General features: G+C 38.4%; 6 protein-coding genes and 1 non-coding gene across 8 annotated transcripts; 5 read left to right on the plus strand and 2 right to left on the minus strand.

Moving 5' to 3' along the window:
* The first annotated feature begins 10406 nt into the window (after window positions 1-10406).
* On the plus strand, window positions 10407-21433 carry snw1 (SNW domain containing 1). Its single transcript, XM_042503339.1, has 14 exons — window positions 10407-10447; window positions 10934-11087; window positions 11293-11454; window positions 11976-12071; window positions 12590-12696; window positions 12955-13059; window positions 13501-13570; window positions 13697-13762; window positions 14390-14506; window positions 15149-15290; window positions 16664-16766; window positions 18350-18467; window positions 19203-19366; window positions 21154-21433. Exons 1-14 carry the CDS (start codon window positions 10434-10436, stop codon window positions 21344-21346), a joined length of 1611 nt encoding a protein of 536 aa, XP_042359273.1. The 5' UTR covers window positions 10407-10433; the 3' UTR covers window positions 21347-21433.
* A 13033-nt stretch (window positions 21434-34466) lies between these two features.
* sptlc2b (serine palmitoyltransferase, long chain base subunit 2b) lies at window positions 34467-67876 on the plus strand. Its single transcript, XM_042503018.1, has 12 exons — window positions 34467-34716; window positions 42599-42793; window positions 43051-43205; window positions 45966-46114; window positions 47371-47495; window positions 49566-49659; window positions 50597-50702; window positions 53651-53870; window positions 54821-54947; window positions 60328-60463; window positions 60740-60869; window positions 64323-67876. Exons 1-12 carry the CDS (start codon window positions 34573-34575, stop codon window positions 64434-64436), a joined length of 1695 nt encoding a protein of 564 aa, XP_042358952.1. The 5' UTR covers window positions 34467-34572; the 3' UTR covers window positions 64437-67876.
* Window positions 67877-70329: 2453 nt separating this feature from the next.
* On the plus strand, window positions 70330-92062 carry ism2b (isthmin 2b). The gene is made up of 6 exons (XM_042503713.1): window positions 70330-70983; window positions 82281-82532; window positions 85828-86161; window positions 89745-89882; window positions 90006-90074; window positions 90888-92062. Exons 1-6 carry the CDS (start codon window positions 70873-70875, stop codon window positions 91403-91405), a joined length of 1422 nt encoding a protein of 473 aa, XP_042359647.1. The 5' UTR covers window positions 70330-70872; the 3' UTR covers window positions 91406-92062.
* A 13785-nt stretch (window positions 92063-105847) lies between these two features.
* Window positions 105848-105920, minus strand: trnat-ugu. Its single transcript has one exon. It is a non-coding gene; the product is annotated as a tRNA-Thr (tRNA).
* A 112-nt stretch (window positions 105921-106032) lies between these two features.
* Window positions 106033-112708, plus strand: LOC121955336 (cholesterol 24-hydroxylase-like). The gene is made up of 15 exons (XM_042503241.1): window positions 106033-106232; window positions 106358-106435; window positions 107400-107481; window positions 107730-107800; window positions 108060-108146; window positions 108357-108495; window positions 108596-108706; window positions 108779-108941; window positions 109341-109406; window positions 109683-109755; window positions 109837-109921; window positions 110788-110898; window positions 111976-112064; window positions 112156-112222; window positions 112306-112708. The coding sequence occupies exons 1-15, from the start codon at window positions 106093-106095 to the stop codon at window positions 112453-112455; spliced, it is 1512 nt and encodes a 503-aa protein (XP_042359175.1). The 5' UTR covers window positions 106033-106092; the 3' UTR covers window positions 112456-112708.
* Window positions 112709-114949: 2241 nt separating this feature from the next.
* Window positions 114950-123300, plus strand: napbb (N-ethylmaleimide-sensitive factor attachment protein, beta b). Its single transcript, XM_042503242.1, has 11 exons — window positions 114950-115122; window positions 117435-117514; window positions 117792-117908; window positions 119305-119351; window positions 119737-119814; window positions 119934-119989; window positions 120490-120574; window positions 120666-120770; window positions 120853-120921; window positions 121019-121069; window positions 122646-123300. Exons 1-11 carry the CDS (start codon window positions 115022-115024, stop codon window positions 122745-122747), a joined length of 891 nt encoding a protein of 296 aa, XP_042359176.1. The 5' UTR covers window positions 114950-115021; the 3' UTR covers window positions 122748-123300.
* A 5784-nt stretch (window positions 123301-129084) lies between these two features.
* gzf1 (GDNF-inducible zinc finger protein 1) lies at window positions 129085-137732 on the minus strand. 2 transcript variants are annotated; one of them, XM_042503892.1, is made up of 8 exons: window positions 137701-137732; window positions 135229-136259; window positions 133994-134177; window positions 133085-133254; window positions 132867-132961; window positions 131837-132004; window positions 131252-131409; window positions 129085-130027 (listed from the first exon to the last, which is right to left on the minus strand). In XM_042503892.1, the coding sequence occupies exons 2-8, from the start codon at window positions 136242-136244 to the stop codon at window positions 129266-129268; spliced, it is 2553 nt and encodes an 850-aa protein (XP_042359826.1). In that variant the 5' UTR covers window positions 136245-136259; window positions 137701-137732; the 3' UTR covers window positions 129085-129265. The 2 variants fall into 2 exon arrangements, with proteins under 2 accessions (XP_042359826.1, XP_042359825.1); XM_042503891.1 differs by lacking the exon at window positions 137701-137732 and adding an exon at window positions 137515-137533.
* Window positions 137733-144179: the final 6447 nt, after the last annotated feature.

A 144179-nucleotide genomic window follows, 5' to 3' on the forward strand; every position in this document is an offset into this window, starting at 1 on the left:
TCCTCCCCCTATTCCTCGGGGCTCTCATAGCTGCTCCTCTTCCTTTAGATTAAAAGCTCCACTGGCGGCGCCTGCAGTTTATTTAGCCCTCATAAGCTGTGCAAGCCCTCCGCTGACCTTGTTTGGCTCTGTCTTTCTCTGAACTCCATCCCGGTGCTGGCAGAGAGGAGCACTGAGCAGGAGGGACTCCACTCTGGGAGGGCCAGATAGCATGCCCTCCGGCTTCAACAACACTGGGTTAAGGTCAGTGTGAAAGGTTAAGGAGAATTTAGCAACCATTATAACAACTTACAGTCTCTCTCGGTGTGCTTCTGCTTCCTTCCTCTTTCTTTTTTTTGTCCATCTTTTCTGCTTTTTTTTCAGAGTAAGAGGATTTTTACCAGAGACAGACCTGGCACAGTAGGTGCTTCATATCCCTAAAATCTTTACAACCTAAGCTTAAAGGCTATGAAAATTAATAATGTAAAAAAAAAAAAAAAAAACCTTTTGACTGAACATATGTTTATTACCTAAAATTTGCAATTTAGAATATTGTATAAAGCCTCAATTAACCTCATCATCATCGAATGCTCACAGTGGAGCCAGGGCCGGCTCTTGGCATAGGCGATATAGGCGGTCGCCTAGGGCGCCATCTGCTGGAGGGGCGCCACCACGCCACCAGTCCCCCTTAGCCTCGAGGGAAAATAATAATAAAATGATAATTTTTTTATGCCCACTGGCACCCTCACTTAGTTTTCTGTCTAGAAAAAAAATAATATATATACATTACAAATAAATAAACAGTGACATGTTCCTAAATTATGTGTGAGCATGTGATGTGTCGTTATTGGGTGCGGAGGTGCGAGTTAGGGTTAGGGCGCCTAGGGCACCAAATTGGGTATAGCCGGCCCTGAGTGGAGCCAACCAATCACAGCAGCATGTAGTTTCTGGCAGATTTTTTAACATGGAGAACTTAAAGCTTTCTGTAACTGCGAGATTCATATAGTAACTAGCTACATACAGACTGAACTCGTGCTGATCAAATGTTTAAAGTTTCAGCCTGAATGTCCGGACCTCTTTTTAAATCAGCTCAAATGCAGATACAAAATCAATATGTCACAAAACATACATCTGATTAATTTGTTCAGTTGAAGCTGGAAGAGAAATGACATTAAGAGTTGAATGTGCTGCATGTACGAGGAGTTACTTAGACACTAATAATCTAACTCTATGGAGTCACACTACTGAACAGGAATGATGCAGACACAGATATTATATACAGACACTAGCTGTGTCCCAATTCAGGGTCTGCATCCTTCGGAGGACGCAGCCTACGCGGTCTATGGAGGCGACTTCTTCGGAGGCATCTCCAAAGGCCGCATCATGAGTTGTTAAACGGGACGGTCTAGCCTTCAGAGAATTTCCTGGTTGTGTCACCAGGTGTTATACAACTTCAGATACACTCGGAAGTTGTATCTTTCCGAGTTGAAAACTCTGACCTCCGACTTCAGAGCGTTTCAGACATACCATGTCGGAAGTATCATAAAAATGGCAAGAAAATTAAACAGTAATAACGTCAGCCTTCTGACATATTTAAATGTAGAAGATGAGAGGAAATGACGTGTAAGGCAAAAAAAACGTTATATATGTAATTTTACGTTGTATTTGTATTCTCAAACAAACTGCCTTCTACTAATACTATATATAGCTATATACTGCTATATATATAGCTTATAACTTACAGCTTAATTAATTGTGTTATTGCAATGGAAGACTGGAAAATGTCAATGAAAATAATTTTTGGCAATGTCTTACCGTTCATGTGGCTTTTCAGTGGATGCTGCCATTGTTGTGCGACGTCGGATGAGCGGATCTCGGTGAAGTCGGGCTAGATGTTTTTCTCCGACTAACTTCAGTGGCTGTCCCAGCGCACTTTTTCAAGTCGGAAGTCGGAAAGATTGATAAGAGTTGATTGGAGCGCAGCATTACTCCCATATCACAATTGATTTCTGCTGTCAAGGCTCCTCAGAGAGAGAGAGAGGGGAAAAAAGTACTAAAACAAACATAAGAAAGCGGCTCTGTCGGCGTCAGCAGGTGATTTATCTCCGGTCAGCGGGCCTCGGTCAGCGGGCCTCGGGCTACAGCGCCTAGCTGGCTCTACATTTCCATAGCTAGTATGCTAGGTGGCTACATGTTAGCATTACTAAAGTCACATATTAGAAAACAAATGATGATGTTTTAATGTCCCTTTAAGTTTAACATATCTGGGGTTAGATTTTCAAATGAGTAAAAACCCACATTAAAAGTGAAATTAATGCTGCACTCACTAATGATATTCATGTCCACATTCCACCATCTTTTGCCTCATTTGTATTAATAAATATTGGTTGTTTGCTTTACACCTGCGCGCATCCTTGTTATTTGTTGCAGTGTGCGAGCCGGCCATAACAATGTTGCAGAACAAAACGTCTAAATATGTGTTAACCACAGACTTTATTTAGGGCATTTTACTGAAAACCCATTCAAAAAACCCATAGACTTTAAGATGGGGGAACTGGAAGTGCTAAAAGACTAACGGACTTCCCTGTTTTAGGACTCATTAATTCACCACTCTATTGCGCACGCACTAACGGAGGTCCGTGTGTCTGCAGCTAGGCAGTCTCGTTCTTAGGAAGACCTGCCACTGATTTTTACACCCAACAGCAGTGTAACCAATACATTTATACATAATGAAAAACCTGTGAACGCAGCTCTGGCCAGTAGCCAGCACATACAGTAGCTCTCTCATACCTGTCTCCTGGATTTACCAATGATGTTTTGCCCAATAAACAGGAACACACATCCATGTAATTCAAACTGATCCCCGTCACCCGAACAGCTGCAGAGGGGAACAGTAACGACATTCACTGTGTAACCACATCTGACAAGTAAGGAGTGAATGAAAATAGACTTAAACTAATCTAAGACCGTCTCCCTGCCATCTATAATCTGAGAGAGAGCCACAGTATGGAGGCAGTGTGGGATATCAGGTGGAGCGCTGCAGTGCAACAGTGAATAAGCAAAGTGCCACTGTGCTTCACTTTGTCAAATGTTGCTGTGCCTCATGAAGTAAACGTCCTCTCGAGTATCTCAATTTGTGTGTGTGCACACATATTATGCATGCATGTTTGTGTGTTTGTGCGTGTGCATTCACCAGAACGGGAGCTGGCAGGCTGCTGACCCACTTTGAGCTGTTTTCATTTTTCATTCACTCCCCATGAGCAGCCACAAGGCTCTTGCTTTCTCTCTCTCCACTTCTCTCTGTTTCTGCTGCTTCTTCTTCGTCTTCTTCCCGTTCTCCTCCCAGTATTTACCTGCTAATAATTGTGACATGAATCATTTCCGACAGGGAGGAGTTCAGCTTTGAGAACAAACTCCCGCTACAACAGCCAGAGAGAGGAAAAGAAACTTTATTTTGATTGCCACAGCTCGAACAACTGATGGGTTTACAAGCACTCCCCGTGTCTACGCGTTTGAGTGATTTTAGTGGAAAGCATTAGAGTCTGAAGTGGGGAGCATGAGATGCTGAGAAAACACTTTCTATTATGTTTTTTTTTTTCTTCAAATGAAGATTGTGCTCCAAATATAGAGGCAAAAGAACAGTTAGACTATTAAATTAGATATCTGATTCATGCAGGCTTAGCATTTTAACCCCAGGAAAACTGGGTTATGAGCCACTTAAGAAGGAATGACATAAAAAATGGCTTCAAAATTTACTAAAGAAATTAGCAAAAAGTACAAGAAAATTAGAAAAACAAAACAAACAAAATTCTAAAAATAACAGAAAGTTTAAAAAAAAAGGCAAACAATACAGTTTTGTGACATAATTTTAAATATGGAATTATGATGATTATAATGATTGTTGATGATTATTATTTTCTTTTATCCTTGACAATTTTCTCTAACTTTAAAAATAAAAAAAACCATCTAAATCTACTAATTTCTTCCATTTTATGGAATATTTGCTAACAAGTTGCTCATTGCCTTTTTCCCATGTTTTTGAAAGTAAGTGGAAGGTGTTTGAAAGCAGCACAAGAAAGCGATGTTGCTCCAGGTTTCTTAAAGATGAAAAGAAAATATCAATTTCTTGCCCATAACTGCATGTCTTTCCTATTTTCTTTTGAATGAAACTGAGCACATTTGCGATGGTGAACATCCACATGTATGTATGCGCAACACCAGAGCCCTGCATCGATGTGATAGGGAGATCCTCTCGGATTTGCTCTCTCCGGACGTGTTCTCCGGCTCCTCTATCTCTGATGCCACGCTGCGATTTCATTGGTTGAAGGAAGTGTTTTGATGCTATCATCCTGCTCTGGTGGGAAGGGGTACCCATCATGTTACATCGGCCACAGTGAAGGCACATGTTCAGTTTTATCACACCTGAAGACCCGCGCTCACAGGTCGAGATGGATTTCAACACTTATCTCTCTCAGAGAGGTCCGAGGGGATGTTTGAGAGGCTGCAGGTTGAGATGTTTCTGCTCTGTAGAATAAAGTGATTACACACTGAATGTTTGGCTCAGTTCATTCTGTACAATTTAAATTTATAAGCGTAATCACATGCAATCTCTCTCAAGGAAAGAACAGTAAACGTCATCTCCAGCTATTTTCAGGATTTACTGTAGAGGCCTTTAGATTAGTTCAGGTTTAATTCAGTTTGCTAAAATTACTTTTATTTCTCTGTTGCACTGAAACCCTCGAGGTTCCATCTTTTTGCATTTCAGTAAATTCCCTACAAGTGCAGCTTCTCCCTGTTCTCCTTACCCCTTTGAAAAGTTTGAATGCTTACAAAGGCTCTGCCTGATACCACCTAGGAGTCATTTCTAAAGTATTGTATTGGGTCCATGCAAACCACAGTATATTGTCTAAATAATATATTGTTTATATATGTTTTTCTGTATTTTTATCTCATCTCTGTGTTTGTATTTATGTCTGAATGCTCTGTTTCACTCCCGACCACCTCTCTTCGTCTCAGCCCCGGAAAACCTAACAGCCTTCTGTCACGGACCACAAGTTTTTCCTGTGCACTTCCTGGTTCTCGTCTGACTGTGGCTGTGCGGTGTTCTACTGCTTCAGCTCCATCGAGAGAGATCACCATTCTTCAGAGCGTCCCGCTGAGCAAAAAATCTCCTCCATGTGAGTACCTCTGGTGTTTATTGTTCTGATGGTACGTATACTGATTCCACGCCTGTCCTCGTTGATCCTGCTGCCTGCTCCTACTGGATCGTCTACTCCGCTGCCTGCCTGCCTGACGCCAACTCTGCTTCTTCCTTGACCGCAAGCCCTGCCTGCCCCTTTTCGGTGTCCCTGCTTTTCCCACCAGCTCCCTGCTGTTAGTGTTTCTGCAGCTTACCTGATACATTCACCTGCCAGTCTGCTCCACGTTCACAATTTCCCCACTCGAACTCTGAACTATCACCTGTGAACGTGACCTCACCCCAGTCCCTCTATGAACTCTGCTCGAACATTGAACTCTGCTCCACCCCAGAACTGATAACTGTCCCTACTTACCTGCAACCTGATTATACTCACCTTTGCTCCAGTCAACCTGCCAAAACATTAAATAAAGGTAATTACCAGCTACTCTGCTGTTCTGTTGTGCTGCACTTGGGTCCTACCACACGGCATTACAATAACATTGTGAAAAAGATCCCCGTGTAGACAGATCTGCAAAAACAATCAAACGTTGCAGTATGCATGCCAGGCCAGAAGTTGGCGGTGTAACTTTGTAACGACACATTGTAGAGCACCATGTGAAGGGCAAAACGGCAATCTTCTACAGAGTGGTGAGAACGAACGAGAAGACGATGGTAAAAAAATGCTTGAGAATTGACAGACAGCAGCACAAACACAGCTTGGTAGTCCGCCGTTGTTGTCTTCCTACTTCCTACCTACACGGCTATTTTGTTTGAAACGTAATGTGCAAAGTGTGGCTGTGATGTCACCGTTCTCACAGGATTTAGGCATTGCCAGTTTACTCGGTGACAGAAGGGGTTGTGTTTTTCAAAAAATTACACTCTGGACACAAAAGTTTGCATTTTCAGGCCCCCAAAATGCCATCGTTAATGGAAAAAAAAAAGGCCAAACATTTTATTGCAAGAACCGTTGCCATGTAAACAGCCCCCAAATCTGTAGCGGTGTACTGCTCAATTAATGCTCTGAATGTTGCACACAGAACCATCCGTCTGCATAAAGTAGGCTGATGCAGACATTTCTAACAACCAGTTTGAAGGGTGAACTCTTGTGTCTGTTCCTCGTGCTCTCCTCCAGTTTGATCTGTCTTTGCCCTGGTCGCTCTGTGCACCGCAGTGACACTGAAGACGGGGCATGCCATGACAGAGAGGTACCGCAGAGCATGTGTTGCCTTCTTCGGCCCCACACTCTTCCACTGCTGGGAGCTTTAACATAGCCAGTGGCCCTGCCACCTCCGTGTCGGCTCGCATCAAAGCCCTCTGACACGAGCACGTGGAGGCCCCCTCCCATTGTTAGCCCGGCCTCATGATGATGACAATAGCCGCTTTTCCTCGTCGTCATTATCTGACCTTAACCCTGTGAAACTTCAGCATTTTTATGGTTTACTTAGCGTATATTAACATTATTTTTAGTCCTTTCTTTTGGTAACTTGAGTACTCTTTTTGTGTTTCATATAATTGTTTTGGAGTTGTATATTTTGGTTTTGTATTTTTGTTCCATGTTATCTATTTAACTTTTGTCACTGCCTGCCTTGGCCAGGAAAAATATATTGTTTAATCTCTAGGTTTTTCATGTTAAAGAGGTTAAATGTATAAATTGGCTTGATTTCATTAAAAGAAATATGGAAAGAAGGGAATAAGCAACAATGAAGAGGCAAAAAAATGCATGTAAAAAGTAACAAAATAACCTTAAAAAAAAGTGCAACAAAAGAAAAGTAAAAAACAAGAAATTATCTTAAAGAGCTTACCATTTTTTTTCTTAAACTACATTATTTTAATTTTTTCGGTATGTTTTCTGTAAAAATTTTTTTATCCAAATAAGAAATGAGCAACTAAAAAGAGATGGCCAAAAAAATGCAATAATTAGTAAAAAGTTACAAAAAAAAAAACACCCGAAAACAAACAAGATAATTACCTCAAAGAACAAAAAAAAAATATATATTGTAAGATATAGTTTTCTGTACATGTGTACCCCCCCAGTATGTTTTGTGTTTTAGGGCATTTTCGTCACCTTTTAAATTGCAATTTTCTTGCCAAGTTGCATTTTTCCTCCATTTATTTATTATTAATGCTTGTGAAAGGCATCTGAACGCAGCACCAGAAAACTGATGTCAATCCAGGAGTTAAAGGGTTAAGCTGATAGGCATTCTTGTCTTTCATTTGTGAATCTCATTCAAGAGACTTTTTTTCACAAGTTCTATATTTCATTCAGAGGATCCCAGGGGGGAAATGTAATCAATTAATCAACCAAGCCGCTGTTTGAGGAGTGTGAGCATTGTTCATATTCCAAAAAAATTGAATTCACACATCTCCCTCGACTCTCAAGAAAACACTCAGAAAATCTAGTGCTTCTTACAAGCCCCCCGGAGGGTGATTTCAGCTGAATGGTGAGACGATGCTCCCTCCATCAGTCATCCCGCAGCGAGTCCAGGGAGGGGCAGACAGAACGCTCCTCAATGCCAAACGCCGGGCACGGTGGAAAAGAGAAGCACCCAGATGATTGGGTTTATTAAAAGCTCTCTTGTCCCGTGCCACAGTGCGGTGATTGATCTCCTTTGACGTGTCCTTTTACCCTGTGTCACATTAATAAAGTACGTCTCTGCTGAGAGACTGACAGACTGCCTCCTCCTCCTCTGAGAAAGAGGGAGAGGAAAGGAGAAAGATGGGGAGAGAGCAGAGACGGGGCAGATAGGGAGATGGAAAAGATGCAGACACTCGGATTAAAAGCATCAGCAGTGAGAGAAAGAAAGTGAGTGAGTCAGACGCAGCAAAAGTAGGAAGACCAACAAGTCATCCGCAGCAGGGACGTCACTTTTATTGCTGACCATTATGCCACGAGAGCCTGAGTCGAGCTATTCATCATAACAGCAGGGACTAATATGGCAACATTACATAATTATCCGATTCCAAAGCTCATTTTGCAAGCTTTTATGGTCTCCCTCTGTTTAGTAGTCTCGAGCGAGACATCATATTCCTTATTGGCAGCTGAGACGGGAACAGCTTGAGGGTTTCCTTTTGGCCGCTTTACACAGGATGATGTTGGCATGTCCTTCCTGCTCATGCTGCTTTGTCACTCTGCACACAGAAGCAGGTAAAATCAGTTAAACACCCAGAAAAATCAAAGCAATGTTTGCACTGCATGAGCAACCCTGGTGTGGAGGACTGGAGTCGAACAAGTGCTTATCAGGGACCCTGAGACGAGGCTGTGGTCCATTCATTGACGTCCTTTTAAAATCCACAGACAGACGAGACTTGGAGAGATTTTATCATAAACCGTGGACGGTTTTGGAGGATGTGTGCAGCAGCAGAGAGGAAAGAACTTATTGCTGCAGTATCATGATAGAAGCCAGAGTCAAAGAGTGGCATTGTACATTTTTTTTGTATCGCAACATAAAAATTTTAACAGAGACAACTGACAAATGATGGCATTTGACAATTTAACTCAGCTTGCCCTCTAACTCCATCCCATGACCCCCTTTCCTTTACAGCAACCAACAGAAGAGTAATATATGTTTGCTGTACAACCAGACTGCTCAGATACTCAGTTAACAGACTCTTTATCACTTTGGAGAGAAACTAAATCCAAACTCATTTGTTAAATTACTTTGAAGGTTTAAAGGAGAAGCTAAAACTTCTCCCAACAATAATCGCTGCATTTTCCTCTTTCTTGAGGAGATACGCAAGTACTTTATGTAATACTATACAGCACACGTCATCTGTTGAATCACCTGTCTACGTGCTCTCTTACAGGCAGGTGCTCGTTAAGGCGACGGGGAACACCTGAGAGTGATCAGATTACGAAAGCCTTTCTGCTGAACCTCCACTCTGCAGCTGCGTCTTCTCGTCTTTAGTTTATGTTTCCTGAGCTCTTTGTTTTGCTTTTACATTTTGTCCACTCATGCATCACACACACACACTTCACACTCCACACTGTAAATGTTTGGTTAACCTTCAGTTTGGTTTAATTTGACTAATAACTTTTTTTTTTTCAAATTTGCCATGGTGTGTGTCTCCATTTCTGTTGTGTCCATCTGAGCCGGCTCATAACAACTCACAATGAACACATTTTTGATTTTGACCTGTATTGGAAAAACAACATTTTGGGGTTATAATCAAGTTGATATGGTTATTTATATTAGTGTTTGGGTGAGGAAATTACATTATTACCTGTGTGAGGTGATTATAACACCATGCTGATATTAGAATCAATTCCACTCTGTTTTTAACTGTATTCTCTTAATTCTCTGTTTAAATAAAGGTTAATAAATAAGTCAAATAAGCTTTAATGGCATCATTTTCATGTTAACATCCCCAAAGCTAAATTTCATATTGTTGTCATAACTTTGAAAATATACATTTTTAAAAACTGAAGAAATAATCCCAAAATTACATTTGTTTTTAACAATAATACAGTTTCAAAAATATTTAATTAATGGAAAGGGGCAAAGCAATATCTATTCTATTGTATTCTATTCTATTCTTTTTCTTAAACTCAAGTAACCTTTAGTGGCATACGATTTGATGTTTTTTTGAGTTCATATTGTTAAAATCATACTCTATAAATAACTTGAAACATTAAATTCAGTTAAATTTTATTTATAAAGCCCATTATCACAAATCACAATTTGCCTCAGAGGGCCTTACAGCATAAAGCATCCCTCTGTTCTTGGACCCTCACAGCCACTAAGGAAAAACTCCCCAAATATAAAAAGACTCCCACAACAACAAAACATCTATGACAGTAAAATCCTCAGAATACATTCAGTATAAAATATTTTGTGCCAAAACTAAAGTTCATATATATATATATATATATATATATATATATATATATATATATATATATATATATATATATGAAATCATATTTAAAATACAAAATAGAAAAAGAAATCCCTAAATGACAGTAAAAAAAACAGTAAAATAACAGAAACTGGTGAAAAAGGTTAAAGCAATATATCTATTCTATTCTTTTCTATTTCTCACTCAAATAAACTTTTTTGATGCCAGAATTGAAGTTTATGTTGTTTAAATCATATTTAAAAAGACAATATGGGAAAAAATATTCGATAACAACAAAATGTCTGACAGTTAAATCCCTCTAATACATAAAGCATACGTCTATTGTATTCTATTCTATTTTATACTATTCTATTCTAGTCTATAATAATAGCACCATCGCCGCACATGCGCAGTTTGCTGCTAAGGAAGAAAGGGGAAAATGTCTTTGACGAGGTGAGCGCCGTAACCAGGCCTTTTGTCTCTTTAATTCACTAAATAATATCATATGCTGTTTTCACTTAATGTTACACGGTGTGTATATTACCTTTAATATTTCTCGTTGGTATTTTTGGGTCTGTCTGCCAACATATCCTTGTTTTTATCGAAACCTGATGACATCAGCTAATGCTAACTAGCTCTCGCTCTGTCGCAAGCTAAACGTTAGCATTAGCTAATTAGCCTAGCAGCACGCAGCTGTTTGTCAACAACACGAGTTTGTCAACTGTTTACTATTTTTTAAACCTTTACATGCTTAAGTTGAGTTCGTGTGTAATGTTAGTTTGACTTTTAGCGACCTGGCTATCAGTTTTAACTCTTAAAAATGCAGGTGCGTAAATGTAACGCTACTCGGTGCTAATGTCGGCTAACGCTAGCTAGGGCTTACATCAATGAGCTACTGTACAAACAACGAGACTTACACGTGTTTTATTTTGTGTGTAGCTTTTTACCGGCGCCGACCCAGCTGTCTCAGGACCAGCTGGAGGCAGAGGAGAGGCTCCGGGCTCAGAAGTCCTACTCCACCGCCCTGGTTGCATCCCGCAGAGAGCCTCCTCCGTATGGACACAGAAAGGGCTGGGTGCCTCGATCACTGGAGGTATTCAGCTTATTTACTCATAAGACACATAGGTATCTCAAACATTTTTATTTGTTTGGTTTTGCTTGAGGGTGTCTCTTGACTAATGTCCCATTTCTCGGTTTCAAACTAAATGAAAATTCTTCCATTGTTGACATTACATATGAATAAATTAAACTCCATGTTCATCTTTTCATTTTTTGCTGTTTATGTTTTGTCCCTCTAGGACTTTGGAGATGGAGGAGCTTTCCCAGAGATCCACGTGGCCCAGTTTCCTCTGGAGATGGGTAGGAAGAAGAGGACATCCAACGCCCTGGCGGTGCAGGTGGACGCCGAAGGAAAGATCAAATATGACGCCATCGCCAGACAAGGACAGAGTAAAGATAAGGTATACAGGCAAAAGAGGAATGTATTCATGCATACATGTCAAACATAGATTAAACTACAAGTCTCCAATTTTGTCGGAAGATGGTAGTTTAAGTCTTTGTGACAAGACATGGACACACATTATAGTTAGAGTTTGAAAACAATCACTTTAAGAGAGAGGACAATTGCACTCATCTTGTTATTGTAAGTAATATGGAAGTCGGTCACAGGTCACACTGTCACACAGTCAGCGTCATACAACACTTGCCAGTGAGTCAACGCCACAAAGTCCAGCTTGGTTTAAATGCCAGAGCTGCATTTTAATTGTTAATATTTCCCAAACTGACAATATCTTCAGTCAAAATCAAAGATGATGCAAGTATTTTATATGTTGCCTTATATTGACAGAATACACTCTGTACTATGATACACAGTCATAACAATTCATTGCCATGGTCATTTTCTGGTGTGATTACGAAAATAATCTGCGTTTGCTTCATTCATTTGTTATTTTTAGGTATTTATCATCTTTTGTTGTTGCAGGTGATCTTCAGTAAATACACAGACCTTCTTCCAAAAGAAGTCCTGAATGAAGACACTCCAGAACTACAGAGGCCAGATGAGGAGGCTATCAAAGAGGTAAGACACACTGCAAAGTTTACATATGGAAACACTGAGTCACAGGCAGGCTGCAATCAGATGAAGAAATCCCTGGGACTGTAGATTATTCTGTGCATCATTTTTCAAAGGAGAGCATTCAGTGGTCATTAAAAAAACAGTAAATCTCTTGTTACTAGGGCTGTTGTGAATAGTTGGAAGCGTCATTTATCGTGTTGGCATTGAAATTCCAACGCAGAAAAAACACCAAGCAGCCAAAAAGTGGGACCCACTGCAAGCAGCCGTGGCTCTTTGATTCTGTGGTGAAGTGCCACCAAACCAAAGTTTGGGATAGTTTAACTTTTAGCGATGAATTGCAACAACAGATGACATGAGAATATTCTTGTGACACGTTGACCTAGCACTAACAGGGAAAATCTCAAAATAGCCTGATTTTCTTAACCTTTCATTCAGTTTTGCTGTAACTGTGAATTTGATGGAATTTGGTAAATCTGATAATCAGGCTACATCATAACATCGTTGTTGTGTGTCCTTTGTAGCTGACGGAGAAGACCCGCATGGCTCTGGACAAGCAGGTGTCTCAAAAAATTGCCGCTGCCATGCCTGTAAGAGCTGCAGACAAACAAGCTCCTGCACAGTACATCAGGTGTGTATCAGAATTTAACGGTTTCAACACTTATTCACAGCTGTGAGTTTATATAATGCTACACTGACAAAATGTGTGATTGATGGCAGTGATGAGACTGATTCTAAGTCATGACAATTCAGTCTTATGAAACACTTAAGTACTTTCTGTTGATTAATTAGAGTTATCATCTCCATCGCCTGTATTTGTGCATGTGGTTGAAGGTAGAAGTTGGATGCATGGTGACACATTTGTTGCTCTTTGTTTCTGCTCCTTAAGATACACCCCGTCCCAGCAAGGAGTGGCTTTCAACTCGGGGGCCAAACAGAGGGTGATCCGCATGGTGGAAATGCAGAAAGATCCGATGGAACCGCCACGTTTCAAGTAAGTAAAATATGTGTCTAACACAGTAACCGGAAGCCATGTTTAAAAACATTTTTGATAGATTTATATTGTACAGGATATTAATACATTCAACGTAATTAGTAGAAACATTCTAATTCACTGTTTCGGGCTGTTTTTGGACATAATCGTCAGTATAATATTTATCCATTATATCTTGATGTTCAGTGTGAAGAGGGCCCATTTGTAGTCATTCACTATTGAGCATTGAGTAAAAGCCAAAGGAACTCTAAGTGAGAATTAAACACTAAGACGCCTGATTGGATTTAAAATTTATATTTAGATCGTTGGCGCCTTTATACAAGGATGTTGCTCTTATATGATTTGAAACTTGACATTTGTATAGTCATCATTTGTCGTAACTATCCTGTTGGTCTGACAGAAATGATGAAGAAATTTAATGGATATAATCGTGTGTTGCAGGATCAACAAAAAGATTCCTCGAGGACCTCCTTCTCCTCCTGCTCCCGTCATGCATTCCCCGAGCAGAAAGGTACAGTGAGCTGAGATGTTAGACTCATGAAGCTTTCCAGTATTTTCATGCTATATTTGAAAATCAAAATGAATTTGCTTGTGTTTTCCTAAATATACATGTGACAGTCTCTTGCTTTTGTTGTAGATGACAGTGAAGGAGCAGCAGGAGTGGAAGATTCCTCCGTGTATCTCCAACTGGAAGAACGCCAAGGTAATGTGATGCTCAAACTAACAGGAATACTTTGGATTATTTGTATCTTTAAATGCCAAACACACACTTGGTTTGTTTTTCAGGCTTCTTGTTTGTAGGGATGCCACAGTGAGAACATTTTTCTCACCAGTAAATAAACTTGTGACAATACCAGTGTTACCAATTTATACTGGACATGTTACCAAGAAAAGACATTTGTTAATTTGTAGAGCGCTTACTTTGATCTTTAAAGTCAAATCTTACTTTAAATGATACGAAACAGGAACCGTTCATGTCGCAGCTCCTGATTTTCTTTTTAATAAACATGCTTCAGGTTTGAGACTGACCTGCTGCCCTTTGCTACTCGTCATCCCCTCTCTCCCCCCTTTTATGTCTATCTCTGCACTATCTAATAAAGACAAAAAGCCTAAAAACAATCTTAAAACAAGGCAAAATAGAAAGGGAAAAAAACAAGCTACCAAAGACTACTGCTGCAAGCCTAATTGTTTAATTTTTGATACATTGCATGAATATTATATTTTTAGGACTCCAGATCCTGTCATGTTCATTATAGTTTCATTGCCCCGCTGCTGTTTTTTTCTGTCCCTGCTGATTTCTCTCTCTCTTTGTGTGCTTATTGTTTTTCAGGGTTACACCATTCCTCTTGACAAACGTCTGGCTGCTGATGGTCGGGGGCTGCAAACAGTTCACATCAATGAGAACTTCGCCAAGCTAGCCGAGGCGCTTTACATCGCTGATAGAAAGGTACTCTATCACTACTTAGCATGTAGTATATTGAAAACAATTCATTTTTTCCATCTAAAAACAAAGCGGCATCATGTCGCTTAACAGGTTAAAATTCTGAAAATTAATGAATATTTGATATTTATGATTAGGACTGATGTGGGTTAAAAAATGAAAGTAGAAAATCATATGAATGTTTAATATTTTTAAAGCTTGTCAATGAAAAGTGCATTTTTGGTATGGGCGTGAGTATTCAACACTGCCCAAAAAATAATAATGTATAAATATTAGTGTTGCTGCTTATCATTGACAAATCCCAGGCTGTGATTATAAAAACAATAATCTACTTAGCATGTAGTACATTAAAAAAATCTATGTTTTTTTTTATCTAAAATATAGTGGCATCATGACAAAGACCTCAAATTCAGAAAGTATTTTTTATATTTTATATTAATGATTAAGGCTGATGAAAAAATTAGCTCAATGAAAGTAGAAAAAATTATTAATGTATAATATTTTTTAAAACTTATTTTGAAGAGCGCAATATGTGTGCAGAGCGATGTGAGTGTATCGTCAGAATGAGTCAAGATTGTTGCAGTTCCCAAAATATATACCTTTTACCCTTTTAAAAATTAACTTCCGAAATGCTGATTTTGTCCGTAGGCCAGAGAGGCGGTGGAGATGAGAGCCCAGGTGGAGAAGAAGATGGCCCAGAAGGAGAAGGAAAAGAAGGAGGAGAAACTGAGGGAACTGGCCCAAATGGCAAGAGACCGCAGGGCAGGGATCAAAAGTCACGGAGACAAGGGTGAGTCCGAAGATAAGGGTTAAAAAAGCTTGTTTCTTATTTTCTTTTAAGCCTGTGTGTGTGTGCGTGCACGGTTGGCAGTTTCAAATCTGGAACACGGGTGGCATAAGTGATGACAACATTTTTCACCCTGCCAGTGTTGTTGACAGGACCAGTAAGCTGTGAAATGATGTTTCTGCTTCTCCGCTGATAATTCACGTATATTTTGAGAAGAAAAATCAGTGTTGCATGCCCCACTTTTGTGCATGCTCTTTGAATGACCATTTGTTTACGTCATATTGAATCAGAATCCAAAATCTGTCTTAACTTATTTTTGTGTACAGTCAAATTTTTATTTAGTTTTGCGCAGAGTATAATCATAAATCATATATACATAGCCACATCTCATCCATTTATGCCCATTTTTATTTTCAAAGTTTGCCAGTATTGATACTCCAAAAGGAAAGTTAACCTTTTAACCCTCCCCTCCCCAACCCAGCAGGCTTAGAATGACCCGTAAAGTTGTATAATTAAAAATGAATGAATGAATAAATAGACAAATTAATTAATTATTAACTGACTTCTCAATACCCATTTTTATAGAATTTATTTTTTGTGGTGGCATCTTTTAATTTCTTTTTTTTGTTGTTGTTTCTCTTTTTACCTATCTTGTCTTTTTAAGTTATGTTTTATCTATTTTATTTGTGGTTTGATTGCTTTTATTGTTTAGTCCATGTCTTTCTATTATTTTATTTTGAAATTATGTGTTCTGCATCTTGCATTATTTTTCCTCTGGTTTTAATTTAATTTAATTTAACTTTGCCATAGTTTCTTCTGGCTTGTGTTCAATAGAGTTTTTGTCTGTTGTCGGTCTTGTATCACCGTCTATGTATCCCATTTCTGCTTTGCTTTGATTGTCAAAGCACTGTAAACTTTTTTTTAAAGGTGCTATAAAAAGTTACTATTATTATTGTTGTTGTTATTATTATTATTATTATTATTATTTATTATTATTATTATTATTATTATTTTTAATTATTGTAAAAACAACAACACAGAAATAAGTACGAGGAAAAGATGAAATAATCTTACTAATCTTACCGAGGTAATAAAAGTATTAGGACTGTCACTAATAAATGTGATGCATGTACACATATACGGTTTCTAGAGTTAATATTTTTTGTCATAAAATTCCAAAAGCTGTTTTTCTGCACGTTTGCTGAACACTGACAAGTTTCTTTTTACTCCATCTTCCCTCTCCTGCTGCTTTTCTGCCGCACAATTACACATCATCTGTCTCCAACTCCTCCTGGTTTTATGTATTTTTAAACATTATTTTCCTTTTTGTTTCTCCCACTTTCCCTGCGTCCATCTCCCCCCATCTCACCCGGCAGGTGGCGAGGACAGCGAGGTCAGGGAGCGTGACGAGATCCGCCATGACAGAAGGAAAGAGAGACAGCACGACAGGAACATTTCCAGAGCTGCTCCTGATAAGAGGTGCTGGACACGCACTTTAAACACACCGCATGTGAACTCACACACCCCTCCTCCCCGTATATATACACACACACACACACACACACACACAGAGCCACACAGATGCACTGCTCGCTGCTGAATCATTCATGGGGCCAGCAGTAATACAGAACAAACACAGCAGGATCCAACAGAGTACTCAGGCAGTAGTCCTCGTCTGCAATGACCCACAGACTGTTTGTGTATGTGAGACTCGTGGCCGGTGTGTTTTTGTGTGTCGTGTGTGTGTGTGCGCACTGTCAGGTTGTCAATTGATGGAATTGTGGCTCCCCGGAGGAGCGGAGGAAGTGGAATTCAGAGGAGAGCTCATTACAATCACAATTCCAGCTGTCAGAAAGCAGAAAACCTTGTTACGTTAAAATTACCTTTGACTTAACTTTGAGATGGCTGTTTGCTGAAGGACAGTCGAGATGTTAAAGTCACTGAGAACTTTTTTATGATGTACATTTTATCATATATTACAACTGTAAAAGTTAACTTTGATTTGTTTTAAATCTGGACCCTGTTTTCTCATGTTTTGTTCCTAAATAATGAGAGCAACAATTTAAAAAATTGGTCCAGTCTTGAGCGAGCTGCAATCTAACAACTCTGAGTGTTCCCACAGTCAATTTAGGTCCACTAGAAGTGCTTATTTTTGTCACTAATAGGCCCAGATTGTTATTCTAAGTGTCTGACAACATTATGCAAAAGATTGCAACAGAAATAGACCTTTTTTAAAAGAGTAAGATCCTTTTCGTTTAACAAAAAACAGACTTGAAATCACCATTTACATCTTCACCAGACTTCATTTAAATAAAGCACCATTTTAGCGTTTAAAGAGGTAGCATATTCTCACGCCTAACTGAATAAATTAAGGGTTTGTTTCAACAAAACCAGAGATGTTGATTGTTGGAGCAGTTAAAAGACATACCAAGATGTGTTTGGGAGTTTTATTTAGTCACTGTGAACTTTGAATGTGAGTGTGTTTTATGATTATAAAATTATTGATTTTTTAAGTGGAGTCTGGGGGGGTTGGTCAAAGCAATTTGGGGCTGGTTCTGGTGAAACAAAAATGACGTTACTGTTTAATAAATAGGTCTATCTTCGTAGGAATTTTACATAATGTCTTCACACACTTTATATAATAATCTGATCCTGTCAGTGACAAAAACAAGAACTTTTAGTGGACATAAATTGATGGTGTGAGTCGTTATATCGCAGACTGCTTTGCAGTTACAGCAGTCTTGCTTTATATTGGACTGAGCTTAAAATTTGACTAAGACACAAAAACATGGGACAATAGATACCAGGTTAAAAAAATACCTAAAAGCATACATACAAATTTCAGGCAAACTTACGTTGTGTAACACAACGTTGGGAAATTATGGTTCACTTATGACTTCAAAGGTGTGAGACTACAGCACTGAACACATTTTTTGTAGAGACGTTACATTCATTGAACTACACTGTAGCAACAGTTCTTATTCACGTTTTAACGCTGTTGTGTGTCAGCAGTTTTTGCCACAAGTGTTTGCTAATTGTCCGACATTGTCCTCTGTCTTCAGGTCGAAGCTGCAGAGGGACCAGGACAGAGACATTAGCGAGCTCATCGCTCTCGGTGTTCCCAACCCTCGTTCCAGCAGTGAAGCTCAGTACGACCAGCGACTCTTCAACCAGAGCAAGGTTTGAATATATCATACCCGCTTTAACACATCAATATACGCTGAGATTATTTGGGTTGACTGGGAAAAAATATCAGAATGTACAAGACTGAAAACACATTTCTGCAACTTAAGGAAACATTTCTGAAATGGAGATTAGAGGCTGAGGTACGTTGTGAGTTAAGGTCCCTCAAATCTTTGCTTTGCATTGAAAAATAAAAGGTTTAACTGTCTGTTTCAGTGTTGGGCTGAAGAAGCACAGACTCCGCTGGTTTGTCTTTTGCCGGATATTGAAAGCTTCAGTTACAGAACAAACTTAGTAGATAATAGTTTTTTCTTTTTTTTTGTGGAGCATTAACGCTCTTTTCATTCTTAATTTTTTGATAATTTTGGCTGTGTTGTGCTACAATAAGTCTAAAATACACCGTGTAAACAAATTGTTACATTCATACAGTTAAGTGCAAAAATTCATTTTTTTTTGTTTTTTGAAAATTCTGAAAATTAATGAATATTTGATATTTATGATTAGGACTGATGTTGGTTAAATTCATACAAAATTAACTAAATGTGCTAAAATGCGCAAAATTAAGTTCGACCTTGAAAAGCGCATTTTTGTGTACAGAGTGGTATGAATGTGTGTAATATTAAATCTGGCCCTAAAGGTTAATATTAAACTGAGTAATTTCATACCCAAGTACAAGAAATAAACACATTATAGTCAGCTAAGTCCTTCTTCCTTTCTCTGTGTCTCTTCCAGGGTATGGACAGCGGTTTCGCCGGTGGTGAGGATGACACGTACAACGTGTACGACCAGCCGTTCCGCAGCGGCAGAGACATGGCCTCAAACATCTACCGGCCCAGCAAGAATATCGAGAAGGACGCCTACTCAGACGACTTTGACTCACTCATGCACAACAACAGGTACTGTACATAAATCTTCAGTAACACATCATCACATTTCTTCAAACTAATTGGCTTCTCAAATGTTTGGAGAATCAGTAGTTATTGTTTTTTAGGGAACCATGAAAACAATTTAATACATGACCAACTCTAACGAATGAAACACCACTGTTCAGATAATAAAAACAGCTTGAATCACTGGTTTTTGAAAAAATGGTTCACATATATAAGACATGAATAAGTGCAGAATTCAGTTGTTTTTTTGTATTAAGATGTTGTCATCTCGGTGACGTCTGAAGTTTTAACTCAAACACAGCAACTCAGGAATATGCAATAAAAAGTTTATTTCATTTTTGAGAAATATTGTGCATTATTGCATAACAGTGTTATAGATGTCATGTAAACATTTATAACTTTACTTTCAGATGGGTTTTTTCCACCCTTAAAATTATTTTAGATTTTTTTTTATTACAACTTTTAAGGTATTTCTTAATGTACTTTTTAGTAATTTCTTGCTCATTTTTTGGGTCATTTCTTCTTGCTTTACTTATTACATTTTTACCATGTTTTTTTTAAAGAATCAAAACATTTTTCTCTGGTTTTAAAGGGTTAACTGGCTATTTTTTATGTTGATTATCATAGTAGAAAGTCAAATTAAGGGTCTCTTATCATAAATTTCAAAAACTAAAAAGGATTCATTTGTTATTTATTTATTTATTTTTACCTGGAATATCGCTTAATATTCTCTAAAATTATTTCACATCACGTGGTGGATCCAAAAGTTCTTGTTACCATTGGTAGTTTGAAAATAGCGCCTATTTTTGTTCTTTTTTAAATAGGATTTATCAGGCTACTGAACGGATTGCTAAAATAGTAACACTTCTCATTTATGATTGTAAAAAAACACAATAAAAGCCTTTTGAGGTCACTCTGGCTGTATACAGCAGCACGAGGCACACAGGCACATGATGTCCCAGCAGGAGTCCTCGCCCCCGGGGCAGCAGCGCCACACTCTACTAGCCGAGCATAGCCTGTCCCATATGTTTAGTCACCAGCTTGTCATTGTCCTCTAGGAATGTTTGGCTGGCTGCAGGGAGGTACACAACTGTGCACAACCGAAAATCTTTGATTTAAGCAAATTCCCTCAGACATACAAACATATGTTGCATGGAATAATCTGATATTTTGGTTCCAGTCGTGTGTTTCTTATCATCGAAAATTAGTTGGAACAAGAAGCAACCTGCTCGCAGTGAGCTCGTAGTGTCAACAGTTTGTCCTTTCTGCTCTGAGGACAAAAAACTAACAAAAAAAAAACAAAGATTATCAAGATTATTTTTCTTATGCTGCTTTCAGAAACCATTCACAAGAATTTAAACTTTTGGTGTGATTTTTTTAAAGAGCACGCAAAAAAGGCACTGAGCAACTTGATGAGAAATATATCACAAATTGCAAGAAATTAGTAGATTTAGAAAACAATTTTTTTTAAGCTAGGGGAATTAAAATTATAATTATCATATTTACACATTTAAAGTTGTATTACAGAATTATCAATTTTAAGCATTTTTCCAAATCTTGTTTGCCTTTTGCTGCATGTTTTCCTTTTCCCCTTTTCTTTTCTTTTAGCATTTTTAAAACAATTTTTTGTGTAATTTTCTTTTTCTTTTTTTTTTTTTTTTTCTACTAATTTCTTGAAATTTTTTTGGTAATTTCTTCTCTCTTTACTCATTGCTTTGCTCATTTCTCTTACAGTGAGCACAGTTTATGAAGTTGCTGATATTTTCTGGGTTTTTTTGTTGTTGTTTTTTCAGGTTTGTTCCAGACAAAGAGTTCTCAGGAGCCGACCACGGGCAGAGGCGCGAAGGCCCGGTCCAGTTTGAGGAGGATCCCTTCGGTCTGGATAAGTTCTTGGAGGAGGCCAAGCAGCACGGCGGCTCCAAAAGGCCGTCCACCAGCAGCCGCTCAAAGGACGACTACCACGACAAGAAGCGCAGGAAGGAGTGAGAGCGGCCGCGCACGGCGTCCACGTAGGGCAGCTGCTAGCACATTCGAGGACGAGAAGGTAGTCTTCTCACAGGGAGGGTTTTTAATATACTCCAATCTATCAGGAATTATCCGTCAGATTTTTCTTTCATTGTGAGAGGAGGTGAAAGATTGTTTTCTCCTTATTTGTCTACATTTGTTGTTTACTCATCTCAGTTAATATGCTGTGTCATGCTTAATATGACATGAGTAAACACGTTACATGGAGCGCAAGTGGATCAAACTGATGTATGTGTTTGAGATCGGACTCATCTGATAACGTCTCTGCACGGTGCAGCAAAGTAATTTCAGATCCAGACGGTGATATTTTGGTCCTTGAAATGTTTAGAATTTAGTTTTTCCTTATGTAAACAGAATAAACCCACCAAAAACTCAGTCGGACCAGATGGTAATTATGTTTTTCTCAGTTATCCCCCTTGAGTTTTTGTCAACAGTGTTTTATTTACCCCCCCCGGTGTATTTGTGAGCTGAGTTAAAGAGTAACTTGGATGTTTTACAACCTGGACTCTATTTTTCCATGTTTTCGCGTCCAGATAACTAATGGGAACGGCAATTTTTAGAAATTGGTTCAATATTGAGCGAAAGCACTCAAGTGTGTTTTATGATGACAAAATTACTGTTTTAATGGAATCTCATTGGTTTAATGAGAACAATTTTGGGGCTACTCTGGTTAAACAAAATGATCTTACTCTTGAACAAAGAGGTGGTCCTCTGTTTCCCACAGGTCTGAAATACACTTGTGGTGAAAAAGGCTGGCTACCTTCCAGCACAAAAATAGTCAAATACATGTGACTAACAACAAACTTGAGGCCTTGTTTGTATATGTGTATGCTCATTTAGACACAACTGACAAATATGTGGTATAAGTAGGCTACATAATTTAAAAAAACACGAAAAGGAATTGAAACTCCTGGAGAACAGCAGAGAGGGGCAGGAAAATCTGAGAGTACGGGATGCATTTTTATCATTTATCATAATCAGATCCTTCATATCACATACAATATATACTTTAAATTATTTAGTAGCGAGTTGTCTCAATAGATTTACTCACAGCTTGCAGAGAAAATAGACCCGATGTTGAAATTTTTGCTGCAGATCGCAAACAGGTCTTGTGTCAACAAGTGTTTATTTCACCGCCTTTATGTGTTTACCTCTACCTTAAACAAGGGCTGCCCCTTCAAGTCCCAGGCTCACATTATCAGTCGGAGACCCTCTGTCGACTAAAGTTGCTTCAAGTGTGTGCAGTGTACTTCTGTGGATGTTTTGGTCCCCAGATTTTGCCGTGGAGTGAGCGGTCTTGACTTTCATGCTACTCTTTGTAGCTGCAGACATGTAGGCCGTGTCACAGAGGAAGAAAGAGACCTCACCATGAGGTGAAGAAGAGATTAATTTACAGCTCACAGCAAGTTAATAAGATACAGTCTGGTTTTTGTGGAAATCTAGCGTCAGCAAAAGATGTTTCACATTTCGACCCGTCGAAGGCCAGCTGCATTCTCACTCAAAACTGGACCGATTTCAAAAATTATTATTCCCATTAGTCAGTTAGACACAAAAACAGGCTGAAAAACACCAAAGTTCCCCTTAAAAGCTCATATTTGATGGCTGATGTGTACAGCAGTATAAACTTATCTGTAAGATGTGAGGCAAACCAGCTTTATAATTCTTGTACATTACTACCAGTGGAATAAATTTCATATAGTGTGTAATTAGTGTTCTTGTATGTTTCCATAGTTTTTGCGGTAGTTACAAATTTGGAAACTACACTCCATCAGCTCACGTCCATTTTCTGCGTCAACTTTTTCCAGTCGCACTCAGAGCTGCTTAATCTAAACTTTTACAACATAGTAGGAAGTCCATTAGTTGTGTAATTATTATAGTTTTCTCGTAGTAGATTTCCCCTATTCAAATCACTCCCCGAGTGATGCATCCCATTAACATAGATGATTAAATGCCCAAAATGTATTCAGAGAAGCCATCTATTACAAAGTGTGAGGAGTGACATTTTTCACCAGAATTGGGCTCCGCGATTTATGCGATGATTAGAACAAAACTGGTTCCATTAATTACAATTAATTATGATTCATGCAGTCTGACAGTTTTATTTTCCCTGGCTTCGGAAAATAATCAGCATGGCATTACACAGCCCAGCAGACTCACAAATCTCTGCACAGTGCCATCTTTCACTCATGGCTGAGTAGGGCTCAGACAGTTGTTACATGCACATGATTTATTCTTTCTTCGATGGGCAGTGTTTGTAGTTTTGGCTCCTGTATTAGTGCAGAGCTCGGGACTTGCTCGGTGTGTTTTATTGCTGGTCTTAAACCAGCATGGGGAAAGTTATAGCTGCAGAACTGAGAAATATCATGCTGAAGAAGAGCTCAAAACCAGACAAATCCATGTCGAATTGAATCATAGTGGGATTTCCAAATTTAAACAGCACTTGGTACATTTTCTGCATGTATTAAAGTTATATTTATCACAATTTTAAAAAGTAAAGCCACATTTGTTGTCCAAAATCTCAACGAGATTTCCATTGAGTGCAGCAGCAGACAACTACTACATTTATATCCCATTAGACATTTTTTTTAGAGCAGAGGCCATGAAGAAATAATACATTTTCACCCATTACTCCTTGTTAAAATGACCCTTGTCTCAGTTACAAGAAGTTTTAAAGGGATAGTTCACCCCAAAATGAAAATTTAATCATTATCTTCTCACCCTCATGCTGATGGAAAGTCGGGTGACGTTTTATAGTCCACAAAACACTGCCGGAGTTTCACGAGGAAATGGCGTTGTACTCGTCTCCCAAACAATGAAGCAAGTGGTGACCAGGATTCAAAGGTCAAAAAACCCCAAACAAAAACATAATAAAACAATAAAATGTCTCCATGCTGCTCATCCAAAGAAATATAAGTGTCCTGAAGCCCCGATGTCCCAAGTTGTTTTGAAACACGTCACTATGGGATGTTTGTAGTACATAGGTATTTTTATTTTTCACAACTGAGAACACTACTGCAAAACCAGGCTCCCGTTCAGTGTCTGTGGAGCAGCTCCAGACTCAATTCTCTATAGGCGGGTTTACATTAACCTTTAAATTGAAATTGTGAGCATAAAATATGCCTCGATTACGAAAAAACATAAAAATAGTTTTTACCCTCGCATGAGGTGGTATTTCAAGTGATTAAGCGATATTTCGGAAAAACTGCTATGGAAACACTTTATTTGTCGTTTCTAGGTCTCATGATGCAGCAGGAGCTACAAGAGCTGTTATTGCAGCGCATAAGTCTTTAAAAGTTGAGCAGCACATCTGCAAGTTTTGAATCCACAACTCCTGTGAAATCGTGAACCATCACCTCTCAGGAACTCCTCATACGTGGCCGCTCCAATGTATAAGGGGCTTCCCTTTCCAGTATCGCTCAAATAACACACCTCCGTTGCCCTCAATTGGAAATAATGATGGCTAGTGCGGCAGCGGTGGCGGCGGTGGAAATAAATCTGCTGATGCTTTGAACATCCATCGCCATGCCTCTTGGAGTGTTATCGCCAGAGGAGAAGCCGCAGAACATCATTCAGTGGAAACCCAGTCATCTTGCAATTGTTTTATGAAAAATATTACTTAAGTTTTACACAAATCTGTAATGAAAACCCGCCTTATGACATCACAAGTTGAGACTTCCTTCTGTTTTTTGGCACTGAAAGAGAGAAGCTCTATTCACGAATATTGATTAAACTTTTTTGTGCTATAAAAATAACACACGGGAATTCTGAATTGAGCTGATGTTCCTATTTTAATTCCAAAATCAGAATAAGTAGTGTCAAAAATTTGGTTAAATGTGGTGAAAACGTTCCAGATTGTAACTTTAAATGAATTTTATTCTCTGTTTGAGATCCGCTCTGGCAGCCTGTTGGGTCAGAGGACTGTGAAGCACTCTAGCGTCTCTCTTCCGACTGAGCGACCGAGCTTAAACACATTCAACCTTCACTCAATTACAGCAAAGTGTCTCTGATGTGATTTAACATTGACCTATACTCATGTGGAGAGGAGCTGACATGCTCAAAAGGCATCCCATTCTTTAGCAGCTGGGGGGAAACGGCGGCGGTTTGTCCCCGTCTCCCCTCTGCACCTGAGGAAACAACACAAAAACACGACTGCGCTGTAGGGAAGAGGGGCTCTGATGTGATTTCACTTTGTCCTTTATCATGTCGAGAAGCGAAGCTCTTTTTCATTTCTACCCAGATGTCTCTCTGGGTACTCTGATTCTGTCTGGATGCATCTTTTTTTAGCACCCGTCTACAGTCTGTGTACACTTGAATCATTAACATACTGTACTTTTTAAACACTTCATCTGCTCTGGAACCATACACAAACAAATTTTAACTTAGTTTTGATCGTCTGCACAATATGTGATATTTCAGAACGCACTACAACATTTCCCCCCACCCCCCAAAAACATTTCAGAAAACACTGCAATATTCACAACACAAAACATTTCCCAAAACACTGCAACATTTCAGGAAACACTGCAACATCTCCCAAAACACGAAAACATTTCAGGAAACACTGCAACATCTCCCAAAACACTAAATTTTAGAAAATACTACATCGGAAAAAGCCACATTTCACAAATCACTACATTAAAATCAGTGATAAACAATAACGTTTTTTTTTCGGAGACACATTCGTAAACACCAGCGAAGGATGAGAGCAGGGCGGACGCCGGTGGACAATGAGAACGGAGCGGACATTCAGAGGATGAGAGTGGAGCGGACATTCAGAGACAGTGGGGGGGACACCAGCGGACAATGAAAGTGAGCGGACATCGGCGGAGACACCGGCAGAGAATGAGAGCCAGCGGACATCCGCTGACACCGGTGAAGACACCAGTGGAGACACCGGCGGAGAACGTGAGCGGAGCGGACATTCGGAGACACCAGCGGAGAATGACAGTGGAGCGGAGCGGACATTCGGAGACACCGGCTGGGAATGAGAGCGGAGCGGATCAGTCGGCATCAGTAACTTATCCCCAACTTTCTCTTTCAGTCCGCTGCGCCGTCAGGTCTCACGGTGCAGGCTGGTCAGCAGGTGTTTGTTTTTTTGAGCGACCAGCGGCGCCGCTCCAGCTTGTGGCGCTGTAGGCGACCTCCTATATCTCCCATAAGGGCCGCCCTGGACAGTATATGTCCTTCTTGTTCACTGATGATCTAAATAAGTCGCTAAATGTTTCTCCTGTTGTCGTCAGTGGCGGGGAAAGAGTTAAAGCCAGGTGACGTTGAAGGGGAGCGTGAATCAGACGTGTGTGTCCTGCCTCTGTGCGTGATAAATGTTGAATGATGGGATGGATGGAAAGTCTCTCTGCCACCAGTGCGAGGTGATTTAAGGACGGCGGGGGTTTATTGTGACGGCACGCTGTGAGTGTCAGCGTGAAGGAATCAATCTGACACGTAGCAGCTTAGCGTAACCGGCTGCTGTGTGTGTGTGTGGTTTCAGAGGCACATTTCTAAATTTCACCAGACTAAATTTTAAAGTCAACACAATCAATTGAAGCCCGGTTCCTATCTAAAAACAACAGAAAAGACGCATTTGTCCCCGCACCATTGTTGAAGCGTAAAGGACAGCTTGGTAATGGGACTCCTCTCGGCTCTTGTCTGCCTTTATGAATGTGCACAGAGGAAGATGAATGAGATTCCTATTCATGAAGGTAAGAGGAAATTGGTTCCTCTGCGTTGCTTTTGTGTGCTGTTGGATGTAAACGGTGAGCATATTGTGTCGGGCCGTAATGGAAATCCTCAGGTCGCGGACGACGGCCACGATGGATCATTTCTTATCTTTGCTCCACAAGGTAACAAACCCCGAAATAATAAACAATATTGAGTTGTTGCACCTCTCCACTCTGCGAACTTGACGAGGATAGCTTTGTTTGTTTTGCGATGCCATTTGTGATATTTCTCCCTCCGTCCTCCCCTCGGTGGCAGCAAAGCAATAAGTTTGGTGATAAATGTCCCCGCTGCAGCTGTTGACCTGTCGGGGACGGTGGACACAGAGAGAGATCTTATCTCCCGCCCTGAGATCTGCTCTTTTCTTGCAGTATTGAAGGCTGCTGCAGTAACAGAGGAAGCCTTTTTGTTCTGTTGAAGGAACACACCCACGTCCACGGAGAACAATGGTTCTGTCTCCTCTCGGCCGGTGACGCTGTTCTTCATCCACACAGACTGATGAGTCATTTTTAGGAATAAAAAGACTTGAATCACAAGGACAGACGTTTCAAGCACGACTCGCCCAAAATACTGACGTCACAGCCGATTTTTCTATAAGTTCAGAGGCAAACTGTGTTTTCTAATCATAGACTGTATAATATAAAGATGGACAACATGACAGCTCCCCAAAAGTGTGACTTTTCAATCTGTATCGCCCCCTGGTGTCTGATTGCAGTATGGCTCATAAAGCCCGCCCCGCCATGTTAGTGAATAGGCCAAACTAAAAAGTCAAAGTACACCCCACAAATTTATTTTTTGTTTCTGTCACTGCAGGTCGTTCTCATCACCCTGATGTTTGTTCAAGTGTTTTTATAATAAGTTCAGTTTTAATGAGTTATTAATTATACAAAAAGGGGATTTTCTGCCATTATTGACAGCTGTGACAGCCAATCCATGTGCTCGCATTCAATGTAGCTGCGATTGGTTGGATGGGTGTTTTGGCGGGAACTCCCCATACTGCGGAGAGACTCCGGCTTTCAATGACATCACCCTCACAAGATGGCAATGCCCGTATCTCGGATATTTTACCCTCACTTCAGCATGGCGGGGGGTAAGAAGGGGTGCGTCGTCCATTTTTGTAGTTAATTATGCGACAGTGCAATGTATAAAACAAGCATGTGAAGCTGGACACAGTATGTGTGTTACAGCATTATGCTAAACATCAGCCTTCCAAAGTTTTGATTAATTAATGAAAGCTGTTTTAACGTGCGTCATATAAAATATTAAAATAATGCACATGCTGAACAAGGCTGACATTATGTTCCAGCTCTTTATGATTCTACTTGATGCATTTCTTGCATGTTATAATCCGCAGCCTCCCCTCGGTCCCGGCCATAACTGCAGATATTTATACATGCGGTGTCATATTGTGTGAATACGGCGCACAGAGTCTGCAAATCGAATCTGTCAAACTGACATTCACCATTAACAGCAGCACACCTGAGCAACCTGTCACTCACTCACTTCCTTATCATTAGTTCCTCATCTGTGCATATTTAGGCCGGGATTCGCTCATCATTATGGCGGCCGTCTGTAGGACAGAGTCTACTGCTCACTGGAAAATGGTCTGCCTGTCAATCTGTCCGTCCTGTCCGCCTCACCTGAATCCTGGAGTGCTGAATCCGTCCTCTCGTCAGTGGATAATCTATTATGTTGGGAAAACTTGGACAGGCGTAACAATCTCTAATGGTTGTGTCAGTCAGGAAGCAGCCCACCCGCCGCACGCCGCCGCCGGCAAGGCCCGCCCAACCGTGGTGGGAGTGCTCATAGACTGCTCCGGGATTTGCTGTGACAGGAAGTGATTGACGCCTGAGCCAATGTCTTCATCTGAGGGACGAGTTGGGACAGACAGAGTTTGGTTTGAATGGAAACAGGTGGAGTGCTTCTACGGTGGCCCTGAGGGTCAAAACACAACATTTTAGAAAACACAGCAATATTTTACAAAACAAGAACAAAACACGTTAACATTTCAGGAAACACAAAACAAGATTTCACAAAACATTTTGTTAAACACAACATTTTAGAAAACAGCATTTCAGGAAACACAAAAACATTTTACAAAACAAAACACTTTACAAAACACATCAACATTTCGGGAAACAAAACATTTTTTCAGAAAAACAACATTTTGGGAAACACAACAACATTTCACCAAACACAACAATATTTTACAAAACACTACAAAATTTTGGAAAACACTAAATCAGAAAACAGCAGCATTTCACCCCCCAAAAATACAAAAATCAGGAAACACAAAAATATTTCACAACACATAAAAACATTTTGAAAACAGCAACATTTTTCAAAACAACATTTTGGAAAACACTGAAACTTTTGTTTGTAAAATGCTGTTTTATGAAATGTTTTTATGTATTTTCTAGAATGTTTCTGAAATGTGCTTTTAAATGCTGTGTTTTACGAGATGTTGTGTTTTGACCCTCAGGGCCACCGTATCCTGCTCATATGTCGATGATGCAAGTAAGCGTCATGTCGTGTTTCTCCACGCTGCACTTGTTTCCATCATCCTTCCTTTAAACTTTCATTTGCGACGTCAAAAGCTGTGATTGGCGCTCGGTTGTGGAGGCATTGATCAGTCAGAATGGCTCGCTGATTGGGATGTGACTCTCAGCCGCTCTGCTCGCAGTAATCACGCTCGTTTATACTCATTTACTTTGGTACTATTGTGATTTCATCATTTGTTATCTCCCACATTTAGACGCCGCTGAAGGATGAAAAATGGCTGCCTTGCCTCGACTTCCTCTCCGGCAGCGTCGGGTCTTAATAGGCTGCCGGGGGAATAGGAGGAGAGATTGATCCTCCTGATGATTTCATTAGATGACATCAAAGCAGGGAAATTGCAACAGAGAGCGGGAATGCATCTTCGGTGAATAGGAAATCATCTGTCATTTGAGTGATACTGTAAGAACATCAGCGGCGACATGTAACCTTGTCAGCGGAGACGCAGTAATTATGATGTTTTCTCTGTGGGGACGTTACGTTAGTGCCTCACATACGGCTAGATTCATATTATAGGCAGGAAAACAGTTAATTATAGAACATCAGACCCATTCAGGAGTCGATATGTTAAAGTGAAGAGCTGCAGTGACACTTTATCGGCGTGGATATGCTGCCATCCAGGTCATGTGCAGGTGCAGATTAACCCTTGTGTTGTCTTAACTTTCAGCACCTGCTCTAGGGGTCAAAAGGGTCAAACACTAAACCCCTAAAATAAAGCAGCTTGAATTTTAAACCTCAAATCTATTTTGCATGAAGACACAACCTGTCGTTCATTATAAACTTTGCAAAGATTTAGGTTTCCGTCTCCACGGTGCAAAAAGACTAAATTTAATCAGTGAAATCCACTTTTTTTATTACAACACCCCTGTCAGAATTATTTTATTTACTAAAGTAGAGGTTTATTATGATTATGATTATTATTTATTATTATTATTATTATTATTATTATTATTATTGCTAAAGGTACTGCATAGGTGTAATTTTTTTTAGCAAGACATATCACTTGTGTAGCATAAAATAGTAGAATTAAATGTGCAAAAAGTCGTTTTGAATTTTATTATAAGGAAACTTTAATAAAAATTTAATTATCGGGAACAGTCTTTTGCAACACAGTATATAATACTGAACAATGAGCACAGTATGCAAGTATTGTATTGTATTTCTGTTTTTTCTGTGTCTGGATTTTATATATACTATATAAAAGTGGACTACAGAAAAGAAAATTGTAAATTGTATTTTTTCAGCTAATTTCCTTTATTTATTGATTGATTTTATTTAATATTTTATTCTATCATTTATTTGTTGCTAATTTCGGGTGGGTTTTTTTTTAATTCCTTGCTAATTTTTGGGTAATTTTCTGTTAAGGTGGTCATTGTATACTTACTAATAGTGCACTTTAATGTACATTCATTTTTAGCTGTATTTCTGTGTCCATTTTTTTAAAGCACAATGAAAAAAGTATATTAGAGTGCAAAATCTTAGAGTGTAATTTGGTGTACTTTTGAAAAGAATATGTATTTTCAAGTCCTTGTCATAAACTATTAGTATGCTTTTCTATGATTTACATTAATTCCACATAATGAGCAGCATATTTAAGTATGTGCTCCTGAGCCGCTCTTGTTTCTTAGATGCTGGATTATTCCTGCACGTCTCAGGTTCTGACTAAAACATTGATAATTACCAGCAGCTTTTCAAGATCACATCAAGAACATGCAAAATTGCTTATTCATTTTGGGTCAGACTGATCTTCGCCGTCTCATCAGAGCGAGCTCCAATCATCTTTGAAGCTCCTTGCAGCGTCTGTATCAATGAGAGCAGATCCGTTTTCCTTTTAACCCTGCCTCTGATCCTATTAAAGCGGGATCCTTATCACCTTTATCAGGCTGGAATGGATGGGAGCTTAACTGCCTTTGTGCGCGTTGGCGAGAGCCGGCCGGCCTGATGTTTCATTATTCCACATTCAAGGTTACAACCTTGAGAGGAAACAAAAGGGAAAAGGCTCGGGAATTGATTAGAGAATCAGATCATCAGATGTTATCAGCCATGTCTTAATCATGGGTGTCGCAGCCTGTAACACTTAAAGCTGCACGCCAGTGTTACCTGTAACCACGACGACCTCTGACTGGAGGTGTGTTTACAGCTCAACCTTTGTGTGGCCCAACAGTGCCATCTAGGAGGTTCACAGGCGTCACGCTCTGCACTTCAGTCTGCATCAGAATCAGGTTTTACTGCCAAGCACATTTACATATACAAGGAATTTGATTTGGTGTGTTGGTGCAAAATAATTAAATTAAAGGAAGAATAAAAATAGTTCATTTAAATAAAATAAGATGTAGAAACAATACAAAAATATGAATAAAAAGGAATATATAGAACACAAAATGTGTGTACAAAAAGTGCAATGGAGGAATTGTACAGTTGTGCAGAACTTAAAGTTGCAGAGCAAATATCTGCAGTCTAAATAAAATAATAATGCAAACAATCATGAAAACACACAAACAAACACATGCAAATAGATGTGGACGGAGAGGGCTTCACACATGAAGTGCTGTGCAGACATCTCATCTGAAACACGTGCAAACACACGGTAACAGGGAGCGTGCTCACAGACACGTCTCACCATGCCATGTTAACCAAACAGGAACAGGAAGTACAACCGGGACGTCCACAGTGAAATCCTGGCTGTGCCTCCTGGAAACTCTTCTGTTGTTGTTTCAGCTTCTGTTCTGAATATACATGAAATATCTAAACTGGAGGCACAAGGAAGGAAAAAGGGAGCACAGAGCAGAGGCGCCCAAACTCTCTCCCTCAGAGGGCCACAACAGAAACTTAATGGTGAACCATTCGCCTGAAACAAACACCAGATGATGCAGAACAGTATCACAGGCAAAAAGAGCAACGAGCAACTTCGCATGAAATGTTCTGCAAATGGCAAGAAATTAGGAGATTCAGAAAATTATTTTATAAATGCTTTTTTATTTTAAAATTAATTAATTAATTAATTAAAAACTAAGGAAAATCTATATTTGTCTTTATCAAAATTACATTTTAACAACAAAATTGTGATAATTTTTAATCATAATTTCCTCTAAAAATGTTAAAAAAAAAAAAAAAAAAAAAAAAAAAAAAAAAATGTGTTTTTACTAATTTTCTGGTAATTTTCTTGTAATTTGTAAAAAAAAAAAAATTCTAATTTTTGGATTTTTTTCCCTTTAAACCCTGAGTAAAATTGTTTAATTTCTGATATGATAAATAATTTTTTAGGCAGTTTTTTAATACTTTAAAACAAAAAAAATCTGCCTGCTGTACTCTGATTATGAATGATTATTAATAATTTGGGATTCTACATATGCAGAGAGCATTTTACTTGCATAAACAAGAAATTAAAATAAATTTGTTATTACATCTGGTGGGCCAAATCAGTTGGACTTTGCGCCGGGTCAATTCTGCCCATTTGTATTGCATATTGACATCGATGGACTTTTGTCGCAGCCTGCAGTTCAGTGGATGACGTCATCATACAGTCTGCATACGTCAAACTTGAGGTTGTACATCAGTTTATACGATGAGTGTAGCGTGCACTAAACCTATACGACTGTGAAACTTTCACAGTCTGCAGGAGGCTTCATAGGCCTCACTTTCTGCAGCCTGACTTTAGAGGATTAAACCCCTGTCAGGAGCTGACACACAGAAGATAAAGTCATTTAGGTAACCTGATGGACCTCAGATAAAGAGCCAAATGTCAAAGGTCACGCTGTAACGTTGGAGCCACAGGCTCATCACTGACATGTTATGTTTGTTTTATGTTAAGTAAAGTTAAAACAGTCACGCCCACTTACTTATTTCACAGACAAACACAAAAGCTTTGGGACAGAGGTGAGGCTTTTTTAACTTAAAACCACATGGAGATGTACAGGAGTGAAGACAGCTCAGCGCAGTTTTGTCTGTTTTCATTTTCTTTTTGTTTGTGGGAACCACCTTGGAGATATTTTTGACCTTTGACCTGCAACTTCCCAGCAGCTCAGGTAAGAGAAACTAGAACAGGTTTTTCAGCTGACGCCTCAGCAAAGGTTATTATGGGTCATTTCCAGGGGCTGGACCTCAGGACGTCCCACGCTGAGGGAGGGGGACACCCGGGAGAGAGGGGCAAAAAGAACAAGAGCTCTCACTCTGTCACTCTGTTCAACATTAACATGACACAAACACTATAATAATAATATTAATCTTAATTTGTATAGCACTTTTCAATCTAAAACACAAAGTGCTGCCCTGATTAAAAGATCCACAGAAAAAAAAAAAAATATCGGAAATATGCAGGTCTACCCTAATGTTTATAATAACAATAAAATTAAAGAAACTTAAACTGACGACAATTTTGAATATGTCATAAAGTCATTATGCTTTTACAAAAGGTCACCAACCAAATAAGAGGAGTGTTTTAGGTTATTAGCTAATTAATTATGAATAAAAGAACATAACTAGACTAATACATAAGAAAATTTGCCAAAACTGGTCATTTTTGCAAACGTTACTTATTTCTTGTTTTGTGTTGTTAAATTTCTCACTGCCTTCTTTCCATGGTTTTAAAAGAATTACAATCAATTTGCTTAGGTTTTTAAAGGGTTAAACTCCTCCTAACTGCTAAAAGCACCAATATTCCCCATAAGAGGCTGAATACAAAGAACATCTAGTCAGAGTAATGCGTATGTTTTACATAGACGATCTTTTAAGTGTAGTCCTAGCGTTGACCAATGAGGTGTCTCCGGGGGCGTTGTTTCCGGCGGGCTCGTGCGGTCACAGTGCAGAGTGGGCGTTGAATCCGTCTCCTCCTCGAGCTCATACATGACTTCACGGTAACGTTACACAAGTTTGGTAACTTCTAACCGGGAAATTAACCGCCGCCGTCCGCCGACACGATGACGGAAAGCTCCGCCAACAAGCTGCTGAACGGGGACGCCTGTCACCGGACCGCCAACGGGAAAAAATCCGGTAAAAATGGCTTCGTGAAGAGCCACTGCCTGTTTCAACAGCCGCAGAAGTATCGTCGCCCCGGGGAGAAGGTAAGGCCCAACCGTCACCGCTCCGCCGGGGCGCAGCACCGTAAACAAGCCGGGCTGCGTCTGAATTAACCAACTGACGTTAGCTAATGTTACTCATTTATTTTGTCCGTGTTTAGCTAATCCGCGGTTATAAGTGTGTGTTTCGGAGTATTTACGACAAGTGTCCGTATGACGGCAGTTTAACGTCACATCGTAAGTAAACTAACGTTAGCTAACGACCGGAAGCTAATTAGTTTATTATATTAGTTTATACAGCGGCCTGTTCCTGGCTTCGTGTCCTAGCTTAGCAGCCTGTTTTAATACGACATATTTTAACCCTTTAAAATCTAGGAGAAATTATATGATTACCTCCAAAAAAATGTGGGGATGGCGATGAGCAACCAAACAAGGCATGGCTAAAAATAAGCGTAACAAATCAGTAAAAACATCAAGAAGAAGAAAATAACCTGAAAATAAAGGAAAAATAAATTTAATAAAAATGTTATCCTAAAACAAACACGTAAGTTACTCAAACAGTGCTGAAAAATGTATTTTGTTAGCAATATATTAGAAAAAAATATATAAGAAAGTCACCTGAAAATAAGAATAAAATAGTGGGAAATAAACTACTATGAAAATGAGCTTTAAAAAAAGTGCTGAAAATTGTATTTTGCTAGACACATAAAAAAAAAAACTATACAAGAAAATTACCTGAAAATAAGAAGAAAAATTGTGGGAAATAATCTAATATGAAAATGACCTTTAAAAATGTGCTTACAATTTGTGTTTATTTTATTTATTTTTTAAAATTTTGTCTGTAACGCAACTTGAAATATAAAGTAATTATGACTATAGTTTTGGTAATTTTTTCCTTAGCTTTTGCTAATTTTGTATTAATCCTACCCTGTTTTTACATAAACATTAGCTAATTTTTAATTAGTTTATATAGCTGCCGATTCCTGGCATCATGTACTAGTTTAGCAGCCTGTCACAGTACGACACATTTTAACCCTTTAAAGTCAAGGCTAATTGCTTGATTGCTTCCAAAAACATGGGAAGAAGGCAATGAGACATGGTCCAAAAATGAGCAAAACCTCAGTTAAAAAATTACAAGAAAATCACCCTAAAATAAGCACAAATAAGAAAGAAAACATGAAAAACAATACTGAACAATTAACACCAATTTATATATATGTATATATATATATATATATATATATATATATATATATATTTTGTAAGATAATTTTAAATGTAAAATAAAATGACAGAGTTTCCAGGAAACTTTTCCCTATTTTTTGGATACTGTAATATTAAACCTATCCTCTTTCACATTTAGTGCAATTAACAGGATAGTCTGGATCTTTGAAAATGGTATTGTATGAGGTACTTATCCACAGTCGGTGTATTACCTACAGTAGATGTCAGTCTGCACAACCCCAGTTTGGAGAAGCAGGCTGGAGTCTGTAGCAGCAACAAAAAGCATTTTAGCCACCTAAAACAGCATCACTTAGAAGTGTACACTGTATTGGTAGTGTTTTCACCACTTTACCGTAATGTCAGACAGCCGATTTCGATGTTGAAGCCATTAACAACTCCAGTTCCTCGCTCTCGTCAAAGCAACCAGACTCCATTAAGAAAAACAGTAATTTCAGCTCACTGAACACAGGAGCTTTGGGTCTACTGCTGCTTCGATTAGTTAGTTAGTTTGTGTTATTTTGTGAGGTGAATCTGAACTAACCAATTTGAAAGCCAAAGTCACAATTTAACACAAAATAACAGATAGAGGCAGCAGTAGACCAGCAGCTCCTGAGTTCAGTGATGTTAAATGACTGTTTTTCTCTATGGAGTCTGGCTTTAAAAAGGGAGACATAACAACTTTGACTTTATGGAAAATCAGTGACTGACATTAAGGTGAAGTGCTGGAAACACTGTCAGTGTAGTGTAAAAACGTAGATGATATTGATTCTTCGGGTGGGATGTTTATTAGGTGGCTAAAATACATTTTGTGTCTGACTACCATCCACAACAGTATGTGTCGAACTTCTTACTCTTCTATATTTAATTACACTAATGGAGTATTATTACTCAGTTAATTTATACCACTGAGGAAGACTGATTTCAGGGAGCAGAGACTAACCGGCCTATTTAGCAAACCCTTGTATTATGGAAGATGTCAGTCTTAATGTATATTAAGCCTTTTAAACCTAAGGAAATAGTTTTGATTAATTTCAAAAACAGAGAGAAGGCAAAAAGCAGCTTAACAAGAAAATGGCCCCAAAATTTGCAAAATTATAGTAAAAAGTGCTGAAAATGGGGAAAAAATGCAATTATTTTATATATTTCATTATAGTTTTTTCTGTAACACGATTTTACATATCACATCATAATTATAGATATACTTTTTACCTTTTATTGTTTTTATTTGATCATTTTTCTAATAATCCTTTAATTTTTTAAACTAATTTAAAGTCATTTTATTGTCATTTCTTACAAGTTGTTCATTGCCTTTTTTCATTTGCTCAGTTTTTAAAGGGTCAAATTCCTCGTGAAATATGGCTGAATACAGCACAGGTAAATTAATGTTATGCCAGGTTTCTAAGGGTTAAGTAAGGGTCCCAAAATTAATAAATGGCATCCCCTTTTTGTTTTCTTATACTTAATATTAGTAGCACTGTGTTTCTAAAGTATAGAATATAGCCTGCAAACGGGAGTATTTACCATGAAACCTGCAGTTGTTTTGGTGTGTTAACCCTTTGAAACCTGAGCAAATTGCTTTGGTTTCTTCCAAAAACATGTGGTGAAGGCAGTTTGCAAATCACCAACACATGGCCCCAAAAAATAGCAAGAAATTAGGCCTAGTAAAGTAAGAAAAGCAAGTAAAAGGGCAGAAAATTAAAAATATATATCTATATCTTTTTTGAAACATAATTTTAAAAATAAGTATAATGATTGGAAATAGTTTCCTGTACATTTTTGCATAGTTTTTTGATAATTTTATTACAATTTTCACCCATTCTTCGTCACCTTTGACTAATTTCTTGCAATTTGAGGGACATTTCTTGCCAAGTTACATTTTTCCACATTTAAAAAAAAAAAATCAAACCAGTTTGCTCTGGTTTCAAATTGTTAAATAGCTTGTGAAGGGCGTCTGAAGGCAGCACAAAAAAAAACTGATGTTGAACCAGGCTTTAAAGGGTTAAACGTGTTGTGTAGTTGTACCTGCTACCTGATCAGGGGGCATTGTAGTGGAGTTTTTAGTAACCTTACACTCTGTTGTTTCTGTGTGTGTGTGTGTGTGTGTGTGTGTGTGTGTGTGTGTGTGGAAGTCAGACCGGTCTCTGTTTACTGACTCCAGTGTGAAGAAGAAGCCCTGTTGTGTTTTTACGGGTGAAGCTGCCTGTCTGTCTCCTCGGGGCGGAGGGCGGCAGAGCAGCTTCCACATGACTCTTCAGCAGGAGAGGAATGTCTCCGGGCTGTGAAGGGTGCGGTCCCTCCTAGTGAGGAATGAAAAGCACCAAAACACAGAGTGAATGTGTGTGTTGTAGTGGAGGTGGGGTACACACACACACACATGCCTTTTGTGTTTCAGTTTAGGATCAACACAGAGGAGAAATCTATAAAGCACACAGGCTGTGTAAACAGAAGAAATGCACACTCTCACTTACGAGTACATCAAATTCCAGAGTTTCGACCGCATAAAGCTGCAGAGCTGCTGATCTCAACATAAAATGGATTTACACAATTAGGTCCAGATGCTTTGGCTGTTATACCAATCATATCCTCATGAATATAATGTCTCTGTCCCGCCAGAAGTTAAGGCAAAGCTACAGTTCAGATCTCTGCAGATATTTATCTGATTCCCAGTTTAAACACTGAAACACTCAACTCTTTGAAACCTGAGCAAAGTTTGACGTCTTTCAAAACACATCTGAAGAGGGCAACGAGCAACTCAACAAAGAGATGAAAAATGAGAAAGAAATTAGTAACCAAGAACGTTACCTGAAAATAAGCAAAAAACAAAAACAAACTTGTAAATTTATTTTTTCTGTAACATAATTTTAAATATATTATTATAAGAATAATAAAATAGTTTACTGCACATTTTACCATATTTTTTGATCATATCCAATAACCAAATTTAACACAAAAAAAGTAAAGAAACAGAAAAACGTTACTATATATGGACAGAAAAGCTATAATAATTATAATAATTATTATTATAAATACAGTTTTCTGGACATTTTTCTGTTAATAATCTGTTAATTTCTAATTAATTCAAATTTGTGGGACATCTCTGGCTAAGTTGCACTTTGCCTTTTTAGCTATGTTTAAAAAAGAGAAAATCAAACCAGTTTGCTCTTGCTTCAGAGGTTTACATGCATGTAAACAGTATCTGTAAACTGATGTCGAACCAGGTTTTGAAGGGTTAAGTAAGTATGGTCCTCGGAGCCACAAACCAGCAATTTTGCATTTTTCCCTTGGAGGATTTTAATATCTCTCAGATGAATAAGGCCAGTGTGTTGATATTCTTTCCGGTGATGTCAAACAGTGTGATTGGGCCAGCCTTGAATGATAGTGTGTGAAGTATTTATCAGCCTCTGAAGGTCAGTAATTCACAGGATTGCTATCAGCTGTAAAACGTTGACATCATCTTGTTGTGATATGAGCTCTGCTGGTTGTTGATAAGGTAACTGAAACTGGAGTTAGATACAGTCAGACCCCCTGTGTGTTTGCAGGAGGAGCCGGGGTGTGTATTAACTCTTTGTCTGCTGTAGCTGTACCTTCAGTGTTCCTTAAACCGACTGGCTTCTCTCCGTTAAACTAGTGCTTCCCAACCGGTGGGACATGGGTCCATTTTGAATGGACCGCAGGTGACTCGGACCATGTCAAGTTTGTGAAAAAAAAACATAATTTTGCAGCAGAGGTTTTATTTAGAAATACGGTTTCCTGCTGTAGAGTGAGATTTTTTTTTATTCAGTAACTATTTTATCGTGCTGTTCTTGGTATACGTGGTATGTTAACATGCTGTGCCTTTGCATTGGTGATAATAAGCACTTTTTGGTTGCAGTGCTATTTATGTGCTAGGTTTTAACTAGTGGCGTCATTAGGCCTGGGTGTCCAAAGATTTGGGGAAAATTCATGACGCATTCACACATAATGTGTTCACGAACTGTCTGAAATTTGTAATTACGTGTATTTATGTGTTTCTGTTATTGGTAAGAAAGGGGCAGGTATTTTAAGATTTTCTTCTTCCTGCTCCTGTTTGTTCATGGAACGTGTAGAAGTGTTAAGAGAAAATAAAGTGTATTATGGGTTTTTGTTATTGTTTTGAAAATTATACACTGAAATGGGCAAATAAACCAAATATAAATGAATGAATGGAATTTGAAAATTCAATGATAATTTCTCTTTTTACAGTATTTGGCTGTAATAGTTATGTGATTTTGGCATTTTTTTCTGTCTTGACTGGCTAACAGGCTTAGAAGGCATGTTTCTTTTTTAAAAAATCATCAAAAATTTTAAAAGAAAAAAATGCCAAAAATATTTAGAAAACAAAGTACAAAAAAAATTCCTGTAGTCTATCACTTTATTTTTATTGTCGATTAGAAAATAATTGGGGGGCCACCCAGCTACCTGTCAGGGGCCAGATTTGGCCTGCAGGCCCTAAGTTGAGTGTCACTGATCTAGACCATTTGAAAATAGAGTTTCATTCACAAATATATGTAATAACGATGGTAATAAATGTCCTCATGGATCTGTGTCCGCAGCTGAAAAATGAATCTTTTCCTTATCGAGTGAGCCATAATCCCCACATTGAGAATATAGGAAAATGCTTAGAGGAAGGATTTTTATGAGCAGGTGGGGATAAATGATCTCAATCAGCTGGGATGGTAGTGTCAATAATCGCTCACAAAAAATGAGCCCAAATTGAAAGGGCAGTTAGCAGGGAGAGGACTTACTCAGTTAATTTGCTCATGTGAAATACACCCTGTGTGTGAGCTTTCCTTATTGTCTATACAATGTAATATGATCCTCATCTCTCCATCTGCAGAGCAGGCATGTGAAAGAGCACATTTCCACTGCGTTTGTTTGTTGGATGTCAGTCGCCGTGCCGTCCAGCTCTAAATGAATGGCACAGGTCTACCTCCTCTCAGTCCCTGTTTGTCCACAGCCATAAAAAATTAAGCTAATATGACGTCAGCCAGACTGTATTTAGCTGCCGTGGTTGGCATCAGTGTGCAACAGTCCCTTTGAGCGGTGTACTTGGATGTGAATGTGTTTTTGTGCTCACTGTTTGACAGTTAGCAAACCGCGTCTCCTGGTCTGTTGCTCTTTCAGTGCAATTTTTAACTTTAGAGAAAGGGACCTGTCTGGCTTTGAACTTACTCGGCGCTCTCCCGCTCCCTGGCTCCGAGGTATTTCTTGGAGAAGCATGACCGGTCACATGAGGTGTGGTTGCTAAGCTGCGGGGCAGAGCCATAATGAGTGACCACCCTCGTTTGTTCAAAGTTTTTTTTTCTTTATTTGTAGACAGCCGGTCCACAGTCCAGCTCGAAATAATGCTGGTAGTTTTTGTGGCGCTCCTCCAGTGTGTGACCATGTTTATATGGTCCCATAATCCAAGATCAATATTGCTATTCATAAAACTCAATGAATTAGAACCAGGGATTGATGGCCATTTTACTGCTCACTGGTCCACGGGGGCCCGGGCACGGCCTGGTCTCTGTGAATTAATGCGCTTATTGTGGCCTTTATTAGGTTTCTAACTCTTTCCAAGAAAAACACAATTCTAACAAATCAGCCCTGCTGTCGCCTGGTGTGTGCCCAGCTAATACTGGATTGGTCTGCTCTGCTTTCTATCACGATTTATTGGGCTGGAGCAGATTTAATGAGTAAACAGAAGCTTGGATAAACCATTACCTTTTTAAAGCACCAGCTGAATGTTAAAGTGGTATGACTTAGCATTTTACTCATAAATCTGTTCCTTGGCCTTAGAACTGTTTGGGACAAAAAGTTCTTCGGTTTTACTGTTTTTTAAATCTCTATTATGACCTGTAGAGCAGTGGCTCCCAACTGGTGGTTCATGAGTCCATCCATCTACTTGAATCAGTGTCAGCTTTGTGAAAAACACACATAATTCTGAAGTACAGTTAATTTGCAGTAGCTATTTTTTGCCCTGTTCTTGGTATTTTGTGGCCTGCGAACATGATGTAGTTTTGCACTGGTCTTGAAGCAATAATAAGCACCTTTTTGGTTGCAATTCTATTTATTTACCAAGTTTTAACCAGTGGCATCATTACGACTAGGCATCTGAGGCTTTCCTTGAGCCTCCCCAAGTGAATTGAGGAAAATGTATGAACCATTCATTTCACATGAAGTGTTCAAGGACTGCTGAAAAATTGAAAATCCAATGATGATTTCTGTTTTTACAGTTTGTGGCTCTAATAAATTATGTGATTTTGATTTCTGTGGGCCCGCAGGTTTGGAAGACATGTTTTCTTTAAAAATCATCAAAAAAATTTGGGGGTGAAAAAATAAATAACATTGCCAAAAAAATGAAAGAAAAGGGGGAATCTGCACAAAAAGATATAAAAAGCAACAAAAAAAATCTTTGAAGAAAAAAAGTCATTGCCAAAAGTTTTAAAGAATTTTTTTTCCAAAAAAAAAACAATGCAAAATGTTCTTAAAATTCACCAAAAATTTGAAAGGAAAAAAATGACAACATTTTCTAAATAATAGAAAAAATCTAAAAAAAACCCTCTAGAATTGCAGTATACTTTATTTCATTCTGTTTTAAGCCAACGTGTTATTTACATTTTGTTAAAAGAATTGAACATGTGGTAATATCTCTTATGTGCAGACTTGTTTTTACAAATTCTTTCACTTTTTTTCCCCCCAGAACCAAAATGTCCCACACAACTCCAGCCTGTACAAGAAGCCCTTTGTGGAATCGTTTGAGGAGACTCCTCTCCTTGTGGCCGTGCTCACCTACATGGGCTACGGCATCCTCACCGTCTTTGGCTACCTCCGAGACTTTCTTCGCCACTGGGGCATCGAAAAGTGTCATGTGGCTCGGGAGAAAGAAGAGCAGAAGGTAAAGCAGTTTTTACTTTGGACCCTTTTTTGTGTTTGGGAATGATGTAATTGAAAAAATGGCAAGGTTGCGAAAAATTTGCATCAACTCATGCAATTATGATATTGCAGCTCTGTGGAGGGGCTGCTATTATATCTGGTTCAACAGTAATCATTGACTGCTGCCTTCATCTGCCACAAAACAAGGACAGTTATTTTTGAAATGTATTAAACTGCCAAGACACACTGTTAAAAAATCACCTACACTTTCCCCTGCAGGATTTTGTCCCCCTCTATCAGGACTTTGAGAACTTTTACACCAGGAACCTGTACATGAGGATCCGAGACAACTGGAACAGACCTATCTGCAGCGTCCCTGGTGCTAAGATGGACCTGGTGGAGAGAGTTACTCACGACTACAACTGGACCTTCGAGTAAGTCGCTGCATTGTTTTGTATCTGTATGCACCAAGGGTTAATTTAGAATCAAGGCGTTGTCCATGAGGGTCATAACTCCTCCACAGCTGTTTTATTGTGCCACTGATCCTTAGCTCAACAGGAAGTTCACTTAGTTACACTTGAACAGAGGGAGGAGAGCCGGTATCAGGGCGAGGCTGACCCGACTTAGACCGAGAGCTGTTCCTCTTCCAAGCCTTCTTCTGTCTAATGTCTGCTTGCGGGAGAAAAAAGTGGATGAGATGCGATTAGGGCTCATTCAGCAACAGTTTTTTAACACCACGGCCCCTTATGCTGAAGCATGACTTTTCTACGATAGAGTGGTACTTATCAGCATTAGGAAAAGTTGTGTGGGAATTGGACTGAATGCAGCGGACCGCGAAAGGGTCCCCTCCGATGGCATACACCAACAAGCCGGTTGGAGTGGAGGGTAGAAACGAAACTGAAACATAAAGACATAAAGAGGGAGAAGAGTCTGTATCACGATGAGGCTGGCCTGACTCGGAGCGGGAGCTGTACCTCTGCCAAGCCTTCTTCTGTCTAGCGTCTGATCAGAGGAGAGTGAAGTGGATGAGATGTGATTTTGGCTCGCTCAGCAACGGGTACGGTGTCCATATTAGGACATCCTCAGGTGTCAGGGTTCAGAGTCAGACCTTGGATGAAAAAGCATCAGGTCTCAGAAAAACCGCCATCAGGTCTCAGAGAAAACACTGTCAGACTTCAGAAAAAAAAGGCATCAGACCAAACGGCCTCAGAAGAAAAGTCATCCGACCAAACAGCCTCAGAAAAAAGTCATCCGACCAAACAGCCTCAGAAAAAAAAGTCGTCAGACTAAACGGCCTCAATATAATTTTATGACAAGCAAATCACAATAAATGATCTTGACATTATCAAATACAACCATACTATCAGATAAACTTACACACATAACTTTTACTAACCCCAAGTGTTTTTTATTTATGATTTTTTTTAAATATATGGCTGTTTCATTATTGTGTTTTTTTAATATTTAATTCTCTTTATAGCATTTTAATTTAAATCCTACATGTGTTGTGTGTCTTTTTATTCAACTTTAGCACTTACTATACTTTATTATATTTACATATTACCACTTCCTATATTAACTTCTTAAGAGATGGATGTATATTTTTATCATTATATGAGGTGATCTAAATTTGATCAGCACTCATCTGAAGACCCTTCTTTTGAAATATAATCCCTTACATGTTGTACTGTTATTTATTCTTTTATTTATTACTTACTTGCTTGCTTACTTACTTAAATTATTTTCTATTGATTATCATATTAATGCTCCCCAAGGGTCAAGTGGAAATGTACCCTGATAACTGAGAATTTTGTGTAATATTTTTGCTATTTATCTCATTGGTATGTAAAGTATAATATGAACTATGAACCGCTGAATTCCTTTGGAACAATAAACTATTGTATAACTGCCACAGCTATCACGCACTGTGATAAAAAAAGGTTAACATTGAACAGGAAATGGTTGCCAGGCAGCCAGAGCCAACAGGCACACATGTCAAAGATAATTAGTGTGGATGCATCAAAGCATCCACACTATTGTTCTTCTTTTCTTTATTATTATTATTATTATTATTAGTGTGGATGCTTCTGTATAGTAGTACTGCTACTACAACAACATCTACTACTACTATTTCTACTACTGCTACTACTATTAGTAATACTACTAGTACTAGGACAAGTAATTATACTCATGCTACTGCTATTACTACAACAACTTCTACTACTAGCAGTACTAGAACTACTTCTACTTATACTACTACTTCTGCATACTTTCAGCTACAGAAACCATTCAAATGCCAAAAAGTTATGTTCTTGAAGGGCATTTATGCCTCTCAATTTTGTTTCTACATTTTATGCCTCAAAATATTAAACATTTATTATTTATTATTTTCAGTTAACATCAACTTCTTCCTTTGACACTCTGGAGCTTCTTCAGTTTAAAGCAGTTCAGCTTTCATTTCTACCAGTTTTTCAGATATTTTCAGCAATTTGTAATATATGTCTGCATTTTCAACTATGTATTTCTGCATTTTCAGCCATATATTTATGCATTTTCAGCCATGGTTTTACATTAAATTTTAGCTTTAAGCATCCAGACACGTTTCCCAGGAAATGCATTTTTTAATACAGGGATTGAGATCCGTGCTGCTGCTGTCGGAGATCCGCGCTGCCATCTGCCATTTTGGAGATCCGTGCTGTCCGAGATATGCACTGCCAACCTGTGTCAGAGATCCAGCCTGTGGTGGAGATTCGCGCTGGCAGCCACCTTGTCCGATATTCACGTTGCTCCACTCTGTTTGTCTGTTTGTCTTACTGCGCTGCTGTCAGACAATCAGCGGTTTTATCTCTGACAATGCCACTTGTTTGTCAAATTCTACAGTCAGGTGGTTGACCTGAACTCCAAACCAAAGTCGATATTTTTTTTGTTTTTCACTGTATGTCAAATTATATATGGTTGTCTTCTTGATATGTAAATAACCAAAATCTTATTGAGATCCCTATTTATTTCACACTATATACACTTTATTGTATGTTAGCCCTTATTATTGTCCTCTTGTGTGACATAATTTGTAATGTTAATATATAATTAGTGGGATGCTTCAAGCAAAAATGCATTTTCTATATTTTTTTGTTAGCCTAGAGTCGGGGCACCACTTCCCCATCTCTGACTTTCTTTTTCTGTCCGTCTCTCAGGCACACGGGCAAAGTGGTGAAGGACGTCATCAATATGGGCTCATACAACTACCTCGGCTTCGCTGAGAACACCGGGGCTTGTGCTGACGCTGCTATTGAGGCCACAGAGAAGTACGGAGTTGGAGTGGGCAGCACTCGATGTGAGATTGGTAAGGGTGAAAAAGAGCTAGAATATCTGTTTTTCATGATTTGTCATCATGTAGAAATTGCTTTTTATCATGAAAATTGAGTTATTTCATGATCGCAAGGACCTCAGCTGGTACTTTAACAGCTGCTCCCTCTTTAGTCTGTTTCTCTCAGAACAACAGAGGCGGCAGGTTGGGTGGTTTTGAAAGACTGAGAGGTTGAGTTTGAAATACAGTAAAGCACTGTGAAAGCTTTGAGGTTCATTTCTGCTCAGCGCCCACTTTGCTGCAGCCTCCTTTTGACTTGAGCAGCCACAGATTAGTTTGTCACATTTAATTTTTGGCAAAAGAACAGCAGAGGTTAGTGGTGTATTTAGCTCAGCAGAGCCCTGTTTCTTGTAAAAATTGAGAATGCTAACAGTCAGTTGAGGTCTACCAAACTTGTGGAATGCATTTCCTTCCTCATGAAATGTTTTTAAATCTTGAATTGTTTATATCCATGTGTAGTAACTTAAAGTCTGCTTTTTTGCTTTTGCTTGTGCATTGCACCACATCTTGGCCTGTTATCACCATCTGTTGATCCATGGAATAGGTTAACATGTTGTGAAAGAATTTCCCCTGCTGTAATTAAAGGAGGCTCAACAGCATACACCATATGCAATGTTACTGCCATTCTTAGGCTGTATGTTGTTGCTTTTTAAATGGCAGAGATAACAACAAATAATGCTTGTTCAGTGTTAAATGCAGAACATGGCAGAACAATAAGGGTAGCAGTGTTATTTCAGCTGAGATGCTTGTGTCTGGTTGCTATGATACAGTAAACCACAGAAATAAAAGGTTTAGCACAAGGTAGAGCACCTGCTCTAGATGAAGGGATGGCTAAAGCATTCTGGGAGATAAGATGGATCTGACATTGTATGTGGGATGGATGGCTCCAGCAAATTTTCATTTTTTTAGTTTAATTTAATTTTTATGCATGTGTTAATGTTTTGGATTTTTTTTTATATAATATGCCTTCCCCCTTTCTAAATTTGGACATTTTTCCTGTATCCTCATGCAAGTGCACAAGATAAATAAAACACATGCCCACTAATAAAAATAAGCTCCATAGCTCTATAAGAGTTTTAAAAATGTCACATTGAACCTTTAAGGAAACTAGACTGACCTCTCTGTTTGTCAAACAGGTGTAAGAAAACAAGTGTGAATCATTTCTTCCTACACAACAGATTGCAGTAGACTGATGGGAAAATGTGGTTAAACTGAGATGATGTTATTTTCAGGGAACCTGGACATTCATGAGGAGCTGGAGCAGTTGGTCGCCAGGTTCCTGGGTGTTGAGTCATCGATGGCTTTTGGAATGGGCTTCGCTACGAACTCCATGAACATTCCTGCTCTCACTGGGAAGGTAAGGAATTTCATTCATTTCCTTTGTTTGTTTTTTGTTCTTAACAGTACTTCCTCTTGATTTCATTACTTTTTAATATTTTTTTGTGGGTTTTTGTTGTGTTCTTTGTACCCATCCTGTAGCATCCTGTAGTTGAATTTAAGCGCCATTAACAGTTTTTACTGCGAAGAACAACACTGTTTCCTGCGTTACGCGAAAACAAGCTACTTTTTTAGATCAATGTCCAAGTTTGAAGAGTTCAGACTGTTCCACAACAAGCCAGTTTCCGGACAAAGCTTTCAAAACATCTCAAGTGCAGGGGGGGTGGGAGACTGACAAGTCCCAGCCATTGCTGTTCCAACCCCAACAAACCACACATACCAGTCTTTACTTCTGTCCTTGCTTGCCTTTTACTTCTCTTGCCAGTTTCACTTAAACGGGAAGTACAAATCTGAGCGGACAGGCGTGTGCACCTTGTGAGTCAAAGAACACATTTCCTGAAAAACGGATATATGTTTATTGCCTAAAGAGCTTACAGTGAGACTGTAAAGATTTGAGTCACTGCTGTTGTCACAAAGGTTCATAGATTTTTAACTGTACCTGTCACTTTTCCACTTGCTCGCGTCATTATGTCGTGGTGCAACCGTGTGTTGTGTAACAAGTCAATTTACTCATTGAACAGAAGAAGTGGTGTGACCTGTGTGAATGTTTGGGTGTGTTTAAAAGGTGTCAGCAATATTTATGATATCTTGAACAAAATATTTCCATCATTGAAGAGTATTTTCCTCATTGCAATCAGAACACATGGATGCCAAGTTCCTGTTTGTATGAGAAGCTCATACTCTGATCGAGAGACTTTGTATGATGGCTTTTTAATACACACAGTCCGTGCCAACTTCACACAGGCTTATGGGTTAGCTCTGGGCAAAATATTAATACTTTATAAATATCATGATATGAGACTAGACATTGACTTAGGTTTTGTGTATCGTAATATTCTAAATGGGTTTTCTTTTTTCAGGTTTAAAGGCTTCATTACAGTAAAGTGATGTGATGTGATTTTTCTTACCAGATTGTTTTAGCTATTTTTATCATTTGCCTTTACCCTCTCAGTCATTATTATTGATTTAAAAAATCATATGTAGCATATGTAGTTTATGAAAGCACTAATAGTCAACCCTACAATATCTACACGATATTTATACTGAGGTATTTAATAAAAAATACTGTGATATTTAATTTTGTTTGTATCATCCAGCCATGTGTATGGGTCCAGGTTTTTTTTTTTTTTTTTGTTTGTTTCTTTAATTTTAACACAAAATAGTCACACATTTTCAGAGTGTCTGAAGGTCCTAAAAATGTGTCTTATATTACATTTTGAAAATATTAAGCCTCAATTTATTAAGCCTTTTAATTTATTTTTGTTAAAACGAGTTAAGCTCTTCAGCGTGAAAGTTCAAGTTTGGCTTCAAAAAGCACTTTATATGTAAAGTTGAATATTATTATTATTACTCATTTGGTCGTACAAAACCACAAACCCTCCACTGAAGAGAATGCTGTCTTTTTGCACATACCTGTTGGCAAAATGTAGATGACCGAATTTTAATAACCATATTCATACATAAAACCTGCCTCTGTGCAGGACTACGCATAAAGTATACTACTCACCTGCAGCGCTTGAGTAAGATGATTTGTCTCAAAATTAGTCTTAAATTTGGTTAAAAATGATCTGGAAACGGCTTTAAAAGCATTAAATTTAAGTGTTTAAGTGTTTAAGGTTAATGTGAGCAGCAAACAAGCCTGGATCATTGTGGGTTTGTTCCAGAGGCTTCAGTTCAGTCTTCCTCAAGGAGGAATGATCTGAGCCTCGGCTGTAAAGTCATTGCTCAACACGAAAACACTCCAGCATGTGAAATCCTGGGTTTACTCTGAGGCAAATAAAGAGGGTTGAACTTAAATATTTCTCAATGTTTGTCTTTGCTGGTTAACTGTGGATTTCTCCTGATGTAAAAAAACTGAGATCATCAGCTAAGAAAACCACAACATTCATTTAAAAAATCATTCCTGTTTTTCTTCTCTTCCTGTTTTTAGGGCTGTCTTATTCTGAGTGACGAGCTGAATCACGCGTCCCTGGTGCTGGGTGCCCGCCTGTCCGGCTCCACAATTCGGGTCTTCAAACACAACAGTGGGTGACCTCCAATACTGAGCATGTTACCAAAGAACAGTTAGACGGAGTTGTACATTCGGTGTCCGTCTGTGTCAGTAACACATGGGATTAAAGTGACTACAATTAATCTTTCATCACTGTGAGACAGGATTTAGCTGTAATCTGCTTTACCCAACAGGAGAGCAAATACATTTAACATGGGTGTGAGTTACAGCGAGTTGTTTTCAGTACATGTTCTCTTACTTCTACATCACCTTCACTTCCACCTTGTCTTTGTCTTATGTACTGTGTTTAATTGCACAGTAGAAGGTGTGGCGGGATTGTTTTGGGATTAGGATGAACACACACACACAGTCATGTACACACACCAGACACCAGAGATACAGACGTACACCAAGTTCACAGTGGACACAAACACGTGTCAGTTTTAGTTTTCTTAAGGGCTGCCTGTTTCCTTCCTGTGCCCACGTTAACTAATTGGGCTGTCGAAACTCTCAGCTGCCGGCTCGCAATCTGCAGCCATAGTTTTGCTTTTTTTTAAATTGAATATAATTGCATGTCAGCTAATTTTTTTGTGCTAATTTCCAGAGGTAAACAATGCATAGTGCCTGTCCATATTCTCCTGCTAAAGTTCACATTTTTCGAAAAACCAAAAAGCCAATTTTTGGATTTTTTTTTTTTTAAAAAGGAGGAGTTTCATAAAGACATTGGATGGTTCTCATAGAAGTGAATGGACTTCAGGTGGACTTGACTGTGTACTCAGATCTGTGTGGAAACGAGGCGTTACTGTTAGTCAGGAACCAGACGGCTAAGAAAACACTCTGAATGCTACAGAGGGTTGTGATCATAAAATATTGACACTCATCCATTAATTAAACATGACTCTTGTATTTCTTGAGGGGAGTAAAATCTATCCTCAGACAACAAAAGTTTTTGGGGTTTGTTTGTATCGTAGACATGCAGAGCCTGGAGAAGCTGCTGAGAGACGCTATCGCACACGGGCAGCCGAGAACCCACCGACCCTGGAAGAAGATTCTCATCGTGGTGGAGGGCATTTACAGGTATACACACTACACTCACTCCAATGCATCTACAGTACCCTCACACACACAAACGCAGAGACCTGATGAAGTTTAATTTAGTTTTTATCGATATTTTTGAAGTATTTTTATACCACAGCTGTATCACATTACACTCTGTTTACAGCCAACGACTTGACACCCACAGCTCTCTGGGTGTGGACTCATTAATCTTTATTTAGCGTGACTTGTCTCTTTATTTGCACATTTGAGAAGAGGCATGAAAACACTTTTAAACAGTGAATAAGGCGAGGCAAGTTTGTTTATTTGACACATTTCACACCCAAAGGCAACCCAGAGAGCTTGACAGATTGGTGAAGTCAAAGTTCAGTGTAGGCCAGTCACAAAGGGCTTCAGAAATAATAATTTCAACTCAATTTCTATTTGATCTGTAAAGTTCAGTATTAGAGATGTCCAGATCTGATATCAGACATCGTTATGGGGCAGATAAAGCCATTTTTTGACAGATCAGGATCGTGAATATTATGTTATATTTATATCATGTCTATGTTTTCTTTCTTTCGTTCTTTCTTTCTATTCCCTGACTATTTAATTTATGTACATATATATTTTTAGCTTTTTTTTCTCTTTGTTTTTCTGTTTTCTTTTTGTCCTTTTACTATTTGCACCGTGGGCATGGTGAGAAACGCAATTTAAATTCCTGTATGTCTAACAAACATGTCAGAATTGACAATAAAGGTGACTTTGACTTTGACTTGAGCCTTCAGACCCCAATCTGATCATTCGTTTTATGTCAGCTGTCACAAAGGTGGTTTCTTGTCATGCACCGCAACATAGAGAACAACTTTCATTAATACTCATACACTTAGCTGTCCCTGTCTCCCCTCTGTTAACTTCCTGTGTGTGTGTGTGTGTGTGTGTGTGTGTGTGTGTGCGTGTGCGTGTGCGTGTGCGTGCGTGTGCGTGTGTGTAGAGCAACTGAGCCCCGCCTGCTGCAAAACACCACACACTATAACAAAAGCGCAGTATGAGACTGTTTATTTACATTTTCTACCGCAGTTTGAGCACTCTTTTTTTCATTTCAGCTCAGTGTGAGAGTCTCGCGTTTCGCCTTTTTCTCTGTTCCTCCTGCTCGTAGCAGAGCTGAGTTTACTACAACCTCACTCGCCACTGCAAGTACCCAAGCTCTGTGAGCAAATAACCAACGTGGCTTATGTATTTATGAAGCGTAATCTGTCCAAAAGATGTGAGCGCGACAAAAAACACTCAAGGGAACAGAGTTCATTCAGGTAACTGAGACACAGGCTGCACTGAAGCAACAAATGCTAGAGAACAGGCTACTCCCTTAAAGGGACAGACACTCCCCAAGACAGGCCAAAATGATTAAAGGGACCTAAATAGGACAAATAATAATAATAATAAGAAGAAGAAGACGATGACCAATAAATTGCAGAGCTATTCATTGATTCTTCTTTCAAAACGTGGAAAAAAGACAGTGAGCAACTTAACAACACATGGCCCCAAAAAACACTTTTCACAGTGCTGCCTCATGTTTTTGAAAAACCAATCAACCAATTTGCTTCGGTTTCAAAGGGTTAAGACCTCTGACAGCTTTAGTAAATCAATACCTTCACATTGTGACACCATTAAAGGCTGTTTTTATGACACGAACATGTCCCCATCTTCACTGTAACAGTAAACTCATTTGCAGTAAAACAATGAAGCACTTTTATAAGACAAGCTACGAAATATTACAGGTCAAAGTTCATTGTAGGAACATTTCTCTGCATTTATTTTGAACATGATGCTACATCAATGTGCTGACTTTGTATAAAACATACAGAAAAAAAGACATTTTCTTATCGTTTTAATGGCAGTCTTAGTATCTCCAGCTCACACAGTTTCCCTGCCATGATGGCAGCACTTGCTTTTATCTCCTTGTTTAAATATAGAAGAGAACAGCTGTTTCTAAGTGTGCCCACTCTCCTTTAAGCATAATGTATTCTTTGTTCTCTGCAGTGTATTTACTATAAAGGCAATCAATCCCACTGATCAATAGAGTTGTCAGAGAAACTGCCTGACATACTCAATGCCCTGTGCTAATGCAGTCTTAATGAACTTTCAATTCCACTGGGATTTTCAGAGAAAAAGCTTTAACACCTGCACACGTGCAACTAAAAACAGTGAAGGAGGAGTCTACAGCATCTGTTTTCAGCAAAGGATCGTTAACAAAATCGACTATGTGCTGAGGTATCTGTCATGTAGACCTGTGTCCTGTGACGCAGCGTATTTTTCACACTTCTGTCGTCTCAGTTATGTGAAAGAACAGCCCAAGAGAAATTTATTAGACTGATAAAAGACATGTATTAACCCTTTGAAACCTGGAGCGGCATCACTTTTCTTGTGCTGCTTCAGATGTCTTTTACAAATATTTAAATCTTTGAATCTGAGAAAAAAAATCCTTTGCATATAGTATATTGAAAATAATAATAATATTTGTTTGTTGTTTTTTTTAAATAGTGGCATCATGACAACAACCTGGCATTTAAAGGGTTAAAATTCTGAAAATTAACAAATATTTGATATTTCTGATAAGGATTGATGTTGGTTAAAAAAATAAACTCAATGAATGTAAAAATAATATTAATGTAAAATATTTTTCATAGCCTGATTTTGAAAAGCCGAGCATCCCAATATTAAAGCAGGCTCCAAGGGTTAACTAAAACATGCTGTTGCAGTGTACTTATTGTTATTATTATTGTTATTTTTACTCTTTAAAAGTCACAAGAATGCAGGAAACAAAGTCTCTGAAACTGAAATCATCTGTAAGGTGACCCCCAGATCCCTTCAGACAGACTGATAAAGGAGTGAGAAAGTCCAACATATTGAAATAAACACTATGAGGTCTAACTGTGTCATTACTGTAGATGAGTTGTGGGAATACTCTGAATTATCGTCTTCTCCTGCAGTATGGAGGGGTCCATCGTGCGTTTGCCGGAGGTCGTCGCTCTGAAGAAGCGCTACAAGGCGTACCTGTACCTGGACGAGGCCCACAGTATCGGGGCCCTGGGGCCAAACGGCAGAGGAGTGGTGGACTACTTTGGCCTGGATCCCAAAGATGTCGACATCATGATGGGAACATTCACCAAAAGCTTCGGTGCTGCTGGAGGATACATCGGAGGCAAAACGGTTAGTAGGTTAATAGTTTAAACTGAAGCTGTGAGGTTAAACAGTGGAGTGTGAAGCCTCTCATGTTTTAGAGGAAATAATGAAATTTAATAACTACAGCTCAAGCACTTAGTCATCCTCTTTGGGGACCAGTTTCCCAACTACTGAGACCCAACACATTGTGTGTCATTCCGTTTTGGTTTTAGTCAACACCGTTTACCAGCAGCAGGAAATTTAACTTCCTGTTCTCCTGAAAAGGAACAAATACAGTGTAAGCTTTCATTTTCAGTCAGCGTAGAGCTAAAAACAAGGACATTGCAGTTAGTCTGAGTGAGGAAAAATATCCATTAGGGACTGTTTTTCATTCTTCATTCTTTGTTAATTTTGTCTGTGTTCATGCAAATGGCATACATTTTGGCAAGATTGTGTATTTTTGTTTAATCTTTGAACTTAAGGCTCAGCTATTACAACAAATCTAAAGTACACAGTGTAAACAGATGTGTTACATTCATGCTGTTAAGTGCAAAAAATTGAAACCCATTCAAACTGCAATGTTTGATCCCACAGCCATCAAGGCATAAAAACATGCTTTGTTTTATTTCTGTTTCTGTAAACCATTGACACATCCCAGGCTGTGATAATCACACAAAAAATTCTACAATGCATGTAGTATATTGAAAATAATTCCCCTTTTTTCCCATCTGAAAACAAGTGGCATAGTGATAAAAACCTGGCATTTAAAGGGTTAAAATTCTGAAAATCAACAAATATTTGATATTTACGAACTGCAATTTTTGATCCAACAAAAACACGATTTGTATTATTTTCGGGTGTCATTCTAGGCTTTTGTCTCTCTCAACAATTTTGTGTTCTGTATCATGCAGCTGTCTTCTGCGTTGCCACATTAACCAAATTTGTCGTATTCCCGACGTTATTGTAAAATAAAAGACACTTTATGTGATTTCTGTCAGGAGCTTATCGACTACCTGCGGAGCCACTCTCACAGTGCGCTGTACGCCACCTCCATGTCCCCTCCTGTGGCTCAGCAGATCATCACCTCCATGAAGATCATCATGGGAGAAGACGGGACCACACTGGGTAGGTGCCACAAAATGACACCACAAATTCAAAATGACAAACTCTTGATGAATGAAAGCCACAGGCAACTACATATAACAGCAAAACTTTATAAAATAATCTGTTGACAAACTGTCACACAACTTGTGCACTACAATCAAAGTTTCATCGATCCGGTGGTGTGCTCAGCTCTTCCCAAACACATTCATTCACAGGTGTTTTGATAAAAGTTGAAAAGAGAGCACTAAAGGCAGTTTTAATCACTATCCTGTCTCAGGCAACTGGGCGATGGATGTCATATTTTTCGTTTACAGAAAGTAGACCTTTGAGAGGGCGGGTACATAGAGCAAGCAGAAATGTATATTTGATACCATGGTGAATCGGGGCTCATGATACATGGTCAGTCTGTGAGGTTTTCTTGCTTAATTTTTCTGAAATATTCAAGATTTCAGGATCACTCATCATATTTGAAACGTACAAAAATGCACATGCAGTGCTTTTGTTTTTGCTCCCAATTCTCACAGGTTTAAGTAAAAGATATAAGATTTTTTTTATGCACGTAAAAGGTTAGATATTCCACAGACCACAATCAAAAACCTGATCACATGTGTGTGATGTGTCATACCAGGTACTAACTGATTCTTTGGGGTATCTGCAACCAAAAAATGTATTTCTGTAGCACTCAGTATGTGAAATCCTAATAAAAGTCCTTTCTTCAAGATAAGACTGCACATTTTAGAGTTGCCTTGTGTTGTGACTGGCCCAATCCACACCTGTGTAGTAATCATTCTGTGTAATCAGCCTCTTGATATGTCACACCTGTCAGGTGGAGGGATTATCTTGGAAAAGGAGAAGTGCTCACTTAACACAGATTTCAACAAATATGCAACCAAACAATGAGAGAAATATGTCTGTTGAGTGCATAAAAAGTCTCAGATCTTTAACTTAAACTTGTGAGAAAGGGCAGCAAAAACAAACGCGTTAATGTATTTTTCAGTGTAGCTGCTCAGTGCTGGTTGTATTTGGCTGATGTTCCCTCAGTGACCACACGGTGGCAGTAAAAGCCTGCAGCTCAGACCTCAGTCTCCTGCAGACCTGAGCTCTGCAGCAGCTGACTCACTGACAGAAGTTATGGTCGTTAGTTCACATCAGCTTTTCCACCTTTTGTACTTTGACTCCTTCATACTGAGTGGTTTCGTTTACTTTGGAAATGTGTCACTCTAAGCCGAGCGATAAAGGCAACTATCTACGGTCAACTGGCAATTATTTACCAGCCTTATCAAACTGTGTGAACCCATTCCAGATATGTCATGCAAATGTCACAGGGGTGTTTGAGTGTCACGTGGTCATGACGACCACGGGTTCGATTCCAGCCTGCAGCCCTGATGCCGCATGTCACCCCCTCACTTTTTATGTAACAAATTTTAAACAAAACTGAAAAATTCATCCCACTTTAACAGGCTCAGGTAATGCTCTTTCTGAGACAATCCTGACAACAGTCAAAGGGAAAATCTGACCTGCAACAAATTAAAGTCGAATAATGAAATATTCATCATGCCGGCCTGTCATATCGGCAGAAAAGTTCATTTCTGGCCAAAGCTGATATTTAATTTTAAAGCCATTACCTGCTGATACTGATGACTGATGATATTATCGTTCATCCCTAGAAATTTCCACAAAATTTGTTAATCGGTCAGAGGTCGTCAGTTTACATTCTGATAGAAAAGGGTTCGCTTGAGAATCGCACGTGGTATTTGGGCTTTAGGGCTTCAGGAGTGGGGATATTACCTCAGCAGCACAGCTGGTGGTGACGACTGAACCTTCAGCTGTCTTAATCTGTCTGGATGTGCATTTTTAAACCTAACGTGCGGACCGTTCTCTGCCCCGGTCCGATTCAGCCCGGGCTGATGTGAGGTCTTGACGTGGTGGTATGTTGACTCCTCTACCCTTTTCGCTTTATGGCTTTCAGATGTGTGTTTCTTTGTGTGCTTCTTTGCCTTCACGCTGGGTACAAAGCAGCGCGGTGCTGTGGGCCAGAGATCTGTTGGACTCATCTCCTACACACACAAACAGGTCACCGAGGCTTGTTATTCTTGCAGGGCGGCACCCCTTTTACTCTTTACGAGGCTTGATTGATGCAGCCTCCTTTTAAATGCAGACTTGAGATCAGATTACCTTCCTTTAATCATTAGGTACAGGAATAAACAGTGGTGGAGGAAGTATTCAGATCCTTAGCTTAAGTAAAAATTAAAAAATATTACAAGTTTACAAGTTCTGCATTGAAATTCTACTTAAGTAAAAGTAAGTAAGTATATTTAGGAATAAGTGCTTAAAGAATTAAAAGTAGAAATGCAGAAAACTCTAAAAACAAAGAAACAAAACAGCCCAAAACTAAACAAAAAATGTAAAATTATTAAAAACAAAAAAAGAAAGAAAAAGAAACATGTCAACACTCAAACAATTTGAAGAAAAATGTTTATTTAACTATTAAAAAGAGAAAAACACACAACAAAACTCAAACTTATAAAAGAAAAACACTTAAAATAATTAAATAAAATAGAAAAACACCTATAACTCAAAAAAAACTTTAAAAAGTAAAAAATACACCCCAACACTTACAATTATTTAAAAAAGGAGAAACAAAAACCATCCAAAAAATTCAAAATCCAAAAAAAACAGAAAATAGAGAAAGACGTATATATTTATCAAAATAGTTGGCAATTAATTTTCTGTGAATCAAGTGATTGATTTAACAACTAATCATTGTTGCTGTACTTGGTTGAAGTGTTTGGTAGAGTAACTAACAACAAAACATTACATTTCATCAACTCTTGTTGGTGTTTTTATGTAAAAATACCAATCTTTAGTAGCTAAAATGTTCAGATCAGTGGAGTGAAGTACAAAGTACAGTACTTCCCTCTCAAATGTAGTTGAGTGAAAGAATAAAGAGACACGAAAAGAAAATACTCAAGTAAAGTACCTCAAATTTGTACTTGAGTACAGTACTTGAGTAAATGTACTTGGTTACATTCCAGCACTGGGAATAAACACTAAAACTTTACAGATTGTTCCACAATCATCAGCTCGTTCCCAAAACCGAGAAAAGAGAAGAGAGGACCAGACTGACCTTACAACAGCCCGACAAGTTTTCCTGGTAGTCGACTAACAATGACAGTCTGATTGGTTGCAGCCCTATCACTGTTTGAAATTCAGCCCTTTGAAGATTCGACGCTGACACAAAGTCAAAGTGACAGTTGAGCTGCCTGCGAACAGTTTGTTTCTGCGTTGGAGTGGCTGCTCAGGGTTCCTGGCACAGGCCCGCATCAAAATGGACATTTTGTTGTTTGAAGCTCACATCAATCAAACATGTCGATGGGTTCAAGACGGGCAATATGAAAAGAACGTCTAAGTGCAAAATGCCTGAATATCATATGTTGCTGTTTTTGTGCCAACTGATCACTCAGTGCTGAGAATAGCTTTGGATTCTTCGACTGTGGAAAAACAACGTCTGGATAAATATAATGTCAGACTTTGTTGTGTCTCGGGGGCGCTTTGAAGCCGTGGTGTTTCTGCTCTGTTTTTCAGCACAGCCAGGCAGATGCGTGTTGTTGCTGTTGGCGCTTTGTGCCATATGGTTATTTGTTTGGTTAAGATGGTATCTCTGGAGGCTCGGCCCCGAGGACTCAGCGAGTGGATCCACAGTGTGTATCAGACTGACACGTGAGGATTGATGCCTGTGTAGTTTCAGCCCCTTGACCTCGACCTTAAAGGATCCTGTTTGTCGTCAAAGCAAAGTGGTGCGGCGCTGTTTCCAAATAACTGTAGGACACGATAAAAGACATTTACTGATGAGTCTTACACTCACTCTAGTGATTTGTTTTTTCGGTTTGCAGGACTTATATCAGCTTCATAAACCCTCTGGAAGCTGAGCAAACTGACATGATTTCTTTTTAAAAAACTTGGGGGAACTAGGGCAATGAACATTTAAAGAAAATACCTAATATTAGCACAAAATAAGTTTAAAAAATAAAGTGAAACGTGAACGTAGGAGATGACAAAGATATTTAAATAATGGCAGAACAGAAAAAATCTGTAATATATAGTGAAATTAGAAAAAATAATTCTCATTTGGTAGAATAAAAGCATGCAAGGTGTAAGTGGTGGTGGCCTGAGAGGTGCAACAAGAGAGCGAATCAAAAAGTAACCAGGACAGTCTGAACCTGCTCACGCAGACTGACGAGGTCTAATCAGGCAAATGAAGTGAAAACACCTGTGCAGGTGCTCCATGGCTGAGAAAAGCCTCTATGGGGTGTCTGCAGGTCCTTAAAAAGTCTTTACAATATCTTAAATTCAGTTTTGCAAATATTAGGCCTTTAAAGTCATTAAATAGTCTTACACTTTATGAGGTCTTAATTGCCACAAAGATTTGACCTAACTTGATTTATTCAACTTTCAATTACTTTTTGTCAAAATGAGTCAAGCTCTAAAAGTCCTAATTTCTGATGTAGTAAATCTTTACAATTTCCACTGAACCTAGTACTGTCTTTTTACTTTATACTTGCACTTGACCTGTTGGCAAAATGTAGATCAACCTACCTTTGCATCAGAGTTCATATCCACGACAAACCTTTATTCATACATACAGTGTTTGAATAAGAAGAACACAATTTGTTGAGTTTTAAATCTGCATTAAAGCATTAAATGGAAGTGTCTGAAACCTGCAGACACCCCGTTTTAATCAGACAAGCTGCAAACGGATCGATACTTTTTGCTGAAGTTGTCCTCTTGCAACAGAAAAACTGCTATATTGTAGTTTTATTGTATATTGTAGTTTTTGGAAATGCAGTCAGTATTCCTGGTGTTGAGCTACAGTGACAGCAAAGGAAGGCATTCTCTGGCATTTAAAAACTCTGAAAATGACTGAATATTTTGTAATAAAAAGACTTAACTCCAAAAAAAAAGGAAAATAATATCAATTTGTATTGTTTTGTGGCAGTTTACAAAGAGGACAGGGAATGCGAGGTAGTATTTGGAAAATAATTCATTTTCTGTGTTTTTGTGTTTTTGTCATTTGAAAAAACAGTGGCATTTTGTAAAGACATTGGCATTTAAAGTGTTAAAAATTCTGAGAATGAATGACTATTTTTTGTTTTTATGATTGGGATGGAAGTTGGTTAAAAGACTGAAACCAGAAAAGAAAGGAAAATAATATTATACAGTATTTTTAAGGCAGTTTTAGGAAGAGGACATTATTGTCTTAGGAGGCAGAATTGAGATAATTGTTTTTCGGGGGCCTGATGGTTAATGTAGTTTCTTCATCAGTTGTAAACGTAGTCAGTATTCATGGTGTTGAGCTACAGAAACAGTTAAAAGGTGTTGTGTGTTTTTCTGCTTTTTCCAGGTGCCGATCGCCTCAGACAGCTGTCAGAAAACACCACATACTTCCGCAGGAAACTCCGTGAAATGGGCTTCATCATCTACGGAAACGATGACTCGCCTGTAGTACCCATGATGCTCTACATGCCTGCCAAAATTGGGTATTTGATTCTCCTCCATTTCATATTATTTGATATATTTTTAATGCTTTAAACCTCAAGGATAATTAGCATAGCTAATCTTTTGATTCTCCAAATGATTTCATATTTGGAAAAGACATAAAGACTCTTAATGAATGTTCTTGCTGTTGTCCCTTTTCCAAATATAATCTGTTTATGACTTCAGTTTCACACATTAAAGAGAGCGCCCGTTAAGATGTGGTGGCGGTGGTGGAGAGGTCACATCATCACGCGTCTGATGTCGCTGTTTCTTTTCAGGGCGTTTGGTCGGGAGATGGTGAAGAGAAACATCGGCACGGTGGTCGTCGGCTTCCCGGCAACACCCATCATCGAGTCGAGGGCACGTTTCTGCGTTTCTGCTGCTCACACCAGAGAGATGCTCGACACAGTAAGTCATCCAAAAATCAGTCCAAACACGTGAAATCCTGTTTCTGTGTTTATTCTAAATACTGTGGAAACTGCTTAAAGTGATCACTTCTTTCTGGGCCAATTTGATCACAATAAGTGATTGATTATTATAAACAAACTAATTTTTTTATTTTCTTAATTCCCACGCTGATTACCACCTGGTTGATATTTGTCTATTTGGTACATGAATAGAAAGTAATGACACAGACAGCTTCGCTATTTTATTGACATAATTAACTGTTGGACGACCGTATCGAGCTGATCTCGTAATGTGAACCCGGCACTGTGGCAGACGCATAAAGTAGGGGGCGACCAATGGTTTTTCACGGTCAATACCTATACCGAGTATAAGTAGTTAATGAGACTAATAATCAATATTTGGAAATGATATGCATTTATAATAAAAAATGAAAATATTTCTCTCAATATTTAGAATTTGTAATTGAACAAACTCTAACACAAAACGTTATTTAAATGCCTTTAGCAAATGTTTAATGAAACATTCAACATCATAAACAGCAAGTTCCCTGCAATGTTTTTCATAAAGTTCAGTGAAAATTTAAAGAAAAAATGAATAAATAAAATAGTTCTCTGAGGTTTTACAAAATAAAAGTTTCTCCCACGCTGACACTTTATTTGCATGTATTGCAGTCTGCCTTTAGACTTTTTCCTTACTTTTATCGACGGTCATTGAAATAAAACGCTGATACAGATAATTGGCAAAATGGCAAATATCGGCCTTGATAATCTGTCGACCCCTATTCTTAAACCCAGCATACTGTGTGCGATTTTGGGCTGCCGCAGCGAGAGACGGCCATTGTGAAACAAACATGGTGATATCTTTGGTCGTGGCTCTAAAACGGTGGTCCTACGTCGCACAGTGAGAGACGTTGAAGTTGTCCCGGTCGTGCAATCAAAGACAGCCTGAGATAAAATTCTGCAGAAATTTGGGATGAGACTCTCACTGTGTGAATGCTGTTACAACACACGTCTACTGACCAACCAATAGACAAGCAGCATGAAATGACGCACTGATCAGCGCCACTGCTAAATGCAAGTGGATGCTAATAAATATTTCGAGCTCTCGTCGCAAAATTTGTATCCGAAGGTGGCCTATTTTCCCGCCACAACCACATCCACAATATCCTGCTCTTCTTCTGACTTTTTCTGACACACAAAAGCCTCTAAAGCAAGGGCTGGATTCGTTTGTTTATGATTTGCTCACCACCACAGCGGCGTTGATGGATGATGCACACAGTGTTTTTTTGCTTGCGTATTGACATCGATGGACGTAGGTCGTAGCCTACGATTCAGTCGGTGATGTCATCGTACAGTCTTCATACATCAGACTTGATTATTATTAAAATCCATGTCGCAGAGTGTCGCCGCATTAAACTTACAAGATCTCTCAGTCTGCAGGAGGCTTTACTCTGAGAAAGTGTCCACTCGCAGGGCGAACAACACATTTTTATAATGAGCATGAAAATCACTTTAAAACAGGCATTAACCTTTAAAAATCTGTGTATTTTTGGTGAAACATCAGCAAAAACTGGAGAAATGCCTCTACACATATTTCCTGTACTGTCACGTCTTATATGGATCAGTAAGACGATCGCCTCTTTCTGTATCGGGGACGATGAGTAAAACTATTCTTGGACAATCTGGACTCCATGTTTCTATCGAGCGCTGCCATCTCCAATATACAGCTGCCACTCAGCCCTCATTCATCATCCAAGATGTAAAGAGATCTCTGATTGAAGTCTTTAAGGGATGTTTTTGCAGGACAGATATTTATTGCTGAAGGCTTAATTTTATCCTCGACATGATATACGAGTTTGTTTAGATTCATGGATCCAGATCTGTCTGCTGACTGACAGTTTTCTATGTACTGTGTCTGTCCACATACTCGGAGTGTGAGTGCGGCTCCCAATGTGTCCTTTATTATGAAGGAACTTGGAAGGCCCAGCTGTCTCCAAGTATTACAGCGTGGCTCAGACGCAGACTTTTATTTGAGCTGCTCTGTCTCTCCAAAGACACTTCATTCATCTTACTGAGGAGCGTGTCAACACCGTTTGTAATAGTCCATTTAAAGGGCATCAGCCTGCCTTTGTAGAGCACTTCCAGGAGCCGCTTTTTCCGTCTTTGCAGCAGCCAGCTCGCTATTTCTCAAAGCGTGGAATCAGAAAAAAGGTCAGGAGGAAGGTAAATTGTTTCCAGGTGCCCCGCAGTGTTGCAATGCTGATACAGTCTCTTGTGGAGAGAAGTTTCTGTTCAGTTGTGGTTCATGCAGGAAGACTTCTCTGCACCTTAGCTCTCACAGCCCTCCTCTTCCTCACCACCTCGACATGCTGAGTGAAAATCCAACTGTGATTAAGACTCTTTCAAGTTCTCAAGATGTGTGTGAAATCTGCTCATCTTTTTATCGTCTGTCTTCACTTTATTGTTATTAACATAAATAACAGGGGTGCACAGTCATATCTGCATATCAATGGTATTAGAAAATATTGCCTTAAAATAATATTGGAATCTGCCAGCATGCTGACAAAGTGAACTCAGTTATAAAACATCAACCCTAGATTAAAGTATTTTTCTTATTTTGCACAATGAATGAATGTTACATACATTAACCTTTTGAAACATGAGCAAACTGGCTTGTTTTCTTTCAAAAACATGGGAAGACGGGAAGAAATGTTCCAAAATTAGCAAGTAAAAAAAGTACAAGAAAATTACCTGAAAATTTGTTTGAAAAACAACCAAAATGGTGAAAAAAAACTAAGACTCACACAAGACAAAGTGAAGAAGTGAACATTAGTTTTTCCTTAACTTTATTTCTTTTTTCCCTTGATATTTCCCGAGCCTTTCTAAAAATAAACGGTAAAAAGTACAAGAAAATTACCTGAAATTTTGAACTCATAAATAGATAGATGAAATATATTAAAAAATGATCAGGAAAAGTGCATAAAAATGATCAAATTAGTACAAAATTTTAAATATTTTATCATGATAACTTTTTTAAATAGTTTTCTAAATTTCTTGCAATTTGTGAAACATTTATTTCTAACGTGCTCATTGCCTTGAAACAACTCACAACAATTTGCTGCCGGTTCAAAGGTTTTAATGTGAAAGGCATCTGAAAGCAGAACAAGGAAAGTGATGTTGCTCCAGGTGTCAGAGGGTTAAAAAGTATTGTATTTTATGTCTCTATCTGCTGCTGCACCATCATTATAAGATTGTTAATTAATGTTAATACAGAAGAGACTTAAATATCACTAAAACTAAGTAGGAAAAAATGGATATATTGATCTCAGTATCAGCTGTCGGCTAAATGAGATCGGCAGATTGGATATCGGAAAAAAAATCTGATGTCGTGCATCCCTAACAAAAATGTATTTTGGATGAAAATTAATTGAGCGTTCCTGCTTTTTTGTGCCAGGCGCTGGAGGCCATCAGTGAAGTGGGCGACCTGCTGCAGCTCAAATACTCCAGACGTGAACAGCCGCTTCCCTCGCTCGGGTGGATGGCCGAGGAGAGTCTGCTTCAGGACTGAGCCGCGCATCAGATCCACCACACACTGCCCCTCTTTTACTTCACCGCTCCTCCTCTGACATCCCTCGTTTTCCTCTGAGCCAGTCTCTCCGCCTCACCACATCTCCTCACGTCAGACTCACCAGAACCAAAGTCTCCACAGGTTGACCCCGTTAAGAGACCTGCACACGGGCGCAGCTCGTTAGCCTGCGAACTGTGCAGGCGTGGACCAGAGTCCCCCACGTCTTTCTGTGTGTGTCCGTTTTTGCAAAGAGTCTTAACCAATAACTGTATATAAAGATGGACAACGCGTCTCCAAATCGTCCTACTGCACAAAAGTGAGGCCAAAATATCTCGAACACGGCCGCTGCTGTCTTGTTCTGGTGAAATCATTCAGCGCAGGAGTCTGCGCAATATCGTTTTCTGCGTTGTGAGGTCCAACCAATCACGAGCAGCGCAATTGATCCCAAGCACGCCGATTGGCACATACAGCTGTCCAAAATGACGCTAAACTCCCCTTTTATTGCTTCAAATAATTAATTAAAACCAAAATTTCCAGAAATAACCATTTAAATCGCTAACCGAACAATGGAGCTTTGACCGATTCATCAGTGAAAAAAAAACAGAACTTGTCGGTTAACAGGTTAACAAGAGTCGGCTATCGGTCACAAAAACAAATGTTGAAATTTGCATCCCTAACTTAAACATACATAAGTGTGATAAGAACTTAAAATAACAGAAACCATATGAACATTTTATTTGACTTTTCCCATCCAGGGGGCGAGCGAAACGTTTAGGCGTCACTTTTGAGGAGCTGATTAGTCGTCCGTCTTTATTTCTCTGGTCCTAACTTATTGTGACTGCACCGCTCTAACGTCTTATTCCTGTGCGCACATCGAATGTGTATCTTATTTGTGCAATAACAACAACTCGGAGTTTCTTTGTAATTTGCCATGAGTTCCTGCTCGTGCACTTGGAGAAAAAAGAAATGTGATCGTAGCTGCTGCTATGACGACCACAAGAGGAAAAAATTATATATGTAAATATTATTTATCCCGACGTTGGTGACGCTGCCTGGGGGCGGCGTCCCAAAACCTCAAAGAGAGATACATTTTTCACAGGAGTAACTTTAACTGATGAACTCCGTATGTATTTATCTCATGGCTTTTTTTTTTTGTTCCTAATCACTTTTACTTGAACAGAGAGAAAAGAATATCGGGTTCTTTCCCTATAACCAAAGGATGTATATGTATAAATAAGTTTTCTACCTTTTCTCTTAAAATGCAAAGCAGATGTTCCAAAAAAGAAAAAATGGTGTAGAAATCCCAGGGAGCAAGGAATATTTTTTACTGCTTATTTTCTAGAAATGTTTTTCAGCCTTATTTACTGTTTACACCTGCACTCAGAAAACTTGAGCCCAGTGTCTTTAACATTTCTACCAGCTAACGAGTTTCACGCGTGATTTATCTTTTTGCCCGCCTTCTCACTCAAGTGCTTTCATGTGAATCAGCGTCGACACGATCTCCGAGCACGATGACACGCTGTAACTCAGATCTGTATGTATGACGATGTGCCGCCCGCGCTCATCTGATTTACAGACGGCTTTATTTATTTATGTCATCTTTCTTTTTGTGAGATTTTTTTATCTGAAAGGCAGCTCCAAATGCGTCCCGCTGTGTTTAAACCGACTACCTGCACGTCTGAACTTCAGTGCTCAAACTACTGACAGGCATCGAACATGCATGGATGATGTAGTCGCTGAAATGTGCAAGAACTGTTTGGGTATGCCTCCGATGTCGTTTTTTTATTTATCGTCTGTGGTTATCGTCTGGAGTTACATTCCATATCGACCTGCTCTCAGCGGTTTACTGTTTTTGTCCGACTTTTCTGTGTGACGTCGCCTTAAAAACATCCTGTCCATGTGTGTGTTTGTGTTCTGTCATTTAATCAATGTGAATTGGAGTTTAGACCAGGGTTCCCACAGTCAAGGAAAACCTGGAAAAGTCATGGAATTCTGCAATTTCTTATTCCAGGGATGGAAAAAAATCACTAAAAGTTATTGAGATTTTTGGAAAAATCATAAACTTAATTGTTACAGTAATCTACAGTTTAACCTGTAATGTTCTGTAACATTAGAGCAAATTTATTTCATTCAAGTGAACTTTTGATGTATCGTATCTCTGATACGTGTCGACTTTGCAGCACGATTTATATTTCAGCATCAACATTGCGATGCACAATAAGTGCATCAAAAAATGTGCAGTGTCGAGTAAGACGGGTTGCAAATATACTGTTGATAATGTAAATCCTGATATGACAGTTGATGCAGAGTTCCCGCAGGTCTTTAAAAAGTCTTAAAATGCATTGAATTCACTAATATAGAAATAAGGCCTTCATTACTATTAAAATGTCTTAAATTAGTATTTCAAGAGTCTTAAAATTGCTCAGACATAACAAGTATTGCATTGCAATGATGCCGTTTTGTTTGTTTTTTTTTCAATTTTGGTTTCTATAAAATGTATCTGAATTTTCATCCCTGGCGAGTTGGGACTTTAAAAAAGTCTTAAAAAATCCTAAATCTGAACAGCCTTAAGATGTAGAAACCCTGAGTTGACGGTTATCACTATGTGTAAATTTGCTTAGCTACGATTTTGATCAAAAATATACCAGTGAACAGAGAATCTCACTTTTAGGCCCCCAAAACACCGTAACAAAAGTTTAACGTTGCATGCAAGAACCGTTGCCATGTAAACGGCCCCTGATGTCAGCCCAGCCTTCCTCTTTATGACAGGTTATGTGTTATGTGACGTACTGTGGCAGCGTTTGTTGTTGAAAGTGCCACAGACACACTGAAGCTTGTGCTTTTCCAGATTTTACTATGGAACAGTCATGGAAAAATGTTAAATTTTTATCCATGCAAACGTGTGGGAACCCTGGTCGTCAGTGAGAAAGCTGCATTTTGTCTGCCAACGTGATCATTCCTTTAAATGTTCATCAGTGATTAGAGCTGGGGTCAGCAGAAATCTGCAAAAAAAAATGTGAAATACACCCTCCTCCTGTAGCTCCTCCCTCTCTGTCCTAAGCCCCTCCCACCAGACAACCATGGTTCTATGCACATGCTTCATACTGTAATGCTGTTTTTCCAGTATTGATTTATTTCTCCCTGTTTCTCCTTAGAGGAGGGCAAAAAGCATAACATTACAGGAATGAAGTCACAATTTCAGAAAAAAAGTCGATCTGTGACTGAGTTAAATCTCATGAAACGACAACTTTATTTCTCTTAAAATTACGAGTTTAATCTCATAATATTACGACTTTTGTTCTCGTAAATTTACATGTTAAATCTCACAATATTATGACTTTTATTCTCGTCGATTTACAAAATTAATCTCATAATATTACAATACATTTACAAACTTAATCTTGTAAAATTACAACTTCATTCTTGTAAATTTACAGTTTTCTTTCTCATAATATTACAACTGTTTTTTCAAAATTGCAGCTTTATTATGACTTTTTTTTCTTGACTTTTATTTATTTTAGCATGTTCCTAATCCTTTGTCGTGCTGAGGGACCTGTCAGGGCCAGATTGTTTAATGTCTGAAAACGGAGCCAAGAGGAGGTGCCAAAATCTAGTTTTCTCCCAGACCCCTTAAATTATGATTTAATCAGAGATTTTTGCACACTGAAGCCAGAATATAACTGCCTACCCCAGCTTTAAACTCAAAATTAGAGAAGCTTTTGTTGATGTTTTTGGCATTTTAGCACAACTGTATATCCATTAGATATTAATTGTTGTCTTTGATTCATTCCATTAATGTTTTTTTCCACAGAAAAATGAATTGAATAAAAACTCTGTGGTGCATTTGCTTTTAATAAATATAACATGAAAGGTGGAACACATGACTATGATCTGGAATTGCACTCTCCAGAAATGTGCTCCAACATTAAAAAAAAAAAGAAAAAATTCTCGTCAAAGTTTCCTCTCAAGCTGTCTGCAGCACCGTGCAGTATGTTACATTTCTGTCTATGGAGGCGAAAAAAAATGTAATTGCAAACAGCAATGTGACCGTTTCTCTCAGCCAGGTTTCCCTCGCTGAAACTGAGGAATTAAAGTCAAGAGAGATTATCAAAATGTTTGCTCGGAGCTCTTTGATGTGACGTGACGGCCTACCTACCGCAAACACGCAAACTGACCTGCAGCGAGCGTCGGAAAGTTGCTTATCAGTCGTGTTTGTCCTTGGAATTGTATTTGGGCTGGAGATAAACCACTTAAGCGGAGTTTGTAAAGCCATGATGTTTGTCGACCATGCTGTTGGAAACAGTGCTGCAAAGATTAAATCACTTTCTTTGTATCAAGTACTGGAGCGGCTTTGTGTTTATTTACAGCGGACACACACACACACACACACACACACACACACAGACCGGAGAGTCACAACCAAAAAAGCTCATGACAAACAGGTCTGAAAGCCTTTTTGACTGATAAATCACTGACATCGTGCCATTACACAGCATTCCTCATCAGACACTCATTCACTCCAGTCTTAAAGGGAGAGGTCAGATTTTTTGGAAGTGGGGTTCGGTATCATTAAAACAGTAGATTACAAACAGTAGATGTGAGTCGGCACACCCCCAGTTTGGAGAAGCAGTCAGGTGTTTGACATGGAAGCTAAGCAATGTACTGCTGTGGAGGGATCACCAACAAAACATATTTTCGCCACCTAAAAAAGTCCCACACAAAAATAAAATCAGTATCAGTTTACTTGTGTGCTGTATTTAGAATATTTTCGCTGCTTTATGTTAATGTCAGACAGTTATTTCCAACAGAAAACTGACACCGTTATATTGCTCTTTTTCAAGCCAAACTCCATTGAGAAAAACGATTTAACATCACTAAACACAGGAGCTGCTGGTCGACTGCTGCTTCACTCAGTTAATTAGTTTGTGTTAATGTGTGACTTTGACTTTTGGCATCTAAAAGGTTAACTTTGGATTCACCAAAGTCACACAGTAACACTAACTTAATGATGGAGGCAGCTGTAGACCAGCAGCTCCTGTGTTCAGCAAGCTAAAATTACTGTTTTTGTCAATGGAGTCTGGTGGCTTTGATGAGAGCTTAGACGGGAAACTGAACCGCATTTCTGTCAGAACAGACTGACAAAAAAGTAAAGTGGTGAAAATACTCTTAGTACAGGACATTTCTAGGATAATAGGGTGTTTTCAGGATTTGAGGACATTTTTTTTTATTTTAGGATGTTTGTAGGATTTTAGGACATTTCTGGGATTTTAGGACATTACCAGGATTAGAGGATGTTTTAAGAATATTTATCAGATTTTAGATTGTGTCCAGGATTTAGGACATTTCTAGGATTTTTGGATTTTTCTAGAATTTTAGGACATCTCTTGGATTTTAGGGCATTTTCTAGGATTTCAGCACACAAAATTTTGGGACATTTATAGAATTCCAGGACCTTTCTAGTATTTTAGGACATTCCTAGGATTTTAGGACATTTGGGACTCAGCTAGGACCTCTTTTGGGGGGGCTCTTGCTCTTTTAGAATAAATAAGCTTTATTTTGATGCTGTTTTATGCACTCTGACACCTTATGTATAATAAAAGTACGAAAACAAAATGTTTTTTCTTTCTTTCTTTCTTTCTTTGTTTTAATTACTGGGAGGGCACCCTGCACCCTATTGGCGGCTAGATTTGGCCCGCGGGCTGTAAATTGAGTATCACAGTCGTGGAGGTTCTCTGTAAACCTTATCAGGAACCTCAGTGGCCCGTGCAGCTCCCCCCTGTGCACACAGCTGTGAGCAATAAGCCTCCCACCCCCAACTCCTCCAGCATCCACCTCCTGAATGCGTGCGTAAAAGGCGAGTTTACCGAAACCGGTTGGCTGGGCGGTGCACACACACACAAACACACACAGCCGAACCGGTGGATGAACTTCAGCTGGATAATGGATTAACGCATCAGACAGATAGCAAAAAAGTATGAGCTCCAGATGTCAATGTATTGGAAGAAAACACCCACCCACCCACGGCGGGATGAGTCACAGTGAGGCTGAATGAGCGCCGGTGCGGACGGGGAGATTCAGCGTGGGGTATTTAACTCGTTTCTGCTACTTAAAGCTTCAAACGGCGGGTTTTTTATGGAGAAGAGGAGCTCGAGCCGCCACACGGACTTGCTGCGCGAGGCGCTGGTGCCAGATATGGATCGCGCGCGGGATAGCTCCGGACGCTGGTGCGCATCTTCATAAAGTGCGACACTCCGACACCGACGAGCCCAAAAAGTGCATCTGTCCCGAGTCCAGGCGGAGGACAGGCGGGAGGACGAGCCGCAGGAGCACCGCTGCTGCCGACCGACGAGATAATTTAGGGAGAAAAAGTTTGAGAAAAGCGCCCAAAGTACTTTTACTTTAAAAAAAAAAAAAATCTCCACAGGAAGCTTTGAAGATGCGTCAAGAGGTCGCGAGGAGATTTCACGCGCTGCTCGTGATTTGGTGGATACTTGTCTTAAGTTTGGGGACAGGGTTTCCCGCCAGACACAAGAATGTCGCCCACAAGGTGAGTTTTATTCACATTTTCACCATTTATTGACTTTATGAGGAAGTTTAACGAGTCCAAAGCAGCACATTTCAAAAAGCTATCAAGTCTTAAAATCACACCTGTTGCAAAAAAACGACTTTTTGTTGAATAATTAGCTTAGCTTAGTGTCCTGCTACATCTTAGCTAACTTGAACTGCTGTAAAAAGGTTTTTTTATTACGTTTTATTGCTTTCATTTATTAAATGTGACTTTTATACAACCGTTAATAGTATAATAAAACCACACCTGCCTCACAAAACAAGTTATTTGGTTAATAATTAACTAAGATTAGCTTAATGCAATTGCACTTTTGCTAATGAAACAGTGTTAAAATGTCCCTAATGATTTATTGCTAATTACGATTACAGTTCAACATTTTTTACCTTCATTAATGTCACTTAATAGTGTTCATTTTAGGATGTTATTGACAGTATTTTAAAATCACACCTGCTTTTAACAACATTTTTGGTCAAAATTAGGTCGTTAACTTTTTAAAAAATGTCCTAATGATTTTGTCCTTTTTACTGCTAAATACAGTAACCTTTTACCTTCAATATTATCAATTAATAGTCTTAATTTTTTAAAATATCGTTAACAGTATTATTAAATCAGACCTGCTTTTAACAGAATTTTTGTCAAAAATAAGCTAGTTAAGGATTTAAAAAAAAAATCCTAATGTTTTTTCCGCTTTATTGTTAAGTACGGTAACTTTTTACCTTCATTAATGTTGACTACTAGTTTAAACTTTACTTTTTTGTCAGATAATTAACTTGCTTCATTCCCTGGTGCATATTTGCTAACTGTAGTAAAATGTCCTCATGGTATTGTCCACTTTTGTGCTAAATACAGTATCTTTATTAATGCAAAATAATAGTCTAAATTTTATTTAAAAATCATTGACAGATGTATTTAAAATCGTATCTGCTGCTAACAAAAGAAGTTTTTTTGTGAAATAATTAGCTGGCTTAGTGTAATGGAGCATCTTTGCTAACGTTAACTGTCGTAAAAATGTTCCTAATGGTTTTAGCAGCTTTATTCCTAATTAAAGTACCGTCATTAATGTTAGCTAATAGTCTTAATTTTAGAAAATTACACCTGCTGCTTTCAAAAGAAAAAAAAGGTTGTTCTATTAATTAATTTATTTTTGTCAAATATTGTTAATTAGCACGTTTAACGCCCTGGTGCATCTTAGCTAACGTTGTCTTTTGAAAATATATATATAATTATTGTCAATCAATAATACCTTCATTTATGTCAACCAAAAGTCTTAATTTCAGAAAATTATTTATAGTATTATAAAACCACATCTGCCTAACAAAACTTTTTTTTTTGTCAATAATCAGCCAACTTTGGTGCATTTTTGTTAATGTTACTTTGGTAAAATGTCATTATCGTTTGTTAGCTATATTATACAGTAACTTTGACCTTCGTTAAAGTTATTAATTAATGTATTAATTTAAAAACATAATTGACAGTATTATAAAATCACGCCTGCGGCTAGCAAGACGACTTTTTTGGTCAATTTAATTAGCTCGTCTAAAGCCCTGGTTTGTCTCTGCTAACAGTAATAAAATGTCGTAATGGTTTTTGTTAGCTTCATTGCAAAGTACAGTTCCTTAATTAATGTCCTAAGAGTCTAAATGTTATGATATCATTGACGGTATTATAAAACCACACCTGCCACCTAAATAACAATTTGTTTTGGGTCAAATAATTAGCTAGCTTAATCTCTTGGTGCATGTTTTGTAACTGTTATTTTGTAACAAATAGTCTGAGTAGTTTTGTTCTCATTATTTCTAAATACAGCACCTTCATAAAGATCAACTAATAATCCTTATTTTAACATTTTTGACAGTTACATAAAACCGCAGCTGCCATGGACAATATAATGTTTTTTAGGTCAAATAATTAGCTAGATGAGTGTCCCAGTGCATCGCTAAAACGTCCCAATGGTTTTGTCTGATTTGATGTTGACTAATCATCTTAATATCAGTGAAAGTATTATAAAATCTGACCTGCCAGTTACAAAACAAGCTTTTCTTGTCAGATAATTAACTAATATTAACTTAATGCCTTGGTGCATCTTTGCTAACTAAAATGTCCAAATGGCTTTGTCCATAGCTGAATACAGCCCCTTCATTAATATGGACTAATAGTAGCCTTTATTATAATAAATCAACGTTTATTAGCTAATTATATTTGGTTTTATTAATCTGAGTGCAGTATGTGTGCAATATTTCCCTCTGAGGTGTAGTGGAGTATAAAGTAGCATAAAAAATGGAAATACTGAAGTACAAGAACTTCAAAAATTCACTTAAGTACTTAAAAACAACAGCTTTTAAGGGTAAAAAAGATGTCAAAGTGTCTTAAGGACATTGAGAAAAAAAACTGGGTCACGTTCCCTTAAATATTTAGAAGATGAACATTCAGAGAACATCGTGAGAGTAGCAGGAGACTTAAACATCATAATTTGATGCAGGACAGGCACACACATTCATAATAATGCGTGAAATTAAAGGAACGGTGTGTGAAATTTAGGGGGATTTAGTGACATCTAGTGGTGAGGATTGCAGGTTGCAACCAGCTGAAACTTCTCCCAGTTAGGATTCTTTCAGTGTTCAATGTTTCGGAGGTTTTTACCGGGAGCTAAGTTATCCACAGAGCTCTCTTCCTCTCCGAAACAAACAGTTCGGGTCAACGAAACCACTAAAAACACGGTAGTGTTGGAGTGAGCTGGTGAGGCTTCGTGTTTTTCTTCTGCAGAGCTCCAATTGCGACTATTTAGTAACATTTTGCAAACACGGAGCATCAGCACGGAAATCTTTGCAATATTTGAACTGTAGAGCTGTTAGTTTGTTTCCAGCCCATTACAGTTTAAGTATCTGCTAACATCCAAATGTTGACAGGAAGCTTCAAGTCCACAACAAAACATCAACACGAGCCAGGTCCTTCAAAATAAAAGCACCATGGGTTGCATTTTGATTTATCTAATTAACTTTAGTACAACAATACTAAATTTCAATACTTGTTGAATGTTATTATAACAGTAGTTTATGTAACTTTATTTTATGGCAGTAGCTACTTTTTTCAAAATATCGAGATATATTTAGTGTATTGTGATATAGCCTAAAAATATCATAATATTATTTAAAAGCCGTATTGGGGTGTTGAAGTCAGCCGTTTCTAAGATGCATCGTGACGCGGACATGGACGATTCTGTATCGATGCAGTGACAGCACATAATTGATTATAGCTATGAAGTATTGCTTGTTGATTTTCTGGCAGCGGCTAGACAATAAAGTTCAGCAGTTCAAGAGAACTTCCTGGTGGCAACGTCACATTAAATTGTGTGTGAGCGGAGCTCGCTGACAGCTTGTATTTACTGATGAAAAATTAGTCAAGTGCATTAATATATTAAATTAAGGATGCGATGCATGATGCATCATGATGCATTATGGAATCACTGACATGATAATCGGAATTGAATCGAATCGTGACACCCGATGCACAGCCGTAGTAACAAGTGAAGCATAGAGTACGTACGAAATGTGCAGCGCCAAAAAATATTAACTTGTTTGATGTGATGTAATAGGTCAACAAGAAGAAGGTCCAACAGCAACCAGCTGAAAGGAGGCATATCGCCACCTCGGACAATCTTCCGTCAATAAATTGATTCTCGCCTGCAGCCTTCATGCTGGGATCAGGACAGAGGTCCAATGAAATGGCCTAATCGAGCTCTAACCGAAGCTCGACTAAACTGTGCATGTAAACGTACTGAAAGTTCTCTTTCAAACAGTTTCCATCAAATGATTCAGTCAGTTAACAGCGCTGAGACGTCAGGATTCCTCATCAGTGCGCGCTGCTCTCTTTTGTTTCACTCCTGTCTCCATGTATAGTAAGGTTTACCATCACTGGACACACACCCTGCTATCATAAATCCAGACGCTCTCTGCACACAGGCTGCGCTGTGTGTGTGTGTGTGTGTGTGTGTGTATGGGAATGTTTGTGTTACACACGGACATATTTGGATATCAAAGTCTGTTTGTGTGTGTTTGTGTCAGGGTTCAGTTTTTGCCTTTGAACTCCCCTTCTTGTGTGGCCTCCCATGGATGCCCTATTGGGACTCTCTCTCATCATCCGTCTGATTGATGTCAAAGCAAAAAGAGAAGAAGAAGAAGAAGAGAGGGAAAACAGGGAGGGAAGAGGAGACGGGAATGATTAGCGAGGAAAAGAATCTCACTGTGGCCGTGTGACTTTAGCGATATTACACTCGAGGGTGCGCTTTAACCTCATTTGTGGCTCGACAGTGATGTGGTCCGCCGAGGTCCGTTAGCATCACTCAAGCGCCACAAATGATATTAAGCACACTCTGGAGTGTAATATTGAGATTATACAACTATTAACAACAAAATGGAATATATCATCAAAATCTATTCATCTTGAAGTCCAATTAGCTTTCAAAATATGAGGCTTTTTGTGACTGATGTTTCCCGTTTCCATGGAAATACACAAAACCCGGAGACACTTAATTTGCTTTGCTCTGGGGGCCAATTTTGCAAAAAGACAGCAGGCCAGGGGCCACTTGCAGCAGGATTAGGATTTTAAGGAGAATCCTGGAGTTTTAGGACATTGTATTATTTTAGGACATTTCTAGGATTTCAGGATGTGTCTTGGATTTTAGGACGTCAATTGTATTTTAGGTCATTTTTAGGATTTTAGGACAATTCTTGGATTTTTATTTGATTTGATTTCACTTGTCAGAAATAATTCTGAAATTTGTCTTTGGTTCCGGGATGTCAACTGCTTCTATAATAATAATAATAGTAATAACAATAATAATTATGATAATGAAGACAATATAATGGCTTTATTTAAACAGCACCTTTCATACAAGAAGCAAATTAGGATATTTCTAGGATTATAGGACATTAGGGCTTGACTAGGACCTGTGTTGGTGGGGGATCCTCCCCTGGCACTTTTTTTAGATAAATAAACCCTATTTTTACGCTTTGTATGCACTCTGGCACTTTATTTATCCTAATAGTACAAAATCAATTCCCACTTTATTTTTATTGTGAATTTGTTGGGGGGGCCACTTGGCACCCTCTGAGGGGCCAGATTTGGCCAGTGGGCCATAGGTTGAGTATCACTGGTTTACACCGTTGGTGAGCTGGCTGTTTTCATAGTTAGAGCTGTATTTCAGCAGCATTGCTCCTGTAATTTTTCGACATTGTGTGACTTAAATCCACTGACACCGCTCTGGCAGGCTCCTTATCCCCTCGCTGATTAACATTTCAGTTAAGAAATGGCGGAGTAATATTTTTAGTGACGCTGTCATGCTGATTTGAGTACATCATAGATGTCTCGTCGACCAATCAGATTGCTCGGTCGGGACTACTTGTTGTATAATGTTCATTTCATTCACCAAAAGGCTGCGGCTGGTGACTCGGTGGCTTCGCCTGTGACCTGCTGGAAGTGTTGGATGCAGAGGAGAGATTATCAGAGGAAGAGAGAAGGCGGAGGGGAGGCTCAGTAAAGCGGGTAACGAGATGCTTATGTAACCAGAATAAGGCGAGCCCTCTGCATCTCTCACACTGCCGCTCGGGTCAAGTGTCACTCATCTGATTGTTTACGTTGGCTCTTTTTTGTGTTAATGTGGAATTTCCTGTTTTTGGTTTTACCCCCATCTCTCAGCAGCGAAGGAGGAGGAGGAGGGTTTGACCTCTTTTCTAAATATTGGGACCTGTTTAGCCTGACTGTTTTGCACCCCCACTTCCCTCCCCGACCTCCACAACCTCACCCCGATTCCACCAGGCATGCATTTGTTGTCCTGTTTCCATTTGCAAAAAGACGGCGATCAAAGAGCGCCCATAGTTTATTGTTCTTGTGTAATGGTTTGGAAACAGCCAAGTGCAGAGGCCTTTGATATCTGCGGGCACATAAATCAGCGCTGCCACACCGCCTGCCTTCCCAGCCTGCCCCCCAACCCCCCCGGATCCAGTCCCTGCCCCTCACCTCAGCCCTGCCGCCCCTCAGCCCGTCTCCCTGACCCGAATGTGTGTCACCATCAGCAGTAGCAACCAGTGGTGGAAGAAGTATTCAGATCTTTCACTTAAGTGAAAGTACAAATACCACACTGTTAAAATACAGACAGACAAGTAAAAGTCCTGCACTGAAAGGGTTATTTCAGTGAAAGTAAGTAAGTGTAATCAGAAACGTGTACTTAAAATGTTAAAAGTGAGTGAAAGTAACCAATGCAGACAAGTATTGAAAAAAATAAAACAGAACAAACAATTAAAGAAAAAAGAAAAACAGCCAAAAACTCAAAATTATAAAAAGAAGAAAAAAAACCAAATGCTCATTATTATTTTTAAAACATTAATTGAACTAGAAAACACCTCAAAACTCAAAATTAAAAAAGAAGAAACCACAAAATTCAAAATTATATAAAAAATAAATAAAAATAAATAATCCAAAACTCTCAAAATTATTTTAAAAAAAGAGGAAAAAAACATCCACCAAAACTCAAATTATTTAAAATAAAAAACACCCCAAAATTATAAAAAATAAAATAAACACCCCATAATACAAGCTTATTTAAAAAAGAAAACAATTATCCCCAAAAAATTGTCCAAAAAAACTCAGAAAAAAGAAAAAGAAAAATATAAGAAAAATAGAGAAAAATAGATTTCTAGTCATTGGCGCTGTACTTGTTTGAACTGTTTGGCAGATTAATTAACAACGAAACGTCGGATTTTATAAAATCTACTTATGATTTTTATCATAAGAACTTTAATTTGTAAAGTAACTGATCTGTCAGATAAATGTAGTGAAGAAAAAAGTGCAGTTTTCCCGCTGAAATGTAGTGGATTAAAAGTATTAAGCGGCATGAAAAAGAAATACTCAAAAATTTCATACAAGTACCTCAAATTCACACTTAAATACAGTACTTGAGTGGATGTACTTTGTTACATTCCACCACTGGTAGCAACAACAGTAGCCCAAAATGGATCCAGCGTGTTCAGTTTAGTGAAACGAGGATGAATGTGTTGCCAAAAGGGTTGATTTAATGTTTGTCTGAGACGAGAGCGGGCCGAGGTCCCCCACTGCATCCAGAGAGTCTCCCTGTTAAACACACTGCATGCCATCAGCCGTCGGGCCTTTGATCAGGAGCGCCCCACTACCGAGAGGAGGAGAGCGGGATCAGAGAGAACGAGGGGGAGGAAGAGAGGAGGAGGAGAGTGATATACAGGGCGAGAGAATACAGGATCCAGATGTGTAACAAGACGAGATGAGGAGGGTGTGAAAGTATGTGGCCTCTCTCGTGACTCTGGACCTGGTGTGTCTGCAGGAGTGTGAAGGTGCTGCAGCATGTGTGTGAGTGTCGGCGTCTCAGATTGTCACAGCTGCTCAGATCTGACAGTGATGCATTTTAATAGCAGATCAGTTATAGGGTAAAATGGATCATCATACTGGAGGATTTCCAAAATCTAATCTCATATCAAGCACCTGATTTTAGGTGTAGCAGAGAGAAGCTGAGGCTTGATTTGCTCCCATAGAGAAGAATGTCAGTTCTGTTTTTGGTATTATTTCTTTATTGTTTCTTGCTATAGATCCTAATCATTACACATTGGATTTGAGGTATTGGCAGTGAAAAATTGGTGCATTTTTATGAAAAATAAAAATCTTTAAAAATGGACAGTGCACAAAAAATTCACTTTTTAAGTTACTTGGAGGACTTGGAATTGATTGATTTGTCATTTTAGTTATTTTTGAAGGACCCAGCTCGTCTTGAGCCGGAAGTGTTGATATTATTTGCTGCGTTGAATCTTAGCATTAGCAGACAATTAAACCGATACAGCGGCGCCTTAAACTATTAGGATTCATTCACTGTGAACCGGAAACAAACCGCTCTCCAGTTCAAATATTACTAATATTTGCAAGTCACACTGGTGCTCTGTGGTTGCAAGATGTGACTAAATAGTCTAAATAGGGCTTTTGCAGGAGCTCTGCAAAAGCCCTGATTTTTGTGTGTGTCTGTAAGAGGCAGAGAGCTGTAGGAGAGAGCGAGAGAGCCTGAATGCAACCTAAAAAACGTTGTGCCAATTTATACTTGATGTTCGCGATATAGTTATTTAATACATTGCAGGTGAAACAAGCAGCAATACCTCAACCTTTTTTTTCAGCCCTAGTTTGCACATTAATTCGGGATGTTGACCGGTTGGTCGAACTTTTCACCCCGCAGTCAAACAGCTTAAATTGCATCGTCATTTTCTCCAAACAGATGCACGTGTGCACGTGTGTAAATGCTCCAGCGCTCCTCGCTCGTTCTCATGTGCAGCATTGTTTGGTTCTGACTGTGGCAGCAATATTCAAATATCACCAATGCAACAGACACTAAAAATGTATTTATTTTGGATGAGCGTTTTGGTGTTCGTTATTTTTAAATGGTGAACAGTGGTTACCACTTACGACAACGAAAAGCCAAGAACTGAGAGCCAGTTTCTCAAAATTACTGTTGAGCTCTGCTAGTTTACCAAGTATTTAACGTATGTAACACTTAAAGCTGCTGTCAAGAGTTATTTTCACTTTTGTTTAATCTTCCTATTGTTGTCTTTATTAATCAATTAACCTTTTAATCTACAGGCAGCACTGAAAAATGTCCCTCCCAGTTTCCCAGAGAGAAACATCTTTTAATGTCTTGTTTTGTTGGACAAATAATCCAACATTTACAGATATACAACACTGTGATAAGATACGTGACATTAAATTGAGAAAAGGAGCTTTAGAAGCTGTATTGGGAAAATTTGCTCGATCTTTAATTGAAAAATATTTGGAAAAAGTAATTATCATTAAAGATGCTGATTGTTTTTCTGTTGATAAACTAATCAGCGCAGTGTTTAAATTGTGTTTACGTTATATCCGATGCTTAATACAGGAGAAACTAAAATCATAAGCAAAATGTTGCCCTAAAAATCCATACAATATCAAATATATTTAAATTAAGCCAAAAATTGCAGTCGTTTATGTACAGCATGTAGAAATCCAGTGCATTGCTGTAAGTAGATGTTGTTATCGAGGCAAAAATTGTCAATTTGCATGTATAACAATATGTTAAATACTCACTTACAGTATTTGCAGCTGATAGAATAACAGAGAAAAAGGCTGAATTTTCCAAAAAGGTTATCTTCTTGTCAGCTCCAGTTTACATATATCTGGGGAGGGGGCCAACTTCTCTTCATCCATCATTTATCATGCTTGACGGGCTCCTGCTCCAAACAGGCATTATGTGTTCACATGCTTGAATTTGCCCGACTACATAACTTCTTTATGGCGACAATCGCAGGCAGCCAGTGAAAAGTACGGCCTGTTCCAGAGGCCATAAGTATAGATCATCAACCATTTGGTCATTAATTCAGACATTTCTTCTCCTCTTTAGCCCTCCGACTGCAAACGGTTTGTTCTGAGCAGACCGCAAACTGGCTCGGTCAAATCTCCACGTCCGCTCCAGTCACATGTGTCAGCCAATTCAGCATATTCGGGACAATAAAGACATGAACATGGGTTCATTAGAGGGTTTGGATTTTGGTTTTGACCAGTGTGGGGCATGAAACAGATATGTGTCCTATTAGACATGAAACAGACTGTAGAATGGGACCAACCAAAAATCCATTTTCAGCGACTATATTCCAGATACAGAACATAAATCTACAATTCTCCGCCGTTATTATGTCGCCATTAATCACCATTAATCTCAGAGATCAACATTTCCTCCTGCTGGGCTCACCAACTGTAAAACCTGAGAGGTTAAATTAAGTGGCGTCCGTAGTGGCGGCAGCACAGCAGGTTCAGACACGCTCGCACCAGCCCAGGGGTCCCACGCCTCCCAGGCCCTCTCATTAAAGCTAAAAGAGGATCTCTCTGGCACAGGCCCCTCTTTGTCCACGGCCTGGATGCCATGACTGTTGTGGGAAAAAAAAAGAATGAAATGAACGACGACTGGTTGGTCACTTGGCTGGTTAGTCGGATGCCTCGGGGGCTTTTTGGAATTGCTGACCACGCTACGGAGTGGTACATGGTTTCAAGGTTTCTTCCTGGAAACAGAGCACTAATTGTTTTTTTATACAATAGGACTGCACAAATAATTGAAATGTAATCGCAATATGGGCAAGTGGAAATGTCCTGATCAAGTTTTTTTGCCCCTTATCCAGATCCAAGTCCTTTGATATTGAATGTATTACCAAATCCTGATCCAATGCTTTATTACCTGAATAATACAGCTGCACAATGCACACGCCAAGCATCCTAACCCTCTATGGTACACGTAATGGGTTTTTTTGCACATGTGTGTCATAAAATAGGCTAAGTAAACATAATTTCAGTAAATTATCAAAAAAATGTTACTTTAGGGGTACATTTTTTGAGATGCAAAACTGTACCGTAATGGTAAGAAGCGAAAAAGGATTATTGTTTAAAATTTGAATGAAATTGAATAAAAAAACTAGTGGGAAAAAAAATCAAGAAACCTTTAAGTTCAAAATGCAATTTTCTTTTGAAAAATTAAAATTTTTATAAGTTTGTTTGTCCAAGTGTTGCCCTCAGACAACATTGTACCACTGTGGAACAAACAGCCTGTTGAAAGAATATAAGTATAATTTAGGAAACGTAAAAAGACAATGTATCAATTGAGGATGTATTACATGAGTGTAAACGGCCAAAAATGGCAAAAGAATTTTGGCAAATTGCTGCACTTGGCGCAAAACAAGTTTTATTATCTTACATATATCAGATGTTAACTGTTTTTCAGTGGGGCGCCGTGACACACGAGCGTCCGGGTTCAGCCAGATAGTAACACGACGCCAAAGTGACCTGAATCTGATTTTTTTCCCCAAATGTGATTATTTAATGACAAGCAGAAATCACATGGAATCTGATCTGTTCAAATCAGATTTGGGCCACTTTATGTGGTTCAAAATCAGATACAGATCTGATTTTTGTAAAATGCGACCTCAGTCTGAACAGACATGAGACCTGTATAAGATTTCAATGCAACTTTATGTCACTCTCGATCTTTATCCTGCTATAAAATGAAGAAAACTCAGTCTCTCCGTCCGTCTGTATCCATTTTTCTGTCTCTCCATCAACTGTAATTTATTATGTGTTTTTATTGCGATCCCTGATAAATCACATATCCTCCCATCCCTTCTCGTAAATCATTCTGCTGGATCACCGCTCCAGATAAACTCTTCATTTTGTGTCTTTTCTCGTACTTTCAGGGTCATGGCCACCAGATTCACAGCGGTGGGGTCCAATACGCCCCTGAGGCTTTGGAGCAGCAGAACCAGGTCCAGAGTCTCCTGCCGGAGCCCCACAACCACCAGAGGAGGTGGTCCCACCCGCAGCATCGCTCTGTTGGCGTTCTCCCACAGCCTGAGCCCGAGGAGGAGACCAAACCCTTCATCCTGGATCTCAAGAACTTTCCAGACCTGGCCAACGCTGACATCAACTCACAAAACCCAAACATACAGGTGAGTCTGGAGAGCGAGGGTCAGAGTGTATTTTATTCAGGATTAAGATACAAAAACAAGCTCTTCATGCAAGGCAGGTTTAAATGAATCCTCAGACAGTGCAAACAGAAATAGAGAGAATCTTAATCTCAATGGGGCCAACCTGGTTAAATAATAAACAAAATAATATGGTTCTCACAATGATGGATATCACAATGATGGATATCACAATGATGGATATCCGCGATTCGTAGTTCACATACGCCATTTAGGAGATTCGTGTAGAACCGAGGAGGTCAGATGGGAGAAGGGGAGAGATGGACAGCGTGCAGACCGCCACGCTGTCACAGACCGCCATGGACTGTTTAAACAGAGTTTGGATTAGTCTTGCTTTTACCATAATCTGAGGCTTTTCTTCCAACAATAGGGTTAGACTTTGATAACAGGAATGTGTCAGTATGCCGAAAATGAGCTTTTTTTTTTCTTTTTCTGAATGTAAAATAGATGAAGTAGTAGTGTGCAAACTGAAATTGCAAATATAAAATATGCCTAATGGAAACATTTTAATTACGAAAAAAATGCACAACGCATGAGTTGGTATTTCAGGTGATTCAAAAAAGCAACACTTTTTTGGCTTTTCTGGGTCACATGATACCATGTCTGTGAGCTTGTCAGTAGGAACTGGCTCCCTCAGGATGCAGCAGGAGCTACAAGAGCTGTTATTGCATCACATAACTCTGAGAAAGTTGAGTGGATCATCCAAAAGTTTTGAATCCACAATTCCTCTGTGAAATCGTGGACTATCAGCTCCCAGAAATCCCTCATGCGTGGACGCTCCCACGTATAAGGGGCTCGCCTTTCCATCATGGCCCCATAACACACCTACGCCACCTTTTTTTTTTTTTTAAATATACAAACATCACAGTCACAAACTGACAGTAGAAAAACGTCCATTTACATTACGAATAACTAAATTTTAAACAACAAAATAAATGTGCACGTGACGATTCACAGAAAAACATAACTAATAAAGTTAGGTACAAAAGTACAATAAAATGGGAAAAATAAGGATGAGAGACACGATTAACCATAATGACATGGTCAATTATAACACTAGTTGTGTGAAAATAGGGAGGCCTACACCACTTTTGATTGGAAATAATGACGGCTAATACGATGCATAACATCGTGAGAGAAGTTACATAACATCACTCAGTTGAAATGTGTTCATCTTGCAATTGTGTTTTATCAATATTTCGAAAAGATTGCTTAAGTTTTGCACAAATCTATAATGCAAACCTGTCTCCAGTCACCAATAGATGGTAAATTATGTGTTAAATTAAAACCATTTATGCCAGTAGAACTAGGGCACAAAATGATTTATCTTCTTAATGTGTAATTAAATCTCTGATCTTAGCAACAAGGCTGCATCTTTTTCTGCTACTATTTAATTAAAGTGTAATAAAGAAAGAAAAAGGCTCTCTAATCATAAGTGTTAGCCATTAAGTCCTCATCATCTCCATCTAAACTGACCCAAAAACCTTTTCTGTTTAACTTATCTCAGGGCAGTTATCCTCTCCAGCTCTGGTCAGTGTAATCAGGATGTGGTTAGAGGGCCATAATGACGCCGGCCTGCGTCTACGTCGAGCGCAGGAGCCGATGAAATGTCTGATGGGTTTTTCATGTCTCAGCATATAGGCCAGATGTACCGCAATCTGAACCAAAAGATATATTCAGCTTAGACAAATGAAAGCATCGGATCTTCATACATTCCCAACTGTGAAATTAATTTCACAAAGAAATCTCAGAAAGGTTTTCCCCCTGCAGTCTCGCCTGGTCTTCACATCAGCTGAAGCGCTGCAGCATCTAGGATGAGTCATATCGAGGTAATGAGAGGTAGTTATCCAGAATAAAAGCTCACATTCGCTCCCTGAGAGAATCGTTTGGTTGGCTGGATGCTCATGCTCACGTCTGGCTGGCTGATCCGGGGAACGGGTTCGTTTGCTGAAAAAACTTCTCCGCAGATTTGAGTCAGTTGATTTCTTTAGAAGAGCTTGTGACTCGAGCTGCACAAGAATATTCATATTTTTTTGACGTCAAAAGCAAAGTCAACAGCAGTTCAATCACTTGTCACTGTTTACTACTCTAAATTGGGAAGTCATGGCATTTTGTCATCTTGGTTTTAGAGATATATCAAATATACTTGAGGTACTGCGGCTTATACCACGTACAGTATATATTAAATGACTTTATAACGAACATCAAATATGAATTGTCACATCGTTTTTATAAACCGCTGGCGTTTTGGTTCCCTCGCTCTCTCTCCTATAGCTCTCTGCCTCACAGACACACACACAGAGCAGGGCTTTTGCAGAGCTCCAAACTGTGACTGTTTAGTCACATTTTGCAATCACGGAGCACCAGTGCGACTTGCACATATTAGTAATATTTGAACTGAAGAGCTGTTAGTTTGTTGCCGCTCATAGTGAATGAATCCTCACGGTTAAAGGTTTCTGCTAACGCTAACATCCAACTGTTGACCAGAAGCCTCCAGTCCACAGTAAAAAACACTGACACATCCTGCCTGAGAGGAGCCTTCAAAATAAAAGCACCATAGGTCTTGCTTTGATTTCATTATAACAATACTTTCTTAAGATTTCATTATAAATGTACTTTATTGAACTAGCTTCTCAATTCATCTTTATTGTTAACTGCAGTTATTCAGTAGTTTTGTATTTTAGTATTTAACATCAGTATCGTGTGTCGAGTATATTCGATATGTCGCCCACTGCTGAAGCCTGCTCTTATCACGGTGGTGGGAGATTTAAAATATGCTTTTCAAAATGCACTCATTCACTGGGCCAAATAATAAAACCGCTTTAACTCAGGTTGCATGTAAAACATGCCATATGTATTCCTCTGTGATCAATTTTAAACAAACCTGTAAAATTCATCCCACTTTAACAGTCTTGGATGATTCTCTCCCTGAGACAATCTGGAGCCAAAAACCAATTTGACCTATTTTAACCCACTAAAGTAAAGCATCATCTTGTCAGCCCTTCATATTGGCAGAAAAGTTAATTTCAACGTGTATTTTATTTTTAAGCTGTTACCTGCCGAAACCGATGACATGCCAACCTTATCGTACAGGTGTAATAGGAGGAATTTAAAAAGCCTTTTAAACAAAAGCTCGTTTCTCAGGAGAGTCAGAGAGAGTCGTTCAGCTCCACAGATGTTTGATGCTCTCCAACATCATATCATTGACTCACATCAGTTTTGGATTACTTCAGATTGACAGTCTCTTTTTTCTACGCAGGTAACCATCGAGGTGGTGGACGACCCTCAGATGGAGGTGGAGATGGATCTGGCGAAGGAAAAAGACTGGCTACCCTCCTCTTCCTCCTCGCCCTCTTCCACAGTGGACTGGCTCGGAGGCAAGAAGCTTTTCTGGCCCCTTTTCTGGAGTTACACCGACGCAGATTCCAGCGAGGACAACAACAGCCGGTCAGGCGTGGAGGAAACTGGCGAGGAAGAGGAGGAGGAGGATTACTCGCTGGATTACGGCAGCGAAGAGCCCTTACCCAGCGGAGTGGGCGGAGACTGGGATACGCGCTGGAACGAAGGCTGGGATCCAATGCAGAGCTACTACGGTAAGGTTTGCCAAGTGTTACACTCAGCGTCTGCTGGTACAGCTATTTTAGATATGACTTCATCAGTGATTACGGCTGTTAAAAAAATGACCAAAATGTGTCCTGTGGGTTTCACTGAAGACAAAAAAAAATGCAAAAAGGGAAAGTGTGGAAATGTAATCAGTGAAATTATCATATCAAAAAGAGACAGAGACATGTCTGGAGGGAGAGAGACGGAGAGAGAAAGGATAACCGTCTCCACAGTCCGGGAGAAACAAACGACACCAGCATGCGAGGCAGCATGAGCACTCGACCATCAGGACATTGTGGGTTATGGGCACTTTGAAGTCGACACTGGTCGTGCTGGTCGCAGAGGCCCGCCTTTTGAAGATGGGTCCGATGCGCTCGCTAATGGCAGCGTTCGGCCGGCACTGTTCCCTGGGACAAAACAGCCCTCTGCTTGTGGACAATTAGAGGGCAGATTTGGAACACAGTATGACAGGGGCCATTCGGACGGCCCTTTCATCCTTTCCCCCGGGACCCCACGGGCCCCCCCCAGACCCCGGCGGCCCTCGCTGCCCTCTGCGGCTCGGCCTTTTGAGCCAGTTCAAGAATTTCGGGGGGCTTTCAGGGCTCTGCATAACTTTTACAGCTCTCTTAATTCTGCCTTTCTCTGGTGGGAAAACATGTTGTGTCTCAGTTTGCACAGACCGCTGATTCAGGGGTAAAGATAGTAAATAATTAGAGAGACAGAGAAAGGTGTGCATGAATGAAAGACGGATAAGAGAGGAAGAAAGAAACGTGTGATGGGCTCGGCCAGTGTGTGCGAGCTGGATCAGAGCGCAGTCATGGGCTCACCACAGCCTTTCATTCTTCAGAGTTTCCCATACATACAAATATGTGCATGATTGATCTGTTTTTGAAGCTTCTCTGGTTCCAAGAATATTTTAAGTAAGATTAACTCGTCCAATTTAAAGCCTTGTTGTTGTTGCAGCACAAGCTATTCAGGGTTCCCACTGTCACGAAAAGCCTGGAAAAGTCACAGTCTGGTTTTACAGGCCTGGAGAAGTCATGGAATTGGTAAAAAAAAATCCCTTTGAGGTTTTGGAAAAATCATATTAACGAGTTGTGTATAATAAATCAAGAAACATCAGTGTAACATAAAAGTGAATTTATTTTCTGTTTATCTTGTGTTTAAGTGCTTTGGGCTTTTGATTAGGGGCATACAACTTTAAATTTAAATGGATTTGGATGGCATGTTTGCTTTAAAACATTTTTTAATTTTTTTTCTTGTCTTTATTTGGGCAATTTTTATAGGAAACCTAACTTTTTTTTTAAGAAAACTGATTTGGAAGGTGTGTTTTCTTTCAAAAAGTTTGGAATTTTACTTTTCTTTTTCTATATTTTTTTTCTTTTTAGATTGTTGCATTGCATTTTTTATAGAAAAATTAAAATTTTTGATCTTTTTTGTTGGTTTGTTTTTCCATACATTTTTTGAAAGCCATGCTTTCTCTTAAAATCTGCAAAATGACACCATTTGTTATAAACAGAAACTGTAAAAACAGTCATTATTGTTGGATTTTCACATTCCTGCTTGAATGCATCATGTGGGAGGCTGAAATTATGTTGGAATACAGCTTGAACCATATATTTTTGAAAAACCTGGTTAAGTGGTACAAGAAAAAAATTGAGTCCTTGAAAAGTCATGGAAAAGATTTGAAATTTTGTTGAAGTTGATGTGTGGGAACCCTGCATATGTGACGTAGTGTTGCTGCATTCACTATGGAGACTCTCCTGAGTTAGTGTGTAGAAAAGAACCGTGAGGATACAGGAAAGCGCATGCTTTTCCAAAAGGAAAATGTTATTATTTATCCTTGAAAAGTCATGCAAAAGTTTTAAAATTTTGTCCATTTTAATGTGTGTGAACCATGTGTTCTGTAATTTCTAAATCTGGTAGCAGGTGGCTTCTTTTTACTCTCTGACTTCTTCATCTGTCATGCCAATATATAGATTTTATCCACTGTGCATGTCGTCGAGGCAGCAAAGGGCAACAATGCCTGTTAAGTGGTCACATCTAAAGACTCCGCGAACATAAATCAGGGATGTCTGCTTCAGCTTCTTCTGTAATTAAGACTCTCCTGAGACCTCATTCCCGTGTGGCCACATGGCGAGCTGGCAGCGCCCACAAAGTCAAATTGGGTGCTCGCTACACCCAAGCTGGTATTTCTGCACCCACCTCGCCTTTAATCAAGAACGACTTGTTTTCAGTGTTATTAACACCACAAGGAAACATGGTGCGGAGGCGGACAGCCACAGCACAGCTTCTCTCTCTCTAATTTCACTGAGGCCCTCTGAAAAAGAATATGGGTTTGCATGGGAAAGGTTGGACTGGAGAAAATGATCATTTATTTGGAGCGAGACAGAAACTTTGAACGCTTATTCTGGATTAGACTGTACACACACAGAGTTCACTGTGAAGTATTCTGTTGTGATTTGCAGGTCTTTGTCCTCTTGCATTTATCATTTTAATCAGCCCTTTGAAGCTGCAAATACAGAACATCTAACAATTGTAATCTGTGCCAGAAAGCATGATGTAGAGCTCCTGCAACAGTAAATTTAATTCCACGCCTTCATTTTGAATTCCTCTTACATACTCTCACATAATTTCTCCAATAGAGTTCTGCAGGAATGAGTCCTAAAATGCAGAAATGAGCATTTTAGCTCTCCTGGTTCCCTCGTTGCAAAGTTGGATGCCTTGAATAAGGTCTGTGGTTATCGCAAACAGAAGAGACTTTCACGTTTTGTTTTATTACATAAAATATGTCAGTAAAAACCTCGATGAATTTTGAAGTATCTATGTGCCAACAAGTGGCTAAATGAGACTGCAGAGTATCATTACGCCAAACATGGTTTTACAGCACAGTTGTGATGTGACGTGAGTTTGTTTAGAGCCTAAGGTTAGCTTTTTTCCTTCTGGTGATTGCATTTACGCTCCCTGAATCATAAAAGTGATGTTTATGTGTGCAGGTTATCTTGCTGAACAAAATGTGCAAGTATCCAGCCCGGTCTCATGCACAGAGGCATCTGTGTCTGATGTATTTGTGACTATTTGCGACCATAAATTTACTCCCATTCATTGTGTGTTGGAAACGACTCATTCGCAATGCGGAGCGAGCTGGCAGTGCAACAACAGGATGTGACAATTTGAAAAATTTAAACTCACATCAAGACAGCCAATCAAACTGTAGCTACAAGCATCAGGCAAGGCAAGGCGAAGACGATTATGTTGATATGCCGTGTGTATAGTGAGCATGCACAGCTGCAGTAGTATAACGAGTGAGAAAATCTGCGAAGGGTGAGCTGTGGGCGGGAGGCGGGTCAAACACACTCCGGACTTTCCACCCTGGAGCTCACCGTCTGTGTCTCGTGTGAAACAAAAAAAGCTCGTGATGTGTGTCACAGGATGTGACATTATTTTGGTAACAAATGCACTTATTTTAAGCAAAAACCATGATGTCTGATGCTAAACCTAACCATAAACTCTGATTATGTAGCACAAAAGCTTCTGCTGTTTGTGAGTATGTTTGACTTTTTGTCTCCACAGAGAAGGAGACAGACGAGTGGACTCCCTGGTCTCCCTGTTCAGTGACTTGTGGAAACGGTGAGAGGAAGAGGACCAAGTCCTGCGGTTACTCCTGCACTCTGACAGAAGCCTCTAAGTGTGACCTGGAGCCGTGTCCTGGTGAGATTATATTCACATTTAAGAGATCAAAATAACAGACGAAGGCCAGAGTGTTCAGGTATTTTTATTCTGCTTTCCCAGCTGGTTTTTAATCCACAGCTGATGCACTGCTCTCCTTTTTAGGTGATGTCAACACTGTGGCGGAGCCTTTCCCTTTCGAGATGGAGAACGGCACAGAGCCATTTGGGACAGGTGAGTTTTTTGACAGTTCTCTGTAACAGCACACGATAACACAGTTCATAAAAATCAGTTCATAAAAATAAAGTGATTCACGCTGGGAATGGTTTTTGTACTTTTAGTATACATAAGGTGCCAGAGTGCATATAAACGCATCCCCCGACAGATGTCCTCGATAGGACACTAATGTCTTGATATCTAAGAAATGTCCTAAAATCCTAGAAATGTCGTAAAATCTCAGAAATGTCATAAAATCCTAGAAATGTCGTAAAATCTCAGAAATGTCATAAAATCCTAGAAATGTCCTAAACTCCAAGAAGTGTCATAAACTAAAGGAAACATTTTCAATATTTTAAAGAATAATTCATTTTGGAGATTTTCATAGAAAGCTTAAACTTTTTGGATTTTTTTTTTTTTTTAAAGTTTTATTTTTAAGACATTAGGTTTGGAAGGCATTTTATCTTTCAAGGTTTTTGGCTTTTTTTGTCTTTCAAATTTTTGTCGATTTTTTTTTTTGTTGTTCAAAAATCTGAGACACAGCTTAAAACCCTAGAAATGTCCGCAAAGCCTAGAAATATCATTAAATCCTAGAATACCTTAAATCCTGGAAGCGTGCAAAAATCCTCGAAATACACTAAAATCCTAAAATCGTGTATCTAACCCTAACCCTGACAAAAGTGGCCCCTGATCAAAGCAGGCTGAGCATCCCAGCCTTATATTAACCCATTAACTGCAAGCTGTTCGTACCGTACAATCCTGAATTTCGGCGACTCTCTCGTGCTGCCAATGACACAACTTCACGCAGTGTTTCTGTCCTCTCTCCGACAGATGCGGACAGCTGTGAGAAGTGGCTCAACTGTAAGAGCGAGTTCCTCCAGCGGTACCTCCACCAGGTCTTGTCTGAGCTGCCCAGCTGCCCCTGCTCCTACCCCCCCGAGGTGGCGTACACTGTCGTCAGCGTCTACGACGAGAACCACGGCCGGCAGTTTCGTTGGCGTGACGCCAGCGGCCCCAAGGAGCGCCTGGACATCTACAAGCCTTCAGCGCATAACTGCATGCGCTCTGCGCTTTCCGGCGACTCGTCCACTCTGGCGGCGCAGCACTGTTGTTACGGCGACCGCGGGCGGCTGATCACGCGAGGGAAAGGCGCGGGAACGCCTAACCTGATCAGCACCGAGTTCTCACCTGAGCTGCACTTCAAAGTGGACGTGCTGCCTTGGATCCTGTGCAAGGGAGACTGGAGTCGCTTCCACGCCGTGCGGCCGCCAAACAATGGATTGAGCTGCCCGGAAAACCCCCACGAGGACGTGTTCATGAACGAACTGGAGGAGGCGAGGGAGTACTGAGAGACCACAGCCAAAACTTCACTCAGAGAGTCAGAGCGCCCAATCCTAATTTGAGAGGAGACTGCCTACTTTAAAAAGTCATGAAATATTCCACGTAAACCACGCGTCGTGCGTCACACGTGACGAAATGCACACGTGTGATTGGGAGGTTTTTTTGGGGTTAAGGTTTGACGGTGAAGTGAGGCTGTCTCAAGTTAGGATTAGGCCCCGTGTCCCGATATCAGCGGAACTGAACTGAATTACAAGAACGGAAAAAAATGCAGTGTTCTCCCATCGCTCGCCAACCAGTTTGTTCCACATCTGGCGTAACATCGAGCTCTCTCTCCTCATATTCACTCTCCCGGTGCGTGTAAGCGTGATGTCCACCTGCTGGCTGTTTCTGATGGTGTCCAGGGGCCAGGTGCATAAATGTGTCCACACAAAAGAAAAAAACAAGCCAACGTCTTTTCCCAAACATAAACCGGTATTTATGAAGGAGTAATGTGGTGAGAAGCACCTCACACATTCTTCAGAGCGGCACAGTTTTAGCTGAGAGCGCTGCAGGAAATATGATAAAAAAGGTTATTAAATTTAAGTTTAGAGACAGAAAACAATCTTTCAAGATTGTTTTCCAGTTTCACAGATTTTTTTTTTTTTTGCAGCTTTTACTGTAAAATGTCAACAAAGGTGCATTTATAAAATTAATCTTAAATTATATATGAGCAACACATTTTATTTTTATGTATTTTCATCTCTCTGTTGGTGATCGTTTAACCCTTTGAAATCCAGAGACGTCCCTTTTTCTTGTACTGCTTTCCGATGCCTTTCACAAGTATTTGAACCTTTAAACCTGAGCAAATTGCTGATTTTTTTTTCACCAAAAACATGGGAAAAGGGAAAATGATCAACTTGGTAAGAAATGATTCACAAATGTTATTAATTATATATTATATAGAAAATTATACTTTTAAAAAAGTGAGGGGAAAATTATTAGGTAAAAAAACTACAATTATAGTAAAAACATATTGAAAATGAAGTTACAGAATTACTAAATTTTTAAGTACTTTTTTTTCCAAGTCTTTTTTAATTTCGTTTTGTTTTGTTTTATTTGTACAAATTTTCAGGATTTTTTTTTGCAATACTTAAAAAAAAACAAATTTTTTGCTTATTATTGGTCATTTTTTATTTCTTTTTTTTGCCTTTTATTGGTGGAGGGACAGCTGTACATGGGGCGCCTGGTTGGTAGAGCAGGTCATTTCTTCTTTCGTTGCTCATTGCCTTCTTCCCATGTTTCTGAAAGCAATCAGGGCAATTTTCTCAGGTTTCAAAGGGTTAATTTGATCATGTGGAGTATTTTCTTCTAACCATCCGTGCCAGCATGTGTGTTTGTTGACGTCCCGGCGTCGGTTGCCATGTGCTTTTGTTGCCCAAACATAACCACATGCTGCGTAAAAATCACCGTGTGTTTTTGTTGGCATCACTGTAGCGCCGTCCCGGAGCGTAAACAGCAGACGCAGACGGATTCCTAGAGCGTAATATGTAGACGTCGATGTTCAGTGACAAAGCGGCAACATGTGACGGATGAAAACTATTTCTGCCTCTGTGCATTTACACAGTTTTTAATCTACACAAAGTTTTATGCATCTGGCCCCACAAGCGCTTGTGATTGACGATAGCAACACGTGGTAAACATCCTGTTTGTGGTTTAGGAAACGTACGGATGTGGTCTGGTTATTTTGGTGAAACAAACATGCGTGGGAAGAGTCCAACAGATGAATATGCCGTCTATGCTGCTACAATTTAAAATCCTTCAGGTATTAAAAGGGGAATAAGACAAAAGATGCCGCATGCGTTCACATCTTTGGAGACACTAAAATCAACAATGTTAGAGGAATTTGGGACCTCAGCCAGAGAGGTAAGCTAAACGGATTTGCTGTCGTTATCGAGCTCGCTAGTGAGAATTACGAGAATTTTTTATTTTTTTTAAACGTTTCAAATGTTTTGTCACACAGATTGATCTCATGTGTTTCCTCACAGCCAGGACGATGTGTGATCTGGGTGCCAAAGAGTTAAAAATCAGACTGTTGGTGCCTGAGTAAATCCAGCCTCCTAAGTCTCTACGGTGCAAATGTAGGAAAAAAAACAAGCAAAACTAAATTCTGCAGTGAGTAGATTGAGCTCATAGATCTCTACGATGTTCTCAGGGGGACTAACTGACCATGATAAAATTTGTTCTTTTACCTCGACGGCGGAGCACTATTGGAACAAAGTGTTTTTGGGGGTAAAGATTTCGGATCCGGAGCGTAATCGACGGACAGGTGATGCTTTTTGTGCAGTTTCAGAAAGCAGTTGGAACCCTTTTAACTGAAGAGTTGTTGATGCATTGTGTGCGGTGGAAAGATGTCATTGCTGCTTAAGCTGTTGGCTTTGGGTCTTTGGGTTTATGTACAGAAGTGGACTGGACAGAAAGGACATTCCTGCTCAAAAACAAAAACAGGTGAAGGCCACATAGACGTACTCACCTGTAGCAGAAACCACAAAGTGCAAAGAAAATGAAACAGAAGTCGCCTTCAGTCGAAGAAAATTTGAAGGCTGTCCATCATTTTGACAGATTAAAAACACAATATAAACTAACTCTAGATAATTCACACCCTAATCCAGCTGTTTGCATTGACCTATTGATTAGCTGTTGGTGAATCTTGATCTCTGGCGTTTGCACTGATCGGCAATATCGCTTCAATTTATCAACTTAGCGTCTGAGGTTTCTTTGCATGGTCGCCGTCTCGGTTCATCTTTTCACGCCGTGTCCTCATAAAGTGCTGCAGGGATATTAGTTTGTAGGCTGATGATTGCCACCCTCAGATTTTTCCATTGGATTTTGGATTCAGTTTTCACATTTTATTGACCCTTTAAAACCAGATCCACATCAGTTTTCAGATGCATTTCATAAGCTATATGACCTTTGAAAACTGAGAAAACTTTTTTGATTTATTTTGAAAACATGGGGGAGAGACAATGACCAACTTAGTTTTAAAAAAGACAGGGGAGGATTATTTAAAAAATATTTTTAATAATTAGTGAAGTTAGAGAAATGTCCAGAAAAAAATAAAATTACACACACACACACACACACACACACACACACACACACACACACACACACATATATATATATATATATAGCATTTTTTTCTATGTCCATTTCTTTTTGTTTTTTCTTTCTTATTTTCAGGTAATTTTCTTGTAACTTTTAATATTTTTTTTTTTTTTTTATAATATATTTTTGGGCCACGTCTTGTTTAGTTGCGTGTTGCCTTTCCTCTGTGTTTTTGAAGGAAATCAAACCGATTTGCTCAGGTTCCAAAGGGTTAAGGCTTAAAGTTGCTCATGCTCATGAATTAAGCTTCTCCAGCATCTTGTCAAAATATGGTCACTTTCAGCTCCAAAAAAGATCATGTTGACAATTTAAAATCCCAAATTTGAGGCTTTAAAACAGGACAGGACACACCAACCTGTCACGTCACGTTAGCTACGTCCATTATTTATACGATCTCTGAGAAAAAAAAAAAATAGCATTACACCCTTATAAATGTATAACCTATACGTTTATTATATATAGTAATTAATTTAAATTCTGTGCTATTAAATATGTCAAATCATTTAGAAAAGAAAACCACCACCCTGTTTGTCAAAATGGTGGACAAAAAAAATTATAATAACAACAATAATTGATATTCGAAGTGTTCAAACTTTGCACCTCATTAAAACGTGGTGGCAGTAATCTTTCGTGTAATTTGGGAATTTTTCTTCCTGTCCAGTCTGATTCTGTGGATGTTGGCTCCAAACCTTTTTTCAGGAATTCTGCTTCCAGACGTGTTTATGCAAACACGCATTTACATGTTGGAATCACCGATTTTTAAGGAAGGCACTTTATTTAAGGTATGTATATATATATATATATATATATATATATATATATATATATATACACACACACATATATATAAATATATAGATATAAACAAAAGATTTATCAAAATGTACTCATGTTTGTTGATGATAGTGTTGTTGTGAAGGGAAACTGGCCAGAAATGCTGCATTGTTCTTTGAAAGTGCATAAATATCAAGTGTTCAGAGGAAAGCATGATCTTTTTTTGTGATTTCTGAATCTAGTATTACATATATGGTGTTGTACAGTATTTATTTGTCTGTTCTCTTTTTATTTTTAAAGTTTGCTTTGAAATGTCTCAACATGGTGCACTAATCTGACTGAGAAATGAAGGCACCCGTTATCAAAAGGGAAACCACTCGCCTCGCATCACTTCGTACAGCGACGTCAAGTGTTTCATTCTGCTTTGTACTGCAGTGCTCGTTGAATATGTTGTTGCAATTATGCTGAAGAAATATATAAAGAAACCTTGCATTCATCATCCGACTTTTCAATGTGTCGTTGCTTTCTCCCACACCTCAGACGCGCTGTGTAGCGGAGCCAAGCAAAGCAGCGTACGGTCGAGCCGAATTCCTGCAAACTCAACTGGCTCTTTATTGGCTGACATACCAAACTTTTCCGCACCTTTTCCCTCCAACAAGACGGGCACAGTGCAGCGAGCATTCCTGTGAAGCGCAAAGTGCCTCGATATGAAGAAGCTAACAGGAGAAACTGTACCAGCACCGGCCAGAAATGAAGCTTTTTTTTGTGAACAAGCTCTATTTTGAAAAGATTTTTTTTTTAAATTATGATTTTTTTTAAGTAAATTTTAGTAATTAGTACTGAGTAGGAACAAAATACTATGATGTCATTAAAATTTATTGATTAGAGTTGGAAAAATAGTCTATTTTTGTAAAAAGTGGCAGAACTAAGTACATTTAGTGAAATACAATTATAGACAGATTATTGGAGCCACGGCTTTTTATTGTTAGCAAAATTTGTTGATTTTGCTTTTCTTTAAAACAATTTGGAGATTTTTTGGGAGATTATAAAAAAACTTTTCCTTTTAAGCTTCTTTGTGGGTTTTTTTCTTTTATTTTTGGTTTTAAAAAAGATTTTTGTCTTTCTCTTTTCTCTAAAGATTTTTGGGTGTTTTTTATGGCAATTTTTTTTTAATGATTTTTTAAAAAACATTTCTGGTGATTCTTTTATGACTTTTTTTCCTTTTAAATTTTTTTGGTGCTTTTCCAAACTAAAAAAAATATATGTAGCTTTTGGGAAGATCAGAAAAAACAGCCTCTGATTAATAAAGAACAGTCTTTCACAGAACTTTTATTTTAGAAACTGCAAAATTACATTTCTGGGGTTTTTTTCTGCTATAATCCAAAATCCAATGGAAAAATTACACTGACCTCTTGACAAAGGAAACCAGGATGAAACTTCCACGTTAGTCTACAGAAAAAAGGTCAAATATTGAATTTATGTAAATATTCATCATCTTATAAAGTGCTTTAAGGTTTCCTCGTCACAGCAGGAAAATCACAGATGTATTTAAAATGAAAGACAGCTGAAGTCCTGTGTCACTGGGACACTTGTTGGGACACTTGATGGGACTTGTCCTCGTTACTGTGATGAGTCTCACCTGTCTGTCTGCAGTGAAGACGGTCGCTCAGCGGTGAGTCCACAGAGCCGAGCTGCTGGAAGCTGTGAGGTTAAATTGTTTAATAAAGTGTAAACACCGTTTGTGGTTTTGAGTTTTAGCCCTGATGAGGAGTAATGTGCAGCACGTGGCTCCAATTATTCATCGTTACCTTTTCCACATTGAGCAGATCCTGAACGCGGCGATGACGGGAGTCAGTTTTCTCTCTAACACGTGTTCACAGTCACAGTTTGAACCTGCGGCATCAAACATTTCCTCAGTTTACTCTGTTTTATCGTCTGTGTGTTTTCAATCCATCGCTGGTTTTCTTTACGAGTTCAGTTCGCTTCTGCGAGTCAGAAATCCTGCAAACATTTTCTGTCAGACCTCCAAACAATCAACCGCAGCCTTTTTTTAAACCGTGCATGCTTCAGGATTTTACAAATATGTTTGTGGTCGTTCTTCTGAGGGTGACACATTTTGCATGAATATATTTTTAAGTTGTGGTTAGAGCCCAAAATGTCCAAGCAAGAGAAAAAGAGGAACAGTGTTTGCTAGGAATTCCTTTATCTTTAAATAGACTCGATTTCTTTCAAAAACATGGAAAGAAGGCAAAAAGCAACTTAGGAAATGACCCAAAAATAGTTCAAAATTAGTTTAAAAAAAAGAAAGAAAATTACCTGAAAATTAGAGAAAAAGCCAATTTAAAACAAAAAGCCTATAAAATTAACAAAAATATAAGTAAAAAAAATCAAGAAAATTACCTGAATTTAAAAAATTATATATAAATATTAGAAATATAGTTGAATGGACGCTTTCCCTTAGCTTTGTAGAAATAATTTCTAAATCTCCCCAAAAAGTCCAAGCAACACAAAGAGGAATAGCAGCAGTGTTGGCTCAAAAATCCTTTAACTTTAACTTGGCTTAATGAAAAGAGAAGCAAAAAGCTACTTGAGAAGAAATGACTGAAAATGTAGTATAAAATTAAGAAAAGGAAAAATACCTAAAAATCAGAGGAAAAAATAAATAAATGTAAAGGTCAGTCCGGGTTTCAAAGGGTTAACTTCAACCGCTTCATTTTTCTGTTGGCATTCACTGTCTGACATTAGAGTATGGCAGTGAAAATATTCAAGTTATAGTGTACAATTAACACTTTGTAACCTAAGCAAATGGGTTTGATTTCTTTTAATGACATGAGCAACAGAAAAAGAAATGACCCAAAACTTGCATGAAATAAGTAAAAAAGTACAAGAAAATTATAGGACAATTTGGAAATAAATAAATGAATTAAAAAAAAATAAATAAAATAAAACAAGCAAAAAAAGAATAATTAAAAAATCAGGAAAAAAAAAAGAAAAAAAAAGCTGCTTGAAAAATTCTAATAATTTTGTAAAATGATGTCAAATTTGTAGTTATGATAATTATGAATATAGTTTTTTTCTAGATATTCTCCCCATCTTTAAAAAGAATCTAAATCTACTAATTTCTTGTAGTTTGTTGCACATTTCTGAAGTTTTTAAAAGAAATCACATCAATTTGCTCGGGTTCAAAAGTTTAAAGAAAGAAAAGTGATGTTGCTCCAGGTTTCAAAGAGTTAAACTGATATGGATATTTTTTGATGTGAGTTTTTTTTAGGAGGCTAAAATATGTTTTGTCGTGACTGCGTCGTCAGCGGTGCATCGCTGCCCTGCGTGTGTTAACTACCAGCCTCCATCACTGTGGTCCATCTCCTCTGTGGTTTCTAGGTTGATCTATTTCTCCCATCTTGCTGTCTGAGGCTATACTCTCTCCGCAGGATTAAATAACATCGAGATTAAAAGTGCAAAGGTCACAAATCCATAGGCTTAGGCAACGCTCCTCTTAGATACTCTAATTCCTGCAGGTCATGATGTCTGTTCTTCACTTGCCGCTCCCGTTGACCCGCAGAGGAGAGAGAAAAAAGCAGTTTACGACTGAACATTAGGTCAGAAGTGGGACACAATTAGCAGAGGATGATCTGATGTTATAACCAAGGAGATACTCAGATACACTGCTGGAATGTAACTAAGTACATTTACTCAAGTACTGTACTTAAGTGCGAGTTTGACGTACTTTATATGCCACTCTGTACTTTTACTCCACTGCATTTCAAAAGGGACATATTGTACTTTTTACTTCATTACATTTATCTGAACTCTTTAGGTAAATTACAAATGAAGATTTTTCCACAAAAAACTCAAAAGAGTTTATAAAATATGTTTTTTTAAATATGTTAAATTACCCAATAGTTTACAAAAGTACAGATGCAATGATAAGTTAAATAATCTACAGAAAATTATTTGCCACCTGGTTTCATAAACTTTTTTTAAAATCAATTTTTAAATTTTTGATAATTTAGAAATTTTGGTTTGGTTTTTTTTGGATTATTTGTTATAATTTAGAGTTTTTTTTAATAATTGTGGTGCATTTTTTTTTATCTTTTTTTTTTTTAGTTTAGGGTTGTTGGTATCCTCACTTTTTGTGTTTTTTATTTTTCTAAATAATTTTGAGGGGTTTTGTAGTGTTTTTTCAGTTTTGTTTTTTGTTCATTTTGAGGGAGTTTTGCAGTGTTATTTTTTTCTTCTTTTTTGTTTGTTTATAATTTTCAGTTTTTTGTTGTCTTTTTTTCTATTTTCTCTGTCAATTTTGAGATTTTTCATCTTTTTTTCAAACAGTTTAATGTTGTCTGGGTGTACCTTTTTAATTAATTTTGATGGGTTTTATTCTATTTTTTTTAAATACAGTTTTAAGGGGTTTGCTGTGTTTTTTCTTTATTTTTTAAAGAGTTTTTTCTTCAATTTTTCTAATAATTTTGAGATTTGGGGGTTTTTTTCTATTTTTAAAATACTTTTTGTGTTTTTGTAATTTTCCTTTTTTCAGTTGTTTTTCTGCATTGGATACTTTTTTTTCATACTTTGAGTACATGATGCTGATTATACTTACTTTAATCAGCATCACAACATTTTCAATAGAGGACTTTTACTTGTAACAGGGTATTTTTATAGGGTGCTATTCATATTTTTACTTGAGTAAAGCTGCATACTCGGGTCCGCTGAGGAGCGGACGATCAGGAGCTTGGTGGGTCTGCTGTGGTCCTGCAGTGAGTCCTCAGTTGACTACAGATGAGTGCTGCGTGGAGGGAAGCCAGACACATGTTGACCACATTGCCGCCGCAGAATAACAGATAAATAACCGCAGATGTGCGGACGGAGGAGAGCAGGAAAACAGAGGAGAGAGAGGAACATAAAAGAGAGGGGAGGTTTCAAAACTCAGAAGATGTTATCTGAAATATTGAATGAAGTGAGTTCCCGGGCGGATGCTTTTAAAAAGTGCACTTGACAGTTTATGGAGGGCAATGTGTGTCATGTCACAGAGGGAGCGCGCGGTGGTTATACAGAAGTTAAAGCTGACCGTTGAGATTCAGGTCACAAAATGTGACAAGATCAGATTACAGTCCAGAATTCAGAGTAAACTGCACGGTGCAGATTTCAGCCCCCGTGTGTGTGTGTGTGTGTGTGTGTGTGTGTGTGTGATGTGATTCATTCCTTTAGTGTTAGCGCCGGTGGCCCCGGCCCGGTGCCAGCGCTCCGTGGTTACAGATCTGTTTACTTTTGTAGGCTGGCAGGAACATGAGATTTCCTCTGCAGCGGCTGGTCGACCTGCAAACAGAGCGGCCCTTCAAAGTCCCTCGCTGCTCCCGTTACAGGCCGCCAACCTCCTCCTCCTCCTTCAGGTCAGGGTAACCCCACGCAAACAAACACACACTCACACAGAGGAAAACAGCCACCACGGACACACACACACACACACACACACACACACACACATATCACTGATGAACATATGCTGGTCTGCACAAACACACACTCATGATTTAGGAATACCAGCGGATCTTAGGATCTGATGGATTATCAGGAATCTGACTGATCTCATTCCTGACCAGCCGGACACAGAGGAAGGCCTTGTTCTGAGATGATCAACAACACTAATCTCAAAATGGAAACTGCACTCACGAGAAAATCTACTCAATGTACTCTGCTCACTTATTTAAAAAAAACAACAAAAAAACTGCTGTTTTTGTAGATGAATGAGATAATTTTCTTAGAATTACGAGAAAAGTTTCAATAGAAAAAAAACAGCTTTTCTTTTTAATAAAAATTTTGATTATTTCCTCAGTTATGAGAAAAGTTTTAATGACAAATTTTTGTTTGGAATTTTTAAAAAAAATTATTCTCATTTTTCTGAATCAACAATATTATTATCTTATAATTATGACCAAAAAAATCTTTTTTTTTTCTGAATAAGAAAATTATCTCAGAGTTTTGGAAAAAAAATACAAGAATTTCAACAATATTATCTCAAAATTCTGAGAGAAATTTTCATGTAAAAAGTTTTGAAAAAAGTTTTCATGAAAAAAACAAACTTTTTTCCTGAATTAACAACATTATTATCACGGAATAATTAAATTATTTTTTCATGGAAAAAACACTTTTCTGAAAAAAACACTTTTTCTGAATTAACAAGATTATTATTTCAGAATTCAGAGAAAATTTTCCATTAATTTTTTTCTCTAAATTAACAAGATTAATATCTCAGAATTATGAGAATTTCTTTATGAATTAATGAGACAATTAATTATTATTACAAATTAATTATGTCGTCATCTCTGGAAAACAGTTTCATTATTTTGAGAATATAATCATATTATTGCAGGAAAATTGAGGAAAAAAAATGTATGAATGTATGGCCGCATAGGGCTTCCGTAGATTCTCATTTGCGCTTGGTTTTATGCCGAAAACACAGTTTCATTTTCTTGACACTCAAATTTATCATTTCGCCATCTCTGGAAAACCCAGTTTCGTTATCTCGAGATATCAATTTAATGATGTCTTTTTCTCGGGGAAAATGCAGGGAAAAAAATGTATGAATGTATCGTCATTTATGGCTTCCGTAAAATGAAATTGTGTTTTACGCTTGGTTTTATGACATCTCAAATTAATTATGTCTTCATCTCTAGAAAACCTAATTTTGTTATTTTAGAAAATTATCTTGTTATCTTGGGAAAACAGAGGAAAAAAATAAAAGAATGCGTGGCCGATTGTGGCTTCCATAGATTCTCAATTGTGTTGTATTTTTAATTTTATGCCGTCTCCATGGTCAGGAAAACACAGTTTCATTATCGCGAGATCTCAAATTAATTATGTCATCTCTAGAAAACATAATTTTATTCTTTTAAGAAAATCATCCCATTATCTCGGGAAAACTGAGACAAAAAAAATCTGAATGTATGGCCACTTAGGGCTTCCATACACGGCTTACATTTTTTTCATGATGTCTGGTGTCAAAAATCCTCTCCTCTTTAATATTTTTCATACTCCTCAATCTTGCAGACTGAGTTCAGGCAAATTGTTTTATCAAGCAAGAGCAATATTCAGCCGATAATCCCAAAACTGGACATCAATATCCTCCGAGAAGTCTGAATAACTGACATTCCTCGGATGAACCAGACTCTACAAACTTGTGTTTGTTTACTCATGTCCAGTGGGAGTCTTAATTTTCTCCCTCTCTCTGTTGATAATATAATCAAAAAGAGCAGCCAGCACAATACCTTTGGACATGAGCGGGGCCTGCAGATCCAGCGGTGCTGCGGCGGCAGACAGCCAGCCATAACAACATCAAACGGCCCCTGGCCTGCAGCGTTTACACAGAGCCAAGACCCCGGACCAAAAATATGATTGCTGCTTCTTTTTCAGATAAGAATGCAGACAAGCTGGAAGGTTATTGAGAACAATATGCACAGGTATGAAGTGGCCATCGTGGTACGAGTGGACGGCAAAAAAGGAAAAAAAAAAAGAAGAGAGGCACTTTGGGTCAGATGAGGTTTCTGTGGATGCCTGAGATCAGAATGTGAGATCTTGTTTTGCAGGATTGATGGGAACAAAAAAATGGGCTTTTTCATCTATATGTGGCGTGTTTTGACATCAGAAAACACCAGGATCTGTCTCATTTCGTTCAGGAGGAGGCAGTTTGTGTTCTTAAAGAAAAAGCAGAGTGAGAGAAAACAGGAAATTCAAGAAACTGATGTGGAGCACCTCCTGCTGCTCAGTTTGACTCAGTGCAGAGGCCTCGGTCAAAACAGCTGGAAACACCACCACACTCAGTCTGAGATCTCTGAGACTTATTCAGAGTAACACTTCATTTATATGTACATTTTAGGGAAACAATTTTGTCATATTTCTAAATGTTACCTGCTATTGTTCACCTGGTTCATTTTAAGTTAGGTTCATAATTAGGCCATCATTGCCATATTCACTCTTAACCCTTTGAAACCTGAGCAAATTGGCTTGATTTCAGAGGTGGGCAATGAGCAGCTTAAGAGGAAATAATCCAGAAATTTGCAAAAAAATAACATAACAATAACATTAGCACAAAAAAATAGAATTTTTTTTTAAGGAAATGACCTGACAATAGTGCTTTAGAATAATTATATCAAATGTGTAATTCTCGTAATATAATTTGGGTTTTTATATATTTTTCCTAGCTTTTTTGATTTTTTAAATATTTTTTTTGGTTGTTGTCTTTTTTGTTTTGTTTTGTTTTGTTTTGTTTTTGCAATTTGTGGAACATGTCTTGCCAAGTTGGTAAATGCCCTTTGACCCAAAAATTAGGCCGAAATAGTTAAAAGTGCAAGCAATAGACAAAAAGATTGCAAAAAAACCCAATAAATAAAAACAATAAATAAAGTTTTAAAAAAAGCCAACAACAACAAGGAAATGACCTAATTATTCTGTAAATATTTTAAAATATTTTATCAAGATAATTATAAATATAGTTTTTCATGCATTCTCCCTCGCTTTCTTTTGAAAATATTTCCATATTTTTCCTATATTTATTTACTATCATATGGATAAATGTATATGTCCTCCTACAGAAAGGAGGCTGTTCAGGCTGATGCGTCAGACACAATAAATCTCTGAGTTTTCTGAAGAACAACACATTTCTGATTCTACATCAGATTTTGCACTTCCTTTGTCACAGCCTTTTAAGCAGCGCAGGGTGTTTAATGATGAACCAACAGATTTACACGAACAAACAAAAGTGCACATTTTTTATGCACAATGTCCATCCGCATCACTTCTCCGATCACTTCGTGTCTGTGTGGACTCGTCGCCTCGTTCTCCTCCTGGAGATGAGTGTAATTGTATAAAAACGAGGAGGTGAGAGCAGGCGAGATCTGATGTGTGAAGTGCGTTTATCTACGTAGCTGTTCGCTCGGGTTGGCATCACTGCTCCTATTTTCAGTCATGGAGGAATTCCCTCATCTTTCCGTGCTGAAAGTGATCGGTGAAGGGATGAACTCTGAGGTGGGAGGCAGAACAGTTTGTTTTAAAGTTTTAAAGTCGTGAAAACTTCATGTTTGTGATGAACTCAAGTGTGCAGGGTGCAGCGGGTGCATGAAACGCAGGCCGACCTCTGCGTCACCCAGGCAGTTTTGGTTAATTGTGCCTGCAATTCCTAAAAAAAAGTCTTACATGGCATTGAATTTCTTAATCTAAAAAATAAGGCCTTAACTGATATGAAACTGACTTAAATTAATCTTATAAAAGTCTTAAAAATGCTCAGACAAAGTAAGCAGGATTTTATGAATCTTTTCTTCTGATGTTGCACTGTAAAATCTCAAATTTAATATTTTTTTATTATTAATTTATCTATTTATATTATCTATTTTGTTGTTGTTGCTGTTGAATAATTTAATAAATTAATTTTCTTAAACTCATCATGATGGAAATCCAAGCAGTGGAATCTCAAATTCAGCACTCATTTGTTTGAGAAACAGAAAAATCGCCCAGAAAACTGCCCATAAATGCTAAATATTTCCCACTTCTGTTGGTAAACCAAATACACACTTTTAAGATACTTGAATATGTTCATTGTCTTCTTGCTGTGTTACTCCTCAAAGGTTTTTTTTTATTTGATGTAGATAATCAAACTTGTGTTTTGTGTCATGTTGTGTGTTTATAGTGAATATGAATCTAGTTTTTTTTTTTTTTTTTTTTAAATCTGTGTAAAATCTATGGTAAAAACAAATTGTCAGTGTTATATAATAAAAATCTTAAAATAAATGTAACTTAATAAAGTAAACAAAAAAAAGCAAAATATTAAAAAAATGAACAAATAAAAATAAATACAAATAATAATGAATATAGTAACAAAAATCTCTTTAAAATAACAACTAGTCAATTTGATGTAATAAAAACAGGATTTAATAGAATTAAAGTTAAAAAAAAAAAGTCACCTGTGCCATTACAATGACTGTTAAAGTGTTAAACTGCAGGAACCCTGTTATGCTGTGCTTAAGCCTCCCTGAGTGACTTTGGGAAAAAACATGACCCTCCCTCCTCCATAAATTAGTTATTAGATTTTAAGATATTTCTTTACAGATCTTTCAGTAATGGATGATTAATACTTACTCTTATCAGCACTGAACTCTTCTTGATGCTGTTATTTCTATGTCCTGCTTGTTTTGCACAAATTGAGAAAAAAAAAAGTAGATTTGCAAAATCATTGCTCAGTTTAGGAGTGTAAAAAAATCCCTTTGCTTAGATACGTTTTGTGCAACACATCTAAGCCCTTTTGGATCACAGATCTAAGATTTTGCTCAGGTTGTCAATATGACAAGTTAGGAGTGTAGAAACTGTTTTAATATTTGTATATTTTTTACCATGAAAAAGTGCCTTGGCATGACTGGCAGAAATTGAACGTCTGAACTATTAAGCCTCCTTTTGTGGTTGTGACGTTAAACAGTACCTGCCTTATTGCGATAATGAACAAAAAAAACCGACCCAAATCTGTAGACAAAGAAAAGGATGTCACACGCAGGCCCCAGCGAGGATCGAACTCGCGACCCCTGGTTTACAAGACCAGTGCTCTAACCACTGAGCTATGGAGCCCGTACTGTCTATAAAGGATGCGCGGGACGTATTTAACAGTGTTACTACGGTGATTTATTCATGGACGTGATGTGGAAATATTAACGCAGTAAAACTGTACCGAAGCGTTTCGCAAACGTTCAGCTCCGGATTCACTCACCGGCGGTGTGACGTTTCTCTCTGCGGGACCAACATGGCAATTTTCTGCACAATTTTGAGCTGGGCTGCGGTGTTTCTGCTCTTTTTGGTTTTCGTAACGTTTCTCGGTTACTGCGTGTACGTCAAATACATTCACATGAAATATGACCATATACCTGGACCACCGAGAAACAGGTGAGTTAAGTAGGTCGTTGTTTTGTTAATGCAAAACGTTATTTGTTTCCTTATCAACTTGCTAGCTAACATTAGCCTAAATTTGACTTTACTCGACACTTTTTGTTTGTTTTTTCTCCCCAAAGCTTCCTCCTGGGACATTCATCTACGTTTTTGGAGATAATGAGGAATGGCGGGGTGGTACACGACAAGTTTCTGGAGTGGTGAGTACGCAAACACGTATGTATATCTTCAAAACTTGGTGTTAACTGAGGACAAACGTCGTTGTAAATTAGGATAAGTTGGCTCACAAAGACGACGGTTCGACTCCCACAAGGCTGCCAGAGACTGTAGCTCCAAGTCTGCAGGAGTAAGTTACAGGTTACCGTCAGTGGTGAATGAAATATTCGGACCATTTACATATGAAAAAGTACTCATACCACATTATAAAAATACTACGTTCAAAGTTAAAGTCCTGCATTGAAATTTTACTTTGATTAAAGTAAGTCAGTATAGTCAGGAAAAGTTAAAGCATTCCAAAACGGAGAAAAACACCCATAAAAAAATAATAATAATTACAAAAAACTAAAAACTCAGAATAGTTAGAAATATTAAAAAAACACACAAAAAACTCAAAATTATTTAAAAAAATAGAAAAAAAGTCTAAAAACTCAAAATGTATTTGAAAGAACTGGGAAAAAAAATATGCCCAAAACATTCAAACTGATTTAGAAAAAAACTCAAAATCATTAAAAACAATTGGTAAAAACTTCAAACAACTAAAAGTTATCTTGAAGACTTTAAAAAGAAAACCAAAAAACAAACATTTTTTAAGGAATGCAAACACATCCAAAAAACATTACTAAAAAAAACACCCAAGAAGACAATTATTTTTAAAAATATAGAAACAATCCTAAAAATTCAAAATTATTAGGAAAAGAACAATACAACCCAAAACTTTGAAATGGCAAACAAAAAATAATCAAAATTATTTAAAAACAATATAAGTTTTTTTTTCAAACAATTAAAAGTTATTTGATTTTTTTTAAAACAACACACAAAATGCCACAGAGCTACATATAAACTTTTCCTTTTTCAGTCATTATTGTAACCAATGTACTTTAACTCTGGTTGTAACTGTAATGCATTATGTGTAATTCAAACTCATAAGTAAGCTGTTGTTTACAGGGCCGAGATTCACGGGCCTGTTTACAGGTTGAATGTTCTGCATTACATTTTACTCCTCGTGACCTGCCCAGAGACAACCAAGGTAACACCACAGCCCACATGTAATCATTAGGTACACAAGTATTGCACAATAAACTGTGTATGTGCACAGAAAGCCTGATAGTCCTGATTTGCAGGTATACTTGCAAAACAAAATGTGTCATAACTGTGCCAGCTTTCTACAGTGCCAGTTATTGTCCTTTTTGGTTAACAAACACGCATGCACTGATAATATACGCATTAAAAACACCTTTTCTTTCAATTTTCCATCTTTTCATGGCTCTGTTTCAGGAAGTCCTGATGTCTGCAAAGTATCCCAAAGATAGTTTCTACAAGAAGCTCTTCAACCTGTTTGGTCAAAGGTTCTTTATTGGACTTTCAGATTAGTTTTATTGTTCATGCTATTTTATACAGATACTGTGCAAAGTTGTTTGGCCGAGGAACAATAAAGCAATAATAATGATAACTGATGTTATTTGTAATACTGTCAACATGTTATATTTTTGGAACTAAAAACAACAACTCACATTTTTAGTATGTAAGTCAACCTTTGAGTGCCAGGCAACTTTAAAACCTTATTTTGCTATTTTAAAAGTATTGTGCTCCCTGTCTCTTTTCCAGGTTCCTTGGTAACGGCCTGGTAACAGCACTGGACCATGAACAGTGGTATAAACAACGCCGCGTCATTGACCCTGCATTCAGCAGCCTGTGAGTGATTCAGCAATCACCAAGAAAATGTATCAACCTTTATTTTATCTCCAGTGTTTGTAATCACTGAGTGCATTTACATGGACGTGAATAATCCTTTTACGATTGGGTTTTTGGAGTATCTTGGTTATATGTGTGAGCATGTAAATACCATAGTCCATTCATGAGAAAAAAGTTGAGTATGTCCTGACTGTGTTTGTTTTTTTGCAGGTATTTGCGAGGTCTGATGGGAACCTTCAATGAGAGGGCAGAGAAACTGATGACTAAACTTACTGATGTCGCTGATAACAAAACAGAGGCCAGCATGCTCAAACTCGTCAACTTTGTTACCATTGATGTTATTGCTAAGGTATTATACTGTAGTCTGGTTTACAGCTTCTCCTTTTCTTGCTCGTGGAAAAATTAATCTTACCGAGTTGTATCGACTGTGTTTTCTTTACGACTCTCAGGTTGCGTTTGGTGTGGATTTAGACCAGCTGGAGAACCCTTCAGTCTTCCCCAAAGCCATCGAAATGTGCCTGAAAGCGATGGTGTTCGTTGCCAGGGACGTCTTGTTTGAGGTATGACTTCACTGCGAGTTTGTTCAAAGTTTGTGTGGTGACATTATAGATCCTAAAATCCTGCATTTCCAGTACAACCCAAAGAACCGACCATTCATTAAGAAAGTGAGGGAAGCGTCCCACCTGCTGCGTTCGACCGGAGCGAAGTGGGTTCATAACAGAAGGACTGCCATGCAGAACGGCGAAGACGTCCCAAAGGACATCCTCACACAGATCATGAAAACAGCAGGCAAAGGTGACGGTCCCTAAATATCAAACTTGATTTAATTCAAAATTCTGGAAGTTTCAACATCTTTGTGTTGTAAAAGGTTCATGGCAGCTGAAAAAATATTTGAAACTAAATCCTAGATACATCCTAAAATCCTAAAAATGTCCAGAAATCATACAAGTGTCCAAAAATCATAGAAACGTCCTAAAATCTTAGAAATGTCATTAAAGCCTCAAAATTTCCTAAAATCCTAAAATGTCTTGAACTTCTAAAAATGTGCTAAAATCTTAAAATTGTCCAGAACCTCAAATCTGAGAAACATCCTAAAATCCTGAAAGTGTCCTAAAATCCCAGAAATGTCCTAAAATCCTAATAATATGATGGAATATTGCTTTACTTTTCATTTCTATTTTCTTATTATTCCAGAGGAAAACACAACTAAAGAAGACGAGGAGTTGATGTTGGACAATTTTGTGACATTTTTCATTGCAGGTGAGTTTATGTTGTTTCTGCTTTGATGAGAAAAATGCTCCAAAATAAGCTTGAAGCCCCTGAAAGTTAGGCCAACGGGACACTTCAGCATAGTTATTCATAATAATCCATATGCTCTTCTGTTAACAACGCTATATTTAAGTCCTGCATTTATTGTTTTTAGCTGATCTGTTGCTTTAAGCTCCACTTCTTTTGCTATAAAGAATATAATCACTGTGTGTTTTGTGATGTTGATCCACATTTGCACCATTTGAAGGAAATGTTTTGGCATTTTAGGGCAGGAAACCACAGCTAATCAACTGGCTTTCTGCATCATGGAATTAACACGGCATCCTGAAATACTGGAGAAGTAACAAAATAATGCAGCACTAAACAGTTTCACTGTGAAGGTTTTGGATGATAGTTTTTAAGTTGTGTTTTTATTTCTCAGGTTAAGGAAGGAGCTGGATGATGTCATTGGGATGAAACAGGACATCAGTTATGACGATCTGGGGAAGCTGATCTACCTCTCACAGGTATTTGTCATGACGCTAGAGAAGTGTGTTATGAATCCATTCTCCCAAAAAACAATTAAATTCTCAAGTTAGCCAACATCAGTTATTCTAAAATGACGGCCCACGGGCCAACCATTTCCTAATTCACAAAAAAATGAAGTGATTCACACTAGGAATTACACAATTGTATTGAAATCCTGGAAATCTCCTAAAATCTAGAAATGTGCTAAAATCCCAGAAACATACTAAAGTCCTAGAAAAATCCTTAAAAACTTTTAAAACTCTATAAATGTCATAAAAAGCATAGAAACATCCTAGAATCATATAAATATCCTGAGGTCCCATTAACGTCCTAACATCTTAAATTCCTAGAAATATCCTAAAATCCTAAAAAATGTCCTAAAATCTGAAAAAACATCTTAAAACCCTAAAAATGTCCTAAAATCCTAAAAACTTCCTAAAACCCTAAAAATGTCCTAAAATCCTAAAAAATGTTCTAAAATCCTAAAAACATCCTAAAATCCTAAAAGTTTCCTAAAATCTTAAAAAATGTCCTAAAATCTGAAAAAAAACATCTTAAAACCCTAAAAATATCCTAAAATACTAAAAACATCCTAAAACCTTAAAAGTTTCTAAAATCCTAAAAACATCCTAAAACAACCCTTAAAATGTCCAAAAATCCAAGAAACGTCAGAAAATCCTAAAAATGTCCCGAAATCCTAAAAAATGTCCTAAAATTTTTGAAATGTCCTAAAATCACAGAAACATATTTGGGACGGCCGTGACTGTCCTCCGTTCTCTGTAATTCTGCTTTAATGCGCTTAAATCGTTTTTAAGTGACTGACCCGTGACCTCACGCTGTGACCTCACGCTGTGACCTCACACAGGTGCTGAAAGAGACTCTGAGGATTTACCCGCCAGCTCCAGGTACAACTCGAGACGTGCCCTATGACTTCGTCATTGACGGTATCCGTGTACCTGCAGGAGCCACGTATTTTGTGAGTACCTCTAGAGTACACAGCGTGTGTCAAAACCCAAAAGGTTTCATAACTTGTTCTTGATTTACAAGAGTAAAGAACAGTGGGATTTATTACATAAATACACAACAAAAAACACATTTTTCGAATGCTGTTTAAGCATGAAAAACAGGGTTTGTATGGCAGTGAAAAGCCTGGAAACCACAGAATTTGCAAATAGAAATTTCAGGCCTGGAAAAGTTCTGGAAACCTAAGTATATCCTGAAAGTTTTGGAAAAGTCATTGAATTTTGTTTTACAAACCTGCAAAATATGCCTGATGTGTGCTAGGACCTTCGGATATTTTCAAATCTTGTGGGCATCTCTGCTTTTACTGTTTATGGCTGTGATAAATGGTGTGAGAAGAGAATATGCAGGTTTGAAAGGCATGTTTTCTTTGAATTTTCTTTCTTTTGAAATAGCCTGAACATTTTTAAAGAAAAAAAAACAAGAGAAGGAGAGCAGAGCCTTTTTTTTTTTTTTTTTTTTTTTGACTTTTTTAAAAAAACAATTGTCAACATTTCTTAAAGAAAATATGCTGTCTAACTCTGCCTGAAGGTGTATTTTGTAGAAAAACAGTGTAAAAATGAATATAAAATGTAGCTAGCTATGTAAAGGTATGCCCCTCCCTTAAAGCCAAAATAAAAATCATAGGCCCCTCCCAAATACTTAAAAAATTATTTGACATGCCTCCCCCTTTTGCACCATCCTCTCATAAATAACGACCAGTCCCTAACTAATCAGTTAATTTGCAATAAAAAATGCAATAGAGGACTTTCCTTTTAGTCCGATGCTGACGTGCAGTTTTAATCTTGTTCTGAATTCATTATTTTTTTCAAATAATATATATTTTAAAAAGCTGTTATGTAATAGTAGAAAGACCGTAGAAGGTCATTTCAGAAAATGTATGATCTTGAAAATTTGCCACAAAGTCATGGAAAAGTCATTGATTCAACATGATTCTGATGCTGAAATTAATTAGTAAAAATGTGTATGAGCCCCGGAAAAAATATCTGTTAACAAAATGTTCAATTAATTACTATTATTATTTAAAATTTAGTTCAACTCTTACGTGTGTGGGAGAATGGAAAAATTCTTCAAGGACCCGCTGACATTTGATCCAGACAGATTTCACCCAGATGCTCCAAAGTAAGTAGCAACTGATTTATTTTTATCTTTTTTTTACTTTTGTCTGAACATGTTCAAACATACTTTTTTTTTTTTTTTTTTTTTTTGCAAGGCCTTATTACTGCTACTACCCGTTCGCCCTCGGCCCACGCTCGTGCCTGGGACAGACCTTTGCTCAGGTGGGTGGTGACGCTCATGAATAATCTGCACACACACACAAAACAAAGCAGCACATGTGGTTCAGTCGTGTTGTTGATGACAGATGGAGGCTAAAGTGGTGATGGCCAAGCTGCTGCAGAGGTTTGACTTCAGCCTCGTGCCGGGACAGACCTTTGACGTCGAGGACACCGGCACGCTCCGGCCAAAGAGTGGAGTGGTGTGCTCGGTCAGACACAGGAATCACAAGAAATAAATGCTCGGATGCTTCCATAAAACAACAGAGGAAACTATCATGTCTATGATTTTAAAAAACTGGCTTTTAGAGTTGCTTTTTGCAGATTTGTACTCCTGTCTGAAAGCCTATTACACTGCAGTAGTTTGATTACTTAAAAAAATGGTTTTAACCTTTGTAAGAAAAAAGTATCAGCTGTTTTTTATTTAACGATATAAACAGTAAATCCACATGCAGTTATGATAATGATTTTTATAACCTAATTATAATGAGGATATGTTTAAAACAAATTAACAACTTTTTGAAGAGATAACAATATAATTTGAACTTTTATCTTGCTGCAACTAACCTTTTACCTGAATGTAACTGTTTATTTTGCACTTCATTAAATTGATGGTTCATTTAATGTTAAACAATCTGATTTTATTTCACGCTCACTTTGCTTTGCAGTATTTTTTTGTTTTTGGCTGTTACTGACAGTGTACACAGGGGGGCACTGTGACGTTGCAAAGAAATGCAGCAGGGGCTGGCTGTTGATTTTTTAAAAAATTAGTTTCTAATCGGAAAAACTGACTGATGGGGAGACCGCAGATACTGCAGTTTTTAGAGCCCCTGGTGTAAATATTCCTGTTTTTGATGACACAAATCTTCTTTGATAACCTTTGTAGATGCCCTTTTTTAGAAACAACACGTGGCTGTGTCAAAACACAAGTACCGTGACCAAAAAGGGAGGCAGAAGCTTTGCCTATCCTTCTTAAATTTAACATCTTGTGTCAAACTCATTAAAAAAAAAAAACATTTTTAAAAAAGATCATTAAAAAAAAGGAAAAAAACGTATATTATGGATCTAGATTAAAAAGAGAAAAAAAAGCTTAAAAGGTTGCTGAGTTGCAAATCATGATAAAAGCTTCATAGTGATCTCTTCTGATCCAGTCTTCACTGTGCTGTCATGCGCGCGCGCGCACACACACACACACACACACACACATACACACACACACACACACACACACACAGCGGAGAGACAGTGAGATGAGAGGAAGCTCATATCATCCTCGTGTCCCTTTTCGGCGGATTTTTCCGCTGCTGCAGATAATTTTGTTACCTTGTAATATATTAATTTTGTGAGTAGGCTATATTAAAAAAAACGCGCACACGCACTGGCACCGCGGCACCTCCGCAAGCTGGCACACCTGGCACCTCCCGCACCTCCGCCAAACCGCGGCAAGCAGTGGCACCTCCCCGGCACCTCCGCCAAACCGCGGCACACGCACTGGCACCTCCCGGCACCTCCGCCAAACCGCGGCACAAGCACTGGCACCTCGCGGCACCTCCTGGCAAGCAGTGGCACAAGCACTGGCACCTCCCGGCACCTCCTGGCACCTCCCGGCACGTCTCGGCAACCAGTGGCATCTGCTGCGACTGCTAGTGGCACCTAGCTGCGGCATCTGGGGGTGCCACACGAGGTGCCACAGTTAGGTGCCGCTGCCGCAAATTGAGCTTGCTGTCTCTCAAGAAATGTCAAAAAACAGCTTTGTATTTTTCAAACATGAGCTTAAAATAGTGACATTTCATCAAAATCACCTTTTTTTCTACATGTCTCATTTGCAATTTTGCCAAAAATTAGATATTTTGCATAGATGTGCCTTAAATGTTTTGCCAGGGTTCTTTGTTCTTTTTAATTATTTGTTCATTAAAGTTATTATTATTAGTATTATTATATGATCCAAATCCCCTGGTAAAATTATTATTATTATTATTATTATTATTATTATTATTATTATTATTAATTATTATTATTGTATGATTCAAACAGAGTTTGGCTGAAGTTAATGGTTTACTTTATGATATTTAAGTGTGACATTTTCAAGTAACTAAACTTTGGTTTTATCTAATGGCATTATCAGGCAAATTCTTAACAGCGTTTCTAATTTTACAATTAGTATTACAATTTATTATTATCATTATTATTGGTAGTACTTGTAGTAGCAGTAGAAATAGCATTGAGGTAGTAGTAGTATATTATTATCAATAATCATTTAATATTAATTTTTATTATCATCATTATTATTATTGTTGTTGTTGTTTTATTTCTTTTCTTTTTTAATATTAATATTAATTTTAATTCCCATAATATGCTGAGTAAATTGTAAAGTTTTAGCGCCCTCTGCTGCACAAAATACAACGTACACTGTTCTGCTTCTTTAGATTGTTTTTTTTAAACAACATAGTAATTTATATCTTTGCGAGGAAATACTAATAAAATATGATTTAACACCGCGGTAAATTTTAATTACACAAAATAAACGAACCTCAAACAGAGTCTTAGACGTTACGTAAAACCCAGTGTAAAAAAATACCTTCCTGTTTGCCTGGGAGTTGTAGTTCTTTTGCCTTGAGGCCTACTGTGCGGAATCACGTAACGCACTCAAACTCCCGCGATACCACAGCGCTCGGCTAAGCCAGCAGCTCGCGCACGCCTACGCTACATAAACCCCTCGGCTGTAATCCTCAGTGAACACAGCGGATCCCTCTGCGGGCATTTTCTGCTTCAACTGCGAGTTTGTCCGCCCAAAAAAGCAAAGAAATGGACAACTCTGGGAAAGAGAAGGAGGCGATTCAGCTAATGGCCGACGCTGACAAAAAAGTGAAGTCCTCGGGCTCTTTTTTGGGAGGGATGTTTGGAGGGTAAGACAGCACTGCACCAAAGAGCAAACAGCTAACGTTAGCAAGACTCAACTGTCAGCAGCAAAGTTGGCACGCTGCCTGTTTCCATGCACACACACAGACAATTATCGATAAATTAGCCGATATTTCAGAAGTTTACATTGATATTAGATTAGTTGGAAGACGCGTGACATTCAGTGTAACAGTCCCGGTGTGTCAGTTAGCTTTAGCGAAGTTAGCCGTTAGTGTAAACAAGCCTGCGGATCACGACTCTCTGCTGGAGCTAGCAAGCTGCGCAGTACACTGATTTTAGCCAGCGGGGGGTTCAAATAACTTTGTCTTTACTTGCATCCTTTTTTTCTACGGTATCACGCAGTTTCTGCATTTTACGGTCTGACGCATGTTATGTTGTTATACTATTATTGGCATGGATGTCTGTTATACAATATTACCAAAGCCTCAGATACAGTTAAATGATGATATAGATAAATACAAGAAAAAAATCAATAATGATACTCAAATCAACAGCAATCCATTGGATAAAAAAATAGATGCATAAATTAAAAGATCAAGAACATTTTGGATTTTGTGTGTGTGTGTGTGTGTGTGTGTGTGTGTGTGTGTGTGTGTGGTATGTCTACTGTCTTGGCTGCTAATTTCTCTACATTTCATTTAAATCCCTGCAATTTATCTCTTCCAAGAAACATACTAAAGTCCAAGAAGCAACCTGAACTAAAAATGTCATAAAATCCTGGAAAACTCTGGAAACATCTTGAAATCACAGAAATGTCCTAAAATCCTAGAAACGTCCTTTGGTCCTAAAAGCATCCTAAAATCCACAAACTGTTCCATCCTAAAAATATCTAAAAAAACAACTGAAATGCCCAAACATCATAGAAATGTCCAGAAATCCTAGAAACTTCCTAAAAGCCAAGAAACATCCAAAAATCCTGAAAGTGTCCTATAATCCTATGTCTTAAAGTCATACAAATGTCTTAAAATCCTTTATTTTTGGCATTTTTTTTATAGAAAGCTTTAAACATTTTGTAGATTGTTTTTTCTTAATTTTTAATACAGGTTTTCAAAAAAAAAAAATTAAATTACTGTCATTTTATAATTTTGCGGTGCCTTGAACACATCAGGTGCAGATGCTAGAGTAAATTTTGAATAGTGGTTGAATTTTATATGTTTAAAAAAACACCCAGAGAAGTGGGGCAATAAATGTAATAATTGGGGTCTTTGAAAAGTCATGGAAACGTTTTAAAATTTTGTCCATGACTATGTGCAGGACCCCTGTATAAGTTCTTGTAGAAAATACTCTGCCTCAGGATGAAAACCCAAAGACATTTTCCTCTGACGTTATTCCCAAGGCAGTGACTGTGCATTTATGCTCATTAAAATCAACGTGATTCTTGTTTTTCTAACACTGTCAACACAAAGGTCACAGATACTGTTTCCTGTCCAGGACTAATTATCCACCTGACCTTGAGGAGGTGTTTTTAAATAAATACATATCATTTTATATATATATTTTTTTTTTTTTTACCTTTTAATAAACACAAGAGCAAGAAAAGATGTGTTTCCATAGGCCCAAAATACAAAAAGCCAGCAGTGACTCAGTGTTTTTCCCCCAAATCTGCGTCCTAACTGACGCCCAGATGTTCCTCGTCGGCAGTTTTCGTGTGTGATAACTCTTGGCAGGATTTATACGGGTAATTCTGTGGCTGACCGGGCAGTGCTGTAATCCCCCAGACTGATTGAATGGCCGGAGTGTTATTACAACTCCAGGGAGCTCCCAGGAGTCCGCCTCTTGTCATGGTGAGCGGAGATCTATAGTGCCTGCAAAGAGGGATTTATATAAGCCAGTCCATCAATTTCAGCTTTGCATCTCCCTGGAGAGATGCAGAAACGTTGCACGTTATGCACAGGGTTCTCCAGAAAAACCTGGAAAAGTTATGGAGTTCCACAATCACATTTTCCAGGCCTGTAAAAGTCATAGAACTTGTAAAAATCATTGAAAGTTTTGAATAAATGATGGAAATGTGTTGTGTTTAATAAATTAAATTACATGAATTCAGTAAAACCTGAATATCTTCCTGAAATTGTGCTCTGTGTTAACGACACCTGTGTGACGGCGAATGTAAACAAAGGATCGGGCAGACGCATGCTCAAAATAACTGATCCCGATCGGTTAAAAAATGCGTTGATCGACCCGATACCAATCCTAAAAACATTTTTTTCACCAGGTTACTATTAGCATGCCATGAATCTATGTAAAAACAAATAACTTAAACTGTGTGTTTATTTATTTTCTATTTCTTTTTATTTTCTAGTGGATCCCACAAAGTGGAAGAAGCGTGTGAGATGTACTGCAGAGCAGCCAACATGTTCAAGATGGCCAAGAACTGGAGCGGTGCGATAAGCTGTTTTCTGCTAAAGACGTCCACCTTATCACTTTCAGCATACTCTTGAGGAGCTGTAGGATTATGTGCTGATTTTTTGGCACTATAAATGCAAAGAGCAGCACTTGTGAAGGTGCCACATGTAAAAAAAAAAAAAAAAAGGTGGAATTATGTGCATAAATTAGAGTGTAAGCTAAATGCAAAGTGTGTGTGTGTGTGTGTGTGTGTGTGAGTGAGTGTGTGAGAGAGAGAAAGTTTGTGTCCTCATTTTCTCTCCTCTGTCTTCAGCTGCCGGAGGTGCATTTTGCAAGGCTGCACGTCTCCACATGCAGCTGCAGAACAAACACGACTGCGCCACCAGTTTCATTGACGCTGGGAACGCGTACAAGAAGTCGGATCCTAATGGTGAGAGCACGTGGTAACTTACTAGGTTCAGACCAAATCTTACACTTTAGTGCCTGAGTTTTTATTTCTGTTTTTTAGATAAATATTTGTGCTGCTGAAGTAATGAAATGTTGACTCTGCAGTCGACTGTTGCTGTCATTTGTCACGTCAATAAGAGTATTTTTATGAATGAATCTGTCGTAAAGATTGAGCATTTTCACATCCAGCTGTGTGGAAATGAGGCCAAAAAGGAGGGAGGTGTCAGAAAATGAGTCACGTCTCCAAAAATGAGTCACTGTAGATTGAGTACCAAAACACTTAATGTCCTCAGGCTGAATTCTCACAGTTTTGAGAGCATTTCTCAGTCTGGAGTTATGAGCCCTGAGGCACATCTTAATGTTTAAAATGTTCCTTAGTGTGTTTGCCGTTCATACTTTAAAGGGATAGTTTTGATTTTTTAAAGTGGGGTTTGATGACAGCAGTCATAAGGAAAACAACTCTGGCACATTATAATTCATCATTTGTTTAAAGGGATACTGTGGACCTTTACAAATGGGGTCGTATTCATAGTCAGTGTATCACACACAGCAGTGATACTCAACTTATGGCCTGCAAGCCAAAATCTGGCCTCTGATAGGATGCCGGGTGGCCGCCAACCATTTTTAGAATCTGCAATAAAAATAGAGTGATTCACACTGGGAATTGTTTGTTTTTTGTACTTTAAGTGTACATACGGGGTCAGAGTGCATAAAACAGCATCAAAATAGAGCTTGTATAAAAACAAATTGAAAAAAGTGCCAGTGTGGGATCCCCCAGCACCCCCTGACAGAGGTCCTAGCTACGCCCCAAATGTCCTAAAATCCTCAAAACATCCGAAAATTCTGGAAATGTAATAAAGTCCTTGAAATATCTTAAGTCCTAGAAATGTCCTAAACTAAAGAAAATATGGAATTTCTTGAAAAAGAAATGTAGTGAGTGATTTTGATTTACTTTACTTTTTTTTTTTTTACGATTTTTATAGATTTTTTTCTTTCTTGTTATTTTTATTATTAGTAGTATTTAATGGTTCAGAAATTAGGTTTGTTTTTGGCTGTTTTTTTCTTTTTCTTTTTATGTTGATTTTTGTTGTTTTGTTTATACATTTCTTTATTTAATAGAAAACTAAAAAAACAAACAAAAAAAAAATAATTTGAGAAAGTTCAAAAAATGTCCTAAAATCCCAGAAACCTTCTAAAATCCTGGAAATGTCTTGAAATCCTCGGCACACGTGAGGGCCCGCGGTGAGCGGCCCCTGGCCTCTTGTCAGTTGAGTATCTCTGCTGTGGACTGATACAGAGTGATGTGCCGTCTGTGTAGATTTGAACTAAACTAACATGATGTCTAACTCTTCCTCCTCTTGCTTTTATGCTGCCAAAAGAGGCAATCAAGTGTTTAAATGCAGCCATCGATATATACACAGACATGGTAAGATGTGCGTAGAAAGACTCCATCTGTGTTCTGATGCACGCCAGTGAATGTGTCATTTTTATTTATATTATCGCTGCGAAGTTGTGATGTCTGTTCTCCTTTTGACTGGAAGCATTAGTCCTGATATCACATCCTGCCTTTCCCGACATGTTCCCATCTCAACATATCCACCGCGCACACGTTTGTTTATTTAACGCTGATCAAATTGCCGTCCTGTAATTCCCTTTAACGAGGATGAATTTCAAAAAGCTAAAACCTAGTAGACATGAAGCCACAGGCCGCCGCTTGACCCCGCCTCTCCAACGCCACGCCGTCGTTGACTGGAGTGGCGTCTGTGGATGGATACGGTCAGTAACGATTTCTCCTCCTCCTCCTCCTCCAGGGAAGATTCACCATCGCAGCCAAACACCACATCAGCATCGCAGAGATCTACGAGTCTGAACTGGTGGATATCGAAAAGGTAACATCAAACAATCAGAGGTTACATCATCTGTTAATGCTACCAATAACTGAAAACTGCCTCGCCAGAGCACATTTGCTTTGTGGAGCACACACTATTTATTTTTCTTTTTTTAAAAGGCGATCGCACATTATGAACAAGCAGCAGACTACTACAAAGGGGAAGAATCCAACAGGTACTGTAAAATACTGTTTGACCTCTAAAATCTCTAAAACAGATCATTTTTACTGTGGTATTAACCCTTTGAAACCCAGAGCGACATCATTTTCCTTATGCTGCTTTCAGACGCCTTTAACAAGTATTTCAACCTTTGAAATCTTAAAAAAAAAAAAATTCAAACTCGACTAATTTCTGGGACATCTCTCATCAAATTACTTATTGCCTTTTCCCCATGTTTTTGGAACAAACCAATTTGCTGAGGTTTTAAAGGTTTTAATATTTGTGAAAGGCTTCTGAAAGGCTTTTTTTTGGATAAACAAGCTCTATTTTGATGGTGTTTTCTGCACTCTGGCAGTTTATGCATAATAAAATACAAAAACGATTCCAAGTATGAATCAAGTCATTTTTATTTTAGAAAATGGCTGCAGGGGCCAGATTTGGCCCACGGGCCATAAGTTTGGTGTCCCTGTCTTATTGCGTGTTATTATATTAAATGTGTTGTTTTGTTTTGTGTAGCTCTGCCAACAAGTGTCTGCTGAAGGTGGGGGCGTACTGTGCTCAGCTGGAGCAGTACCAGAAGTCTATTGAGATCTTCGAGCAGGTGGGCACTTCTCGTATTTGCACGCCAGAGTTACCGTTTCTCAGTCAACTCTGACATTTCGGACACTTTAATACGATGCTGGTGTTTGTAGGTCGGAGCCAACACGATGGACAACCCGTTGCTGAAATACAGCGCCAAAGAGTATTTCTTCAAAGCCTCCCTCTGTCATTTCATCGTCGACGAGCTCAACGCTAAGGCGAGTTTATTCGTCTGTGGTTCAGTCTCGGGATTTGGGACGGGAAGTTGTGGTAGGAGTTTAACACGCCGTGTCTCCACAGATCGCAGTTGAAAAATACGAGGAGATGTTCCCGGCTTTCTCAGACTCCCGAGAATGCAAACTGTTGAAGGTAACTGGATGCTGAGAACTCGGAGGAATCTGACGGCTTACTTTTTCCCCCTTAATCTGTTCTGTGGAGTAACCTACGTTTGTTTTTGTCTTAACAGAAACTTCTGGAGGCTCATGAGGAACAGAACAGCGAAGCTTTCACAGAGGCGGTAAGTCTTGTACACCCTGACAAAGAAGTTCTCAAGTTTTAAAACAAGGCTTTTGGTGAGCGCAGGAATCCCTGTGCAGCAGCTGGCGTAGTTTCGTTGGATCCCTGGTGTGTTGGAGGAAGTTGAAAGCTGGATCTCAGGTATCCACTCAGTCTCCCAGGACTGTGTGTTTGTGTGGAGCTGGTGCAGACTGACGCAGTGAGTCCGTATGTAGCTCCGAAAACAGTTTTCAAAGTTAACTCAAAGTCAGAGAGTGAGGAGTCCTCATCCACAGTATGTTACGCACGGTTCAGTTATCACGTCAGAGGTTTGGAGGAATCATCACAGCTTTAGGTGAGGTCGTTGATACGTTACGTATGCAGCACTGGAGGTAGAAACTGAACTGTAATTTAGTTATTTTTATGCTCGCTCCTGCTCAGACGACAGCAAAGGCTGGAACCGTTTGTTTTAAAGAGATGTCCATTGAGCCTTCGCCCATACATACATCTGTCCACCAGTTCTACCACTTTTCTTGTTAATGCAGTTTCTCAGGGATGCCTTGAGGGAATTTCCTCAAATTTGGCACAAACCTCCTCTTAGACTTAAGAATGAATTGATTAGATTTTGGTGGTCAAAGGTCGATGTGACCTTGGGTTGTTCGTCCGTCTGTCTGTATATCCCATTCTCTTGAACACGATCTAAAAAACGTCATGAGAGAATTTCTTAATATTTGGCACAAACGTCCTCTTGGACTAAAGGGTGAATTGATTAGATTTAGGTGGTCAAAGGTCAAAATCACTGACCTCATTTGTCACATTCTTGCGAACATGATGTCTCAAAATGACCATGAGGGGGGTTGGTTTTTTTGGCACAAACGTCCACTCGTACTAAAGGATGAACTGATTCGATTTAGGTGGTCAAAGGTCAAGGTCACTGTGACCTTGCATTTGTCTCATTCCTGTGAAGGTAATATCTTAACACCTAGAGGTATTTTTTCAGTTTTGACACAAACATAACTCAAGATATACTCAACTCGCTTTGCTTGGGGGCCACATTTGCAAAATAACAGGAGGCCAGGGGCCAGTCGCAGCAACCCCATACAATTTTGGACGTTTCCAGGATTTTTAAGACATTTCCAGGATTTTAGGACGTTTTTCAGATTTTAGGACATTTCTCAGATTTTAGAAATTCTCCAGTATTTGTGGACATTACTTGTATTTTCGGATGTTTCTCGGATTTTAGGACATTAGTGAGGACTTCTGTTAGGGATGCAGGGAATCCTCCACTGGCACGCCCTGTTTTTTTTTTGATAAATAAGCTCTGTTTTGATGCTGTTTAATTCACTCTGGCACCTTATGTGTACAAAAAGTACCAAAACAATTCCCTGTGTGAATTTCTTTATTTTATTGTGAATTAGAAAACGGTTGGGGGGCCACCTGGCACCCTATCGGGGCCCAGCGAGTTAAGCATCACTGCTTTAACTGAGCCGTATATTGTGCAGCAATGTGTGACAAATCAAACTAAATGAGCTGAACCTTCCAATAATAATCCTAATTTGGGGGAAAAAAATCTCTTCATGTCCCTCGCCCGCCTGCAGGTAAAGGAGTTCGACTCGATCTCACGTCTGGACCAGTGGCACACAACCCTCCTGCTGCGCATCAAAAAGACCATCCAGGGCGATGAAGGGGATTTGAAATGAAAGAAACCCAGGGGTAGAAATGCAGCACGGAGGGACAAATCCATCACGCATGCTTTCACACTCACACACACACACACACACACACACACACACACACACACACACACACTTCCACTCACCTCACTGTGTATAGCATCTGGAGATGAGTGTCTGCCGATGACTTTGAATATTTCACCGCTCACTGCTACACTGTCAGAGTACTATCTTTGCTTTTCTTACGAGCATATCTGAATCTAGTCAGAATGTAAATCCTCTCGCCCTCACCTCTGTCCAGAGGATTGCTGCATACTGCTGAAGTCTGTCCCGAGGGATTTCAGAGCGGTATTCAAACTGATGTTAGTATTGACAACAAGCACTGCATGTTTTATACATTTATTGTTTCCTAGTCAGACGCAGCTTATTTAGTTTTTTTTTCTGATTTAGTTTATTATACATTTAAACAGATAATTTAAATGTTTCAGTTTGTTCGACATAAAATTATCACAGTGTGTGCAGATTGAACTTTTCTTGTTCTGCATTCAGACGCCTTTCAAAAGTATTTAAATATTTGAACCTGGAGAAAATTGGTTTGATTTCTGTCCCCAAAAAAACATGGGAAAAAAGGTTAACAGTAACTTGGCAAGAAATGTCCTGCAAAATGCAAGAAATTAGTATTTTTAGAAAACTGGTAAAATATGGTAAATAGGTAGTTCAGATAATTTCATTTTTACTTTCCCATTTTTTGTTGTTTTGTTTTGGGGGTTTTATTCAATAATTAATTTCCTCTTTGGGCTAATTTTCTTGTACTTTTTTACTAATTTTACGCAGTTTTTCTGGTAATATATTTTTTTTAATCATTTAGTTATTTACCTTTTTGGCTAATTTTCACATAGTTTTATTGTACTTTTTACTGATTTTATGCAGTTTTTCCCTTGTTTGTCCCTTTTTTCAGGATTTATTTTCATTAATTACCTCTTGGGCTAATTTTCAGATAATTTTCTTGTATTTTCTTTACTAATTTCTTGTAATATTGCTATTTGCCTTCTCCTTATGTTTTTTTTAAAGAAATCATGTCAATTTCCCAGGTTTCAACGGGTTAAAGAATGTATCATGATATTATTTTTCTATTTGTTGGAGTATAAGGGAAGAGTGTGCTTAAAAACAGCCACACACGTTTTGTTTCCACGTTTATCACCAACGGGGAGAGACTCTTCTTGAAGAAGGGCGCTGATATGCACCAAGTGTAGACTGTTAAACATTTGTATTTAATCACAAACGCTAACTTATTTTCCCCCACGCGTTCATACACACATCACTTCAGGATCATTTATTGTTACTTTAGGATTTGTTGGTGTATTTATGATACTTTGAATGTTTGAATCTGTAAGCTGTGGTTTATAGTTTGCCTGTGAAAAATGTGTTTTCGAATGAAAAAGCGCTGAAACCTTTACTCCTCATATCCAGGGCAGTAATCTTTGGGGGTAATGTGCATCGTTCATCTCGTGCCGTGTCGTGACGTGAACTCATCATCGAAGGTTTTGCTGCTGCAGTGAAACCTTCCTAATGGCCAGTCGCTAAGCATGTCATTGTGTGTAGTTTAGTGTCGTGTTACATTCACTAGTGTGAGCCAGACCAAAGTTTTTACTAAAGGGTCAGTCGCCCTGCGTATCCAGCTTCTTCCACTTGGAATGACAGTGGACCGTGGATATGATCTGTATGCTAGTGCGAATGGACAATAATAAAGATATTATAATCTCCGCCGAGCTGTCCTGCCTCTGACTTTACTGATCAACACGAGTGTGGACTCGACAAACTCAAGACCTGCAGAATGACTTGTACTTAAACAGGGTCCCTGTTGGCCCTTAAAATCTTATATTATTATATAAGATAATATATTTATTCATTATATTCATCTAAAATGTGGCCTTAATTTGTAGTAAAATAGCGATATATATATATATATATATATATAATTTTTAAAAAAAATTTATGTAAAAAATCAAGCATAGTCTTCTAGTCATTTCTAGTTATGTGGGTTTTTTTTTCTTTTTTTAATTTTTTTTTTTTAATTTCCAAGTTCCTTTTCTTGTACTTTTTAAAAAACACTTTTTAATTTTTCTTAATTTGCTAATAATGTCTTCTGTAGTTGCTCCTTGCCCTTTACTTAAGTTTTCAAAATACATCAAGCCCATTTTCTCAAAGCGTTAAGGGCTAAAAGGATTTTTATTTAATTATGTAAGGGATCTACACAAAATACTCAGAACTGCTAAAGAGAAAATAAAAAAAAGGTTTTATTTTTTTAAAATAGAAAATAAAAAAAATAAATACAAAAATAGTTCTAAAACATTTCAAAAATAAAAAATAAAAACAAAATAAAACAAACAAAAGCTATGTGCATATTATATGTTCACCCTATTTTCTATGAAGTCCCTAAATAAGACCTGGTGCAGATCCCACCTGTGCTCAATCTAAGCGTCAGCTGATCTGATTATAAACACACCTGTTCAGAGAGGCAGAGTCTGACTGCAGCACCACACAGCAAGTCGCTCCATGAGGACCAGAGAGTCCTCCAAACACATCAGGGACAAAGTTCTGGAGAGCACAGATCTGAGATGAGTCATAAAAAATAAATAAATGAATCTGAAACTTTCAACATCCCACTGAGCACCATTAAATCCATTATTACATACTGGGAACACAATAAACCTGCCAGGAGAGGGAAAACTGTCCACCAAAACTCGTGGACCAGGAAAGAAGACCAAAGAAAACCCTGGAAATCTGCACCGCAGAGACTGGAGTGTCTGTCCAGAGGACCACTTTAAGAGACAGAGCTGGACTTTATGTGACAGTGGCCACAAAAAAACAGCATTACTTTAAGAAAAAAGTACATGTGAAGTTTGCCAAAAGGCACCTGAGAGATTCCCCCAGACATTTGGAAGAAGGAACTCTGGACATATAAACTAAAACTGAACTTTCTGGCTGTATTTCTGGATATAGCTTTGCTTTTGATAAACAAGTGACTTGAAGTTATCAAGAATTTTCTCCGTTTTTGGATTATTCATTCACCGAGGAGGCAAGAGAGAAAAGTTTTCTTCAGGAATTCAACATAACACGGGGGTGAGTAACTGTATAGAGTTACAAAACTGTGCAGTACAACATAGATAATAATAAAACAGCAGGGAAAAGCTGAAACCGATAAGTAATTATCGTTAAAAGGAGAGTTTCAGAGAATGGAGAAACAGGCAGAGGTAGTGGGAGTCTATGAGTCTATATTATTTATAAAAGAGGATGGATATTCTGGCCAAATTAAATCTTTATATTCAAATCTGAAAGTTTATAAAAACAATGAATAAATAGTAAATAAATGACGATCAAATCATCATTGTGGGTGAAGTGGTTGGTTTGTCGTTACTTGATTAGATGGTAAAATGGTTAGTTGGTTAGATGGTTGATTATTAGACGGTTGAAAGGTAAGTTGGTCGGTTGGGTAGACGGTTGGTTTGTTGGTTGGTTAGTTGGCTAGACTGATGGTTGGTTAGTTGGTTGGACAGTTAGTTGGACGGTTTGTTGGTTGGTTAGACTGATGGTTGGTTTGGATGGTTGGTTGGTTAGTTTGTTGGTTGGTTGGTTGTTGGACAGTTGGTTGGTTGGTTGGATAGAATGATGGTTGGTTAGTTAGATGGTTGGTTGGTTGGACGGTTGGTTGGTTGGTTATTTTGTTGGTTAGACTGATGGCTGGTTTGGACGATTGGTTGGTTAGTTTGTTGGCCGGTTAGTTGGATACAATGATGGTTTGTTTGGTTGGTTGGTTAGTTGGATAGAATGATGGTTGGTTTGGTTGGTTGGTTAGTTGGATAGAATGATGGTTGGTTAGTTAGATGGTTGGTTGGTTGGTTGGTTAGTTGGATAGAATGATGGTTGGTTAGTTAGATGGTTGGTTGGTTGGTTGGTTGGACGGTTGGTTGGTTGGTTATGTTGTTGGTTAGACTGATGGCTGGTTTGGACGGTTGGTTGGTTAGTTTGTTGGCCGGTTAGTTAGTTGGATAGAATGATGGTTGGTTTGGTTGGTTGGTTGGTTAGTTAGTTGGATAGAATGATGGTTGGTTGGTTAGATTGCTGGTTGGTTCGTTGGTTAGTCAGTTATTTTGTTAGTTAGATGGCCGGTTGGTTGGTTGGTTGGTTAGTTAGTTATTTCGTTGGTTAGATGGTTGGTCGGTTAGTTGGTTGGTTAGTCAGTTATTTCGTTGGTTAGATGGTTGGTCGGTTAGTTGGTTGGTTAGTCAGTTATTTCGTTGGTTGGTTGGTATCTCTGTGTCATGCCACACTGGCCCACATGGGATTATAAGACCATCACAATAGAAAGCATGTGTCATCTTCTGTTTTTACAAATATCAGTTAAAATAGATGCAAAACATTCATGTAGTTACAAAATAATACATTACCAATATTGTAAAAAAAAAATAATGGTATAGTGAAAATAAATTTTACAAACCTACACTTTATCTTGATGAGGAGCTTGTTTTCTCATCTCCCAGGCTTCCTCCAGATAACCAGCTAATCTAAATATTTCAACCGTAAATAACCAATTTAATCGTTGTGCGTCATCCATATGTGCAAAATCAATACTGTGAAAGTTTTTCTTCAAAAATAATATTTTTGGGATAAATTTATACCCGTGATAATCTGGCAAACCTTGTAGGGTGTCAGCTGAGACAGGCAAAGAAAGGTATTTTACATAATGTTAAACATGTTTAAGGATTTTTATAAACATATTCTGCTCAAAACCTGAAATAATTTACATTCAAAACTTCCAAAACATAATTCCAAACCATCTGCAGGCCTGTTTTTTTTAAATTTCCAATTTCATGACTTTTCCAGTAATTTTATCAGTACCTTGTAGCAAATTGACAAATATTTTCATGTAACTGATTAAAATTTTGAGATTAGTTGCTAAAAAATAAAACTATTTACATTTTCTTGTCACGTGAGACCCGTTAAAAAAAAATAAACCAACTTATTTTAATCTTTTTTGGTTATTTGAGGTAATTTTTCTTACAGTTTAGAAAATCTGAACCTTTTTCCACCGGAGGCAGCTCTATAAATCCGTGAGTGTTTCATACAGGTGTCTGTTTGACGTTAGCACTCAGAAACGCAGCTGTGCTCATACAGAAACGGCTCTGAGGACAGAGAGGCGTAGGGTTTTTGAAGGATTTACATCACTTCATTTACATTCAGACCGACATGAATCATCAGCAGAGTTGCAGAGTGCGTGCGGTTATTCTGCAGGTGTGCGGAGCTGCTGGAGGACTCGCCGTGGTGCTGCCGTGCAGCTGCCAGGCTCTCCTGACGGGGTTCCCAGCCCGCCGTGCACAACATCAAAGTTGTGACTCCCGTGATGCATAATGTATGTGGAACAGATGTCTCATATTAATTTGATTGGCAAAATGTTCTGAACCTGACGTAATGAATGAAGAAGCGCCTTCATTTCAGGAGTGTTTGATATGATTTATATGACGCATTTCACCCCATGAATTATAAGATATGTACAATATTATTTAATCAGACTAATACCTTAATCATATAAGCACTAAGCGGTGCAAGGAATTCATATTATTTGTGCAATGTGTGAAGGTGTGAGGGCCTTGACGCCTTAATGGCGATGTGTAGGTATCAAAAAAAATAAATAATAATAATAAATAATTAATAATAATAAAATAAAAATAATAATAATAATAATTATTATACAGGGTTCCTGTGGATCCTTAAAACATCTTCAAAGGCATTAGATCATTAGTCTAAAAATAAGGCCTTATCTGGTGTTAAAATGTCTTTAAAAAATCCTTCAAAAATCTTACAGCCTTAATTTAACCCTTTGGAATTAGCCAATAAACTCAGGTTTCAATGTGAAGAAGGCAATGAGTAACTTAACAGAAATGACCCAAAATTAGCAAGAAATTAATCAAAAGTTAAGATAATTACCCCAAAGTTAGCAAAGCGACAAAAATCTAAAGAAAAACTGTAGAAAAAAAAGGAAATTATTTAGAAAATGAATTAACTTTAAATATGTTATTCTAATTAGTTTCCTTGACATTTTCCACATTTCTTTCTGTTAATTTTCAATCAGCTTTTCCTAATTTCTTGCAATTTGTGTGATATTTCTTGTTTATCCACATTTTCAAAAGAAATCAAACCAACTTGGGTTTCAAAGGTTCAAATGCCCGTAAAAAGTGTCTGAATGTAGCACAAGAAAAATGTCGACCCAAGTTTCAAAGGGTTATTTTTATATCTGAGACTGAAACACACCAGATTCTTGTGATTTTTAAATGATACCTTCACATTTCAAAAGAGTGACAAACACTAAAAAAATCACATTTAATTCTGTTTATGCAAAACTGGACTTTAGATCATAATGACGATGAAACACCACATGGTCCGACCGCTCGTTCTCACGCCGCTAACGCCACGGTATCTACATGAACTTACATGAAAAGTTGGTTGGAATGGGATTTTAAATACCCGACGCAGAGACAAAGTTATTTCTATTGACATGCGTTTTCTACATCTTGAGCCGCGGCGCCTTCAGGTTCGCCTGAGAGGTTATCTTCTGTCCTCTGCTCGCCGTCATTTACGACAGCAGCTTTTTGTTCTACCCCACAAGCCTCGTCGCTGACCACCACAGTCTGAATATCAGGCTGGGAAATACTGGCCTCAGAACTGGTTTTTGCCTCTGAAACTGGGGCCAGAATGGTCTGTGAGGCGGCAGCTTCCAGCACGGATGACGTGGAAACAGTTTGAAACCCTGACGCCAGCGTGCCGTCAGAAACGGGGACAGAGAGGGCGGGCAGGGACAGAGAGGTGGAGGACGCCTCGGAGCACAGGGGGAGAGTGTGAGACATGGACACCGGTATGGAGAAGGGGACGGGGATGGCGGATCCGTCCAAGGAGATGACGCTGGCCCCCGTGCTGTCTGTGGTCATGATGGGTTGGATCTGAGTTCCGGGCGCCATCTCAGTGTGGATGACCGTGATCCCGCCGAGGGCGCCGTGGCTGACCAGAGCGATGGCCCCGTGGCTGGTCCAATCAGAGGGGAGCGTGACCGGGTCAGGCTGCACCACGAAGGAGTCAGCGCCGGTTTTACCGCCCGTCGTATCGACAGCAGCACTTTTTTTAGGGCTGCTCTTCTTCTCTTTTGCTCCGGCTTTTTCTGTCTTTCCCTTCGTGGGAGATTTGTCTTTCTTATCCTCCACGTTCCCGTCCAGCACCACGAGATAGGTTTTCCACGGAGCGTCTGAGTTGTGAATCTGAATGTGGAAAAAGAGCTTGTGTTATTTTTGGAAAAAGTTAAAAGAAAATTACCTGAATATTAGCAAAAGAAAACAAAAGAAAAAAAGAGGAAAAAAGGAAATTGCTTGGAAAAAGTACTAAAATGTAAATTTGATTAACTTTAAATATATAATTATAATTAGTTACCTGGACATTTTCCTCTTTTAAAAAATAATTTTCTCTTTTCTGTCTCTTTATTTTTCAGTTCATTTTCTTGTCAGCTTTTCCTAATTTCTTCTGATTTGCGTGACATTTCTTGCCAAGATACGTGTTGGAGCAATAATCAATAAAAACTTTATTTGCAAAAGGCAGGAACTCAGAGAATAATAAAATAAACATTAACAAACATGTCAAACAGAGAAAGGTCTATAAAAGTCAAACAAAAAGTAAAGCCCAAAACGCAAACACCGACGGTCAACAAGAATAAAGCAAATAAATGTGATAAAAGTGATAATTCAGGCCGATCTCGAGAGGCTATTAAAGTACTAAATGAATACATTTTTAGAAAATATAAGAATAAACGCAATAAAAAAAGACAACATCACATCAGTGGGGATGAATGAGGGACAGATGAACACGTAAATTTAAAACATGAAGAAATGGTAAAAACAGGACATAAGAAGGAATGAATAAATAGATTAAGAGAGACAAAATAAATAAATAAATCCTCAAATTGAAAAATACATTGAATGGAATCATCGTTGGGCTTTGTGACGTTAAGTAGGCTTCTTAAGTTATTTTGGCGTGATGGTGAAAGGTTAAGTAAAGCAATGTGACATTGGTGGAAAGCCTCAAATGCTCTTAAAATTTCAAATTTTACCCAATTTGCTTCAAAAAGCCATTTTTCAATCTGTTGTTTTCGACAAAACATCGCTTTTTATGGTGTCCTAGTAGCTTATTTTAAACCGCCACTTTTACCATTATGTCAAGTGGACAAGTTCTCATCATGTCAACCACCAATGGAGGCATTTATCGGTCAAGTGTGCTGCAGTGCATTCTGGTACTTGTAGGTTTTCTACATTTTGACCAAAACAAATTCCACAGTCCTTTATTCTCTGTTTTCTCTGGCTGTGTAGCATCAATTTAAAAAATATGTCTCTTTTTTCCACATAGACGGACCGGTTTTATGATAAGACCATCTTTGCAGCAGTGAAATACTTCTTTAAAAAATAGTTAATTGCAGCCTTTGTCATCATGCTCACCATCGTGTGCCTGCGAAGGGTGGACTTGTCCGTAAAGGTGCGTCCACAAAGGCCGCACATGTAGGGCTTCTCTCCCGTGTGAATACGCTGGTGCCTCTGGAGGGCGTTGAGCTGCGTGAACTGCTTGTCACAGTCTTTACAGCTGTACGGACGCTCACCTAAAAATCAGGGAACAAACAGAAAACACAGCGTGTTAACAATACTGAAAGAAAAGTAGATTATGACCCCAAATTAAAGGATAGGTTTGATAATTTTCAACCTGAAAGTGACTAATGAAGAAGAAAAATCGTTCTGAAATTGGTCCAGCATTGAGCGAGACAGCTGCAGCCGGCTGTGGTGAAACAGGCTGCAATGTAACCACTCCGGGCATTTGTGCACCGTGCAATTTACCTCCAATAAATGCTCGTATTTTTGCCACTGATGGGCTCAGATTATGACAACATTATGGGAAGGATCCCCACAGAGATGGACATTTTTGTTAAAATGTAAGATCCTTTGTGTTTAACCAGAAACAATTCATTTTAGCATATACAGAGCCAGCATGTTTTCCCATGTGACTTTTATATTATTTATCTATACGTTTACCTGTGTGTATCTTTAAATGCTGGTGGAGGGAATTCCTCTGAGCGAAGCCTCGGCCGCACTGTTCACACTTGTACGGTTTGGACCCAGTGTGGATGTTTGAGTGGTGTCTCAGGTACTCTTTAGACGCAAAGCTTTTCCCACAGGCCTCGCACATGAAGGGTTTCTCTCCTAAAACAAGAAAAGGACCATCTATGACTGTTTTCGACATTAGGAACTATGGCATTTTAAACCATTTTTGACATAATAATAATTTAACTTTTTTTATAGCATAATTCATGCAGGAAATGCAACACAAAGTTCAGGACATAAAAGAGCATAAATAATTGTGGTAAAAGAAAAAAGATTTAAAACACTTAAAAAATACATAAAATAAAAGGTCACAGGGGGTCTAAATCTGTTACAACCTTCAAATGAAATATTATGACGCATCTTTTGACTGATGGTTGTGTCATGTTGCCTAAACCCGCAATTTCAACTTTTTTTCTTTTATGTTTTTTTCTTTTATCATGTTTTTATTATCGTTTTATTTATGTTTTTATGTTCAGTACTTTCCGTTGTTACCAACACCAATAACTTAGAGATAGGGAAAATGCATATAGTATTTAAAATGCAAGAGGTATTCCCAATATTTTATATATGTGTATATATATATATATATATATATATATATATATAAAGATGTTTGTGTGTGTGTTAGCAGACAGCGTGTTAGCCTGTTAGCTAGATTCATTAAATCCTACTACTACTTTCAGAGCATTTTTAAGACTTTTGAAAGACTGATTTAACACCAATTAGGACCTTATTTTTAGATTAATTAATTTAATACCTAATTTTTTAAGGATCCATGGGAAGCTTTTATTGTTATTATAATTATTATTCTTATTATTATTTGGGTTTGAGACATTGGCGCATTTAACCATTAAGCAAAGACATCAAAGCCCACTTTATAAAACATTACTGGAACAGGATGAACGGGTCTAAAACCTCCGGACAAAGATGACAAAGACAAATGTCCATCGTCGTCTCTCACCTGTGTGTGAGCGTTTATGGTAGGCCAGCATGTGCTTCTGAGTGAACCGGGCGTCACACTCGTCACATGCAAAGGGCTTCTCTCCTGTGTGAGTCCTGCAAACAGTAAAACAGCCACATTTAGTCCCCATTTATTTCCACACACACACACACACAACACACACACACACACACACACGCTGTTAGTGTGTATCTGGCCGTCACTGGTGAGCTGCGTACCTGCGGTGCATCTTCAGGGCCGAGTTTTGGGTGAATCTGGCCCCGCAGTCGGTGCACTCAAACGGTTTTGCACCCGTGTGCGTCCTCTCGTGCAGCAACAGAGCAGTTTTGGAGCTGAGCGCCTTTCCACAGTCGGGGCAGACGTGTCGCAGATTGTTGCGTTCGTGTACCTGAGAAGCAGCCAGAGTCAGAAAAAAACTTGCAGAGAAAAGTGACCATGGAAATAATACCAGTGGTGGATTTTAACTACGTACATTTACTTCAGCACTGTACTTAGGTACAAATTTGAGGTACTTGTACATTGAGTATTTTCTTTTCATGCCACTTCATACTTGACTCCAGTACATTTCAGAAGAAATTACTGCACTTTTTTTTACTGAACTACCATTACTACTGAACTACTATTTATTTAACAGCTTTAGTTATTTTTTACAAATTACATTTTTTGCAAAAAAAAGATATATTGTTAGAAATCAACAGCCAAACAAGTACAACTGAAACAATTAGCTGATTAATAAATTAGATGATTGATGAATTTTTTTTATTTATTTATTTATATTTATTTTATTTTGCATTTTTTGTGTGTGTTTTTCAAACAAAATTCACTTTTGAGGGGACTTTTTTTCTATTTATTGTATAATTTTAATAATAATTTTGTGTTTTTTGGGTGTGTTTTTTCTTTCTTTTCTTTTAGATTTTTCTGCACTGGGTACTTTTACTTTTAATAGTTTCACTACATGTTCCTGATTATACGTACTTACTTTTGCAGGACTTTTACTTGAAACAGAGTATTTTCACAATGTGATAATAGTACTTTTACTTACGTAAAGGAACTGAATACTTCCTCCACCCCTCAATGATACTATTTATGACGATATAGGAAGTGTGTGGAACATCATAAATCATCACCTGTCTCTGATGGCGGACGACGTCCTTCTTTCGTTTGAAGGTCTTTGCGCAGGAGTCGCACGTAAAGAGCCTCTCGTTACTGTGGACGTGCTTTTCGTGGATCTTCAGATTGCTGCGGTTAGCGAAGGTCTGCTGGCAGGTGTCACAGCGGTAGATGACGTCGGCTTTTACTCCGTGATAAGTGCTGGTCGAGAAAGCAGCAACAGGTCACAGAAATATCAGAGGACAAATGTCCTTTTTGGTATCTTGATGAGATGTACTGATGATTATCTGACATCGATAAAGTTTTAGAGGAAAACTGTTAACACAGTGTTGTCATCACCAGGGGAACTAGTGTCATTAGAAACGTCCTAAAATCCTAAAAATGTGCTACTAAACTCACCCTAAAAAACATAAAAATTTACTAAAATCCTAAAAACATCCTATAAAAATCTAGAAATGTGCCACTATCTGAGACACATCCTATAAAAATGTTCGAAAATCTCTTGAAATCCTGGAAATGTACTAAAATCCTAAATACTTCCTGAAATCCGAGAAATGTCTAAAATCTGAGAAATGTCCTTTAATCCTAAAAACATCCTAAAATCCCAGAAATGTACTAAAATCCTAAAAACGTCCTAAGGTCCTGGAAACATCCCAAAGAAATGTCCTAAAATTTTAACAACGTCCTACAATCCGAGAAATGTCATGAAACCATAGAAACATCTTGACATGTCAAGACATGTTTAAAATCCGAGACATCCTAAAATCCTAAAAACATCCTAAAATCCTTAAAACGTGCTAAAATCCGAACATCTTAAAATCCAAGAAATGTCCTTAAATCACAGAAATGTCCTAAAATGCAAGAAAAGTCCTACAATCCAAGAGATGTCATGAAATTATACAAATGTCTTGAAATCAATGACGTCTAAAATCCGAGAAAAAAACGTCCTAAAATCCTAAAACACATCTTAAAATCCAAGAAATGTCCTTAAATCACAGAAATGTCGTAAAATCTGGGAAATGTCCTAAAATCTGAGAAACGTCCTAAAATCCTAGAAGCATGTGTGGGGCTGCTGCGACTGACCCCTGCCCCTGGCCCTGGCCCCTGGCCCCTGGCCCCTGGCCCTTGGCCCCTGGCCCCTGGCCTCCTGTCATTTTGCACAGGTGGGTCCCACACAGGAGCGTCCATGCTTTCAGGTCTCGATCAAAGACAATAATAATCGATTGAACCCAGCAGCACTGGCGTGTCGTACCTGATGTGCTTCAGGTAGCTCCTCTCGTAGTGGAAAGTCCGCTGGCACTTGTTGCACTGAAACTGGGCCTTGGACGGTCTCTTTATTGTCTCCTTGGAGTTCTCCCCCTCCTCCTCATCCTCCTCCTCCTCCTCTTCGTCGTCCATCTCGTCCTCCAGAGACAACAACAAGGAGTCTTCAGGATCACTGTTGTGAAAATCCTCCTCACATTCCCAATCTTCCGCATCGTAGCCCGGCATTCCCAGAGACGAGTCCTCCTCAGCCTGATCCTCCGGCTGAGCGTCTCCTTCAGTCCTGTCCTCGCTCTCCTCTGCGTCCTCATGCGTGACCTGGTTTTCATTGTTCGGGTTAGCCGGTCTTTTGGTATTTAAACGCCTCTGAAAGACTTTACGTGCAGTCAGGTTGAGTTTTAGGTTTCCTTCTTGTCTTTTTTCATCCTTCACTGCGTTCTTTGCCTTCAATCTTTTCTTTGAAATGACTTCTTTCTCTGAGCTCTGCGGTGACAAACGCCGCTTGAGCAGGAAGCTTTTAGGCTGCTTCTTCCCTTTGGTCCTTTTTTCTTTTTTGGCACCGTGTAAGTCACCTTCTTCTTCTGGTGCAGATGTTTTCTGTGTAGGTTTCTGTAGGATCCCAGCACTCATGGCCTCGCCGCAAACCTCCGACAGATCCTCGCAGTCCAAAAACTGTGCCGCCGCTTGAACGTCACTGATCTTGTCTCTGACGACTTCAACTTTGCCCGTGTACACAAACTCCAGGAACTTGGAGAAATCATTGGAGTGCATGTTGGAGAGTAATACTTTGTCTCGGGCGGCGTCCTGAGAGAGAAGGATCTTCTTGAAGTAGCCGCTGGACGCTGCGAGCATCAGCTGGTGGGCCTGAAACTCCTGCACGTCCCCCTGGAAGTCCACCTGCACCGTGACGTCACTCAGCTGTCCCTGCAGCCTCAGCTGATGCAGAGACGCCAGGATGTTTTCATGGTGGGACTTAGAGGTCAGCTGAACCACTTTGACCCCCATAATTCATTTGTGCTGCTGAGAAAAAGAAAACAAAAAAAGAAGGGATTGTAAACCTAAACAAATACAACACATAATTCAAAAAACAAAAAAATTGAAATAATAATGTAATAAAATACAAATTATAACCAACACACAATGATAATAATAATAAAATAATGTAAAAAATAAATAAAAATGTAATAAAATAATTGTAATTAACAACAACAACAATAATAATAACAATAATAATAATAATAATTGAATACAGTACAAAACAAGACATTTAATGCTTTTGTAAACATGCAGAGAAATGGAGGAAATTGTACACTTTAACTGCACTGCATTTATCTTGACTTATTTATTTCTCTGCACTTATTCTTTTAAAAAATTTTTTTTTTTTTTTTTTGAGGTTTTGAGGTGGTTTTTTCTCTTTTTTTATATATATAATTTTGAGCTCTGTTTTATTTTATGTGTATGTTTTATTTTATTTTTTTTTATTTTCCAAATTCTAAATTTCAACAGAAATATTTCCATTTTTTTTTGTAAATAAAAAAATACCCACTAAAATAGCAAAAGTGCAGACAAGAGGTACACATTTTACAGATTTTTCACATTTTTTTTTAAATTTTAGTACTAATAAGTGGTATCAGATAACATCAGACTGACTGGTGTTACATTTATGTGCCTTGATAATGGTCAGTGCCACTAACAGCAATAAAATACAGAAACATAACATAAATATTTATAAGAAAAGAGTATTTAACATAAAAGGTAAAACATTACTAAATGATTTTCAAAAAATAAATAAAAGGCCACCTTTAAAAAATAGCAAAAGTCCAGACAAAAGGTGCAAAAATAAAACGATTATTAACGATTATTATTTTTTATTTACTAATAATCGGTAATAATCTGCCCTGAAAAAAAATCTCGGTCAAACTATATTACACTGTAATATTATGTCATGTAGGATTTGCAAATCATTGCATTCAGTTTTATGTACATTTTAGACCCCTGAGCTACAATAATACAATATTTTGGAGAAGCCCCAATTTGTGGCTTTTGTGTATCATAATTAATAACTTTTATTTATTTTTTATTAAAGCTGCATATGAGCTGGATAGTATCTGCTGGAAGGTCAATCGCGTTACTCAAAGGCACAAAAGTCAGTTTATATTGAGTCAGATGTCTAATGCGTGAGTTAAAATATCATATATGTGAGAAAAGGTGAAAACATCAGTATATTTTGATAACATCAGACTAAGCGGTGTTATATTGTGATAATGTTCTGTACCATTAACTGCTAACAGTAGCATCACGGTGGTAAACAAGCTAGGTTAGCTAACGTTAACGAGCAACACCGAACAAAGTGAGCGGGTGAACGGTGACATTAATCCGGTCTGCGGCGCTCTGGTACCGGGAATGAGAGACCGTGCGGCGGACAGATAACTACACAACAACACGGAGCAACTTGTCTTACCGTAAGCTCGGTAAAATGGCAGCCCTTCACAAATGCGCTCCACGGCGGAGGGTATTTCCTGTAGAAATCGCTCGCGAAAACGCCACCGACATCCGGTGCTGGGTTGGCTGATTCCGGATCAGTTTTAGATGTGCAGTCCCGTTTTTAAAGGTGTAATGGGCGGGTACAAAGGCTGCTCCTGGATCAGTTCAGCGGGTTTATTGACTATAAGCGCAGAACGTTATCGCCTGAAAAATAGCGCCTCTGACTTTTTGTTTTAAACGGTGAATTTGAAGATTTACAGGCATCAGTGTCAACATAGTGGTTTAACATACTCATAATTTAGGGTTTTATTTGGATTTGCCTTAAAGTATTTTATTTGTCAAATCCAATACGTTATATTTCAGTGGTGGAGGAGGTATTCAGTTCCTATCCAAATTAAAGTAAACACAAAATCTCTCTCTCTCTCTCTCTCTCTCTCTCTCTCACACACACATATAATTTATTAAAATCAAAAGTCAAATATTATTTTAAAAATGAAATCACGAACAAACCAAATAAAAAAACCCGGCAAGGAAAAAACACACAGAAAGAAAAAAAGAAGAAAAGAAAAAACAAGAAGAAAAAAAAATCAAAATAACTCAAAAAAAGAAAAGAACATCCAAAAACCCCCAAATTAAAAAATAAAATAAAATAGATATACTCCCCAAAACGTAATTATATTAAAACGACCCCCCTCTCAAAAAAAAAAAATACTGAAAAAACACGCCCTGTAATAATAATTAAAAAAAAATACATAAGGGGAAAACTCTGAAATTCAATATAAGATCAAATCTCGTGTTTTATGAGATAAGAACTCGCGATAATGGTGTCATAGTTTGAGGTAAAAATAGTGGAACATCCTGGGATTGTGTCGCCTCCTCCCCCCCGTGTTTTCATGAAATGGTTTGGTCCGCCCTCAAAAAAATGGCGCAAACGGTTTGTCTGTGCTAGCTAAGCGCGGAGAGGATCGTCGGTGGGGCCTGTTAACCTCCAAAAAGGAAGTTTCAGTACCAAAAACCAAAAGAAACGCAGCAGAGAGAAAAGAAAATGTGACTAAAAGTCACCCAGTTCTTCCCAAAGAAAGGTGGGTCATTGTGAGTGGTGGAAATTAACCGTAATTACCCGTTTGGTCTGTATTTATGCTACATTTGCTTCCCTTAAACTGGCTAACATTCAGTGTTTACATTTCGTCCCTCTTTCACCTCTCCTTTAACCATTAGGGCCCGCTTTAAAAAAAATATAACACATTAATATTATTTTCTACTTAAGTTAATCATCAGTCCTAATCATAAATATCAAATATTCATTAATTTTCACAATTTTGACCCTTCAAATGCCTTTTTTGTCACGATGCCATTATGTTTTCAGAAAAACAAGTAGCTTAGTAGCTTATTTATTATTATCACAGCCTGGGATATGTCAATTATTAAAAGCAAAATTGATTTTTATACATTATATTTTGTGCAATATCTAAAATATACACTCATATACCCGTCTGCACACATAGTGCTTTTTTCAAAATCAGGCTATAAAAAATATTATACATTAATATTATTTTATACTTTCATTGAGTTTATTTTTTCAGCCAACATCAGTCCTAATCATGAATTTCAAATATTTATTAATTTTCAGAATTTTAACCATTTAAATGCGCATATTTTGTCATGATGCCACTATGTTTTTGATTAAAAAAGACCCGACATGAACTCAAAATGAATTGTGTCAAAATACTACATTCAAAGTAGATTTTTTATTATTATCACAGCCTGGGATATGTCATTGATTAGGAGCATCACTGAATTTAGAGATTGTTTTTTTGTGCAGTGTCAAATATTTACACTCATATTACTCTGCACACAAAATTCACTTCTCAAAAACAGGCTATAACAAATATTATACATTAATATTATTTTTTGCTTTCATTGAGTTTATTTTTTCAGCCAACATCAGTCCTTATCATGAATTTCAAATATTTATTTTTTTCAGAATTTTAACCCTTTAAATGTGCAGATTTTTTTATGCTGCCCTCATGTTTTCATATAAAAAAAGAGTTATTTTCAATAAACTACATGCAAAGTAGATTTTTTTTTTACCATCACAGCCTGAGATATGTCAATTATTTGCAGCAGCACTGATTGTGACAGTGCACCTAGTGGAAATAGCATGTATTTTCCCTATATGCCAAATATGATTTTTTTTTTTTAAAAAAAAAGATTTTTTTGGGTAAAAATTGCAAAATTATAAATTCCAAGAATGACACCCGGAAATAACACAAGGCATGTTTTTATGCTTTGATGGCTGTGGGAACAAAAATGTCAGTTTGAATGGGTTTCAATGGCACATTTTTTGCACTTAACAGTCTGAATGTAATAATTTTGTTTCCACAGTGTATTTTAGACTTATTGTTGGAGCTGAGCTGCAAATTCCAAGACTAAACAAAGTTACATAAACTTGCCAAAATGTATGCCATATGCATGAACACAGCTAAAATAATCAAAAATATGAAGAATGAAAAGCACATAAAACAGTCAACATTTGGTCACCAACCAAACATTCAGCAAAAATATTTACACAAAATCAGTTCTCTCTTCCAGGTATCAGGAGGCTGAAGTCCAGGTGCAGCTTCATCCTCAGCAGCCCTGCCTCCCCCCAACAGTGACCCAGCCCTACTCCCACCTGAAGGACGGGGGTGAGTCAATGACAGGATGTTTTTTTTTATTTTTTATTTTTTAAAGAAATTGCACCAATTTGCTCTGTGTTCAGAGGTTTAAATGCTTGTGAAAGGTGTCTGAAAGCAGTACAAGAAGAGTTGTGTCGTCACAGGTTTCAAAGGGTTAACCATAGCTATATTCTGCTATACTGCTGAAAGCCATTATTAAAATTAGGGGTCGACCACTATTGGCTTTCCAGGGCTGGTAGCGATACCAGTTATTGTAGATAATCAGACCGATAACCGATATTTGGAACCGATATGCATTTACAATAAAACTAAAAATCTTTATGTCAATATTCAGAATTTGGAATATAACAAACTTCATCACAAAACTTTGTTTAAATGCCTTTAGCGAATGTTTAATCGAAACTAAAACATCAAAACTTTTACAAAGTCAGGTGAAAATTTAAATTAAAAATGAATAAATAAAAATACCTCCCATGCTGGCACTTTCTTCACACTTTTTAATTTATTAATTTTATCGGTGATCATGACGATAAAAGGCAGATGCAGATAATCAGCAAATTGCCAAATAGTTTCTGACCATTTTATCGAATAAATATGACATTTTACAGAAATAATGAAAATTTGTATGATGCACTGCTTGTTATTTTAAAATATATCAGATATCACAATATTTATCTTAACCGTCTTTTTTTTTTTTTAGAAAGCTGGCAACATCAATCCAAAATATTCTGGTGTATAAATATTGAAAACTAAATCAGAAATAAAATATATTTTTTCCAGACCACAAATGTGCTCTATTTACCTGCTTTTAGAAATTACATTACTTTCACTCCGAAACTAAACCTGAGCTGTTTATTAGTGCATTACTGCCTCCTCGCCACACTGGGGCGCCATTGCATAGAAGGACATCACATAATATAAGCAGATAGTGTTGAATGAAAAAGTAGATCTGCCTGCATCTTTAACAGCCAAATTTGCATTTTCTTGAGCATCATCATTTTCCACACACTCTACTTTCATTGTTGTTTTACAGGACAGACCTACTTTTTGAACAAGCAGCTTAAAACAGCAGTAGTTTTGATCTTATTGTATATGGTGGTCTGTTGTGTGAGAGTCGTTCCAAAAACAATACAAAATAGGCCAACACGGTGAAGGATTTAAAACTAATTCATTTACATCCAGATCGGCATAAATCATCCGCAGAGTTGCATAAAGGATGCTGTCGTTCCAGAGGAGTATGGAAAGCTACTTGAGGATTCACTGGGGTGCTGTTCTGCAGCTGCCGAGTTTTTTTTTCCTTCCAGAGGAAATCCATATACCTTACATTTGTCTTAATGAATTCTGCAAGCTAGCAATCTGCTCTGTTCCGGTGACTCATGCTGCTCGCTCGACCGAGGCTGTGCAGGCTTCAGCTCTGACCTGGAACACTGTGTTCGCCTGGCTTTTATTATATTACTCCTCTGCCACACACATATTCCATATTTTAAGGACTACACTTTTTTTTTGAACAAAACTGGTGCTTCCTGCTCCACCTCTATATTGAAGACACGACATCCACAGAAGTAATGATCTGTAACTGCATGCTCATGGGAATCATAAAGTATTTGCATAGATATTAATATGATGTAAAGTATTACCATGAAAATAAGCCCAGAGTTTAATGGAATACTGAATTACTATGTGCAAATTAATGAGACAAGTCATACAAATTAATTCTCAGTATATTGCCATTAGTACAACTTTTGACTCGGCTGAGATTAGAGGCATTTTTCACATTGGGCAGAGTCGTTTTTTCTAATTTGACCTATTGAATAACAAATATTCTGCATGCATGTGCAGATTATGAAACAGTTGGGCACAGGCATGCATAAGGCCCCACCACCTCACCTACAAAAGATGCACAAACTTTGTGTTGGTTTAGCCTATTTTTGTTGTTTTGCGCATCTCATTACGCATCTCTCTTTAGTTTCCTGTATCTTTAATTTTGAGTCTCTTTGTAGTTGCTTTGCATCTCTTTGTAGTCCAGTTATGTCCCTGTGGTAATTTTGTCTCTCTTTGTAGTTGTTCTGAGTGCCCTTGTAGTTGTTTTGTGTCTCTTTGTTGTAGTTTTGCGTCTTTGGTGTCTTTTGTGCCTCTCTTTAAAGTTGCTTTGCATGTCTTGAAACTTGTTTGTGTCTGTTTGTGGTCATTTTGTGTCTATTTGTAGTTGTTTTGTGTCTCTTTGGGGTAATTTTAGTCTCTTTTTTGTCAATTTGAGTCTCTGCAGTTGTTTTGTGTCTCTGTAATCATTTTTGTCCCTTTTTGGTGATCTTGTGACTCTTTGTAGCTGTTTTGTGCATCTCTGTGGTAAGTTTGTGTCATAGTTTTGTTGTTTTCCCTCTTTTACTAGTCATCTCTTTGTAGTTGCTTTGCATCTATTTGTGCTCCATTTGTGTCTGTTTTTGATATTTTTCTGTGTCTCTTTGTCATTGTTTTTGTGTCTCTTCAGTAATTTTGAGTCTCTCTACTGTTGCTTTGCATCTTTTTGTGCTCAGTTTGTGTCTCTGTGGAAATTTTGCATCTCTTTGTACTCAGTCTGAGTCTCTGTAGTTGTTTTGTGTCTCTTTTTGCTTATCTTTGTCTCTTTGCAGTTGCTCAGTTGCATCTGATTTTGGCATTTTGTGTTGCTATGTAGTTGTTTTGTGTCTCTTTGCAGCTGTATTTTTAATCTCTCTGTGGTCTTTTTGTGGTCATTTCATGTCCCTTTGTGGTCATTTTTTAATCTCCTTGTCGGTACATGTGTCTTTGAGTGACCTTTTGTTAGTGAGGGCCAGGAGGCCACTGAGACTTTAGGTTTGTGTCCGGTAGATCAGTTCAGTAATCCATCCATGTCTGTACAATATAATCAAGTTAGTTGTTCATAGAAACATCATTTATGACCAGCTGGGTCACATTTTCATTTTCCTCGGGCAGCATACCATATTGTGACATATAAAAAGTTCAGCAGGGTCATGTTTTGAGTAATGTCGGTGGTAAATATTAAACCCGAGTTTGTGGTTTTTGATGATGTGACAGGAAGCTTTGTCAGAACGAAGATATGGCCGAGAAACAGGCTTGAGGTTTCCACATGTCATCACAGGGTGACGTGCAATCAAGGGGATGAACATATGCTGCATCACTGAAATAACAAAAGGTCACACAGTCATTTCAGAAACATGCCATTTTAATCTACTTTCGGCAGTGATACTGGCTGACTTTTCAAATGACTCGGGGGCATTTCGTGTTATTCGGAAGTGCAGAGTACAGCTGGGGAGAGCGTGGATGTCGAGGGTTCAGATGTTGCAAGCACACGGCATGCTTGATAGCCAGCTGCACCGCCGGGCCGTCCAGTAACATATGAAATTCCCACAGATACATCATCATGTTGTCAGTGAATAGATGAGGTGCAAACGCTCGCTGAAAGGTGATGGGCTCAGCAAACGAAACACTCTGCCGACGTTGGCTCATGTTTGCTCTTCTATGGTGAGACTCCTCCACACGACCAAAAATATCCGTGCTGACGTTCCTCAGCGCACAAACAACATGACAAAATGTGCACTGTGTGAGAGAAACTCGAAGCCAAGGCCAGTTTTAATTTGAGGCTACAAATCACACACACGCTGTAAAAGAAAAATTCAGGAGTTTGGTGAAGACGGTTGAGTCCAGGCTCGGTCTGTGTGCCGGAGTCGAACAAACATTTTAATTTGGATGCAGTGAGGGTCGGTCAGTCAGTCAGTGTCCTTGCACGACCTCTCTTCAG

The sequence above is a fragment of the Plectropomus leopardus genome, chromosome 16 (genome assembly GCF_008729295.1).
Source record: "Plectropomus leopardus isolate mb chromosome 16, YSFRI_Pleo_2.0, whole genome shotgun sequence".
In the NCBI taxonomy this organism is placed as follows: Eukaryota; Metazoa; Chordata; class Actinopteri; order Perciformes; family Serranidae; genus Plectropomus; species Plectropomus leopardus.

Excerpts from the sequence above, each read along its gene's own strand:
- snw1 (XM_042503339.1), top strand. Across the intron at positions 11,088-11,292 it reads GGGTGCCTCGATCACTGGAG|GACTTTGGAGATGGAGGAGC; the intron begins GTATTCAGCTTA and ends TTGTCCCTCTAG. Across the intron at positions 18,468-19,202 it reads GACTCTTCAACCAGAGCAAG|GGTATGGACAGCGGTTTCGC; the intron begins GTTTGAATATAT and ends TGTCTCTTCCAG.
- sptlc2b (XM_042503018.1), top strand. The coding sequence starts at position 34,573 with ATGACGGAAAGCTCCGCCAACAAGCTGCTGAACGGGGACGCCTGTCAC. Across the intron at positions 42,794-43,050 it reads GGGAGAAAGAAGAGCAGAAG|GATTTTGTCCCCCTCTATCA; the intron begins GTAAAGCAGTTT and ends TTTCCCCTGCAG. Across the intron at positions 46,115-47,370 it reads CAGCACTCGATGTGAGATTG|GGAACCTGGACATTCATGAG; the intron begins GTAAGGGTGAAA and ends TGTTATTTTCAG.
- ism2b (XM_042503713.1), top strand. The coding sequence starts at position 70,873 with ATGCGTCAAGAGGTCGCGAGGAGATTTCACGCGCTGCTCGTGATTTGG. Across the intron at positions 70,984-82,280 it reads ACAAGAATGTCGCCCACAAG|GGTCATGGCCACCAGATTCA; the intron begins GTGAGTTTTATT and ends TCGTACTTTCAG. Across the intron at positions 90,075-90,887 it reads CACAGAGCCATTTGGGACAG|ATGCGGACAGCTGTGAGAAG; the intron begins GTGAGTTTTTTG and ends TCTCTCCGACAG.
- LOC121955336 (XM_042503241.1), top strand. The coding sequence starts at position 106,093 with ATGGCAATTTTCTGCACAATTTTGAGCTGGGCTGCGGTGTTTCTGCTC. Across the intron at positions 107,482-107,729 it reads CCTGCCCAGAGACAACCAAG|GAAGTCCTGATGTCTGCAAA; the intron begins GTAACACCACAG and ends GCTCTGTTTCAG. Across the intron at positions 112,223-112,305 it reads TGGGACAGACCTTTGCTCAG|ATGGAGGCTAAAGTGGTGAT; the intron begins GTGGGTGGTGAC and ends TGTTGATGACAG.
- napbb (XM_042503242.1), top strand. The coding sequence starts at position 115,022 with ATGGACAACTCTGGGAAAGAGAAGGAGGCGATTCAGCTAATGGCCGAC. Across the intron at positions 119,815-119,933 it reads AACTGGTGGATATCGAAAAG|GCGATCGCACATTATGAACA; the intron begins GTAACATCAAAC and ends TTTTTTTAAAAG. Across the intron at positions 120,771-120,852 it reads TCGACGAGCTCAACGCTAAG|ATCGCAGTTGAAAAATACGA; the intron begins GCGAGTTTATTC and ends GTGTCTCCACAG.
- gzf1 (XM_042503892.1), bottom strand. The coding sequence starts at position 136,244 with ATGGGGGTCAAAGTGGTTCAGCTGACCTCTAAGTCCCACCATGAAAAC. Across the intron at positions 133,255-133,993 it reads TCGTCCGCCATCAGAGACAG|GTACACGAACGCAACAATCT; the intron begins GTGATGATTTAT and ends GCTGCTTCTCAG. Across the intron at positions 132,962-133,084 it reads GCCCTGAAGATGCACCGCAG|GACTCACACAGGAGAGAAGC; the intron begins GTACGCAGCTCA and ends TACTGTTTGCAG.